Source organism: Notolepis coatsorum (assembly GCF_963971535.1).
Source record: "Notolepis coatsorum genome assembly, chromosome: 14".
Lineage (NCBI taxonomy): Eukaryota > Metazoa > Chordata > Actinopteri > Aulopiformes > Paralepididae > Notolepis > Notolepis coatsorum.
The window spans coordinates 83,895,016-84,031,436 of record NC_140178.1 but is presented as its reverse complement, the minus strand read 5'-3'; the positions used below and the strand labels follow the sequence as shown (position 1 = coordinate 84,031,436).

At 44.2% G+C, this 136,421-nt stretch overlaps 3 protein-coding genes across 3 annotated transcripts; 1 reads left to right on the top strand and 2 right to left on the bottom strand.

Annotated features, from left to right (window-relative positions):
* Positions 1–11,254: 11,254 nt before the first annotated feature.
* Positions 11,255–16,295, bottom strand: timm29 (translocase of inner mitochondrial membrane 29). Its single transcript, XM_084329584.1, has 2 exons — positions 16,189–16,295; positions 11,255–13,407 (listed from the first exon to the last, which is right to left on the bottom strand). Exons 1-2 carry the CDS (start codon positions 16,292–16,294, stop codon positions 12,704–12,706), a joined length of 810 nt encoding a protein of 269 aa, XP_084185710.1. The 5' UTR covers position 16,295; the 3' UTR covers positions 11,255–12,703.
* Positions 16,296–16,829: 534 nt separating this feature from the next.
* Positions 16,830–48,439, top strand: yipf2 (Yip1 domain family, member 2). The gene is made up of 9 exons (XM_084329583.1): positions 16,830–17,231; positions 17,816–17,881; positions 28,552–28,706; positions 30,806–30,886; positions 31,275–31,362; positions 36,036–36,152; positions 40,112–40,278; positions 45,276–45,458; positions 46,675–48,439. The coding sequence occupies exons 2-9, from the start codon at positions 17,851–17,853 to the stop codon at positions 46,768–46,770; spliced, it is 918 nt and encodes a 305-aa protein (XP_084185709.1). The 5' UTR covers positions 16,830–17,231; positions 17,816–17,850; the 3' UTR covers positions 46,771–48,439.
* A 5,613-nt stretch (positions 48,440–54,052) lies between these two features.
* On the bottom strand, positions 54,053–114,074 carry carm1 (coactivator-associated arginine methyltransferase 1). The gene is made up of 16 exons (XM_084329580.1): positions 113,892–114,074; positions 102,392–102,517; positions 90,555–90,661; positions 88,961–89,065; positions 86,492–86,602; positions 86,096–86,273; positions 82,879–82,969; positions 75,298–75,379; positions 71,992–72,077; positions 69,454–69,543; positions 68,896–69,033; positions 64,906–64,995; positions 64,670–64,782; positions 60,641–60,718; positions 57,632–57,700; positions 54,053–56,414 (listed from the first exon to the last, which is right to left on the bottom strand). The coding sequence occupies exons 1-16, from the start codon at positions 114,031–114,033 to the stop codon at positions 56,275–56,277; spliced, it is 1,746 nt and encodes a 581-aa protein (XP_084185706.1). The 5' UTR covers positions 114,034–114,074; the 3' UTR covers positions 54,053–56,274.
* Positions 114,075–136,421: the final 22,347 nt, after the last annotated feature.

Below are 136,421 nucleotides of genomic sequence, written 5' to 3'. Positions count from 1 at the left end.
GGGAAAAGACTACCAGATTTGGGTCTGGATTCATCTACTCATGATGACAAATGAGTCAGATGCTTAGCTTCATAATTTGTACTCAGTTGAAATTTGAGTCAAAGCGCACTGAGGACATTTCTCTTTCGTTCGCCGTTCAGGTGAAGAATCTCCATAAGATCTACAGCTCAGAAAAGGACTTTACATGATACACCTCACAGCACTGCTCTCTCTCTCTCTCTCTCTCTCTCTCTCTCTCTCTCTCTCTCTCTCTCTCTCGCTGTATTGATAACCCACTCTTCCTTTTCCTCTCCTCCCTCTCCTCCTTATTCCAGCATATCCCCCCACTCTCTCCATCATCCACCCTCCTTCCCCCTAGTTACATATTGATTAGGCTGGTGTGTGTGTGTGTGCATGTGCGCACACGCCTGGAGCTGCTGGTCAATGGGGTCAACATGGTGGCCAGACAGACATCCCCCACCCCCCTCTATTTTTCCTCCCTCCTTCCTTCCTTCCATCCATCCATCCATTTCATCCATCCATCCATCCGTCCGCTCGTCCCTTCCCCCCCTCCTTCTCCCACTCAAGGTTGCCATTATCAAGTGCAGGCTAGGTGAGGAAGGATTGGACAACAATGTCAACATGCTCCAGGAAGTCTGTGTTGGGACTGAGGGTCAGTTGGGAGGAAGGGAGGGAAGAGGGAGATGAAAGGAGACATGCTCATTTGAAAATGGAAAGTTTGGCCTGATGGTGGAGCTATAGAGGAAGGTCACAGGTTAGCCAAAAGCGATAGCTTTCTCCACCTGGGGTCATGCATGTGCCCACGGCAAATTCTACGGCAATTATGCTGTGACCTTTCAAGATGTCTTATTCTCAGTTTGGCCTGATGGTGGGCGCTAGAGGAGAGATCTACAGGGCATCTACCTCTAGGAGTACTGAATGTGCACAGCTAATTATATGGCATTCTGGCCATTGCTTTTCAATACATGCACCTCTAAGCCTTGGCAGAGGTAACAAGGGGGGGGGGGGGGGAGAAGAGGATTTAATCTATAGGACGTAGTGACATCACTGCGGACTAAACATGGAAAATAAACAGATCTGGGTCATTATAACTGGTCTCACATTTAAAATGTGAGTATAAAATGTGAGTCGTTCAGGGCAGAAAATAAATATTGTTTTTCCTTTATGCCTACTGGCACACTATACTGGCTGGTAGGTTCTACAATTCACCGGCCATGTGCACTACTTCCCTTTCCCAGCCAGCTGGAATAGAGAAGGATCTCAAATGGTTACCTGCCAAAGTGTAAAGGCCCTTTCAGACACAACCCTGCCGAGTTCAGCGCACATCACAGAGCGCAGCGACTGAAGTTCAACCTATAGCTTTGCTCGACACAGTGAAAAGCAAACAAGCCATTGGAGACAACAGGGTTCAGAGCACAGTGGTGCCATTGTCGCATTGTGTCTGAAAGGACCTTAACAAGTTTACCATCCACAGTCAGCCGAGGAATGTACCAACATTTGGCTGCTGGTGTCTGGTGTTCGTTCCCCTTATGAAGGTGTCTGTGGCTGAGACTCAGAAGGAGCTTCTATCCCCAGGCCATCAGGATGCTCAATGACTCCATGCATATAGATATCTATGACTCCATGTACCAACCCATCATCTACACTCATTGCACACATCCACACACTCACTTTTAAACAAACCTTAACACTCACTTTACACACGTTAACACTACATTATATTGATCTATTATTAAAGAGATTTGCACTACTGTACATTCATACCTCATTTGCAATTGCACCTTACCTCAAAGTTTTGTACCTAATTTTCTGCATTGTACCTCAGTTTACTCATTTTTACTCACTTACTTAGACTGTACCTAGGTTGTACTTTAGACTGTATATTGCATATATGTATATTCCTCTTTACTTACTTTCTTACTTACTTTCTTTTACTGTATGAAGCACTCTCAGGGGCTCATACAGAAGGGCGGCACGGTGGTGCAGTGGTTAACACTGTCGCCTCACAGCAAGAAGGTCCAGGGTTCGTTTCCCGCTTGGGGACCAGGTTTCCGCGATGCCAGGTACCCAGGTGGGGTATCTCCCGGGCCCTTCTGTGTGGAGTTTGCATGTTCTCCCGTGCTCGCAAGGGTCCCCCCCCCCCACCCGATAAGAGATACCCAATAGAAAAACATGCAGAACAACAGATCACTAACGCTGTCGTGTCCGTGACGAAGACGGGCAGGAGCACTTGGATGGTCCCCGGGGCGTGGCTCACGCCACAGCCCTCGTCTGCTCCCGGCTGCCCTTGGGGGGAAGGACGATGGGATGGGTTAAGCGCAGAGGAGTATCACATCGGCGATCCTAAAAGACAATGCATGCGTGTGTGTTCCGGTGTGTGTGTGTGTGCTAACTAACCGCTGTGTGCCGCTAACATGTCGTTGCATGCCAATTAAAGACCTCTGCGACAGGTCCTGCATTATTACATTATGCATTATTATTATAGAACCAAGCATTTCACCATAAAGTATGTGTATTTTATTGTGATAATTAATAAACAAACTTGAACTTGACTTTACTTTTATAACTTCAACAAATGTAAGGGGGGCGTACACACACCTCTGCAATGCTGGCTCAAGACACGTGCGCTAATTGGACAGACAAGGAGAAGACACAAGTTTGTTTGAGTAATTGTTGCTGCTGCTGTTGTTATTCTACCTGCATGTATGATGTCTGAGAAGTGCATTCAGTTCCCTAAAGGTCTGTTGCTGTTGCCGTGTTCTTTGCAGATGTCTTAACAGAAGAGGAACGAACTGAAAGTCCTTCGTCCTCAAGGCGAAGAACCAAACAAGTCGGTCTTAGAACATCTTTGAACAGCATGTGTAATGTTACTTGTAATCTCCTGTATTTAACAATGACATTCACAATCATCAGATACTAAGATTTTAAAATTGCGTTTTTTGTATTTCATCCAATTTACTTCATTTTAATAACATTTATTTTAACAGGGAGGGGAAAAACCATACAAACACCATAAAAGGTAATAATAAACTTTATTTGTATAGCACCTTTCATACAAGAATTGCAGCTCAAAGTGATTCACTGCCGTAAAAAATACATTAAATGAGCACAAAATTGGCAGATCAAGAGCAATGCATGAAGTGGAGACATAAAATTAGGCATAAAATAAGCATAAAATAGACAGCAGCAAAATAGACAAAGTCAAGAAATTGGCATACACATAAAATGGACATGTCAACACAGTATGATACACAATACGGTTGATAAGAAAAGGGGTAATTAAATTACTTTCGGGCCCTATTCAGCAAAAACGATGGTTTTCAGAGGGTTTCTGTCCTGCAGCAAAAGAAAAGGCAGACAGGGTTAAAGTAAAATAAATGTAAAGTGACAGATATTTAGAAGGAGATAGGAAATTAAGAGAAAGAGAGAGAGAAAGAAGGAGGAAAGACTTTGTGATATTTCCCCCCATTCATATCCCACCATGAATGCAGCCCCTGGGTGTCCAGTCCTTGTTTGTCTGCCTGTGTGTCGGCAGAGGTCATCCGTCTGTCTGACAGGCAGACGCGGCCACCTGACAATGACCACCCTCGCTGACCCCTCCGACCGACAGATAGGGTGGCTGTCTGCCGGGTGGACAACAAAGGGAGGGCGGGCGGGTGGGGGCGGGGGAGACAGAGTAAGGATTCAGGGTCGATAGAGGCCATAGGGGTAGGATGGAGGGAGAGACAGGATAGAGAGAGAGAGAGAAAGATTGAGAGGATGCAGTAGATGACAGGGTTAAACAAGTAGAGAAAAACGTGGAGACACGTAAAATAGTATAATTTCTTAATAAAAGCAGGGAGCAGGGAGAAGAAAATCTTATTTTGTCTGCACCTTACTCAAAACAATAAATTAACAGTAGAAATAGATGGTCTGTCAATTACACATATTTAACAATCAATACTTACAATAACACGAGAGGAAAAAAATAAAGAATATAGTCATAGGGAAACCTGTTACCCCTCAACTACATAAAGTCTAGTTGTTCTTTCTTTATACTTTTTTTTAATATTTTCTTGAACTGAACAATATTTTAACAAAGATTTAAGATGTTGTCTGTGTTCTCTTACAGGAAACCCACGTGAATATTATGCAACTCGTGTTTTTACACAAGTCACTTTGCGTTCACATATGATCACGTGTAATCACATGTATGCAGGTAGCTTGTCTGAAGGCATTGTGATCAGAGTAACCATGCCCTAATCATATTGTATTTTCCAAGTAAAATAAATAATAATAAACACATCAAAAACATGCGTTAACCCTGATTGTTGTATTATTTTTTATTTTATTTATTTGAATACCAAACACAATATTTGGTCTTCAATTTGAATGTAAAAAATGGGTTGAATGTGCATTTCTTTTAGTGATTATATTGTTGTGTGTGTGTGGCGGGGTGTGTGTGCGCATGTGCACTGGGCTCCCAGCAGCACTCAGACAGAGACCTCCCTACGGGCCCTCTGACTGACAAGCGGAGTGCATCAGGACATTATGGAGAGAGAAGCACAGTAAATACACGGCCTCAGGGCCTGACGGATTGTCACACACACACACACACACACTGTGCACTTACCAAATCATTTATACATAAGTAGACTCAGAAACAAACTCATAGGCATGAATGCATTGAACACATTTTAACCTAAACACACACAAATCAACCAACCTCACTGGGACGATGAACCCAATAAAAATAATTTGCTTAGAATTATTAAGGATATGTATTGCCTACTAATTGTGCTGCTGTCCCTGAGGACCATTGGCGGGGATGTTAGCCTTCACTTCATCGTTGAGGACAAGTGACAGTGATGTTAGTCCTTCACTTCATCGTTGAGGACCAGTGACAGTGATGTTAGCCTTCACTTTATTTTTAACAGTTTGTGATGTTTGCCTTGGTATCATTGCATTGCATGATGTAAATATGGGGGTAGGATTTTTCTATCCCATCATGTTCAGTTCAGCAGATATGTAGGAAAAAACCCATTCGCTGGGAATGGCAGAAAAAAAAATGGCCACCAGAGTAACAATTTTGGTGCATTTAGGTAAATCTGAATGATTTTTATTATTATTGGGCCTACCTCCCCTAGAGTAAAAGGGAGCATTCCCAAGCCCATCAACATATTTTCAAAGATCAAGCAAAAGAAAGAAAAATAAGTAACAGTACTTACATGCGAGATATTCAGTAAGGACATTACTCTTTCCCTCTGATCCTACCTAATGCCAATCTGTTTTTGGACAGTTATATTTGGTATCCAGACTACCGTTTGTTGTTATCAGATGTACTTTGGTCAGACCTGACCAGGCTGAAGGAGAAAAAAACAATCAATAATCGATAACAAAACAACCACCGATTCCATCCAAGATGGATCCTCCAGAGATCTCCGATAGCGGCGAGACATTTCACGAGACCTTTTCAGAGCGAGGCGTCGGCCCCTCCTGACCCATACCTTTTTACAGGTTGACATTCGATAGTCCCTGCCGGTGATCAGTTAAAGCATGTTAGTGACATCATGGATTCACCTTTAACCCCATTAAGGCCAGATTCAGGTTTGTCTCCGCTTCCGTTCAGAGGTTGGGTTACCGGTCAGACGTCTTAGCCCCCTGAGGGGGGGGGGGTCACTGTGCGTGTGTGTGTGTCTGTGTAAGGGGGTCTTTGTTTGACCAGAGGGCCCCTTTGGCCTACGGGGCAAATTGCATGGTCAATGCTATTGTTCTGTCCTGAGCGGGGGCAAACTGGAGTAAGTTACCTGCTGACACTTTCAGTGTTGAGTAATGGTCACCACCATGGCCATTGTTTGAGTGCTGAGCAGCCTGTGTTTCAGTGTCCTCTGTGGATTTCCAACACCACTTGCAAACTTCTCAATAACAAAACGAGCAGATACCTTGGATCAACTTCTCCTCTTGTTCTTGTTTTTGAGAGCGGGGAGAAGGCATTGAGTGAGTGAGCGATTGAAGACTGACTTCCTATTAAAATGTTGCATATGTTGTCATGTTATTGTTGTTGTTGCATCTGTACTTCTGCACTAAGAGACTTTACAGGTTGGATTCTATTAATGTGGTTCATTCTATGAGAGGGAAAGAAAAGTGCCTGACAGTAGGCTACCTTCAGTCAGTAAACACAGATCTAAAGCATAGGATGATTAGCATAAAATAAAAGCATTAATGATGCACCGATACAAGTTCCTCATTGCTAATACCAAGTACCATTATGATTAATTAGTTATGAACAGCAGACAGTCCATTAGTTTGATACCAAGTAATAGAAATAATAATAATTAGGGCTGACCCCGATTAGTCGACTAATCGATCGAAAGGAGCCGTAGTCGACTGCCAATCTCTTAGTCGAATATATATAAAAGAATATATTTCGCCCGATTACTGCAATTCAAGAAATATTTTATAAAGGATGGCGTAGGAAAGGCGGTGCGTCAAGATTCTATGATGTTATAAGAGAATACAATGCACCCAAGTTGGCAGGTCTGAGGCTGAGCTGGGAGAACGATGTACGTGAGGATATTACTGAGGAAATATGGGAGAAGCTGGTATCCAAATGGGGTAAATTCTCGCGGGAGGCACAATCACAACTTATTTTTTACAAAGTGTTGAACAGAAGCTATTGGACGCCTAGTAAACTGGCCAGACTGAAATTAAGGGACAGTGACATCTGCTGGAGATGTGAGAAGGAGACAGGCACTTTACTGCACATGCTGTACGAATGTGAGAAGGTCCGGAAAATGTGGGATCAAATTGTGAGGTTCCTAAGTAAGGTTCTGAATGTGAAGATAAATAACGCCCCAATGGCATGTGTTTTGGGTATAGTACCGAAAGGGATTAAACTGCCTAAATACCGGGGAATGTGGTATAGAATGGCCATGATATCAGGATGTAGAATTGCATTACGACATTGGAAATCACCTGTTGATATTACTTTTAAAGAATGGATGGAACTAATGTTCCGGACAGCATCATATGAAAGGGTGACATATAGAGTCGCAGGAAGAGAGGATATCTTCGCTGAGGTATGGGACAGTTTTCTACACCTGACTGAACGGTCTGGGGATGAATGATTAAGGTGGGGTTTCAGTATTATCAATGATGAAGGTGAAAAATGGGATCTGACCTGATGGTACCTATACTTTATATTGTATTATATATGTATATGCATTAACGTATATGCATCTTGGTTATATATGCACATATAGTAATGTTTTTTTTGGTAAGTATTTTTTATAATTTCCATGTCTGTTTTTGGTATGTCTGTATAAGTCTTTTGTATGTTTTATATGTCTATACGAAAAAGAAAAAAAAACAAATTTTGGAATTTGCATATTATGCTGTTGAAATATATCTTTGAATATTTGTAAGATCAATAAAAAAATAAAATAAATAAAAGAATATATTTCCAAAAGCAAAGAGGCCTAGAAGCGTGGCTAATACTAATGGCGTGCATACCAGAGAGGCTAACTGCCTAAGAAACGGGCACAGGGGCACTGAAAGAGGATTTCACCCATCTAATGAACACACTAGACTAGACAAATATCAAGATGTATCCATCAGTGGACCAATTGCATGCTTTCGCAGAGGACAAGAAGCCTTCAGTCGACTTCAGACATTCGTTCAGTCCATTAGTTTGAGACACTGGACAAAATGGTTGAGATTATATTCTTCTCCAGCCAACATCGTTTGTGTGGAAAAACAATGAAAATGAAATGGCTTTGTGAACATCTTTAACGTGGCTCTTGGCATTGAATTTTAGTGTTGGGGGACATTCTCCAGCTACCGATACCTTATTTTAGTCTTGATGTCGGCGCGATATTGGACAGCAGTATAGGAACAAGCATACATACACTACACTTTGAAGACGAAGGGTTGTAAGCAGGTTGTAGCACTCCTTCCTAACGAGGGCGAGTGATCCTGTCCACCACAGCTGAGGCAGGAGGACTAGTGATCCTGTCCACCACAGCTGAGGCAGGAAGTGAGGACTAGTGATCCTGTCCACCACAGCTGAGGCAGGAAGTGAGGACTAGTGATCCTGTCCACCACAGCTGAGGCAGGAAGCAGGAAGTGAGGACTAGTGATCCTGTCCACCACAGCTGAGGCAGGAAGTGAGGACGAGTGATCCTGTCCACCACAGCTGAGGCAGGAAGTGAGGACTAGTGATCCTGTCCACCACAGCTGAGGCAGGAAGTGAGGACGAGTGATCCTGTTCATCACAGCTGAGGCAGGAAGCAGGAAGTGAGGGCGAGTGAACCTGTCCACCACAGCTGAGGCAGGAAGTGAGGACGAGTGATCCTGTCCGCGTCTATACTTTCCACAACAAACTTGTTTCCGCGTTCGAGTTGTGCGCTCTGATTGGCAAGGTCATGTGACATGTGCGCCAATCGTGGGACGGCAAGTTCTGCGCCTATTTCCGGGTCGAACAGCCTGCAAACTACCTAACGCCTAGTTTATCACTGGTTAAGCTTAGGAGACTCTTTCGCAGTTGGTTAAGGTTAGAGTTTGGAATCAGGGCAGGCGTTCTATCGCCCTGCTCTAAGACAAACTCTAACCTTAACCAACTTCGAAAGAGCGCCTAAGCTTAACCATCCAAAAACTTGCGGTCCCACGATTGGGCGTACATGTCACATGACCTGGCCAATCACTGCAATCAGAGACTCGGAAACACAAACTTTGTTGTGGAAAATATTCAGGCATCCTGTCCACCAGTTGAGGCAGGAAGTGAGGGCGAGTGATCCTGTCCACCACAGCTGAGGCAGGAAGTGAGGACGAGTGATCCTGTCCACCACAGCTGAGGCAGGAAGTGAGGGTGAGTGTTCCTGTCCGCGTGATTACACAAACAAGCCGCATTTCTCGGAGACGCTCTCTGATTGGCCACTGACGAGTTTGGCCAATCCGTGACGAGCTGTGTCTTTGCCTATTTCCTCGTCAAACAGCCTGCAAACTACCTGGCGTTCTATCGCCATGCTCTAAGACAAACTCTACCCTTAACCAACTTCGAAAGAGTGCCTAAGCTTAACCGTCGAAAGAACTTGCCGTCACGCTCTAAGACAAACTCTAACCTTAACCTACTTCGAAGAGTGCCTAAGCTTAACCAGTGTAGAAACAGGCGTCGGCCAATCAGAGAGCGTCTCCGAGAAATGCGGCTCGTTTGTGTAATCACGCATCCTGTCCACCACAGCTGAGGCAGGAAGTGAGGGTGAGTGGCGTCTATACTTTCCGTAGCCGCATTTCTGGCAAGACGCTTTCTGATTGGCCGACGTCTGTTTCTACACTGGTTAAGCTTAGGCACTCTTTCGAAGTTGGTTAAGGTTAGAGTTTGTCTTAGAGCATGGCGATAGAACGCCAGGTAGTTTGCAGGCTGTTCGACGCGGAAATGGGCAAAGACACAGCTCGTCATGCGATTAGGCAACAGTGGCTAATCAGAGAGCGTCTGCCAGAAATGCGGCTACGGAAAGTATAGATGCGGGGGGTGAGTGATCCTGTTCATCACAGCTGAGGCAGGAAGCGAGGACGAGTGATCCTGTCCACCACAGCTGGGGCAGGAAGCAGGAAGTGAGGACTAGTGATCCTGTCCACCACAGCTGAGACAGGAAGTGAGGACGAGTGATCCTGTTCATCACAGCTGAGGCAGGAAGTGAGGACGAGTGATCCTGTTCATCACAGCTGAGGCAGGAAGTGAGGACGAGTGATCCTGTCCACCACAGCTGAGGCAGGAAGTGAGGACTAGTGATCCTGTTCATCACAGCTGAGGCAGGAAGTGAGGACGAGTGAACCTGTTCATCACAGCTGAGGCAGGAAGTGAGGACGAGTGATCCTGTCCACCACAGCTGAGGCAGGAAGCGCGGGCCAGCGCTGCTTCACAGTCCAAAAACAACTGCAGGATCAACGCAACAAAGAGACTGAAATAAATTGAGAGAAAGATAGAAGGATGCAAAGGTGGACAAAGAGGTGGCGCGATTTAAGGAACGTGAGGAAGCGGGAGGCGAGAGAATAATCTGGAGAGCGAGGATTCTCTCACTGCAAACCGAATTAAAGTTCCACAATGACACGGGGAGGGGGGCTCGGTCAAAGGCAATGCGATTAGCGGGAGCATAATTAACCAGACTCGTTAAAGAATAAGAGATGCCTATCCTCTGGGCCTGTGGGGCCCAACCTTGCAGCCGTATATAATCCCATGAAGAAGGGGGCTGAGGATAAGCGCAGAGTGACTCACCTCTCCGCAGACAAACGCACGCAGCTTAGTGTGGAGGACACACAAGAGGAAGCATTGATCCACACTCATCGCTAGGAGCTGGGAAGCCATGTGGTGGTTACACTGAAACTGAAGCCCTAGTTTCAGGAAGGAAGGTTGTCGTTTGATGCGATTTGTCGGGGAGAATGGTATCTCTGGACTAGGATGTTGATGATGTAATAACACAATGTTTTCCTCACAGTATTGTATCGTGATACTTAAGAAAAAGTGATAAATCACTATACATTAGGGCTGCAACTAATGACTATTTTGGTAGTCGACTAATCTGTCGATAATTTTTTCGATTAGTCGACTAATCGAAAAACAATTATATATAATTTTTTTTGCACTACCCATCTTTGTGAAAGTGGCTTCTCAGCTCTGGTCCAGCTGAAGACAGAGCAGAGGAACAGATTGGACATTGAGCATGACCTCAGAGTTGCTTTGAGACTCTTGTCAGGACCAAACAACATCCCCAGTTATCCCATTAGTTCCCCCAAACTTACTGTCGGTCTGTTATGTTAAGTTAAGAAGTCTTCAGCTGGCTGGACCAGAGCTGATAAGCCACTTTCACAAAGAGGTAGTGAAAAAAATAAAAAATAAATAAATGATAATACTTTTTTTTTTATGACTAATCGACGCAACAATTCCTCGTCGTCGATTATGTCGACTAATCGTTGCAGCCCTACTATACATCACACACTGTCAAATAGCAATACTTTAGTATCAGTATCGGTCCGATGAGCAAAACTGGGCGGATGTATATACATCGGCTAGTGCTTTTTTTTATTATTAAACTGGGCCGATGTGAATAACTGATGATTATTTCTGTCTAGCTGCTGTTGTGTGCGTTTTTCTTGTTTGTTTGGGTAACGTTACTTGCATGCGACAATGATGCAGCACAGGATTGTGGGCTGACATTGTTTCAGTACGTACAAAAGTAGTATCAGTTATCGGACAACATTTTCATATGTTTATTTGTGAGTGGTCTGCAGGTGTCACATGGACAACACATTAAATAATTAGCAAAAACAAAGTGTTTCAATAATAGATTTAATGTCCCAACAAGATTTCAGAGTAACCTTGACTCTGTGATTTCTGTCAATACAGATTCAGTCAGTCACTGCTTTAGTTTTGGGGTCACTGGACAAAAAAGATTAGCGATATACGATCTACTGTGATCCTATGTGGCAACATAAATACCAAAAACCAAGCTGATATCGGCTTTGGCGCTTCACCGTAATGCTATGCAGTTGGCAGAGTTTATCATGTCAATTCCATCATGTGCATTTGCTAAATCTTTACAGAAAGGCGTTTGTTAAAACCATCAACAATCTTTGTCAGATCATCATGTTGCAGCCTAATTCACAATATCAACAGGTTTGGGTGAGAGCCCCATATCCTCTCCAGTAGACAGAGGATATACACACACACACGTTTAAACTTCTCATCCATTAATAATAACGTCAATTTCCGTCATTCCATTAGGGATGGGTACCTTTCACATTTGAACCGATACCGGTACCGGTACCTGTGAATCGATACCGGTACCCAACGGTACCTTTTTTCCGGTACTTTAGTCTCAAGAAATTTTATTTACCTACCTCAGTCGTAAAAAAAAAATCCAAACTTCAAATAACTACAATTTCGACAGTTTTCGGCTTGTCATTGCTTTGACTGCTTTGTTGTTGAATCAAGTCAAATCCTAGGTAAGCATATATTGTGCGTGTGAACGTTGACATGAAAAGAAAAAAGTAGATACTCTGTAGTACCGACGTGTTTCGGTTCGGTACCTCAAAAGTACCGAATTCGGTACCCATCCCTAATCATCATTGACCTAAAACTGTGTCAACTAGGGGTGTCGTGATTCTATCATTTTCATTAATTTTGATTGATTTGATCGTGGCACCCCCAGTGTCCACTAATGGTGCTAATCCTTGCTGTGCCGTGGCAGAATCCATGCTCCCTCTTTGTTTCGCTTTCACCACTGCCAACTGATCTGAGCCCAGTTCACATTTTAGGTGAGGAGTAGGATATGCAATTGCTGGATCTAATTTCATGTTTGATCTGCGATGCCTAGTTTGACAAGTGTGATCTAAATTCCACGAGGCAGGCAAGTCGGAAATAAATGTCTGCTTGCTCGTAAAGTTTATCTTTTTTCACCTCAACGGTTCACTAAAATATGTTTCAGACAACATTTTCGGCGAGAAATAGGATATCCAATTGCTGGATTTAATCTGTGAAGTTTGACAGTTTGATTTGAATTTTGTGAGCCAGGCAAGCGAGCCGCTTGTGTAATGGAGAAGCGTAACGGGCGATACGGCACGGGTAGGATACAAATGCTTGCCGCCCTGTACCGTACCGGTAAATGGAGAAGCACCATGATCCAGGATCGGTCCACCGCGGTGAGAATGGATTGGTCTGTGGCGGCACTCAGGCCTGCTGCAACTGAGCCTCCTTCACTGGGTCCTGTTCTACACCACTCTCTACTAGCTCCTGTTCTACACCACTCTCTTCTTTTCCATTTCCCTCCTCTGCTGGAGGTTCCTGCTCATCCTCCTCCATCTTTAGGGGCAGCCAGGAAGCTTTATGCAGCCCCTCATTCCTTTCCACCTCCTGAACACTGGGTGATGTAGTGGCCTGCATGTCTGCGGACAAGTGCTTGAACTCCTCCTCGTTGATATCGTGGTCCTTCATCTTAAAGTCCAGGACCCACCAGCGACCGATGAAGCCCACATCCACTATGCGCTCAGGTAGCTCCCTCCAGGGGACCGATATGTTGGAGCACTGGGCCTCATACAGGTTGGCGTCCTCGTCATAATCTGTGCGGTATGTTAGCGCCACTACCGCCAAGCTAATGTGCCCCAACCGCCCCTCGTTGCAAAGTTTCACCAAGTTCTGCACGTGTCCGTCGGTGGTTCCATTGCGTATCCAGGGCGACAGCAGGCCCAGCTGATTGGAGCAATCCATGAGGGTGGTCTTAAAGGATGCGTCATCGGGTTTGGTGTACATACAGGCCCAGGAGCCGCCCAGCAGGCCCAGGTAGACTGAGGCCTTGACCGGCCGCTCCCACGCACCAACCACTGCATCCCGACCGGCCTCCTTGTAGTCCGACAGCAGGCCACGGATCCACATGACTAGCAGAGGAGGAAAGAGATTGCAGTTGTAGTTAAAGGTGAAAGCCACCCAATTGAACAATTCACATTATCCTTCCTGTGCCTCAGGACACTTCCGCCAGTATTTGTGAACAACACGCATAACTCTCTTCTAAAGCTAGAAATTGTAGAAAACCCTCCAATCAGTGATGTAACTGGGATGTACAATTTGGGGGCGGCACCATAGACAATGCATGGGCCTCTGAATCCACGAGAAATGTCTGTGTGAGCTCTTACACTCGAGAGATTTTAAGCCCGAGCAATCCGGTATGAGATCAATTGCATGTCATAAATAGACGAATACAGTCCATATTAATTAATGTTGCGTTTCTTTTTCAAATGTAGCCAAGAGTAAAGACCCTAACCCTATCAAAACAGCAGTCAAATTGTATATTTTCAGCACTACGTTTGTTTACCAATGATTTTAAGTGTTGATAGCAAAATATGAGTTTATAAATATCTTGGCACATCCTGGTGGAAACCGGATGAATTAGACAGAAATAAAGGAAGCAGTCATAAAAACGTTGTAGTCCTAAGAGAGAGGAGACCCAGGGCTTTCAATGGGCATCAACATTTCATAAAACTACACTACCCAGCTCTCACCAGCCTGTCAAAGCTGTTGAAAATATTATTAGCGAAAAATGGTGACGTTATCTTTGTCATTATGGGTCGAACAAACCTGAACGATATTGCCATAAAATATAACGTAATGTGTTTCTTTACCTTTATGTCTACTTACAGTAGATTTCATTCACGTTTTTTGCTGCCCTGTTATGGGCGCCTGGTGGTACTAAATCCAGATTGAACTCTGCCATTGGAAAGAGGAGATTTGGCCCGATCCATAGATGTATGACTTGGCCATAATAAGGTAATTTATAGGCCTTACATTCTATATTCATATTTCAAACGGCATGTGTCCGGATGGCAAAATTCAGTACTGCATCTACAAAACCCCCTGTAAATCATCTGTCCTTTATTAATTTGCTTAGATTTTTCATATGTGATGATCTCAAGAAGGTGCTGAATGAGCTCAGTGGTAACTTTTCACGTCTCAATTCTCCTTTGGTTCATTACAATTAGGGATGCACCGATATGAAAATTTGCCACCGATACCGATTGTTCAACTAACACAATTGGCCGATACCGATATTTGTGGCAAACATTTTTTTTTTTATATTTTTTTTTTTTTTTGGTATATATATATATATATTTTATGAAACTACTGTTTATTTGTGATACAAATTGTGCTCACCGATATGAACATAAGCCTCTTTACTTACTTAAAAAAAGGAAACATCAAGAAATAGCACTATCTCTCTCCCAGTATGGTCTGCCGGGCTGCAGCTAGATACTAGTTCTCCCAGTATGGTCTACCGGGCTGCAGCTGGATACTATTGTCTCAACCAGAGCTCTCAACCAATGAAATTTTGATTGACAGTCGATTCTGCCAATTACGTCACACACCGCTTGCACCCGCCTCTGCTGTTACCACCAATCGGCAAGCGCGTAATCGTATACATTTTTTACTTCCGCTTTTGTCCGCCATTGATTTTGACGAGAGCTGAGCTCGTCAACAACAACAACATTAGATCCCCGCGGCGGCGCGGCCGACGTTTAGCTTTTTTTTTTTTTTTTATGATTTTACTGCAACGAATGTTATAATAAAACAAAGCCTTTCTATACATGTGTCTGATTGAAAACTTTATTAACAGATTGCAGAATGGGTAAAACTCAGGGCTCTATGAGCAACGGAAGGAACTGAGCTAGTATGAACGAGTAATGCTTGCTACGTTCGGGTAAATAATATGCTGATGTTATTTAACGTGTAACACTATATAACGTTAATGCCACAAAACGAATGCATTTGTTAATCATAAGTAGTAACTTTGATGCAGTAGCTTGTGTGTGTGTGGGCCGGGGGCGGCGTTGTGCAGTTTTTTTTGCCTTTTGACGCGACACAAATTGATGGATATTTATCGGCTACTGCCATCGGCACATTCGAGCTTATCGGCCGATAGGCCGATAGGCCGATTGCAGTCAACAAGGCACTTATCGGCCGATACCCGACCGATACATCGGTGCACCCCTAATTACAATTTACTCAAGCCTAGTAACAGACAGTCTGACACTGGGAATCCATAGATGTGCCTAGATACTAAGAACATGCTAATGGACCTTGTAGAAGTGGAGCAATCTTCCATTTACTTAGGTATACTTTTAGACGAATTTTCTGAAAATATGGCTAGGGCTTAACAGGTTCATTCTGGTTTAGACCTTCCAGCAGTACTAGAATATTATAAACCTCATTTTAGGTGGCAACCATTTAAATGACTCTGCCTACCACTCAATAATATTCACAGGTGTATTGATCATTTCTGGCATGAGATGGTTCTACGCTTTTGCAAATAGAAGCCTCCCAGCACTTGTCTAACGTATCTAGTAAAGTAGTATCAACTTGGCTCTAACCATATATTTTGATGGCGTGAAAAATCGATTCACCTAATAATCGTTGTCGTATTGACAGGTCGTTTTGTATATCTAGACGGTTTCAATGTGACAACAATAACATTCCAAAAGGCTCCTGTTTTATTTCCTGTTGCAATGTATGATAATATTGCAATAGTTGACAGGAAATATATTTGGGTCCAACCTGTTCCCCGCTGTCGGCTACTTGGGAGGTCTAACGGCAACAGAGCTTTCACACATGACACGAATCGTGTAAAGTTAGCATGACAAGTAAGTGACTATAGCTACATTTCTCACCCGCTTTACTCTTTTTCAACCGTTCCATTCGGGTGGTTTTGGCCGGAGCTGCAGCCCCTGCCGCCGCGGTGCACAGTCTCCTCATCATCACCCACGAGGCGGCCATGTTGTTCACCGTAATAATAACTAACGTCCCCGGAAGGTCACGTGTTGACAGGGAAAAGACCGTGAGCGTGATTTCTTTCCGTAGCCTTTGTTTGCGAAGACGCTCTCTGATTGGCTAGCCGCGTACAGCGAAGACCCTCTCTGATAGGTTTAGCGCCGAAGGGTCTCTTCCGCCTAAAACCTTAACCTTAACGTCCCTAGGCTAACCCTAACCTTAACCCTAACTCAGTCTAAGACTTCGAAAGAGGGCCAAAGCATAACCACTTTGAAGCAGAGAATATATGTACAAGTCGGAAGAGACCCTTCGGCGCTAAACCAATCAGAGAGGGTCTTCGCTGTACGCGGCTGGCCAATCAGAGAGCGTCTTCGTAAACAAAGGCTACGGAAAAAATCACGCAGACCCGCGATGGTGGGCACATTGCCGTCACCACCCACAGGAAAGAACGCAACCGGAACTCGCACTGAGCCAAAATGGCGGCGGAAATGTGACTCAATATTATTCTTCCGGATGAGAATAGAAAACTTTAGAAGGAAAAACAAGCAAACATTTATCCATGCCCTAGCTAATGTAAATTATATTTAAAAATGTTTAATCCACATTTCTTATCGACCACAATCATATTTTGCTACCCTAAAACAGTCCAACTCACCCTGGTCACGTGACAGCCGAGCTCCTCTGTCAGTTATCTTGTGTACACAAGGTGACGTGGAATAAGGAAGGAATAATGTGCATGTGGGCTTTGTCTCACCGTAGCTGTACAAGTAAGATACTTTATTAGCTAGCTATTTCGGATCATCTTGCTAATATTGACACATACGTGGTGGTCGGTGGATATACATAGCTTGCTAGCGTGTATGCTAGCTAGCGTTAGCTGTCCTCCCTGGACCGGTGCCATCACATCATCATTGCGGATAAAGGGGAGTCCTGCGAAATACAGGTGGGGTCATCTAATCTAACGATAGTTGTTCTGCTCAAGGCGTTCAAAACCAGCGTGTGGTCAATAGATACATCGCTCATTTAACATAATGTTATTTATCCTGCTAGCTTGCATGACAACTAGTATTACTTAGCTACGTTACCAATTGTTAAGTGTTGGCTGTGTGGTGGTGACACATGTCCTACTTTTGCATTGCCACAGTGCTACTGCTGCTAACGTTGTTTCATTGAGCAGTTACTTAATAGATCTATTGCGTACTTTTTCTATGTAGCGTTATGATTGCTCTTCGTCTTTGTATCACAAACAGTACTGTATTTGCAAATATTGTATGTCATAAATGTAGATGTAGCAGTACTGTCTGTATGTCATATATGTTATGATGAATTGAAAATGGGGGACCCTGATGTAAACAAGACGCAAGTCTTTCTCTCGTCTGCATCCCCTTAACAATTGTATGTATTGAGCTGTACTGTACTGTACCCATTCTGCAATCTGTTAATACAGTTTTCAATCAATCAATCAATCAATCAATCAAACAGACTCTTGCCATATGTTTTCTTAACTCAACTGTCTTCGCCTCCCAGGACGTGTATGAGCTTGCCGTTACTCCAGTGCTACGATGGCAAGTCCAGATGATCTGAAATTCCAAGGTGAGAGTCCCAGAATTAACCTCTGGCCAAAGCATCCATCCACAATGTTCCACATGCTCCCTTATTTGATAATGTACCAGTGCCACCCGTTTACCCATGGTATGATCTTCACCGTATACACATCTCTCTCTCTGTTTAATCTCTAGACTTTCTTTTAGTTTAGCCTAAAAAGTGAGTTTTAATTTTATTTCAGATTGTATGATTTATGTGAAAGATTTAAGTGTATCTGACAGGGGTACAACAGTATTTACAAAGTTGCACTGGTCTTTGATAAATGCTAGATAGAAACACATTATTTTACATGATTCATTTGCAGGACGATCGTGTGGGGAAAGGTCTGTAAATCTAGTCGTTTCAATTAAAAGTCTTATCAATTAATCTTTAAAGTTAAAACAATAAGATTTTGAGAACTTGTCACAAGTGTTCCACCATAACAAAAAACAAAATGTTTTGAAAAAGAAAGGTGAGCCACCTTGTCTGGTTTTGCTAAATGTTTTGAAAGCTACTTTAGTGTTCTACAGAGCTGATATAGTAGTATTAGTACATAGTACTACATACATACACATTTATAGGTATACAGATGTAGTCAGTGTTCAGGCCCGGTGGTACCAGGGCTCCAAACTAACTTGTTTCACCACTGTCCCAAAAAAATCGAAATGATCAAACACAATAAATGTAATAACTTTGCTTGTGCAAGGCCATCTCCATCACTGGGTACGCTCTCGCTCTCGCTCTCGCTCTCGCTCTCGCTCTCGCTCTCGCTCTCGCTCTCGCTCTCGCTCTCGCTCGCTCGCTCGCTCGCTCGCTCGCTCGCTCGCTCGCTCGCTCGCTCTCTCTCTCTCTCTCTCTCTCTCTCTCTCTCTCTCTCTCTCTCTCTCTCTCTCTCTCTCTCTCTCTCTCTCTCTCTCTCTCTCTCTCTCTCTCTCTCTCTCTCTCTCTCTCTCTCTCTCTCTCTCTCTCTCTCTCTCTCTCTCTCTCTCTCTCTCTCTCTCTCTCTCTCTCTCTCTCTCTCTCTCTCTCTCTCTCTCTCTCTCTCTCTCTCTCTCTCTCTCTCTCTCTCTCTCTCTCTCTCTCTCTCTCTCTCTTCTCTCTTTCTCTCTTTCTCTCACTTTCTCACCCATACTAATTCACTCAAGAACTCCGCTACAAGGACTACTAGGGAGGTCAAATGTTTTTCTAAGTAAAAAAAAAAATGATATTCACCTCTGTGCGAAATAAAGAAATTATAATTGTGTTACAGAAACTTCCTGTAATCACTTGACCGGCTATAATCCATTATAATCGATCATGGAAAACGGTCTTTTGAGCTCCGAGATGATTGTAAATAACAGCACAAGAATGCTTGCACTGCTTTGGCCGCATTGAATTCCCTTTTTTTTTTTTTATCCACTTTTTCTCCCATTTTCTATATTTTTCTCCCATCCCAATTTCGTATCATCCAATTCAACCCTCCCCTGTCACGAACGCTGTTTCTTGCCTCCCACAAGCCGGCTGAAATGTGGACTAAGTCATACATAGCACAAGTCCCCTCCGCTCCGGTACTTGAGGTAACAGCAGTCGCATCTTTTCACCTGCGCAGCTCGATCTCTCAGTGGCGAGGAGTAACGCGTTGGAGGCTCACGCTGCCCTCGACACTTCCTGATTCTACTGCGCAGGCGCACCAACCGACCTGTAGGAGTCGCTGTCCACAACGCCCGATCCCCACCCATCAGTTTCCCACCCCCTAATACGGCCAATGTGTATTAGTATGAACGACCAGCTAAACTGAAAGCAATGTGGAGCGCTGGGCTCGAACAGGCGAGCCCAGCGTCTCCGCATTCATGGCGAGCGCCTTGCCCACTACGCCACGTAGCCGCCCGGCCGCATTGAATTCCTAATGGGTGACGGCACACCCATCGCCTTTTGGTTACAAACTCAAAAGTCCCAAAACTGAAAGAGTAATCCAATTCCACACGGTAGTAATCGAGACTTGGGGCAACATTTGTCAAAACTATTAGAATGTCTCCAGTCCACTCCATCATTACCTGCATCCAAATGCTCATGCTCTCTCTTTCCGCAGTTATTTAAAGTAATTATAAAGTAATTTAAACTAAAGCAATCTAATGAATGATTATTGATTTCCCAATGAATGGATATTTGGTGTTATTTTTGCATTAAAAACTATTCTATGGCCTGGTGGGGGGTTCTCGCTGTTAGTGGTATTCATTCACGTATATATAGAGGGCACAGATACGCTGTTAGTGGTATTCATACACGTATAGAGGGGCACTGTGTACTGTGCTGTACAAAGGCACACAGCAGTAGTAACTGAAGTTAGGGCTTTTTGCCTTTGTAGGGCAGCATAGACGTGGGGGTTCTAAAATAACACATTGTAGGGCAGCATAGATGTGAGGGGTTCTAAAAGAACACATTGTAGGGCAGCATAGATCTGAGGGGTTCTCAAAGAACACATTGTGGGGAGGGCAGGGCTTTCTATGTATGCCACAGGTAACCCTTCAGCGTCTATACTTTAAGCAAGTGGCTTGTCCTTCCCCGTTCCCGTTTTGCGCTCTGATTGGCCACGCACGTTTCTGGTCATGTGACATGTGCGCCAATCGTGGGACGGCAAGTTCTGCGCCTATTTCCGGGTCTAACAGCCTGCAAACTACCTAACGCCTAGTTTATCACTGGTTAAGCTTAGGCGACTCTTTCGCAGTTGGTTAAGGTTAGAGTTTGGAATCAGGGCAGGCGTTCTATCGCCAAGTTTCAAGTTTCAAGTTTCTTTAATAGTTGTCATACAGAAGTACAGAATACTTTCATACAAAATGCTTCTTACTGTTACGCTCCAGAGACTGTGCTAGACAAGATAGTATCAAATAACATAGTATAGCATGTAATTTAGAAGAAGAAAGTCACAGTGTTCGGTATAGACATATGTACAATGTTCTGAGTTACCATATAATATACAATACTATGCAGTGTACTAATGTACAGTACTATATAGTGCAAAGCAGAAATGGGATGAGGTACAATTTAGGTACAATTTACAGTAAGGTGTACGAGTTGTAGTGCAATCCTTCATCAATAAATATAAAGTGTGGGGAGTGGGTGCTACAGTGTGTTTGTTTAAAGTGGGTGTGTGCTATAAAGTGTGTGGAGTGGGTGCTACAGTGTGTTTGTTTAAAGTGAGTGTGTGCGTGTGGATGTGTGTGCTATGTGCGTTTGGTGGTTGTTGTTGTGTAGTGTTCATTGTTCGTTTAGCAGCCTGATGGCCTGGGGATAGAAGCTTCTTCTGAGTCTTTCTGTGCTCGCCTTGAGACTCCGGTATCGCTTGCCTGACCGCAGCAGTTCAAAGAGGCAGTTGTTCGGGTGACTGGAGTCTTTAATGATTCTCTTAGCCTTGCCCTTGCAACGCTTGTTGTAAATGTTCTGGAGGGTGGGGAGCCCCCCTCCAATTGTGCGTTCGGCTGAACGTGTCACTCTTTGTAGTCTGCTTCGGTCTTGTGCAGTGCTATTCCCAAACCAGGAGGTGATGTTGCCGGTCAAGATGCTCTCTATTGTACATGAGTAGAAGTTCTTAAGGATCTTCTGACTGACTTGGAACTTCCTTAGGCGCCTGAGGAAGTAGAGGCGTTGTCGTGCCTTCTTCACAACACTGTCAATGTGTGTGGTCCATGTCAAGTCCTCGGATATGTAGGCTCCGAGGTACTTAAAGCTGTTGACTCTCTCAACCGGTGCCCCGTCGATGCTGAGGGGGCTGTAGTCCTTGACCCCCGACCTCCTGAAGTCCACAATCATCTCCTTTGTTTTGCTGACGTTCAGGGAGAGGCTGTTTTCCTGGCACCATCCCGCCAGGACCTTGACCTCTTCCAGGTAGGCCCTCTCGTCGTTGGCAGAGATCAGGCCCACCACCTCGTCAGCAAATTTGATGATTGTATTGCTACTCCGCTGAGCCACACAGTCGTGTGTGTACAGGGAGTAGAGGAGGGGACTCAGAACACAGCCCTGGGGGGCCCCTATGTTGAGGGTGATGGATGAGGAGGTGCAGTTGCCTGCTCTCACCACCTGGGGTCTGCCAGTCAGGAAGTCCAAGACCCACTGGCAGAGGTCATAGTTCAAGCCCAGGTCCCTGAGCTTGGCTATGAGTATGGAGGGGACTATGGTATTGAATGCCGAGCTGTAGTCGATGAATAGCATTCTCACATAGTTCCCCTGCCTCTTGTCCAGGTGTGATGCTGCTGTGTGCAGCACATGGGCTATGGCGTCCTCCGTGGACCTGTTGGGGCGGTATGCAAATTGCAGGGGGTCCATGTTGATGGGGAGGGAGGAGCAGATGTAGCCCTTTACTAGCTTCTCAAAGCACTTCATGGCTATGGAGGTGAGAGCTACAGGGCGGTAGTCGTTGAGGCAAGCAGGCTTGGATTCTTTGGGTACAGGGATAATAGTGGACTTCTTCAGGCAGGTGGGGATGACAGCCTGTTCTAAGGACAGGTTAAATATGTCAGTGAATACTGGGGCCAGTTGGTCGGCACAGACTTTTAGGACGCGGCCGGGGATGCCGTCCGGACCTGCTGCCTTCCTGATATTCACTTTTTTAAAGGTCCGCCTCACCTCATGCTCTGTTACCCTGAACACTGCGCCTCCATCAGCAGCCGACCCCCCCCCCCCCATTGCCGTGGCTTGTGAGCTGGTGTTGTTATTACCAGCATCAAACCTCGCATAGAAGGTATTGAGGTCATTTGCTAAGGAGATGTCACTGTTCAGTTTGAGGGAGGCGCCTTTGTAGTCTGTCATCGTTTTGAGCCCCTGCCACATAGCTCTAGAGTCAGCTTGTTCAAACTGGAGTTCAATTTTATCCCTGTAGCGCCGTTTGGCCTCTGACACTGTCCTCCTTACGTTGTATCGCACCACCTTGTGGTCATTCATGTTGCCTGCCACTAGGCCGTCGTTGTATGCTTTGGTGCGCTCTCTCAGAGCTTCACGGACGGATTTGTCTACCCAGGGTTTTTGATTTGGGTAAACTCTCATTTTGGTAGTGGGGATTGTTTCTTCCACCAAAGTACAAACATAGTCCAGCACTGTCTCCGTGTAGACATTAATGTTATCTGTGTCGCGGAACACATTCCAGTCTGTGCAGTCAAACGCAGACTGGAGCGTCTCCTCTGACGTCAAATCCCATTTCTGCACCTCTCGCGAGACTACAGGAGTACTTTTGATTCTCTGTTTGTACATTGGTGAAAGAAAGATGGACGCGTGATCTGATTTACCAAAGCCACTATCAGAATGAGCCTTGTAGCTAGAGTTGTTCCGATACCGATACCAGTATCGGAAATGCCGCCGATACTGCCTAAAATGCTGGTATCGGTATCGGCGAGTACCCTCTAATGTTGCGCTCCGATACCATATGACGTAATTTATCAACAACACTGCGGACGTTGGGCTCTGTAGATATACCCTACTCGCTGAGTGAGCATTATAAAACAAACGTGTGCTTAATCGACCGTGAATTAAAGTGTCAATTGCCATTTGTCATTTTAACAGCAGAGCAGATACTTTCTTAAAATGCCATCGTCCCGACAGAGCGCTGTTGACAGGGAGCTCTGATGAGTTCGCTTGGTGGCTGGTGTTATTAGCATTGAACAGCTAACCGAAAGCTAGCTTTGACGTTACCTTGGCTAAAGTTGGGGCTATTCATAATCCACCAATAATGGCTGCAGACCTGCAAGCAAAGTACAGCAAGTTGGCAAAGGAGTATTCCAAGTTAAATCACAATGTCACCAGTAACGTTACAGTCTTCTGTAAAGGAATGTGAATCCCTGCCCACATTCAAAACCGCCCTTAAAGGGCACCTACGGGAGGCTGCAATTCGAAACTGGCCACCGTAAATGCCCAAAACCCCCACCACCTCCTAATAGACAGTCTCCTCCCCACCGCATGTATATATTCCCTCCCCGCCGTATGTATATTTCCCTCCCACCCACCCACCCCCTCCTAATGTACAGTCCCCTCCCCATCATATGTATATACTCTGTCAGGATCTAGGGGTAACAGTACTGTATATTTGAATACCGCCTATGTCACAAATGTATCAGTACTAAATACCTATATGTCCCTATGCCATAAATGTCATGTATGTTGTGTATGTCATAAATGTCTATATGAATTGAAAATGGGGGACCCTGATGGAAACAAGACAAACGTCTTTCTCAGGTCTGCATCCCCTTAACAATTGTATGTATTGAGCCGTACTGTATTGTACCCATTCTGCAATCTGTTAAATAAAGTTTTCATTCATTCATTCATTCATTCTATGGTCTTTCCATATACCGGTAGCTCCTGCTAGCTAACCTAGCTCACGGTAACGTCGTCATTGCACAATTGCACGTCGCGTACACAATTAATGACATGTTGCGGACAGCCATATTGGCGACAATGTTTAGCTTTTAGTGCCAAATGATAAGAGTCTGAGGCGGAGTCTCAAAAGAGAATGTTGAATATTTATTGTGCAAAAATCACAACAGTTCCTCTGCTACTCAGGGTTTCCGTTAGAAAAAATTGTTGTCGGTCTCCGTGACCTGCAAGATTTCAATCTACCGGACAAATGAGATTAATTCCGGTCATAGTTTAGAATAAAGAATGTCATCCTCAAGGCATGTAGATTTATAATATTATTACTTAAAACTAGGCTACTTTTGCGTATACAGTCATTAATTAATATATTCCAAATAAAATAAGTCCCTCGATACTCCGTGCTGCTGCTGACTTGAACTAAAATAGACCGCGTATGTGGGCAGTCGGTCCGACACTAGCAGTCTGTTATAATCACATTTTTATGAGCTAACGAATTCCGTTATATTGGACATTTGTATTAATTATATCAAGCGAAGAACTGAGAAAGCAGAGAGGCGGCAACATTATCGTGGTTTGCGTGACGACTCTCTCCACCTCGCAACAACTTATTTGCAAAGAGTATGGCGCTGCAGAGAAGCTCATTCAGCTGTTATTGGCTCTTTTCTGGGAACCGCACAACAGCGCCCCCCACCCAACATTGGCTGAAAATGGCCGAATTGGAGTACTGATGGAATACTGCATTGTGCCGTTGCCTCTCTGGCTCTGCAGCTTCACATGCACTCGCACACCCAGCACTAAGCTCTCGCTGACAACGTCGTTGTCATTATTAGAAGCAACGAGGAAACAAATGTAATGATCGTTTCGTTCATCGCATAGGCTATTTAATTTTAGCCTATTTTAATACAATTCAAATAATCAAATTGTGCTTAGACTCAGGGAATTATTTTCACCGGACATTAAGACCGGAGATATTAAATAAGTCGGACTTCAACAGATTTTGCCGGTCAAAAACCGGTAATTACCGGCTAACGGAAACGCTGACAGTCAACGGAGCCTTGTAGACTGAGTAGGGTATATCTGCAGAGCCACTGGGTAGCGAGTGCAAAGCGAGTGGATCATTGGAGTAGGGTATATCTGCAGTGCTGCAGCCCCATACTCATTGATTAATGATACTAATACAAATCTATACAATCACCTGTTGAATAAATACCATTACTTTCTAGTTATTACTAAAAAACAGTATATATAAAACAGTATCTGTAAAAAAAAAAATATATATATATATATATAATTTATATAAGTTTTTTTTTTTTTTTATGTGTATGCACTGGTATCGGATAAGTATCGGTATCGGCCGATACCCAAAGCTTAGGTATCGGAATCGTATCGGAAAGGAAAAAATGGTATCGGAACATCTCTACTTGTAGCCACCTTTAAATTGCGTGTAACAGTGATCTAGGATGTTACCGCCTCTGGTGTTGCAAGTCACATGCTGATAGAAGTCAGGTAATACCTTTCTCAGATTGGCGCTATTGAAATCACCCAGCACTAAAATGGCGGCGTTAACGTTCGCCGCTTGTATTCTATTTACCTCGTCGTGGAGTCTGGAGAGCGCGACGTTGTTACTGGCTTGCGGTGGAATATACACTCCTACAAGGATGATCGCCGTTAACTCCCTCGGGAGGAAGAAAGGACGACACTTGATGGTTATATATTCCAGGTCTGGGCAGCAGTGGTTGGATAATTCCTTCACGTTAGTTGGATCGCTCCAATTGTTGTTAAACATGAAGGCAATACCTCCTCCACGTTGTTTACCGCCATGCTCTAAGACAAACTCTAACCTTAACCAACTTCGAAAGAGCGCCTAAGCTTAACCGTCCAAAAACTTGCCGTCCCACGATTGGCGCACATGTCACATGACCAGAAACGTGCGTGGCCAATCAGAGCGCAAAACGGGAACGCGGAAGGACAAGCCATTTGCTTAAAGTATAGAAGCAACCCAAAGGTAAAGGGGGAGCGTGTAATGAGGGAATAGACTACATGTGCCATTGGTGACAGCCTTCCTCCTGAAAGCTTGTTATTCAACTCCAACAAATAACAGCAAATATGTTTTCAAATAGGTCTTTATCCCATCATCAACCACTGGGCGATTACTTAGATTCAGATCAAGCTGCCTGTTAAATAGCCTAAATCTCTTTGCAGGACAGGTCGTGTTGAGGTTAGATGCTGTGTCAGTGTGTGCACAAACCTTTTGCAGTTTATACAGTGAGCGACGTGGATCTTGTTGCAAAGCCACATATCCGTCTTCACCAGCCTGGGCACAGTGGATTTAAACCCAACGAGACAGTTAAGAGGTGAAGAGGTTTTGGAAAAATTTACAAAATGGCGGTTCGCTTAGAAATCTAAATCAAAAATCTTGTCTACTTAAAGTTGAACCTAAAATATGTTTGACAACATTTTGAATGGTACGTTTTATATATGCTATTGCTGGATCTTGAGTCACATTTGATCTGCAACGTCTAGTCTAGTCAACGTCTAGACAGTTTGATCTGAATTTCCCTCTACAGCAGGGCTGTACGCTAAGCTTTTTCACTAGGGGCACACTTGCCCCTAAATGAGAAATTTAGGGGCAAATAATATTTTTTAGGGGCAAATTTTTAAATAACTATTTTACCATTATAGTAGGGCTGGGCGATATGGCCTCTAAATGATATTGCGATATTTTTTGGCCATATCACGATACACAATATATATCGCAATATTTTGACATTTCCTCTAAAGCACTTAAAAATGCTTGATTTAACCCTTTGATGCATACAGTCACGCCAATATGATGATTATAATAAGTCCCTGCAACATATGTTTGCATTATTAAACCATGAAGATGCTTTAAAAAATTATTTAATGAAAATGTACTAAGAGTAGTCTACTGACACACTAATAAAAAAAATTATTTACATCTAAGACCATTTATATAAAAACTCTTGGGTGCCTTTTTTTTTTGCACAGTACTGTGTTTTCTATCCACTTTAGCCAAACACACACACACATATATATATATATATACATACACACACACTACTGTGAGAAAATAATAATTACACACAAAGGGATAATGGCTTATAGCAGACTTAATGATTTTAGAATATTTCAGATAATGAAATTAAATGTTTATATCATCAACTATCCAGTTAGTATCTGTAACGTTTGGCTACTTTAAATAATTGAATGTAGAGAGAGAGCGAGAGAGAGAGGGGGCGAGAACGCACGAGAGAGCCCCCCCCCCCCCCCCCCCGGGTTTTGTTCTAGGTTCGCGTTTTGATCGTCTAAGCTGCCGTAGGTGATGACGTCACACTCGAATGTAAACAGGAAGAGTCTAACACGGAGATGGAAAGTGGATGATATACAGAAACGAATAACCAATAAATATGAAGTTATGTTTAAACTTCTGTTGTCAAGCGTTGTCAATATAACCCACCCCCTTTCCTCACTTTTCCACCGTCTCTGCTACAGTCGGGACCACCAGCTAACGTTAGCCCATTGCTCTTGTCAATTAAATTGCATGTTATTAAAGGTCCGCGCTGGTCTGTCTAATGAAATTACAACCGCAACATTATGTCGCCTGTACAGCCCTGGTTGTAGGCTAATGTTAGTGTAGTGAAATGTGAATGAAGGGGTGAAATCACTACTCGCAAGCTTGCGAGTAGATATAATTTTTCACTCGCACCGGCCAAATTAGGGGGCAATTTGCGACGATCTTGTCGCAGTGTACAGCCCTGTTCTACAGTACAGGTTTGTGCACCACTGCTAGATGGTGCATGAGTGGCTCGCTTGTTACAGTTACACAGAAACAGCCTGTTGAGAACAGGCCTGAAACAGAGGGGTATAGAGGCTACTAGAATGCATAATCTGAGTGTTTTCAGCAGAGAAACTCTCTAATACATCTTTAGGGGACCTTAACAATCTATATTAACTTGTTGAGGATTCAATTATTAAAATATATCCCCTTTAAATGGTAAATTGTGAGACAGAAAACAATGTTTTCAAATGTAATCTAAAAATGAGTGTTGTGTCTATTCATACTTGCATACAGTACACAAGGTTAATGGGTGTTGTGTCTATTCATACTTACATACAGTACATGAGAGGTTAATGGGTGTTGTGTCTATTCATACTTACATACAGTACATGAGAGGTTAATAGGTGTTGTGTCTATTCATACTTAGACATTAGAGGTCAATGAATGTTACAGGTATTCTCACTGTAAATTCCTTTAAGTTGCTTCTTGTACCACCATGATCTCATCTCCCTCTCTCTCCTCTCCATTTCTGTACCTCTAGAGTTTGACGAGGCAGCAGACCTGTTGTCAGCAGACCCAGGGGCATCTACTCTCAGTGTGTCGGCCCCCAGTAGCTCCCCTCATGGAGGAGGAGGAGGTGGACATGTCAAACTAGATATGTCAGATGATGAGGAGGGCCAGGAGGAGAGCTCTGAGGTGACCAGAGAATATGTGTGCTGTTCTGTCTACGATACAGATATCTAAAAAAAACAGGCACAGAGGCACTGAAAGAGGATTTCACCCATCTAATGAACACACTAGACTAGACAAATATCAAGATGTATCCATCAGTGGACCAATTGCATGCTTTTGCAGAGGACAAGAAGCCTTCAGTCGACTCCTTCAGACATTAAGCACCCCCCACAGCCCAAATGGAATGATAAAAAAATAAAATAAATAAAGAATTAATAAAAAAGAAAATTAAATATAATTTTTTTAGTCGACCAATAGTCGAATAACGGCAAATTTTGGCCAATCATAGTCGACCATCCAAATCCTTAGTCGGGGACAGCCCTAATTCACTAAGCGGTGATTCAGGTCACTTTCTGTTCCCAGCTCTTAGCAGGGCAGCTAAATGTTAAGTCTGTTCCCAGCTCTTAGCAGGGCAGCTAAATGTTAACTCTGTTTCCAGCTCTTAGCAGGGCAGCTAAATGTTAACTCTGTTCCCAGCTCTTAGCAGGGCAGCTAAATGTTAACTCTGTTTCCAGCTCTTAGCAGGGCAGCTAAATGTTAACTCTGTTCCCAGCTCTTAGCAGGGCAGCTAAATGTTAACTCTGTTCCCAGCTCTTAGCAGGGCAGCTAAATGTTAAGTCTGTTCCCAGCTCTTAGCAGGGCAGCTAAATGTTAACTCTGTTCCCAGCTCTTAGCAGGGCAGCTAAATGTTAACTCTGTTCCCAGCTCTTAGCAGGGCAGCTAAATGTTAAGTCTGTTCCCAGCTCTTAGCAGGGCAGCTAAATGTTAACTCTGTTCCCAGCTCTTAGCAGGGCAGCTAAATGTTAACTCTGTTCCCAGCTCTTATCAGGGCAGCTAAATGTTAACTCTGTTCCCAGCTCTTAGCAGGGCAGCTAAATGTTAACTCTGTTCCCAGCTCTTTGCAGGGCAGCTAAATGTTAACTCTGTTCCCAGCTCTTAGCAGGGCAGCTAAATGTTAACTCTGTTCCCAGCTCTTAGCAGGGCAGCTAAATGTTAACTCTGTTCCCAGCTCTTAGCAGGGCAGCTAAATGTTAACTCTGTTTCCAGCTCTTAGCAGGGCAGCTAAATGTTAACTCTGTTCCCAGCTCTTAGCAGGGCAGCTAAATGTTAACTCTGTTTCCAGCTCTTAGCAGGGCAGCTAAATGTTAAGTCTGTTCCCAGCTCTTTGCAGGGCAGCTAAATGTTAACTCTGTTCCCAGCTCTTATCAGGGCAGCTAAATGTTAACTCTGTTCCCAGCTCTTAGCAGGGCAGCTAAATGTTAACTCTGTTCCCAGCTCTTAGCAGGGCAGCTAAATGTTAACTCTGTTCCCAGCTCTTAGCAGGGCAGCTAAATGTTAACTCTGTTCCCAGCTCTTAGCAGGGCAGCTAAATGTTAACTCTGTTCCCAGCTCTTAGCAGGGCAGCTAAATGTTAAGTCTGTTCCCAGCTCTTAGCAGGGCAGCTAAATGTTAACTCTGTTCCCAGCTCTTTGCAGGGCAGCTAAATGTTAACTCTGTTCCCAGCTCTTAGCAGGGCAGCTAAATGTTAACTCTGTTCCCAGCTCTTAGCAGGGCAGCTAAATGTTAAGTCTGTTCCCAGCTCTTTGCAGGGCAGCTAAATGTTAACTCTGTTCCCAGCTCTTATCAGGGCAGCTAAATGTTAACTCTGTTTCCAGCTCTTAGCAGGGCAGCTAAATGTTAAGTCTGTTCCCAGCTCTTTGCAGGGCAGCTAAATGTTAAATCTGTTAACTCTGAACACTGATCTCGCCACATACAAGCAAACACACACACACACACACACACACACACACACACACACACACACACACACACACACACACACACACACACACACACACACACACACACACACACACACACACACACACACACACACACACACACACACACATATATCTTTACTTGCACTCTCACTTTATTATAACTTTTTAGCATGTCTATTTTATTTTATTCTATTTTTGCACAATCGAGGCGGGCATGGCCACCTTCATTTCACTACATGTCCTGTGTATGTACGTGACAAATACATCTCTTGAATCTTGAACCTTGAATCTTGTTCCCAGCTCTTAGCAGGGCAGAAAACAACCAGCAGCTTCTGGACCTTCGAGTACTATCAGTCATTCTTCAACGTGGACACAGTGCAGGTATGATACACTATGCCTCAACCACACTGCATGATCCAAACACTATGGTATTTACACATTTCAACAAGCAGTGTAAAAGATGACAATTTAAGTGTACAGGTTTAATTGCATAGGCTGTATTCATTAATTAATGATTGAATCAGTCCTGTCACACTTGTGTGACTATTACACTTTTTAAAAGTATCAAAACCAATCAAATCAAATTGGAATTGAACCATGATCAAACTAGTATACAAGCTCCGGCCTCTCTTAGCTTGATCGAGAAAAGCAATGGCTGTGAGGGGTCAAGAAAAAAGGGCTGAGCACGTTGTCCCTTATGGTTGAACATTAGTGCTCACTGTGAAGAGTGTCATTAGTTCCTGTTGGTTGACAGCCTTGTGTGTTGCAGGTATTGGACAGGATCAAGGGCTCAGTGATGCCACTGCCTGGGAGAAACTTCATCAAACACTACCTTAGGACCAATCCAGATCTATATGGTAAGGGACGTGTAATGTTTCAGTTTATTTATTTGCACAATGAGAAATATCAAAGCAACAAATTAAACAAAATGTGCAGGTGAGATCCAATAAAACCTAGAGGTTTATGAAGGTATCTCACCTAATAAACCATACAAACAATAATGAAACGACTAATATATTTTAGGGGTGGGAATCGCCAGAGACCTCACGATACGATCGCGATACTTGCGTCACGATACGATAGTATCGCGATACTAAATATATCGTGATATTAATATTGCTTTTTTTTTTTTTTTTTTTTACCTTTTTCAACTGCAAAGTAAAACTGTCAACATGTTTTATCTAATAAAATAAAGTTCAGTCTGTTCATCTCACTTCAATAATTTTTATTGCAGAACATGGTATTTTCTCAAGCAGACAGATGTAAACACTAATCTGTGTTGCATGTACCTGACAAACTGAACTGTTTGTATTAGTCATATTCCAACTTAACCCTTTAATCGCCAAGGATGAGTTAACACGTCATTCTCCGCCATGCTTAATCTGCCAATGACTCCGTAACACGTCATTGAGATCAATATTTCAAAAATCTGTGATGGCAATCATATTTCACCCGCGGAGACTTGAGATCTGCTGTTGATCTCCTCTCAACTCTCCAACGGTTCAAGAGCGCCTTCTGGTGGCCGATCAGCGGATCGCCCAAACAGCAAACCGGAAACAGAAAGTGGTGCTCATCCAAATTCGGTCCGCCACTCGCTATAGCTCCCGGGGATCCATCTCGACACACTGGATAATCAATCGCTCGCCCTAACTCAATAAACAACGTTATTTGGACGTATATAGTATTATACAACCTGGAAATTGTTCATCTAGATCAACATCCCAATAGGAAACTGTCTACTCCAAGCTGATCGCCCAACGGCCCGAGGAGACTGGGGTAAGTTTCAGCGTTTATTATTACTGTGTTCGATACAAACTGCTCTGATGATCATATCACCCACACTACATGAATCATCTAACGTTGGCCACGGAATTATAAACGACCCCCCCCCCATCCGGTCAACATCAGATGATGAGTAGTAACTTCTAGAAGCACGTACATTTGAAAATTTTTATCAGGCGCAATCGCTATCAAACTGTATTTGATCATCAATATAATGCATTTAGGGCTATAAATCACGTTCTGCAGAATGCTGCAGAAAATGATAAAAACATATTTATACTTTAGACCGTATTTTAGTATGAATATGTGAATGAAAAAGTAGAACGTTGCTACATCCTAAACGATAGATAATTGACGTTGAATGGGCCATAGTAATGTCAATTTAGCAATACAATTTAAAAAGTTATAGCCCTGCAAAGAAGGGGAACTTCTCCATAGACAAATAGAGCTGGCAGAGGATGGTATAAGGATGTACATAAGCGTGGCAGAGAAAGGGTTAACTGAATGCACATGTGTGTGTGTGGACTACTGTATTATTACAGTTATTGAAATGAACAATGCAACTTCCTTATACAAAAGAAAATTTATTTGTATTTTTTATGAATAATTAAATATCGATACTTGGTGTCCCTGTATCGATACAGTATCGCCACGCAAAGTATTGCGATACTACTACGTATCGATTCCCCCCCCACTTCTAATATATATATATATATACAGTATGTATATGTGAAGAAAAATAGCATAATGTGGCAAAAAACATCACCATTTAAATGCAGTGTGTGTGTTTGTTAGTCCTTTACCTGCCAACAAGCAAAATCAAGAATAAAAACACAAGTATATATAAATAATAATAACTACAACACAAAAGAAACAAGATATGAATTAGTGCTAAGGTGAGGTAAACCCATGCTATACCTAGGGACGATATAAGCGTTGTATAGAAAGTATTTCATTCCATTATATGGACATGGTTATGGACATGGTTTGGTTTTAAAACGTCAGACAGAGCAGAAAACGGCAATCTGCAAATGAACAAAACACGTGTTGGAATGTGAAGAAAGCTAAAGAATCCATCCTCCGCAAACGTCAAGTGAATAGTCGGGTAGTGGTGGTAAGAAAACAGCTGTCTCTGCATCTCAGACTCAGATCAGTTACTCAGGTGTCCAAAGGCAGTCCTCGGTGGACCGACATAACAAACCGCTGTCACTGTTTACTTGTGTAAGTAGTAGTGTACTATGTGAAATATGTCCTAGTAATACAAGAGTACATTCATAGCTGCCATACCAGTGTTTAACCGTTTTATGAGCATTTATATATAGATTTTAAGATACATTTATATACCGTGGAACATACCGTTACGGTCTATGCTTCAATTTATACCGTGATATCAATTTTAAACCATACCGCCCAGCCCTAGAACCATATCAAGAACTTCTAGGTATGGGCACAAGTAATGTTTAGCCAGATCGAGTACTCACGTGAATTACTCGAGTAGTGCTCGAGCAATTGTTTAGGGCAGCGGTTCTCAAACGTGGGTAGCCAGGGTAGGTGACAGTGGGGCGCATTGGCAAGTAAAATGTTTTTTTTTACGTTCTGGCAAGATATCTTGGCTAAATATGCCTAATTTTTTATAAATGTGTATTGATAACATAGTGTTGTAATTACATTTTCAATAAATATCAAGTTCAACAACGTGTGCTTTTATTTTGATATTCCTTAATTCCACATAGAAATTACGTGATACATTAACACATTTGGCGCCAGCCATTAGCCGGGTCCAGTTGTAGCTATGCCACGCTTTAAAGATAGGAGTGCGTCACCTTGTTTGTAGAGCTATATCTATATTCTATATTATAGCTATGGGGAGTCCGGACAAAACGATGGTCATTTGACAGTGACTTTCTTCTGACCAAGATGCAAAAAAGAGATAATTTTCCCATGCATACGTTCAAGCGTTATCCCATGGTGAATATAAGTATAATTTCAGAGTGGTCTGGGGTAATTCCCGAAAGGCTGAGTTATAGCCTTATACGTGAATCCTACTATAAGCTTTGGCGTTTCTTGCCTGGACACGCTACTATTCCCAAATCAAATGTATATAATAGGTATTATGTTTCATCATGATTCTTTGATTGCCAGTAACGGCATTCGTATTGAACACTAAAAACGCTGATCAGCTGGATCGGTATAAAAACATTGCACGATCAAGCTAGAATTTACGTCAGATAGTCCTTACCTGTCATCCGGAGTATTCCAAAAATAATATTCCAATTGTTTGATCGCCATCTGGTCCATCTGATCTCCATCTGGTCCACGACATAACCCACCACAACATATGGATCGGGGGCATTTGACGCGCTTCAATGCAATCGGGAGAACCGCTCGACTTGCCCGACCCAGAAAACTGCGCCAGGAGACATTTGAGTGTAACACAGGGTCTGGAACAGGGTTTACTGCACTCTCTATACTGCCACCTGGTAGGATCTGGCCGGTACTGCACCCTCAGGGTCGCATTATGCCTTCAAACGGCAACATACGGGTCCCTGACATTGAATAGAATATTAAAATCTAAAAAAAGGAAAACCGATCAAATAACGAGTATACTCGTTGGCGTTCAAAGGATGGTGCCCAATAACGAGTATAATCGTTGTTGGCGGGGAATGAGTTAAGTGTGGGGTCGCCAAAAAAAAAGAATGGGGTTGTGGTATAAAGTTTGAGAACCCCTGGTTTATGGAAATCTATTTTTAGAATGCATCTTAAAGCGCATGTCAGCAGCAATAATCACAAGATATTGACCAGTCATATACACACTACATAACAATGCACAGCAATATAATATGAATGCGTATTGTTAGTCAAAACAGTCAGTTACCATTTGTAATAATTATATTACCTCCACTGTCTGCAGCAGGTCTCTCCGCTCTTGGAACACCATGCCCGTATCAATAGTCTATGAACGCTACACAAAGTGGGCGACATGTTGTTGGCACAATTTCTGAAAATGCAGTGTGCACACCACTGTTTTTATCTTTTAGATAACGCTAAGCTAAGAAACCTTTTGCGGTAACCTTTTGCGTACTGTCCATGCCCCACAGCTTCCAACTTCCAGCTTTCTGCAACAACTCACGCCTTGCAGGATTTCAGAGCGAGATCTCATAGTGAGTTTCATTGGCACAAACAGGCACTTCTGGTGGACATACAGTTTGGTGGTAACCAAAAAAAAAACAAGCACCCTCAAAAACCACTGGAGTTGTCCTGTGTCCTGTGACTGTCATATTTGTCTTATTTGACCACTGCACAAATTAAATTCCTCACAGAAAATAAATTAATTTGAATTTAATCGACTATGTAACAGCTAAACACAAGTTTACATTAAGCAATGTTTCTATACAATGGAGTAAAACACTTGCATTTTGACTTGCATTCGATCTACAAGTCAAACTCCTCGAGGAATATATAAATGCACCTGCATTTAGAATAAATCTAAATAATAAAGATAATGGAATTGAGTCAGACTAACCCCAGAGTGAGTCTTCACCTTGTGCTTGTTGCGTACCCATACAGGTCCGTTCTGGATATGTGTAACGCTGGTGTTCTCCATACAGGTCCGTTCTCCATACAGGTCCGTTCTGGATATGTGTAACGCTGGTGTTCTCCATACAGGTCCGTTCTGGATATGTGTAACGCTGGTGTTCTCCATACAGGTCCGTTCTGGATATGTGTAACACTGGTGTTCTCCATACAGGTCCGTTCTGGATATGTGTAACGCTGGTGTTCTCCATGGCCATCAGTGGGAACCTGTCCACCTTCCTCAGTGAGACGGGAAACCCCAAATATCACTACAGACCTCAGTTCCACAGAGGTCAGTTTTCCTCCAAACCCCAGAATATCACTACAGACCACAGTTCAGAGATCAGTCCTCCCCCAAACCTCCAAATCCAAACGGAATATGACTCTGATATTTTGAGCTCTGAGCTTTGACATTTAGCCGTTATCCTATTTTCATACTAGCGCTCGTTTCCCTATGCTTTTTCTTTTGTTGTTGTTCTTAGCTCTATTCTATTTCAATCTTTAAAAAATTTTCTTATGTACCCCAGTTGCTATTGCATGTCCATATATGTAAATACTAGTGCTGTCAGGCGATTAAAAAAATTAATCTAATTAATTACAGGATTTGTAATTAATTAATCTAATTAATCGCATTTTAATCGCATAACCATTTTATGCCTGATATTCTATATTCTATAATCATATTTCAAATTGCATGTGTCCGGATGGCAGAATTCAGTACTGTATCTACAAAACCTTCTGTTTAATCATCTTCCATCTATTAATTTGCTTAGATTTTTCAGGTCTGGTCAATTTGAGCATAGTGTTATTCACAGTCAAAGATAAAAAAAAAATGTTTATTGATATTCTCATTTGGGTCATTACAATTTACTCAAGCCTAGTAACAGACACAGTATTTCTGACACTGGGAATACATTCCCTGAGATCCATAGATGTCCCTAGAATCAGATACCAAGAACATGCAAATGGACCATATAAGAAAAAGTCTGTAATGTGTATTCTACGTTCTTATAGAATGAATGAGATAAAAAAAAAAAAGATTTATATAAAAAAAAAAAAAAAAAAAAAACTTTTTTTTTGTAATTAATTTTGAGTTAATTTTCATAACGCGATAATTTGCTGTGTAATTAATTAATCTAATTAACGCGATAAACTGACAGCCCTAGTAAATACATACCAACTATTCGACTGTTTTATTCTCCACCCATCGATCATCCATAGCAACACTATATTATCACCGATATCCAAGTTGGGGGATCCCCCTTTGAACGGCCCTTCTAAGGGTTCTCTCCTCCTCTCTCCTATCTGGACATAAACACAATTTTCACAATCTTGGCTCTGTACACCACCACAATGGACTTCAACAATCAAGATGTGCTTTAAGTGCAGACTTTCAGCTTTAATTTGAGGATATCCTAATCAGGTGAACAGTAGGAATTACAACGGTTTCTACATGTGCACCCCGCTTTTTAAGGGACCAAAAGTAATTGGACAAACTAACAAATCCATAAATAAAATTGTCACTTTTAATACTTGGTTGCAAATCCTTTGCAGTCGATGACAGCCTGAAGTTTGGAATCCATAGACCTCGGACGCTGGGTTTCATCCCTGGTGATGCTCTGCCAGGCCTCTACTGTAACTGTCAGTTCCTGCTTGTTCTTGGGGAATTCCCCCTTCAGTTTTGTTTTCAGCAAGTGAAATGCCTGCTCAATTGGATTCAGGTCAGGTGATTGACTTGGCCATTGCATAACATTCCATAAGATAACTTTGCCTTAAAAAAAACTCTTTGGTTGCTTTTGCAGCATGCTTTGGGTCATTGTCCATCTGCACTGAAGTGCCATCCAATGAGTTCTGAAGCATTTGGCTGAATATGAGCAGATAATATTGCCAGAAACACTTCAGAATTCATCCTGCTGCTTTTGTCATCAGTCGCATCATCAATAGTAAATACAAGGGAACCAGTTCCTTTGGCAGCCATAAATGCCCACGCCATAACACTACCACCACCATGCTTCACTGATGAGGTGGTATGCTTTGGATCAGGGGTAGGCAACCCTAGGCACGCCTTATAACAAAAACATTATTACGGTCACCATTGTGACCAGTGGGATTAATCAACAAATTTTATTATTTATTTTTCTATTTCATTGAACATTGCACATGTTAAAAGCAATTTTTCTTACTCAAAATGTGAGTATTACCAAGTCAACTTGTGTTCTTAAAACAATGACAATAAACAGTTTTATTTGGTTGAAATAATGTGGTTGTGTACTTATTTTTCTGTTAACTTATTATGGATTGAAAACTGAAAACCTTAATGCACAGTAACTGAACTCAATATTTATAAGTTTTGGTAACTTATTATTATTATTTTTTTTACAGTGTAGTCTTGCGATCAATCAAAACTTATTTACACGATATACCTCACATTCACCCTCCATTCACATCCTGGTGTTCTCCATTAGGCCTGTAGGTGGAGCTATGACAGCACACGTACAGTACACACACCGATGGTGTGTGATGTGTCAAAAAATGAATGGGCAAATGTGAGTGAAATGGTCGCACTGTATGCAGCTGTTTGTCTGCATTGCATTCCCCCCCCCCCCCCAACTCAGATTTAGGGTTGATACAACCATCATAATAATATTGTTAATAATAACAATAATGATGTAATAATGTAAAAATGATCATTAAAAAGACCTGATTATGAGAAGAAAAAAATTACGATGCATGGAATATTGTTGAGGCACACTAGTTACAACTATATTTCAAACAGGCACTCCATGTCAAAAAGGTTGCTGACTCCTGCTTTGGATCATGGGCCGTTATTTTCCTTCTCTTCCCATCCTTCTGGTACAAGTTGATCTTAGTCTCATCTGTCCATAGCTCACCAGTGCATTCTTTCTTTTTAAGAATGTACCAAACAGTTGATTTGGCCACACCTGATGTTTTTGCTATCTCTCTGATGGGTTTGTTTTAGTTGATCAGCCTAATGATTGCTTGCTTCACTGATAGTGACAGCTCTTTGGACCTCATATTGAGAGTTGACAGCAACAGATTCCAAATGCAAATACCACACTTGAAAATAAGATAAGATAAGATAAGATAAGATATTCCTTTATTGATCCCCTTGGGGAAATTCAGGCATCATAGCAGGAGGGGGGGAGGGGTACAGGTAGTAAAACAACACAGTATACAGGTAGTAAAAGACAACACAGGCAGTGTAAACAATTTGATCAATATGGTCAATATAATTTACTATCTGACTAGCTGAGGAATATTCACATTATTCACAGTGTCACATGAGGTGCAGTATGCAAGAGGTAGTGTTATAATAATTTACTATCTACTGAGTATACATTAATCAAAGTACCGGGGTAGTCTACTTTGTCCCCCTTGGGTTCCTATAAGTCCCAGGTCAATGTCTGGTAGCAGTCGCTGTCGCTGCCCCCTGTTGTGGGGCCTGGAGGCTGCTAGTCGCTGCCCACTGTTGTGGAGCCTGATGGCCGCTGGTATGAAGGACTGTCCGAGGCGGTTAGTTGAGTGTCGGGGGGGGATGAGTCTGTGGCTGAACGAGCTTCTCATCTTGACTAGCTCGTCGTAGAGGGGGTGGTAGGGGTTCTCCATGATGGCATCCAGCTTCCTTATCATCCCCCTCTCTACCATCACCTCAAGTCTAGGTAGCTCGACTCCCACCACGGAGCTAGCCTTCCTCACCAGCTTGTTGAGCTTGTTGGTGTCCCTTGAGTTGATGTAGCCTCCCCAGCATGCCACAGCATAGAAGAGGATGCTGGCCACAACAGACTGGTAAAAAGACTGCAGCAGTTTGTTGCACACAAATGAACTGTAGACCTTTTATCTGCTCCTTGTAAATTAAATAATGAGGGAATAACACACCTGACCATGGAAGAGCTGAGCAGCCAATTGTACAATTACCTTTGGTCCTTTAAAAAGGCACATATAAAGATTCCTACACCGCTTACCTGATTTGTATGTAAATACCCTCAAATTAAAGCTGAAAGTCTACACTTGTCTTAAAGCACATCTTTATTGTTCCTTCCATTGTACAGAGCCAAAATTATGAAAATTGCCAACATTTAATTATTTATGGACCTGACTGTATTTGGTGACGTGAGGCTTTTGAATGATGGCAACAATATGAACTCTTGGAACTGATATTCCTCTTATGAACTGTCTGAATTTGTAAATGTTTCATGTTAATCTTCTACTATTTGTCCTCTTCCCCTCCAGTGTCGATAGCTGCAGTAGTGATTTTCATGTATGCATGGCTGGTACCGCTAGGCGTATGGGGTTTCCTGACCTGGCGGCAAGGGACTGAGAGGCAGGTCGGAGGCTACTCCTTCCTGGAGACTGTGTGTGTCTATGGCTACTCCCTCTTCATCTACATCCCTACCTCAGTGAGTAGAGACACACACACACACTAATATTGCACTGTTTTTGTCCTGTGTCTGTTGTTATTGTGAAAAAAGGATAAATGCATACACTAATGCCACAACAATTACCTATGTGTTTACACAAAGGGCTAAATAAAGGAATCTGAATCTGAATCTGAATATGCTTAATCAGAAGATCATGTATGATTTCACTTGTGAATAAAGGCAACAGTATAATTGTTAAGGAAACTAATTTCGGCAGGTTCTTAGGAACAAAATAACCCTCTGTTTCGGTTTATAGTCCATTTCTTGGAGCATAAATGGGGTCTCGGTCTGGCAAACGGCCTATTTGTCCCATCCGGGTATGCGCTCCAAATGTGAGCGTCTGATGGATTGCATTTGTAGATGTTTGACTCAACTCACTGGATTCCCCATGTCAGCTACACCAAATTGTGTTTGGTGAAAGAGTTTTCCAGTTTTTGGAGGAAGAGTCTGTTTAGCGCTAAATGAGAGAGGAATGGTGATTGGGTGGTAAGCGGTGGTAAAGAGTCACCACCTCCAGAAGCTGCTGCAGAGCCTGGACAGTGGTGGTAAAGAGTCACCACCTCCAGAAGCTGCTGCAGAGCCTGGACAGTGGTGGTAAAGAGTCACCACCTCCAGAAGCTGCTGCAGAGCCTGGACAGTGGTGGTAAAGAGTCACCACCTCCAGAAGCTGCTGCAGAGCCTGGACAGTGGTGGTAAAGAGTCACCACCTCCAGAAGCTGCTGCAGAGCCTGGACAGTGGTGGTAAAGAGTCACCACCTCCAGAAGCTGCTGCAGAGCCTGGACAGTGGTGGTAAAGAGTCACCACCTCCAGAAGCTGCTGCAGAGCCTGGACAGTGGTGGGGCCCGGGAGCTGCAGTACCGCCTCTACCTCAGACGGCAGCGGGATCGCCGCAGTGATGCGGCGGCAGAGGAAATCAACGGTAGGCGCCCGAACTGGCACATGGCTGGATTGATGACTAAGCCGGAGGCAACTGAAGAGAAGGCGGAGGAGGTGCGACGGGTGTTCTGCCTTAGACGTGCTGGGCACCAGGATGTCCTTCAAGTAGACAAACGCGAATGGCAAATCGTACAGTGTGTCCCATCAACCACCGAAAGGTCTGAGCGGCATTCTTGAGGCCGAAGGGTATCTGCAGAAACTCGGAACGGAGTGATAACTGCCGTCTTTGGAATGTCCTGAGGGTGAATGGGAACCTAGTAACCCTGGACTTGATCCACTTTAGAAAAAAAATTATGCACCAGCCAGGTGGCCTGAAAAGTCCTGAATGTGAGGAACGTGGGGTGCTGGTTGGGTGGAGTGACGTGGTTAAGGCATCGCTGCATCGCCAGTCACCGCATGGACTCCCGACGCCGCTGGACTTTAACTAGTAGTTACCATTAACACATTGACCGCCAAAAACGGCTTACAACGTGTTTGTTGGCCATGCTAATTCTGCCAGACCACGCTGTACAACGTTATTGAGATCATATTTCATTTTTTAGCCATGGCATTCATAATTCCGCCACCCAGCCTCTGGTGATACAGTGGGAGCCTGCACAACAGTGCAACGCCTCAATACCGCCACCTGGTGGATGATCGGGCGAGTTACAACCGGAAGTGGATCTGGTGATCTCGGTGCATCTGGAAAATCCGTCCGGCAGTCGCATATCGTTGCGGGACTACAGACGCACACTGGCGTGCATATGGATCGCTGCCATAACTCAATAATCGATATGATTTGGGCGTTTATTGCGCCATACAAACCGGAAATGGATCTAGTCGATCGACGTCAAATAAGTGGGATCTTTTTCCTCCAGTCTCATCGGCGAACGGTAAGAGGACAGTAACGTTACTTTCAGCTTGATTGTTTATTCTTTTCACTGCAAACTGATCAGATCAATATATCACCCATACTACATAAAGCATTTACTGACGATCACGGAATTATAAACGACCCCTCCCCCCCCCCTTTCATCCGCGCATGATTAATCATAACGTATACAATCATGTACAGTTAAATTTTTTAATATAGCATGTATCGGCAATAAACGGCAGTTGATAATCTATATATGCGTTTATGCCTATAACTCACGTTCTATGAATTACTGCAGAAAACGATAAAAACATACTTATATTCTAGAAGGTATTTTTGGAAGAATCTATGAATGAAAAAGTATAACGTTCCTACATCCTGAACGATAGATAATCGATGTTGAATGGGCCATAGTAATGTCAATTTAGCAATACAATTTAAAAAAGTTATAGCCCTGCAAAGAAGGTGAACATCTCCATAGGCTTAGACTGGTGGCAGTGAGCCTACATTGATGGATAGAAGCGTGGCAGTTAATGTGTTAATAGTTACTTAATTTAAAAAGTAACTTGGTTACTTTACTGATTACTTTCACCAAAAAGTAATGTGTTACTGTGAAAAGTAACTTTTTAGTTACTTAACACATTAATTGCCAAAAATGAGAATTCTCGTTTTCTGTGCCCCAACCGTTCAGTGCCATAAACGAGGATTCTCGTTTCTGGGTCGTTTTCCCTTTTTTTCCAATTTGAATACCCTATTCAATCTCGGGAAGCTGTGTGTTGGCTGAAAAATGCATAGTGGGAATCCGAAGGTGCAGTACCGGCTGCATCCTACCAGGCGGCGGTATAGAACTACATTTCTAACATTGTATCCTGGGCTGTGGAATGACCCCAGGTCTCGGATTTAATTTTTTGTTCTCGGGGAGGCACACAGTTCAGCCGGTTACATCGAAGCCCGTCAACTGTGCTTGATCCGTATGCTATGGTCATTTATAACGTTGAGCAAATGGGGATTGGATCTACCAGATGGCGATCAAATTGGAATATTCTTTTATTACTTTCAGCCAAAGGTAAGGGCGATTTGACGTAAATTCTAGCTTGATCCTGAAATGCTTTCATAGCGATCGGGCTGATAACCGTTTTTAGTGTTCAATGCCGTTCAAATGCCGTTACTGACGCTCGAATAATCAGAAACGACCCCCCCCTTTCATGCATTCATGATGGAACATAATACCAATAATGTGGATTTGAATCCGGAACAATAGCAGGTTCAGGCGGGGAACGCTAGCGTCTACAATGTAATCAACGTGTAGGACTATAACTCAACATTTCATGGATTACGATGGACCGCTCTAAAACCATACTTATATTCACCACGGTATAACACGGGAACGTATGGATGGAAATTTCTTTTCTTTTTTGCATCTTGACCGGAAGAAACCCAGTGTCAAAAGACTATAGTACTGTATCCATAGCTATAATATAGAATATGGTTATAGCTCTACAAACAAGGTGATCGATTATGGGTCTAATGGTTGGCATGAGGCGATAACTTCCCGGAAGAGACGTGGCACCCAAAGTGTTAAAAAACAAAAACAACATTATTTCAATCGCTTGAATGTAGTCAATCTCACCACCAATGACATCTTATGTGTGCCTACCCTTTATCCTTTTACAGGCTAATGCAGCTTTCTGGCATTGTAAAGTAGTGGGGTTTATCCAGTGAGATGTTATCCCGAGGAAGCTTTTGTTGTGGACGGACCAAATGTCTGCGGTGGTCGAGATGTAGTCCAGCCCCTCAACCTTTTCTTTTCTTTAGCTAATTTTCCTTTTTTGTATGAGTCGGATGAGTCCGGGTCTTTAACGTTACTTTAACGTAACGTCAGCTACTAGCTTCGTTGAAGCATGTTGTTTCTCCAGGTGCTTCATCAGATTTGAATTGCTGTTTTGGGCAGTAGATAGGATCTTTGAGCCAATACACAATTTACATTTAACTAAAACGTTATTTTCTTTGTGCTCGACAAAAGAGAAATAGTGAAAATATCCATGTGTAAAAACTCGACTACTGGGTGCCGCCATGACAGTCTAGACTAGAGTAAACAAAACACGGCCACAACGTGTCTCCGCAGGTGAGTGACACAGGAGTCAGGACTGCGCTCAAGCTCGCTACCAATCTACATAAAAATAACGCAGTGACAAATCATTTAGTAACTGTGTTAATGAATTTAAAAAGTAATGCGTTAGAGCAGTGGTTCCCAAAGTCGGGGTCGCGACCCAAAGGTGGGCCGCGAGCAGCCATGGGTGGGCCGCGAGATGATTAAAAAAAATAAAAATAATCATTTTTTTATTTATTTTTGTCAGGCCACTGAACTTAGAAGCAGGCCAGGACAGTGTTTATAGTTGTATTCTAAAATTCTATTCTATTGTATTCTAAAATGTGACTATATGGTTTTATATTAACTTAATAAATAAACAAAAACGAAAAATCTACTTATTTCAATGAACATTTCAAACTAAATAACAGATTATGCACATAAAACGCTGAAAACAACCGAAGCAACAATTGTATTTTAATGAGACTATTATTATTATCATTATTATTTTGCAACAAGTTAGCCCTCTCATAAATAGCACATATAAATGAATAACTAACTTGAACTAACGTAATAGGATTGAAGTGATATTTGGCTTAAAAAATCGGTCGCCTGGCAAAAAGAAAAAAGCCTGACGATGTGCATTGGGCCGCGGCTCTCTGACGCCTTATTTTCTGGGTCCTGGCCTGAAAAGTTTGGGAACCCCTGCGTTAGAGTACTAGTTACTGCCAAAAGTAATGGCGTTACTGTAACGCGTTAGTCCCAACACTGTCCTTCACAATGGCAAATGTATGTGGGTCGAGGCGACGGGCTCTGGCACACACAGGTGCGCCCTCTGTGGAAATATGATGCATCACACCCTGCTTGGTGGAAGCGGATGTGAAGGTTTCATGGTCATCTTCACTATTTGTTTTGTTTGGTGAATTATATTAATATGTACTGTTGGACTGTGGTAATTCCATGTACGAATAAATAAATTATGACTTTGACAAATTTATACACAGAGCCCCGGATGAAGCAATCGTGTCAAACACTCGTACGCCTAAGAAATACTACGCTGTACCCTGCTAACCAACATCTACCCCTTTCCTATCCAGGTGTTATGGATTATACCGGTGGAGTGGCTTCGCTGGATCTTGATCCTGGTTGCCATGGTAATCTCCGGCTCAGTGCTGGTCCTCACCTTCTGGCCCGTTGTCCGCGACGACACCAAGGTGACTGCAATCGCCACCGTAGCGTCCATAGTGGTTTTACACACGCTGCTGGCTATCGGCTGCAAGGTAGGTAACCCTCCTGGGAAGCTCTTGTAGTATGTGTTTTAATCTTAAAGGTGCTATAGATAAAAATTGTATGTCATCTTTTTTTTTATTTTTTTTAATAGTACATTCACCAAGCTTTTAGAAAGGTGCAGAATAAAAGTATTGCATTTCTCTCTAAACATTTTTGATTAATTTGACATTAATTTATCATTAAAAAAAAATTGCTAAATGAATGTTGTTTACATGTTACATGCATGTATCCCCTCCCTACTTCCCATATCCCCACGTGGAATGCACCCGATTGGATAAATGACATGCTGGTGCTCTAGTGCGACATCTAGTGGCTGAATGTTATCTTTTTTTTTTATCCACTTTTTTCTCCCATTTTCTATTTTTCTCCCATCCCAATTTCGTATCGTCCAATTCTACCCCCCCCCCCCCCCCCCCCGATCTCGAACGCTGTTAGGCCATGCCGCCCACAAGCCGGCTGCAATGTGGACGAAGCCTTACATCACGTGTCCCCTCCGGTACTCGAGGAAGCAGCCGTCGCATCTTTTCACCTGCACAGCGCGATCTCTCAGCGGCGAGGGTCTGCGTGGGAGGGACACGCCGCCCCCGTCGCTTCCTGATTCTGCTGCGCAGGCGCACCAACCGACCTGTAGGAGTCGCTGTCCACAACGTCCGATCCACACCCATCAGCTTTCCCACCCCTAACACTGCCAATTGTGTTAGTTTGAACGACCAGCCAAGCTGATAGCAATGCGGAGAGCAGGGCTCGAACCCAGCGCCTTGCCCACTACACCACCTAGCCGCCCCCGTGGCTGAATGTTATCTATAGCACCTTTTAATCAGATGGTTAATCCAGAGTTGGATTTCCTTCGGTAAGGTAATACTCTGACGTCATGTTTTCACCTCTTCTCTGTGAGGTAATACTCTTAACGTCATGTTTTCACCTCTTCTCTGTGAGGTAATACTCTAACATCATATCACCTATTCTCTGTGAGGTAATACTCTAACGTCATGTTTTCACCTCTTCTCTGTGAGGTAATACTCTAACGTCATGTTTTCACCTCTTCTCTGTGAGGTAATACTCTAACGTCATATCACCTATTCTCTGTGAGGTAATACTCTAACGTCATGTTTTCACCTCTTCTCTGTGAGGTAATACTCTAACGTCATGTCACCTCTTCTCTGTGAGGTAATACTCTAACGTCATGTCACCTCTTCTCTGTCACAGATGTACTTCTTCCAAACGGCAGTCTACACGACACCCGGCCAGCCCACTATAACCCCCCTCAACCACACAACATTAATGACCACCAAGGCCCACTGACCAATAGGAACGAGTGGTGGTGGTGGTGGTGGTGGGAGGAGAGGGAGTGAACGGCTATTCCCAGTACTCTTGAATAAATTCAGATTTTGTTGGGATCACTCGCAGATTGATGGGTAACAATATCAGTAATGTGGATTATTGCCATGTTGTGTGGATTCCAAGTCTATAGATAATCAGTGACAAGAGTAATATAGATTTTAGCTGTATATATGAAAGTGAAAGCGTTGTGATGGATGGATGAATAGATGGGTGGTAGCTTCTTGCGTGATTTACTCAGAGATGATTTCTCTGAACTCGGCAGCGCGTGTACATTGTGCTCAAATCTAGATTTCTATCATGGGAGATATGACGCATCTCAGTAGTCTAGTATGGCTTAAGGACCACCTATACTAATGTGAATATGAAACGTTTAACAAAAGGGCGGACGGTTAAAGTAGACAGCGACTCACTTGGGATTGTATTCAGCTGGGGACAGTGTTTTGAAAACGGTGACCCTTGAAACAGACTGGGAGCGGAATGGATGTGGAACGCATGCTGAATGGCACCCGTGTTAATAGGCGCCGCCGTCCACGCCAGATGTGCAGAGGGGTAGAGATCGAATTTTTGTCAGCCATTACTAGCTACTGTGCTACTATACTACTATAGCTACTAGCTACTGCTATTCACTCGCAGTGACTCCAGAATGCATTAAAAAATAAATATATATATATATGCTTGGTGCGGTTGCTCTAGTGGCAACACATGCCTCTTCCCCCTTCCTGTCTGTTTCCAGGGTAAGAATCAATAATATGACTAACATCAGTCAGGCACTTGTTATTTCACTTACCGTTTAAAGGTAAGTAATCTGTCAAATGGCACCCTCTAGGCAAAGGTGCCCTTCTCGGTACTGCACTTGGTTTTCATCTGAGGTATGGGTGGGGGTTCAGTGGGTGTAGGGGAGGGGTTGTTATAGCTGGCTGGACCTCAGGTTCTGCCAGAGAGGTCTGGAGAAATCCAGTGTAATTCACTTTCCCCACACAGATGGAATTCTGTTGCTAGGGAACAGTTGCAATTGCAACAGGAAATAAACCTGGGTCCTTAGAGCGTTATTGTTCTCACAGTCTATATAGCTATAATATATTAAATTGTGAATAACCCCCCGACATCTCTGAGGTGTGGCCACCAATAGCAACCCCTCCTGTCCCCACTCCACTCCAACCCAGACCAAAAAAAACAAAGTGCAATACCAAGAGGGGCACTTTTTGCCTACAGGTCTCGTTTTAACAGTGTTACAGATTCTACCTTTTTAAATTATGTCATATTGTCTGGAAAGTAGTTTCCCTCAGTAGATGGATGGGTGCTGAAGCCAGTCCAGACTAGTGAGATGCCCCCATTCAAGCCCAATTGTCTAACCTATGTAATATTAATGACTTGAGACTGAAAAGGGTGGGGGTGGGGGGGTTGTTGTGGAACTCCTTCACCTTCAAGACCACTCCTCGTACCTGGAACAGAGCTGATCCCCTTCTAACCCATCGCCTACAAAAGGACTTCAGTTTCTCAACATGCATATCAGAAACATGTAAATGGATGAGAAAAAAAAAGAATGTATGTCTGCGATTATTTATTTATTCCTGTGTTGCTTTTTTGTTCCCCCTCCTATTTGTGTGAATAAACTGGCATTCCAGTTCAGTCTTTATCCCTCGTTTATGTGCAATCATTCAAATCTTAATTTTGAGGGGAAGAAATGTATGTACCTAGATCACATCACATTTGCCTTAGTCTAATTTTTCAAGATTTAATTGGTCTTCTAAATCTATGGTCAGATATCAAGTCAAGTCTTGATGGATAACAATACTGGTTTGTTAATTAATGTGCTGGAGTACACCTAAAAGTTCTATCAATATTTATTGAACAAATCTCTTTATTGAGAGAGAAGTAAGACTCAAACTCATGTCATGTATAAAGTCTGGTACTGACTTGATTTTGTCGACTCATCAAATGTTTAGTTCTTCTACCCAAACGAGCTTTGTTATAGTACTGTACTCTGTTCTAAAACAGAAAATTTGCCTGTATACACATAATGTCCCCCTGGGTGCTGCGTTACGTTTTTAAGCAGCTCCAGACTTTATACCTTTATACCTTTGAGCCTCAGCACTCTGGATTAGGTAAGAGTTCACTTCATACTATCTAGACTGAGTCTAGACCATTATGAAGAACATGTATGATTAGATGGCATTGTGTAAAGTTGTTAACTTTATGTCAATGTAAGATCATCAGTTCGGTCAAATGCTGTTCTTGATAATGAAAAACATCTCGACTGCTTGATGACTGAAAAGTTTTGCATTTCATGCAGTAATATAAATATAAATTTTTACATCTCCCCATTTTATTTTTACATCTCCCCAAAAGGATGTAATTTAATCATTTTATTTTTCTGTTGAATTAAAGACTTATAAATTGCAATATATCACAGTAAAGCACAATACTTAGGTTTCACGGCTCAAGAAGAATCACGTCAGCTCTCGGCAGATTCCTACTGAGAGTACATACTAGTGTAACCACCAAATTGTGTACATCGAGTCCGTCATCAACCGGGCAGGCTACCAGTGTCAGAAAGATCACCACTTATTCCACGTCTCTCCTTAAAGCTCCCCATTCAAGGGATTGTCCCGTGTTCTCCTGTGTGTGAACCTGCTGTAGGGCTGGACTGGCTGAGCTGATGTGGTTTGTCTTGCAGCCTCATCCCAACCTTAGGGGCCTTTCTCACTCAGCTATTGGGATCGAATCACCGCCCCGGGGCACGGGGGGGGGGGAGTGTTCTCACTGAGACGGGGACACCCCTTTTGGGATCGAACCGGCGCTGATTCGTTTTACCCCCCGCTGAACCTGGGCCAGTTGGATTAGGTGGTTTTGGATGCGGGCCAGTGGGAGCGGGGGCGTGACACACACAACGTCGTTACTGTCATGCTTGCTTGAATTTTGGGCAGATAAAACCACACAGCAACAACTGGAGAATACCCACAAAAACGATATTTATGGGCAATAGACCGGTTCCTGACAGGCAGCGAGCGAGCGAACTGGAGACGAAATCGCGCGCGACACTGTCCTGATATGACGCGGCGCTTGTCCGAGTGTGTCTGTGTGTGTGTGTTTACCTGGAAGCACAGGGGCAAAGCAGCCTGCGATTCTCAACCAATAAAAAGTGTTTAGGGGCGGGACTCGGCCGCGTAATCGCTCAACTAGAGACACAGCGAGCGAATATTTGAGGGGGGAACGACATCGCCACTCAGTTCGCTGTCGCTCGCGGCAGGTCAGGATAGTCTGATTGAAACGAATACATTTTTATCATTTTCGCAATCACGCTTGCGTCGCTGCCCGTCAGGAATGGGTGTTAGTCAGCAGTCATCCCTGAGATGTATGGCCAAGCAAGACTCTCCAGGGGTTACGTGTGTCTGTGTGGGCAGTTCTGGGTTACCCACTAGCTTGGAGTGTGGGGAGAGATAACAGAACACACCTACAGATTTAAGACTATAAGCTCATTCTCTTGACAGTCTCCCGCCTTAACCACATTAATGTCCTGTAAGGTCAAACATTGAGGCTAATCCCCTCCAAATTCCTCAGAGACTCAGCAGCCGCCATCACCCCAGTCATCACACACATAATAAACCTCTCCATAAAACAGGGACACGTCCCCAAGGACTTCAAAATTGCGAGGGTGACCCCTCTGCACAAAAAGGGCAGCAAATTAGACCCAGGCAACTACCGCCCTGTTTCTATTCTCACCTCCATCTCAAAAGTCATGGAAAAAATTGTCTACGAACAGGTCGAAAAGTACCTAGCGGAAGAAAATCTAATCTACGAATTCCAATCTGGCTTCAGAACATCCCACTCCACTGACACATGCCTTTTCTATTTGAATGACCACATCAAACAAGAGGTGGACGCGGGCAAATACTGCGGCATGGTCATGCTGGACCTACAAAAGGCCTTCGACACTGTCAATCACTCCATTCTGATAGACTATCAAAACCAATTGCTTTTAGCTTGTCAATCAGTGAGCTGGATGCAATCCTACCTTGAGGGGAGGGAACAGATGGTGGAGGTAAACGGTACCCTATCCCCCCCCCCCTCACAGTGAGCTGTGGTGTTCCACAAGGAAGCATACTAGGACCGCTACTGTTCCTAATTTATGCAAATGACATTTCGTCAGCTTGCGACTGCAACTTGTTCCTGTTTGCGGACGACTCAGCCCTGCTGGTCTCTGACAAGAACAAGTTACAGGTTGAAAAAACCCTCAGCTCGGAACTAGGCAAAATCTGCATATGGCTCGCTGATAACAAACTATCATTACACATGGGCAAAACAGAGTCCATTCTCTTCGGTTCAAATAACAAACTCAGCAAGACCGACGGCTTCTCAGTTACAGTGGGTGACAATATTGTCACAAGGAAAGATGAAATTACCTACCTGGGTTCCATCCTAGAGGCTAATCTCTCCTGTGACAAAATGGCATCCAATGTAATAAAAAAAAGTCAACCAACGAACTCGATTCTTGTACCGGATCTCCTCTCTGGTAAACAAGAATACCCTGAAGATTCTGGCAGGAGCACTCATTCAAGGGTACTACGACTATGCTTGCACCTCATGGTACCAAAGCACCTCAAAAGGCGCTAAAAACAAAATTACAAACATCTCAAAACAAACTGGTCAGACTACTGCTTGACCTTACTCCTAGAACCCACCTCACCCCTGCCCACTTTGACAACCTAGGATGGCTTAGAGTAGACGACAGAGTACAGCAACTTGCAATGGGCCTGGTCTACAAGATACACTACATGACCAAGGTACCCATGTACATGTCAAAATACTTCCCAAAGGTCAGTGAATACCACAATCACAACACCAGAGGGAGCTCCACAAATCATGTTAAACCCAGATTCGGCTCAAACAAGGGACTAAACACGTTTCGCAATTATGCCACATCAATGTGGAAAGCCCTACCCAAAGCTGTAAAGGAATGTGAATCACTACCCACTTTCAAAACCACTCTCAAGGGACACCTACGGGAGACTGCAATTCGAAACTGGCCCCTGTAAATGTCCTAACCCAACCCCCTCCAATGTACAGTAATTTACCTAGTATGGTTGTCAATATTCCAATGTACAATTTTGCTGGTTTGTAGCGTCTCCCCCCCCCCCCCCAATGTACAGTTTTGCTTGTTTATAGTGTTTCTCCTCCCCCCCCCCCCCCCCAATCTAAATTACCCAATATGGTTGTCAATATCCCAATGTACCCAACCCCCCCCCACACAACCTCCTCCAATGTACAGTTTCTACGTCAAATGTATATACTCCCTTTTCTTGACTCTTTTTGTATCACAAACAGTACTGTATTTGCAAATCTGGTATGTCATAAATGTATAGATGTAGCAGTACTGTCTATCTGTATGTCATATATGTCCTGATGAATTGAAAATGGGGGACCCTGATGTAAACAAGACGAAAGTCTTTCTCTGGTCTGCATCCCCTTAACAATTGTGTGTATTGAGCTGTACTGTATTGTACCCACTCTGCAATCTGTTAAAGTTTTCAATCAATCAATCAATCAATCATATGTACCAATCGGATTCCCCAGGCATGACAACAGCACTATAAATACCTTGACCTAGACTAGAGCCATCAAGGAGGATTTAAAGGGGACCTATGCACAATTGAAGGATTCATACATGTTACTCCTATGTTGTAAGGCGGTCCAAAAATATGAGTGAACACTAATAACCCAAATCCCAAAACAGGAGTGCTTAAAGTCAGATTTGTGATGTCATCAGGAACAGAATCTAAATCTGCTCCAGAGACGTTGAATTAGGAGAAATGTTGAAACGTTCTAGACGACACTGCGTGATGTTCTGAGTATACGGGTACATTTTACGTTTCAGGAATGAGAACACTACTAGAATAAAGCTCATTTGGGTACAAAAAATTCAGACAAACATTATGTGGGTCCAGTCTCCAATTCATGGTCAACGAATACCAGATGAGATTACAAGTTTGAGTCTTACTTCTCTGGTTTCTGGCTTTGGCAGAGTAGCTCACATTATTGATTGAACTTTCCTTGGCCATGGAAATAACAACACTGGCATCCTGAAATGTGGGTGGTATTGCCCTAAAGTAATGTTCAATGATGTGGGGCAACTCCAACACTGGGTGCAATAAGTACCAAGTTAGATGTTTCACTAACCGGGTCAAAGTGTTATCTAGAAGCAAAAAGGTCAATAATACAGATTCCACAGTAATCCTGCACCCGAGGCAACATACCCACCAATCATTGTGTCCATGCGCTTTAACCAACAAAGGTTGTTTTTGAGACAACGTATGGCGACTTAGGTTCACACTGCAGGAGAAAGTGGCCCAATCATATTTTAAATCACAATCAATTTGATCATTCTGATTCGGGCCACTTTCATATGTGGTCCTGAATCAGATACAGGTCTTTGTCTCTCCTTCACCTCCTCCCCGCCCCCATTATCATCTGCTCACTAATTAGTTGGCCTCCACTGTCTGCAGCTTATAAATTAAACCTTAAACTGTGACTGCAGTGTCTGCACTTTAATCATAGTTATTGTCCGCATGTGGGTCAGTTCAGGAGTGACCAGTTCACACTGGAATCTGATATTGGCCACATTTATAAATATAATGTGAACAGCCAAAATCAGTAAAATAAATAAATGAGAATTGAGCAGTAAGGGGAAGGTGTAATTGGACTGAGCGAGAGAACAGCCTATAATAACTTTCACAATACTTTTTTTGTTTTGTTGCAAGAATAGTAAGCCGAGAGTGAGACCATCTGATTGGGCTGTGTCCGTCCTCCTCCAGAGACATTGTAACGTTGGATATCGGAGGTTAATATGTACCACTAACCCAGGCACGACACCAGCACTATAAATACCTTGACCTAGACTAGAGCCATCAAGGAGGATTTAAAGGGGACCTATGCACAATTGAAGGATTCATACATGTTACTCCTATGTTGTAAGGCGGTCCAAAAATATGAGTGAACACTAATAACCCAAATCTGGTTTCTGCAGTCCCTCTGCCAGACGAACATCTGCCCACATGGAAATGACTTCTGGGCCGGTTCTAAGTGTAGGCATCTCAAAGTAAAGCCACTATGACCCAGAGGCATCGCTCTCTGGCTTCCCCCGCAGGGCGAGACTGGTGGCCGGACGGCGAGAGAGGTATTATTGCTGGTAGACGCAAGAAGACAGACAAGAAGAGAGACAGCACGAGACATGGTCTTCCTCATACACATTCCATAATAAAAGAGAATGCCACTTATTGATATAACACACAGCAACGACTCCATGACAGAAAGAGGGACATGATTGCCAGGCTAGCTACCACAGGTTAAGACATTCGGCGCCTGGAGCCTATTTTAACAAACAAAATTACTACAAGACGTGATTCCAGGAGGTTTTTGGGACTTTCTCCACCACATTTAATTGGCTCCTCTTTTTCCTTTTTTTTTATATTGTTTGTTGCTTTTTTGTGAAAGGGGGAAAAAAATATCAAAACAGAAAAAAAAAGTTTAACCTACAAACTAAAGACATTGTGTATTTCTTTTTTTTCTCTTTTTCTTTTCCCCACGGTTCTCTTAAAACCCGCTAAATCATAAATTCAAAAAAATTAACTCAGTCCAATAAAGGTGACTGGAAGCAATGCATACATGTCCGTTAAGTCTTTTCGAAGGGGGTGAAAGGGGGCAAACGTATCTGCCTGCCCGATAAAGAGTGGGGTGAGGTCGGGAGGGGTCAGAGGCGGATGAGGGGTACGATATGTTGGGAGATCACAGGCGGTGAGTGACTGAAGGGAGACCCCACCCCCCCCTCTCTCTCCTGCTTCACCCAGTAAGTCTCTGAGCGACGGGCTCACAGTCACATAGTGGAGGGACAGGGAGGAGGGTGGAAGAGGGGCAGCGAGGATGTAAACTACAGCTGATCAAACTCAAGTTGCCTTCACTCCAGCGGCCAGCCGTCATTGGTCCTTTAGTCTGTCCGTCTGCTTGGGGAGGCTCTGCCCATAACACTCTTCCTCCAATTGCGCCGACCCGCTCTGGCTGGAGAGGGGAGTAGGTGAGAGGCGATTGGCTAAAGAGGACAAGCCTCCCAAGTCAATACTCAATAGGTCCATAGCTTTTTCTTTTTCGTTGAAACTCTAGGTGAGTGCGGGACTGCGGGTAGGGAGTCAGTTCCATCCACGTTCTAGGGCAGGTTCTCTACGGGGGTTCTCCTACACACCAAGAGACCTAGCTCTGCTTTTAGCCAGCTTAGATATTTTTTTTTGCTAAATCAAAAGATAAAAAAAAAAGAACAAAACATAACTGGTGGCGAGTCAGGTGTTTTAACAGGACCTGTCCTCATCCGGCATTAGGAGTCTGTCCATATGGCCACACACGCGCACACAAAGGTCTCTTACAGAGAAGGTGGAGCAGTGCCTCGACATTGTGATATGACAAAAACCAAGATGGCGGCGGCGGAGGAGAGTGTGTTGTTGAAGACGACGTCCATAGAGTTCTACTGTACAAGTGAAGACACCCCTCCTCCCCGCCCCGTCTTCAGTGCAGGTCGGGACGTAGAGGAGGAGCCGTGTGGGCGGAGGAAGGGGGGGGGGGCAGGCTGATGCTGGTAGCAAGTTCATTCTGAGCAGGTGGGGGGGCAGAGCTTCAAAACAAATAGGTCTGTGTGCGTCATTACACTTCCAAAAACAGAGGTAGGAAGAAGAGTGGAGAGAGAGAGGAGAAGAGAGAGAGAGAGAGAGAGAGAGAGAGAGAGAGAGAGAGAGAGAGAGAGAGAGAGAGAGAGAGAAAGAGTGGAGAGAGAGGAAGAGTGGAGAGAGAGGAAGAGAGAAAGGAAGAGTGGAGAGAGAACAGAATAATGAGGGAGATGACACCTGTAGTTGTGCAACTTGTGTTAAACAAGAGTCTCCATTTGTGTGGATATGAGTGTATGTATGTATGTATGTATGTATGTATGTATGTATGTATGTATGTATGTATGTATGTATGTATGTATGTATGAAGCATAACAGAAGTCCAGTCCAAACAAACTCTCCATTCAGAAAGGAAGCTGGCCTCCCTTCTCCTCTTGTGCTCGTCAGCCAGGGGTGCCATGGGGATGAGGTGGGAGGAAGGTGAAGGTGCTGCCATCTTCTGGCCGGACTGGGGAATAACACGTAGCAGCCACGTCGAATGGAGGGAGGGGGGCGAGGATGAACAGGGGTGGGGGGAGGGGGTGTCAGCTCTCAGTCTGTGGCTGGGTAAGGACGGATACGAGAGCGTTGGGTCATTAAAACGGATGGACAGAATAGAGGAGGTGGTGGTGGTGGTGCCTCATCAGCACTTGGTTTTGGTTTACACTACAGGTTTTGGCTGCGGTTGGTCAGTCGGTGGGGGTGTCCAGGGAATTCCGGGGGTAGGGCTCGTCATGCAGGGGGGGGACTGGGGCTCGAGGAGGGCGAGAGAGAGTCGTCTTTAACTGCCGTAATGCATGGTGTTGCTGGGGATGGCCATGGGGGAGGCCATGGAGATGGCAGGGCCGCCCATGGTGAACTGGTTGGTGACGGGGTAGTGGCTGCTGGGGGTGCTGGGGCCTGACTGACCCGCGGCGGCTCCTGGGGGAAGAGGGAGACAAGGGTTAGTCAGGACCAGACCAGTCTCCCGTGTCCTGCTAACAAAGACCAGGGCGGTTTCTGAAGGTAAACAAGGAAGTGCTCACGCAGAGGAAGACATGTGATCTCAGGAGCAGCATCATGGCGCCACCAGTAGCTAATTTTCCTTTTCATCTATATAATTTATATATGTTTTATCTAGTTTTCATCTAATGAGAAACACACACATATATATATATATATGAAAATTTTACTTTATACTGTATTTTACCATGATGCACTTTGCTACTATCTAAGAGTAATGAATGTTAAGATTATTCTTGAAAATAAGGTAATGTTTGGAGAGGCTATGATCTCCACAGATCTGAAAAGGGGTCATAGGTCAAGGTAACTGCAGGAAGCCAACAGTTCTTTATGAGTTTATTCAGAAGGATTCGTCTACGTGGGACCAGAACTGTGGTTGGAATGAATGGGGAAAGAAAATCCAAGAAATCAGAAAGTGGTTCAAAAACATCTCCAGCCGGGGGCGGCTAGGTGGCGCAGTGGGCAAGGCGCTCGCCACCAACGCAGGAGATGCTGGGTTCGAGCCCAGCTCTCGGCGTTGCTACCAGCTTGGCTGGTCGTTCATACTAATACAATTGGCAGTATTAGGGGGTGGGAAGCTGGTGGGTGGGGATTGGACGTTGTGGACAGCGACTCCTACAGGTCGGTTGGTGCGCCTGTGCAGTAGAATCAGGAAGCGACGAGGGCGGCGTGTCCCTCCCACGCAGACCCTCGCCGCTGAGAGATCGCGCTGTGCAGGTGAAAAGATGCGACGGCTGACTCCTCGAGTACCGGAGGGGACACGTGATGCAAGGCTTAGTCCACATTGCAGCCGGCTTGTGGGAGGCATGGCCTAACAACGTTCGAGACAGGGGAGGGTAGAATTGGACAATACGAAATTCGGGACGGGAGAAAAATAGAAAAATGGGGAGAAAAAGTAGATAAAAAAAAAAAAAACATCTCCAGCCGTTACATCACTGCAGTCTTTCAGCTGTTGATCTCCTCTAACAGATATTTATTTACATTAAAAAAGTGTCCGTTGCCGCTTTTTGACTTCGTACTGGATTAAAAGCCACTGGTAATAATAATTCTAATTAGAATCAGAGGAGCTCCCTGGGTAAAACGAATCCAGGCGGAACAGGGCTTTTAGGGGGGGGGGGGGGGGGGGGTGGACGTACCCTGGACGATGCCTGTACTCATGATGGAACCCATCCTGGAGTGGGTGTGGTTCACGATGCCTGTGTTGACTGTGGGCAGGGGGGGTGATGGGAGAGAGAGAGAGGAGTCAGACCATACATTCACACAGACAGACCTAAAATGCAGACCATATTAAATATTAGGGGTGGGACGATACATTGATATATCGATCTATTATCAATGATCAAATAGGATCGATGCAACGTAAAAAGATCGATTCATATTGCGATACTCTTATTTTGAAAATCCCCTGGTGAGCATATCCGCCCGGCCGCAACAACAGTAGCTCTGCGCATGTAGACGTTACAGCATTGCTCCAGAGTCCGCCTATTTTGCGACCCGAAATAAGTGCCTGCTGTTTTTTTCCACAACGGGTCAAATGCATCTAACATGCTTTGTATCCTCGCCATTCCTTTATGCCCACGTTGCGTTAAAGACCGAATTTAACGTTACGTTAGCGTAAGCTAACAAGCTAATCCTGATCAGAGGCAGAGCCATAAAGAGAACAGCAGAGGGGACTGGGGAAAGGGAAATGGGGGGCACTCTCCCTTTCTCTGTGTGTGTTTGGAAAGACGATGAAGTCAGGAGTATATTATAGTAAACTGAGGATTACTGAGGATGGACAGATAATGTTGATATTCAAATATAAAAAAATATACATAATAAATGAATTCATGATCATCATGCAACATAAAACAATTGTAGGAACAGTTTTGGAGAGGAAGGGGTTTTAGGTTGCGTGTTGTGAGTTCCAAAAAAATTTACTTGAAGTTTAAAGCTCAACATATCAAAACGTGGCACTTTACAGTGAACAGGAGGTCTATTTGTATTAAAAACAATAGATTGCTTTTCATTTAAATGTCTGGAAGAGCTCAAAAAAAATATGTCAAATGATATTTCCGTTGCCTTTTTTGAGTTGATCTAAATGTTACCGATTGTGTTAAATGGGCATATAATATCGTATCATATCGATCGCAGGCACCTGAATCGAATCGTGGCAGACTTTGTGATATCGGCAAATATCGTATCGTGATGAAACTGGTGATTCCCCCACCCCTATTAAATATGCGCCCGATTCCTCAACATGAAGCCACACAGATGATGGCGTTCAGCTGCCGCGTCGAGCAACATGGGACACGAATGTGACCCATCTCAAGCACCACCCTCTTTTCTTGGTTCTGTTTGGAGGATCATGAAAAGAGGGCAGGGCTTGAGATAGGTAAATTAAATCGTAAATCTAAGAACGCGATCAGATATAGCTGTGGAGCGAAAGGCTTTTTAAAGGGCTATTCCACTGAATTATTTACTTCTAGGTTAATTAAATGTCTGATCAAGTAGACATTTTCCATAAAATCTTCCCTTTTTCAGTTTTATTTATTTGTAACGAGTTTTGAGTAATGAGCGCAAAAAGGTATGCACTAATATTGTAGAACTGCAACAAAAGTTGAATAACCGCTTTAGGTTACACATGCCCTTCTAGATACTCAGGTATCTCTAAAGACATGACCTTCTAGATAATCAGGTATCTCTAAACACATGACCTATAATCAGGTATCTAGAAATACATGACCTTCTAGATACTCGGGTATCTAGAAACACATGACCATCTAGATAATCAGGTATCTCTAAACACATGACCTTCTAGATACTCAGGTATCTTTAAACACATGACCATCTAGATACTGTGGGAGATAAAGCCTAGTGTCTTCTCATAAGGACATGTGTCTTTGTCTCCTCCCCTTTGTAAACTCCATGTCCTGGTGGGACCCCCCTCCCCTCCTGTATATAAGTGACCCCTGAACCGAGGGTCCGCTCTCTCATTATCCGGTATCCTGTGAAGGAAACGGGTGCTTTTGGGTGTTTTTCAATGTATGTGATGTATAGATTGGGGGGAGATGAGAGCATCTAAAGGGTCGAAATGTGCAGGCTGACGGTGGTGGAAGCAGGAGACGGTGGTTCAGAGCGAGCAGGGTGATTGTGAGCACCACACTGAGCAGGGCCGAATGTTGACATTCCTTGTAAGAACAAGCTGATAGCGAGTGTGGGCACAGAGGCAGAGCGCGATGGAGGTTTTGACAGTAATGAAACGTCTTGAAATGTGTGAAAGGTTATTAGCAGTTGTCATGACAGCGCGGCACATGACAACCAGAAGAGGGGCGGGCTATCATAGCTATGACGAAGATCCTATAAAGCTGACGGTGGTTCCGGGTAGGGCCAGACTAAGATCTGACTGAGACTAAGAGGGAAGAAACCAGAAGAGACTCTCTCATCACGGAGGGGGGGGGGGGGGGGGATGCCACATCATCATTAGCTTCGGCTAACACAAGGAGGGTTCAGGCTAACGACCAGGCCTGACCACTATTGGACTGAATAACAACAGAGACAATAGCAATGAAAATACAATCGGATAACATCTGGGCTGAGGCTTCTGTTTATATCAATAAACAACGCTTCTCCTTGTAAGGTATTACGTTGTCGAAGTGTCGAATTTTTACGAAGGTGGAGAATTATGGTTTGCGGATCACACTAACGGGGAGAGATAAGGATTATATCAGCCTGTATATGAGACGTCAGGACCATTAAAATTACACAACACAGAGGAATTGGATGGAGAGAGGATAACACAAGAAGACGTGATACTGGCCAGATTGATCAGAATCTAACACATGGCTAGTAGCCTGGAGGAGAGCCATCCAGACATTCTCTCCACCATTGTGTATTTGATATCTCAGAGTTAATAAATCGTATTAACCGGATCCATTTGACTGAGTAAGTTATTCATATAATCTCCACAATACTCAGGTATCCTCCTAAACACACATGACATTCTAGATAATCAGGTATTCTCCTAAAAACATGACATTCTAGATATGCAGGTATCCTCCTAAACACATGACCTTCTTTTGTAGAATTGTGCTCTAGCTCTACCATTGTTTCCAAGATCTGATGGAGGTGGTGCATAGTGTCGTTTGTTGCCGGAGCGGTCGTACCCAAGGGGATGAGGTTGTTGTGGGACACTGTAGAGCCGCCGCCGATGACTGTGCTGAGGTCATAGGCCGCCGGCATCCCTGAAACACAAGCAAAAATCAAACCAACTAATGACGGAAGCCCTGAAATAAAAAATAAAAACACAGTCTGTCAGTGGTGGATAAAGTTCCCCTGATACAGTAATAATGTGGTAAGAGTAGAACTACCCTAAACCCCTCTACTTAAGTGTTTAAAGTACTTCATATTAAATGTACTCAAGTATTAAAACAAGTAAAAGTACTTAATCAACATCATGTCCTCATATTTCTATATGAAGAAGCGTTCCATCATTGATGCCTGCCATGACAGCCTCTATGGGCTCAGCTAAAAGGATCCGTGGTTCAGTCATAGTTGACCTGATGGCTTCCTCTTTATGCTTGCTGAGGGCGCGTGAGATCAGAACTGAACACATTTTAACTGTGAATCCCTCGCAAACCAGAAGCAAAATTGCCTCACACTCATTTCGGCACCAGGGTGGCCAGGCCGTTAAAAGTGTGCGCATCCAGTGTTCATTTTGGTCTTAAGTCTTTGGACTAAAATGCATATACATTTTTGTAGTTTTGAATTGTTGTTACTTTTAGTCTCGTTTTAGTCAAACACAGTTTAGGCAATTTTCTTTAGGCAATTTGGAATTAAATTAAATCATTACAGTAACCTTTTATCAAGCATACAAGATCATTTTAGACGCGTTTTACTACTCAAGTTTTCTGAAGAACTTCCAAAAGTCTAAACTGCATGCATTTAATGATAACAGTGTGAACCGTTTGGCACTAGGACCCGGTAGTAATATCCAGAAAGGTTCAAATTAACTCATATCTCCCACCAGGATTGCTTGCTATAAAGAAAATAGCAACGCTGATTCTGTCAACATAGCGTTATCTCCAGAATATCTACATTAGTACAAGTTGCGAAGCCACATCTGAGTGCTCCCTGACCAGACGGGTCCCCCCTACAATTTGACACCGGTACCAGCTTCCTATGACACCCTGGGCCGCCAAAAAGGTCAACCCGGAACAAGGAGCGGCACTGCCTTAAATGTGATGTTTGGCCCAGAGACTCCAGTAGGTCATCAGGCTCGGTCTCCGGGAAAGGAGCACTTACAAGTGAAATATCAATACTTGTGACAAAAAATAAATAAATAAAGAAAATCACAGCTGCAGAAGTAGAATGGGACGTGGTGAACTATCTGTGCGACGCTGTGGTTTGTAAATGGAGACGTCCTCGTGGTTAATGACTCAAGTGTCGACCTGTCAGACAGCGAGGCCACACTGGACTGATGTGTTCTCATGAGGAGACACGTGCGCAGGCAGAGGAGACACGTGCGCAGACAGAGGAGACACGCGCAGACAGAGGAGACACGCGCAGACAGAGGAGACACGCGCAGACAGAGGAGACACGCGCAGACAGAGGAGACATGCGCAGGCAGAGGAGACATGCGCAGGCAGAGGAGACGTGCGGTCTCCTTAGGCAGAGGAGACATGCGCAGGCAGAGGAGACATGCGCAGGCAGAGGAGACATGCGCAGGCAGAGGAGCCACACGCAGGCAGAGGAGACACACGCGCAGACAGGAGACACGTGCGCAGACAGAGGAGACACACATGCGCAGACAGAGGAGACACGCGCAGACAGAGGAGACACGTGCGCAGACAGGAGACACGTGCGCAGACAGAGGAGACACACATGCGCAGACAGAGGAGACACGCGCAGACAGAGGAGACACACATGCGCAGACAGAGACACGCGCAGACAGAGGAGACACGCGCAGACAGAGGAGACACGCGCAGACAGAGGACACACGCGCAGACAGAGGACACACGCGCAGACAGAGGACACACGCGCAGACATAGGACACACGCACAGACAGAGAAGACACATGCGCAGGCAGAGAAGACACACATGCGCAGACAGAGGAGACACGCGCAGACAGAGGAGACACGCGCAGACAGAGGAGACACGCGCAGACAGAGGACACGCGCAGACAGAGGAGACATGCGCAGGCAGAGGAGACACGCGCAGGCAGAGGAGACACGCGCAGACAGAGGAGACACGCGCAGGCAGAGGAGACATGCGCAGGCAGAGGAGACATGCGCAGGCAGAGGAGACACGCGCAGACAGAGGAGACACGCGCAGACAGAGGAGACACGCGCAGACAGAGGAGACACGCGCAGGCAGAGGAGACATGCGCAGGCAGAGGAGACACATGCGCAGGCAGAGACACATGCGCAGACAGAGGAGACACGCGCAGACAGAGGAGACACGCGCAGACAGAGGACACACGTGCAGACAGAGGAGACATGCGCAGACAGATGACACATGCGCAGACAGATGAGACACACGCGCAGACAGAGGAGCGGAACTAAATAAGCGGCTTGCTCCATTCATGGCAGGAATGAAATGTAGGCCATTTTTCCATAGTAGGTGTACACTATCCTACCAGGGCGGAACAGACCGGTGAGTCTATTTGGATGTGAAGAGGCACAAGCCTCATTATGGCAACATGACTGAAAATTATATAAAATAGAGAACACAGAAAAGAAGAGCATAATGCAAACGGATGATTCATCCATCGACACCAGAGCCGCAATAATCCCAATAATCATTTCTTTTCATAATCATAATCAGTCAAGGGTGGATAATACAAATGTTGGGTACAGTAATACAGCCTCCCCTAAAACAGACATTTTTGTCAGAGATAGTGTCTGTCCTGCACAGACCCCCCCCCCCCTTCTGTTCACATGGGAGTTGGCAAACATAAAGCACACATTCACACAGCGTCTACAGTAAAAGCCATTCTCAACACAGCCCCAGTGGCCTGTCTCTCTCCCTAGTTGAAGATTCAAGATGACAACAGCAGCGGGTACATGGACAATATTTCCTCAATTCCATTGATATCGTTCAGATTGGATTTCAAATCAACCATTTACAAGGATGCTAAATAACTAATTTCATCCAGTTCAATTGATAACTAAATAGTTTATTGTATTGTAAGGGTTTGCAATTACATCTGCTTGTGATCTGGTAAAAGGTTTCCGTTTCCACCTGCATATGGCTTGGTAAACACAGCCTTTGAAAATAACCCCTATATTTAAATTTTATTCCCCCCCAAAATTCCCATGGAAAGGTTCCACCTTTGAATATTCCTGACATTTTGCAACCCTACTCTTCACTAAATTTGACTCAGGAATATGAGCAGTGGTGTGCGGTGTTGCTTCGTGCGTGTTAATCTATCGCCACCTTGTGGTGGTCAGAGGATGAGGCAGGCTTATTGCCTGACCAAAGCGGTTGACACGACTGAGCAACTGACTGACATTGTTGTCACAAGAGCCCCTTGCTAGCTCCAGGTATTAAGTAACCTACAATGGAAATAGTAGTACAAATATCTTTACATTTTACTCAAGTACGGTGCTTAGTAAATGTACTTTGTTGGTTTCCATCCCTGATCTGCTTGTGAGCAGTTTGTCCCCAGAGCACCGCTAGCAGACTCCATTGTGTCTGTTAACTCAGTTACAAGCCAACGTCAACATTAGCATGGTGTCCTAATTGACCACAAATGAGGATGTTATCTAATCACGGGTGACATCATAATCATTTCGCCATTTAGAGACAGACAGCAAGTGAGTCACCCCTCTCTGTGGGAATGCAGAGCACTCAATTTCCATATTAGTAGGGAAGTTAATTCTACACATAATAGCTGAGACACACAAACGGAGCAGAGTCCCCCTAGGACACCTTCAAACAGAGTGGATGCACTGGGTGTTTCAGGGTTTGAACCTGTGAACTTCCGCTTATAAGGCGGGTCTTCAGGTATGATTGCAGGTGTGCAACGGACACTGCCTCTCTCAATCCTGGTTTCAATTTAAATATGACCAGACTAGACAAATCAGATAGGGTGGAATATCCCTTTGAATTTTTTTCCCCTTTAATTTTTTCCCCCCCCCGGTAGCTCCAGCATGCCGTCCTTTCAGGTGTGTCCTGGAGTGTTGTGTGTTTACCTGACACAGCCATCCCCTGACTCATGCTGTAGGCCCCCCCAGTGTTCCACATGGTCTCCGAGGGGGAGGTGTAGTGTGAGCCGGGAGGGGGGGTGGGGGTGGTGCCTGTGTACCTGCAGAGACACACGCGCGCGAAGGTGAGCCGGAGAGCCCTCTCTTCCTCTGTAAACTCCAAATGGTACAATCCATGTGAACAGCCGGGCTAGCCGAGCGAAAGGGGGGCCCCGAAAACTCACCTGAAAAAGGGGTTCTTCAAGTCCAGGAGGTTGCTGGACTTGGAGCCCGTCTGGTCCACTTGGGCTACAATACTGATGTCGTAGCTTTGTCTGTAGAAAAAAAAGAGTGAATAAAATAAACAAGATAAAGGATGGGCAGATGAGAATGGAAGCTTTAATACACTGACTAAATATTAGTTGGTAGTAGGCCTGTCCCCGACTAAGGATTTGTATAGTCGACTTTGATTGGCCAAAATTATCCGATAGTAGAAATGAATATCGTTCATAGATTCATACGAACACGCCGAGCAGAGCGACCTGCTGCAGACAGAGTGGAGTTAATGTAATTACCGTACTTTTCGGACTATAAGCCGCGGCTTTTTCCCCCATTTTTCGACCCTGCGGCTTATATAACGGTGCGGCTTATATGTGACTCGATGTGACCAAACCCGAAAATGTAAAAATCAAAATATAGCTTTTTTGACTGCATTGAAATGTTATTATCTGTTCCCTTATTTGCTAAACTTAATACAACTTGTAAATGAGTTAATTCTTGTTATTTGTCCGACAGTATTGTGTCCCAATGCTAATTACATATGGTAATTAAACATTAAAACACCTGCGGCTTATAGTCCAGTGCGGCTTATATATGTACACATCATTCAATTTAGCTGCTGCGGCTTATAGTCAGGTGCGGCTTATAGTGCGAAAAGTACGGTATTACAGATGGTAAACGTCTGTTTTGACCAACATTACGCATTAACACTTTGAGTGCCAGCAGGGGGCGCACGATTTATCGCTTGAATGCCAGCCTTTTTAGACAGATTTTCCGATATTTCATGATTTTCGCGGAGCTATTTCTATATTCTATATTATGGCTATGTGTCTAATACGCCAGTCGCTTATCAATGACTTGCTTGCAGTTAACATGTACGAAACGGATTGTTTTTTCATCGGTACATTTCCGTTTTATACCGTTTAAAAAAAACGTTTTTGGAAATGTCCAGAAAAAAATTGATTGTGATAATCGCCCTTTAGTGGAATACACAAAACACGTTGTCATTTTTCTGCCTATTTATGAATCGTTTTCAAATAAATGCTAGATTATCGATAGTATATGTGTACTTATGCACGCTAGAGAAGTGAGCTGAAAAATCGATTATCTATTTCCTGGTCAGCGCACACACACAGGGGACACGTTGTGATCCGCTGTGAAAAAAACTCTGATTACCCCAAGACTGGTAACAGATTCCTTACCTCACATCAGATGTTTTGCAAAAAGATTATTCCAATTCCTGATCGCCATTGCAAATATCGATCGCGTTTATTGATCCAACGTTAGGTACTCGAAACACATATTCCACGCTGTTCTGAGGGTCCACAATGAATCCGATCGGCTCGGGTTACATGCCTGAGAAGTAAAATGTGGATTCCGGAGTTTTCTTTTCTCATCCATTTTCATTGAGTCCAATCCAATGGGTGCATTACCATCCGGGAGACGATAGGGGCGGTATTTTCCCTGTTCGAGCTCATAGACAGTCCCAATGGTAACGTGAGGCTAGATTGATGAAAAATGAATGGATATCGCTAATAAAAGCAATAACGATTAAATAACGAGATTTCTCGTCATTGGCACTCAACGCATGGCATGAAATAACGAGATTTCTCGTGGCTGGCACTCAAAGTGTTAAGCATCGGGTATATTACTGTGCATTGTAAATCAATTTAATTGGTCGCGTGTGTGTGCAATATGTTGTTATTGCTCTTTAACTCTTTCAGCGCCACAAGCTTTCCCCATCTGCACTGGCTAGCGCCAGCTTTTCTTGACCATTTTCACGATCTTTGCGGAGCTATTGTATATTCTATATTATAGCTATGGAGACAATAGTATGGCTCATTTGACAGACACTATTTCTAGTCCAACATGTAAAAAAGAGTTTGTATCTACACACTGTAGTTTGTAGTTTATTACACGCTAAACATCGCCCATTTTCGAAATAATCCAGTCTTTTTCCATAGGTCGCAAGATAAGACGCGTTATATGCAATAAGCCCAAATCATTCTGGTTGATCCCCTGAAACCCCAAATACTTCCAAATCAAAAGGTATATACCATGTACATATGTGCATTCACAAAATTACCCCGAAAATGCGATCGTTACAAAACGCTTGGTTTAGGTCCGGTAAAATAAGACACTGATCGTTACAGAAACATGTTTCAGGTTCGGTAAAATAGACATGGAATATACCTTACCTTGGCCAGAAGGTACTCCAAAAAGAATAATTCCAATGATCCCATCGGCGATCGCGATTACTCGTTTATATGTAATTACTTGTGTATACAGGAAACTATAGGTTTTGAGGCGAGCAGATCTCCTAGCGATTGGCAGATCTCTTAGCGATTGCTCTGCAAGAGCTCCTCCCCCTCAGAGCGAGTCTTGACATAAAGGGACCAGTAGAGACAATGTCTGAACTGGACTATCAGAGTTCAAAAGGTAGGCGATACTGCCACCTAGTGAGATTCGATCGGCATTGCAAATCCAACATAGGCAAATGAGCCAGGGACACCTAGAGTGATCCGGGTGCCCGTTTAGAACAGGGATCAAAGGAAAAATATCAAAGGATCTAAAAACGTAATCTTACATTTTTGGCGCTCAAGCGTTGACCCGCGCGGTCCACCCGTTTAGGGATTTATTATTGGGAGAATGGATTATCGGCTATTGTAATAATTATACCTCATGAACATTGGCAAGCTTTCCATTTTTGCACAAAATAAGTTCCATTCTATCACTAACATTATTGTTTAACTCATTCAGAGCCACGCCCCTTTGACCATATTAGGGCTAGCGTGCCAGTAAGGAAGTCAATGGGAGGTCGGGGAAATTTGCGAACGCCTAAACTATATCTTAAATTATGGCTATGGGTCTAAAACACCCCTCGCTTATCAATGACTTGGTTGCAGTCAGCATGTACAAAATGGATTGTTTTTTCATTGGTACGTTTCCGTTTTATACCGTCTTGAATACGAGTATAGTTTGAGATTTTGGAGAATTCCAGAGAAATTCCGCGATAATAGCCCTTTACTGGAATACACAAAACACATCGTAATTTTTCGGCTGATTTATGAATCGTTTTCAAATAAACGCTAGATTATCTATAGTATATGTGTACTTATGCATGCTAGAGAAGCGGGCTGAAAAATCTATTATCCATGCAGTGGATACGGCTAACGTTACGCACACACACACGCTGCGACGGCAAAGAAAAAAAACATCCGATTACCCCAAGACTGGTAAAAGAGTCCTTACCGCACATCAGATGTTCTACAAAAAGATTAATCCAATTCCTGATCGCCATTCCAAATATTGATCGCGTTTATTGATCCAACGTTATAGCACCAAAACACATAATCGACGCTGCTCCCAGTGGGGGGACTCAATGCAACAGTATCCAGCTGCATGCCCGAGAAGTAAAACCTGGACCGGACTTCTTTTTTTGATGCAGTCCCACCCAATCCAATCCAATGATGTGCAATACCATCCGAGAGACGATAGGCGGCGGTATTTGCCCTTTTCTAGCTCAGACCCACTCCCAATGATAACGTCAGGCTGGATGGATGAAAAATAAATGGATATTGCTAATAAAAGAAATTACGATTAAAACCAGAGTTTTCTCGGGTTTTCTCTGGTCTTGGCACTCAACGCATGGCGAGTTACCCCGACTAATATCGTGGCTTCGTGGCTGGCACTGAATAAGTTAAGCATTTTTGTTTGAAATAAAATTTGATGTAATTATTTTATGATTACTTGCAAATATGTTCATGTTGAGCTATAGATTGTGGATGAATATGCACAGAAAGGTACACCATGCAAATGTTCATGCTTTATTTGTTTAAAACGAGACGATTTAGAAATGGGCAAATACATTGCGATTTCAAGCGAGGTGGACCAGCCGGAAAACAACAATGACGTAACCACTACACCTCCCTATATAGAACCTCGAGTTGACCCACCTCTTATTGGCGACTAGCACTGCGGTGCCGGACAGCGTGTCTCCGGCCTTGGTGAAGAGAGGTGACTGCAGCAGACAACGCACCTGGTACCAGTGGGTGAGGGGCTCTGTGGGCGCGGTGGACAACCATACTGTGATGCTGGGGGGGGGGAGACGGACGGGAGAGATGGGCAAAAGAAGAAATCCCCTCGACAGATTGGGAGGGTAACAAGAGATGCACCTAGAATCACTTTGTATGCCGACGACAGCACCTCACTTGGTTGGATATACAGCACAAATCCACTACATTTAATCAACAATACAGACATAGACCGTTGGTCTGGGGTAAGTGGGCAAAGATTATTGAGATATGACCCCCCACACCTCCATTACAGAGGTGGACCATACTTCTAAAACAAAACAAAAATAAATAAAATGCAGAAAATCAAGCAAATCAGCATTGCCTTGATGTCTGACATGCTACACGCATGGCTCATTACATTTAGCCTAATGTGCTGCAGACCAGTATCAGTGCATTCCTAAGGTGGCGGTGAGGCAGGTATAGCAGTCAGTGACTTACCATGATCCTATGAATGCGACGTCGAACCAGAAGGCCAGGCCGTGAACCAGACCCGAGTGCATCATGTGGAACTTGAACGGAATCTCTATCCTGTGACCCAGAGAGAGAGAGAGAGAGAGAGAGGAGAGAGGAGAGAGGAGAGAGAGAGACCCACACAGAGAGCGAGAGAGACCCACAAAAACAGAGAACAGACACAAACAGAGGAGTGACCCACACAAGCAGAGTGACCCACACAAGCAGAGTGACCCACACAGAGAGTGACCCACACAATCAGTTTGTGACCGACACAATCAGTTTGTGACCGACACAATCAGAGGGTTACACACACAATCAGTTTGTGACCGACACAATCAGAGGGTTACACACACAATCAGTTTGTGACCGACACAATCAGAAAACAGTGACACACACACAGTGACAAACAGAACAGAAAGAGTGATACACACAAACAGAGAACAGAAAGAGTGATACACACAAACAGAACAGAAAGAGTGATACACACAAACAGAGAACAGAAAGAGTGACCCACACAAACGGCAAACAGAAAGAGAGAGAGTGACCCACACAAAGGGGGAACAGAGAGAGAGAGAGACAAAGTCATAAGGGTGGGAAAGGTTTGGAACATACATGAATTTTAATGCATAAATATCTAACAGACACAGCACACACAGACCAGGGCTGGAACGGTTTGTTAAGAAATCAGAACCGTTTGGTCCGTTTGTCCAGGTGAGGTGGTGGCTAAAGCTATAATAATAATTTAGGACCTGCTCAGAGGTCATCAATCGGCACACATGCGATGCATGCATGCAATTCGTATCTGCGATTAACCCCATCCCGTCATCCTTCCCCCCCCCAAGGGCAGCCGGGAGCAGACAGGCGTCAACGTGAGCCGCGCCAGGGGTCCAATCCAAGTGCTCCTGTCCGTCTTCGTCAAGGACGCCACAGCGTTAGCGATCTATTGTTGTGCATGTTTTTCCATTGGGTTTATCTTATCGGAGGGGGGAACCCTTGCGAGCACGGGGAGAACATGCAAACTCCACACAGAAAGGCCTGGGAGATACCCCACCTGGGTAACTGGCATCATGGAAACCTGGTCCCCAAGCGGGAATCGAACCCTGGACCTTCTTGCTGTGAGGCGACAGTGTTAACCACTACACCACCGTGCCGCCAGCTGTTTGTCTCAGAAATGGCTATAGACCACCGCAACACTTCCGGGAAATTAAGTGGTTGTTGCTACGGCTGTGGGGGTGCTGGAGACATGATCCAATAGATTTGTATACGCCCGAGTCTGCTGAACACGGCGCGACAAATCCCAAGTCGATCTGCACTTTCTCGGCCGAGCTATAGTCGCCTTTTCGCACCTACTCCGAACTACGCATGCGCAGATTGCCCACGGAGTCTAGGTCTATCAATCTGTGCATGCGTAGTTCGGGAGTAGGTGCGAAAAGGCTACTATAGCTCTGCAGCCCAGTGCAGTCGTGTTTTATTACAGTGCATAACATCGAGTCACGTTAATTTCCTGTCATAGTGGAAGTTATCCAACACATCCACTATAGGCTACAGAGAGGGATGGACTCCAGAGCAAAGTTACCAGACTGCCCACAACTCGGATTACACTGGTCGAGAACTCAGCCACCCGCCTCCTCACTAACACCCGGTCCCGTGAACACATCACTCCTGTCCTCCACTCCCTCCACTGGCTCCCGATCAAGGAACGCATCAACTTCAAAACACTACTCCTCACCTTCAAAGCCCTCCATAGCCTGCCCCCCCCCCCCCTACCTGACTGACCTCCTTCTCCCTTACCACCCCACCCGTTCCCTCCGGTCCTCTTCCACTGCTTCCCTCACTGTCCCGACATCCAAACGTAAGTTTTGGTGACCGGGCTTTTTCACGAGCTGCACCCAGACTTTGGAACACCCTCCCTCAGACTGTCCGAAACTCTCCCTCACTCTCCAACCTTAAAACCCGACTCAAAACCTACCTGTTCTCCCAAGCATACAACCTTCCCCACCCATAACCACCCTCCTCCAACCTACCACCTCCCTTCCGCTTCCCTACTTTCTCTACCTCTCCTGCCTTACTCTTACTTCCCTGACTGTTCCCCTACTGGACTCTGTATCTGTTACTTGTTACCCATGGTTTTATGTCCTGCGTATTCATACTGTTGCTTATTCCCTGTGGTTCTTTGTTTATCTGTTCATTTGTTTTGCTCATTGTCAGCGTCTTTGGGTTCCTGAAAAGCGATTTATAAATAAAACGTATTATTATTATTATTACTGGAATAAGGAAACAAGTTCTGAGAGGCAACTGCAATTAACAAATAACTAATGCCATGACATTTTAAGATAATAGAAAAGTATGTGTTCCTTTTGCTTTCAGCTAATGCATTGAAGACATTTTTTAACAAATACTATTTTAATTAGCAATGGAATTTTTTTCTCCTTGCAGAATGGACATGACCCCAAAACCGTGATGTGGACTGAACCGTGATTTTCTTTAACCGTTCACCTCTAACACACACACACAAACACAAACCTGTAGAGATCTTCTTCTTTGGCCTCCAGGAAATTTACTGTATATTTGACTGACTTAGCCATCAGAATGCGTATATCAAACGTGTCCTGTATGGAGAAGAGATGAAGAGGAGCTTAAAAGATTAAACAAATACAGCCCAGGGCTTGGCATCATCAGTAAGAGTTTAAACTAGTGCTGTCAATAGATAATTTTTTTTTTTACTAATTAATCTCACAAATTTCTGTAATTAATCTAGATTAATCTAAATTAAAATTGCATGTTTCTACTTAAAACCGAAGCTTGTAACAGATATTTACTTGAGAAAATCATGGAATTAATGTAAAATCAACACAAAGAAAGTATATTTAGATTCAAAGACTATTTTAATAGCTTTCTTTGAATACAGTTTCTCTCCTGTGAAATACAAATGTTCAAAAAAAGCATCAACATTGACTCAGCTAGACCGCTTTCTTATATTATATTGAAAAATGTTCACTCCATAGATTAATCTAGATAAAAAAAAATTACGCTTTAAATCATTTTAATTGACTCCCGGACAGGCCACGTGAGCGGATCGGCGCGGGCGAGAAATCCGCTCTTCGCTCTTTAAAGCTTGGTCCGCTCCGCTAATCGCTCATGTTGACCCTGCCCCCAAGTCGCTCTCCGCTCGCTCACCTTGAATCGAGCGCTCCCCGCGCCACATCGCTCGGCAGATTTTCTCTTTTTCTTTTTTGGAGCATGGTGTAAATTAGCTCAAACTACAACAGTCTACACCCCCTGGGCCCCTTAACAATTGTTTGTATTGAGTCGCATTGTAATTGTACCCATTCTGCAATGTTAAATAACGTTGTTTATCCATTCACTAGCTCTATTAAGCGATGATAGCTAGCCTAGCCACAATGCTATGGTCGCTGCCATTAACGTTAGCATGTAAGCTAACGACAACAACAATGGCGTCAAAACTTTTTCTAACAGGATGTGAGTGACAAAGCCTGAACAGGATATCACAGGTTCACCCTTCTCATTGGTTGAAAATGGCCTTCATGTTTGTACATCGCCATCCGTTGCTTTGGCATTGTACTACATGTATATTACATCAGTGTTAAACCACTGTGAGCGGCCTGGAGTGGATTGGAGCGGAGGAGAACTCTCGCTCCGGACGTCGCACCGACCCATTTTAAAACCCACTCCTCGCTCACGTCAAAACCGCCCGCTCCGCTCCCCGCGCCGCTCACGTGCACTGCTCCCGGAGAGTCAGCATTGCCTTGGCTCGGGCTGATCGCTATACTAACTCGTTTGGCTGAGTTAGGGGAAGGGGAGCCGTGGGTGGGTCCTGGGCGTTGTGGACAGCGACCCCTACAGTTCGGTCGGGGCGCCTGCTCAGCGAAGGTAGGATCTGGTGAGAGGTAGTGCGGCCTCCCACACGTTACACTCTCCCAGTGAGAATCTGCGCGGCCAGGCTGGCTGCCGGCTGGCTGCACATGCGTCGGAGGAAAGCATGCGACAGTCTCCGGCCTCTCAGACCAACAGTAGGGGAAAGTGCGCAACAACCAGGAAGGGGGTTGGGAATTGGCATAATGACTAACAGTGGGATGGGAGAAAAATCGGAAAAAGGAGGGGGGAAAGATTAAAAAAAATAATAATAATAATCAATCTCCAGAGTTAAAGCATTAATTTTGACAGCCCTAGTTTAAACAAAGTCACAATACAGCCCAGGGCTTGGCATCACCAGTAAGAGTTTAAACAAAGTCACAATACAGCCCAGGGCTTGGCATCATCATTAAGAGATTCTAATCACAATTCAGGTTAACCTCAGTTTAACCCATCTTATTTTGCCTCATAGTTTGCATATAATTTAAAAGGATAACACCAGTGTAATTGTACTTAAATGGAGTAGGTATTTATTAATTTCTTAAACAGAGTAGGTATTTATTTATCTTAAATAGAGTAGGAATGTATTAATTTCTTAAACGGAGTAGGTATTTATTTATTCATCTTAAATGGAGTAGGTATATATTTGTCTTAAATAGAGTAGGTATTTATTTATATTAAATGGAGTAGGTGTTTATTTATGTCGGGCGCTCTAAAATAGACCAAGAAGATGACGTCAGACTAGTCGGTTCGACTTAAAAATTCTATTAACTATCAGTCACACTAAAAATCACTGAAAATATCCATCCCTAAAATAAAAGTTGAATTATACCGGGGTTATCCTTTATTATGTTGGATGAAATTATGATCAACATGATTATGATCACTGATAATAGATCAACATGACAAACTCACTGATAATAGATCAACATGACAAACCCACCCGTAATAGATCAACATGACAAACTCTGATAATAGATCAACTACATGACAAACCCACCCGTAATAGATCAACATGACAAACTCACTGATAATAGATCAACATGACAAACCCACCCGTAATAGATCAACACATAGGTGGTGGAGAAAACACTCTTGTATTAATAGATACCAGCAGAAACACTGAGGCGATGGTGTGGTAGACTACTGTGTGTTTCCCGCCTGCCTCTGGGGGGGGGGGGGGGGGGGGGGGGGGGGGGGTGCGTGGGTGTGTGTGCGTGTGTGCCCCTCAGACATGGGGCTGCACCCAGATGGACAGCCCCACTATGGAGGGAAGGGTGCAGCCTACGCTCCAGAGGGGGGCTTGGCAGTGCCAGGGACTTGGCTTGGCATCAGAGGGCCCCCAGAACAGGGACACCTCCAGGACACCGGGCCCCTCTGGCTGAGCCTTGGCTCTCCCAGCAGTGTAATCACCAGAGCAGGCACCAAGCAGGCCGGCACAGGCAACTACTGCTGGAGGGGGGCTTCACACAAACACACTCGCACACAACAATCACACTCCTGGGGCGATGAGGATGACACAGAAGAAAAGCAGGAAAACACGACCACTATCAACTTGCTGTACACGGAGAGAGAGAGAGAGAGAGAGAGAGAGAGAGAGAGAGAGAGAGGGGGGGGGGGTGAGTTAGGGAAAAAGTGAGAGAAGGGGGTGAGTGAGAGAAAAAGTGTGAGAGAGAGAGGTCTTTGGACAGCTAGCGATGGTTAGGAGCTATTCTGGTCATGTTGACTCTGTGGTGGGTGTTAGTAGGGCGGCGAGGGAGAGTAAACACTGGCTTTCATTTAGGGAGGCCACTGTATATTCACTAATGTCCTACACACACACACACATCTTTGAGTGAACCCAGAGCATGGGAACTGATCGTTCACAAACAAGCAGTGTCCTCATGTGACCCGAGACCTCATGTATGCTCGTTAAACCACCACCCGTTCCTCTCGTGTGTGTGACTGTGTTCGTACCACGATGGGCTGGCGGAAATACTCGTCCACCGCTGCCCCCCGCAAGGCAGATAGGTCCACACCATGGAAGGAGGGCTGGTACCTGAGGGAGAAGACAGATAAAAGAGAAGATTGGTTTGCTGTAGTGCGCGTGTAGACATACTGAGAAACCCTTAGCCTCTTTTACATTTTGCAATTTACAAAATTGGGATTACCGTAGGAACTTTGTTTTTAACTCTTTGACAAGCTTTTTTGACCATTTTCACGATGTTTGCAGACCAATCGTATATTCTATATTATAGCTATGGAGACAATAGTATGGCTCATTTGACAGGCACCATTTATACTCCAACAGGGGGAAAAACGTTGCCCACATGCCTTCATTCGTGCGCTATCCCATGCAAGAAATCGTCCCCTTTCAAAATAATCCAGTCTCATTTTCTGGAACGCGAGATAATGATGAGTGTTGTGCAGCATGCGCATTTTCGTGCGGGTTGCTCGCCTGAAACCTATAATATTTCCAGGTCAAGGGTAAACACGACCATATATAGAATGTTTCTATTCACAAAGCCACCAAGGGTTTTGTGGTCGCCATTGCCGGTAACGTTTTCAAGCCTCTGGAGTGCTCTCCCGGCGCCGACTATACCACGGAGCGTTGAACAGAATACGTCACCTCCTCGGCCGGTTTGCCTATGATTTACCAGAAGTATCGAGTCCAATGTAGTCTGGTGAAAACGCACATTATCATCCATAAGTGTGATCGTTCCGTCTTCTTCATAATAATCTCCGATCGCCATTGGTACCGCTCTACTCACTGCTGCTCACTGCTCCCTCTCGAGTGCTCTCAACTCCGGCGTGAGAGTCCCCCACACTAAACTAGCCCAGTTCAAAAGATAGGCGATACTGCCACCTATCGGGATTCGATCGTCATTTCAATTCTAATTTACTCAGAGGTACCATGAACACACACCAATGTCCGCTTGACTGTTTAGAATAATAATAATAATCACAAAAAAAAGTTAGCGTTAATAACGCCTAATCTATGCGTCTAATCTGCCTGTCGCTTATCAATGACTCGTTTTCCAGTCAACATTGTCAAAGCGGATTGTTTTTTTATCGGTTCATTTCCGTTTTATAGCATTTTGAAAAGCCCTCGTTTTCAAGGAAAATATAAATATTCCATGATAATCGCCCTTTTCTGGAATATTCTAGAATACACAAAAACGTTGTAATTTTTCAGCCTATTTATGAATCGTTTTCAAATAAACGCTAGATTATCGATAGTATATGTGTACGACACGTATGCACGCTATATAGGCGATCTGAAAAATCGATTCTCTGATTTCCTCAAAGCGATCGCGCACACAGATCACACATAGGGCAAACGCTGAGATCTCAGCGAATACAACTCTGATTATCCCAAGACTTGTAAAATAGATTCCTTACCTCAGATCAGATGTTCTCCAAAAAGATCATTCCAATTCCTGATCGCCATTCCAAAAATGTATCCTTTTATTGATCCAACGCGTATACTGTAAAACACATATTCCACGCTGTTCTGAGGCTCCACAATGAATCCGATCGGCTCGGGGTTACATGCCTGAGAAGTAAAATGTGGATTCCGGATTTTTCTTTTCTCATCCATTTTCATTGAGTCCATTCCAAAAGGGTGCATTACCATCTGGGAGACGATAGGGGGCGGTTTTTTCACATCTGAGCTCCTACAGGGGCTGCATACCAACGGGAGACTCGGTTGATGAAATATGAATTCAGATCGCTAATAAAAAAATAAAACGCTAATTGTCGTGGTGGGCATTCAGGCATTGGGCTGATAAAACGTCTTATCACGTGGTGGGCACTGAAAGTGTTAACGGTTGGCTTTGAAAATCGAGAAATCCAATTTTTGGCAGCCAATGAGATTTGGCAGATCATATCGATATCAGTAAATATTGGTTATCGGACATGAGAGAATTCTTTTGTATTATGCTTTATAATTATTGGTTATTGTGTCGTATGTTTTATATAAAGGATCCCAACGTTGTCCTTTTCAATAGAAAAAACGCACCGCTGCACGTTCCCACGGAGAGCCTTGCATGTAGGGCTGGGCGATATGGCCTAAATATGATATCACGATATTTTCTGACCTTTCGGCGATACACGATACGCATCACGATGTTTTTCTTTTTTTCCCCAAAATTCATTATGAGGCTTACCAAGACAGTATTTGAGTTTGCAAGCTAACATTAAAGACAAAATAAAATACCCATGCATTTAGCATTTTTATATTATATATTAGATTTAGATTATTGGATTATTAGATTATATATTGCATATATTTAGCAATGAGATATTATATGATTTAGATATGAAATATGATGAATTGAAAATGGGGGACCCTGATGTAAACAAGACGAAAGTCTTTCTCTGGTCTGCATCCTCCAGTCCGCTGTTGACTGTTGTTGTATTGAGCTGTACTGTATTATTTGTACCCATGCTGCAATCTTTTAATAACGTTCTCATTCATTCAGTCGGCAAACAGAATCATTTTGATTGACAGTCGCGTCTGCCAATTACGTCACATCGCTTGCACCCGCCCTGCTGTTCTTAGCACCAATCGGAAAGCGCGTATTTATTTTTTACTTCCGCCATTGGAGAGCTCAATGACAATAACAATGGCAGCTCGCCGCGGCCGACGTTTAGCTTTTAGCTCCGCAGAAGGACTAAACGACTGGAGGCATAATGATTTTACTTCAACGGATGTTATAATAAAAGCCTTTCCATACATCTGTCTGATTGAAAACGTTATTAACAGACCGCAGAATGGGCACAACTGAGTCAGCACGGGCTGAGATATGAACGAGCTTGCTATATCTAGGTCGACCTCGGTCGGCACTATGTAAATACGCTGATGTTATTGAAAGTGTAACTATATAGAGACCTCTGAACAGGTCCTGCATTATTATTATTATAACGTTAATGCCACAAAACGAATGCCTTTGTTATCATAAGTAGTCACTTTTGATGCAGTAGTGTGTGTGTGGGGCGGCGCTGTTCAAAAGTGTCAACGTGTGGACCAGATTGACGCGACACAAGCCTCTTGGGCAAAACATCACGATATCCACGATACGTTTAAAAAGTGTATCGTTAATGAACTGTACCCGATATTTATATAATATCGTCATATCGCCCAGCCCTACTTGCATGTGTTCCTGATTTAATATGATTCAGATATTCAGTCAGTACCAACATTGCACTCACTTTGACATTTTGACTTTGGCTCCTGAGACAAGGTGGAATAAGTCCAGCGCCTACTGTGACCATTTTCCATATAGTTTCGCTAGGTGCTGTTATTTATGCCAGGGTTTCCGTTTGAAAAAATTGTTGCCGGCCTCAGTGTCCGGTAGATTTCAATCTACCGGTCAAATGAGAGAAATTCCGGTCAGAGTTTATTGAGCTTAAAAACAATTGATAGGCAAAAGAATGACAACAAAACAAAAGAATGACATCATCAAGGCATGTAGATTTATAATATTTTTACTTAAAACTAGGCTACCTTTGCGTATAAAGTCATTATATTCCAAATAAAATAAGTCCCGAGACTCGTGCTGCTGCCGACTTTAAATCAAATAGGTGTCTGTGGGCAGTCGCCCGACATTAATAAACAACAGTCTGTTATAATCACATTTTTATGAGCTAACGAATTCCGTTATATTGGACATTTGTATTAATTATATCAAGCGAAGAACTGAGAAATTTGGCAGAGAGAGACGGCAACATTATCGTGGATTTGCGTGACGACTCTCTCCACCTCGCAACGACTTATTTGCAAAGAGTATGGCGCTGCAGAGCAGCTGATTCAGCTGTTATTGGCTCTTTTCTGGGGACCGCACAGCAGCACCCCCCACCCAACATTGAATTGAAAATGGCTGAATTGGAGTACTGCTGGAATACTGCATTGTGCTGCTGCTGCTCCGGCTCTGCAGCTTCACAAAAGTTCGCACACCCAGCACTAAGCTCTCGCTGACAACGTCGTTGTCATTATTAGAAGCAACGAGGAAACAAATGTAATGATCGTTTCGTTCATCACATAGGCTATTTAATTTTAGCCTATTTTAATACAATTCAAATAATCAAATTGTGCTTAGACTCAGGGAATTATTTTCACCGGACATTAAGACCGGAGAGATTAAATATGTCGGACTTCAACAGATTTTGCCGGTCAAATACCGGTAATTACCGGCTAACGGAAACGCTGAATGTCCTCGTGGAATTCATTATATAATTGAAATGTAGGCCTGTTATGTGGGATCAGACCCTTGGTCTATATTGATATTTGTTCTAATATTATTTGCTTATTGTGTGTTTCATTCATATCCTTACTAATGTTAAGGATACACAAGCTGTTTACACCACAGCGTTTAAGATCTGCTGTCATTCCTTAGTTTGTACCGAGTCATCCTGGGTGGTCAGCTGGAGAGGTGAGCTTGACACCTGTGCGTAAATCTGTCTAACTGAGGTCATCTGTCCAAAAACTTCAAATCACTGTTTATTCGCATCGTCAGTGCAGAGATTATGTTCATTGTGGTTGGAAAGCTTCGCAACAAGAGACTCAATTCATATTTTTTTCAAAAAGAAAAATTTATATATACCGTAATTTTCGGACTATAAGCCGCGCCTTTTCTCCTCATTTTTCGACCCTGCAGCTTATATAACGGTGCGGCTAATCTATGGATTTTTACAGCTAACGGCCACTAGGGGACCTCCTAAATCTATGGAGTTTACAGGTTACAGTCCACCACCTTTAACTCACTCGCTCTTCTCTCACAGGCACACAGCTGCTGCAAGTTAATAAATGGGAGCTTTCTCAAACAGCCATCTCTTTCCCGACAATCCCCTCTGTGCACGAAACCTTACATATGGTAATTAAATATTAAAACACCTGCGGCTTATAGTCCAGTGCGGCTTATATATGTACACATCATTCAATTTAGCTGCTGCGGCCTATATTCAGGTGCGGCTTATAGTGCGAAAATTACGGTATATATATATATATATATATATATAGAAATAGAAAGTTTAGCCTGTTTGCATTTTGGCCCATAACCTCTTACGCCCTCTTGAGGACGATTTGCCCACCGGCACTTTGGCGACCTCTAGCGGCTCGGGTGTGCATATTTTAAAATACAATATTATATATATCTAATTAAAGCCCTATTTGTTGCCTAGTCGATAGTTTCAGGTGACAAAATCCGTTCAGGGGTTCTTGAGTTACCGGTACATGCCGATATGCGAGATGTGCGCCAAAGTACACGGCAGACTTTTAATTTTTTCAAATACCACTCCCGACTCTCGAGCCTCTACCGCAATCAATCATTTGGCAATCTCGAAAATTATTGGACAGGGTTGTAACCAATGAGTAGGGCTTTCCAATGATACCCCAAGTGGGAATGAGCAAATCAGGGATCTAGGTGAAAAGTCACAAGCCAACCTCCCACCTCTTGCAGAGACAAGTCGCATTTCTTTCCTCTCTCCCAAGGCCTTCAAGGCCGTTCCTACCGCCGCCTCTACTGCACCATGGAGCCTGACGCTGCTATGCCCTGCTTCGTGCCGGTGGCCGGACTATACTCAAATCAACTCTAAATGGATCTAATCAGTGGATTGCATATTTTCTTCAAGAAGCAGAATAAGGCTAACCCTCTCTGCCTATTGGGACATCATAATTGGGCTACAAACTTGAAGACGTGGTATTATTTGGATTATCAAAGCTTTTGGACTGCAATAAGAAGATTTTGGATCTGTTTACCGCGCACAGGATCTACCAAAATGAACTGATAAGACACTTGGACACTTGGACTAATAATGCATTCAGTCATTTGGACGGAGTTGTTAAAACTCACTCCACTCAAATCAATAGAGTTATATTCCACTCTATTAAAATCAAATTTAAAGGGACGTGGCTGGGATAAATTGTGCCAGTCAGTCAGCCAAAACAAATTCTTGGACCAAGGTCGAACCGAGAGCTCTGGAGTCGAAGGCTCTCTGGGAGATAAGAGTGGCGAGCGGCGTCCCACAACCCCAATCCCTAGTCGTCGTCCCCCCCCCTTCCTCTGCATTGGCGCTGCACTGTTGGCTGCCTCGTGTGAGGGAGACCTCCCCCACCCAGGACTTGGCTTGTGCACTCCCCCCCACCTTCCACCCCCCTCCCACTCCCCCCCCCCCCCCCCCCCCCTACAGCCCTGTAACAACCCCAACCCACTCCCCCCTCCTTCCGTAAATGGCGCTGCCTATGACGGCTGCCAGTCTGTTTGCGGTGGTGAATATGCATATGTTTGTCTCAAGGCTCTGTACCATTATTACTATCTAAAATGTAATAATTGTGGAATATTACTGTAATGAGCTGTATGTGTATGATCCAGGCGTCCTATGATCCTCATAGGAGCATAACAGAAAAAAGCATTCCATGTGAAGGTATTCTGTATCTTTGCATGTCAACTAATAAAGAAACTTGAAACTTGAGGAAGAGAATTCTCTGTTGAATGCATTGAAGTCTATGAGAAAATCATTTTCTGAGCACTCCCCCTTTTTGACCAAAACCGCTTCTAATCACTCATTTCTGAACGGATTTTTATGAATTTCGGACATGTACTACAAAAGACTTCAGGCTATGGACCCATGGTGTCTTTTCAGCCATACCAATTTCTTTGGAAATACTACTTCTGGACAACTAACTACTACAGAAAAACATGAGTAACTAATTTTTCTACAACTGAAGTTCAGACCTGTTACTTTATTTCATTAGCACTAAAAGTGAATTTTCTTTATTGTATTGAGACCAGACTCATACATGTGCTATAAGTATAAAGTATAGTATTTTGGTTTGCAAAAAAGGTATGCAGTCCTCAAAAACTAAAACCGCCACTTTTTGGGGCGCAGGTAAGAGGTTTTAAAGAATGATTACAAGCTGCTTATATCCGATTACTGGCCGAATGGTAGTGTTTAAAGGGGATGAGGGAGACATATCCATTGAAAACTATTGCCCAAAACTTCCCTAAGATACAAACGTGGGCTGGTGCTGGACAGACCACAATTTAAATATTTCTGGTGCGCCGCCCGAGTTCAGATCAAAGCATCTGCTTCGCTACGAAGGTCTGTAACCAACATCTTCTCCCACACATCTTTTATATTAAGTGTGCGCACCGCGATTAAAGGAACATTTTGGGGAATGCGTTTACCGTCTTCTCCAGAGTCAGACAAGAAGATGCATACCAATATCCTCTGTGTGTGTTCAGCAGTCCAACTGCAAGCTAGCCTAGCTTAGCACAAACAAAATAATGATGAATGGAAGCGGATACAAACCAGTAGCCTAGCCTAAAACTCTGGGAGAGGTGTTTTTGGGTAGCTGGTCCGTATCCGCTTCCATTAATTTCGCTTGTAGCAGGATAGCTTTCTACTGAACGGACAGAGAAGAAATCGCTATCCAACTTCTTGTCCGACTCTAGAGAAGGCGGCAAGTGCATTTCCCGTAATGTTGGCGTGTTCCTTTAAGTCCTGAACTCTGAATCTGGCCCTTAATGCATTGGAGAGACCCCTCCCCCCTCTCACCAGAAGTTGGCCTTAGTAAACTGCTCCATGTAGAGCTGCTCGTCTGTGAAGGGAGCCAAGTGGACGTCACCGATGGTGGGGAACATTTTACCTGCGACACACAAACACAGTGAGCTTCTTCACAGTCTTTACCGTCCTTCACAACCTGGCCAAAGACGGCTGGGACAGTCTAATCATGGTTCAGCTAGTGTACCACATGAGGAAACTATAAAACAAGGAAGGGTCATTATGTCACTGTGTAGTGCGTGAAGAACGCACATTGGTGCCAAGTGTGGAAAGGTTCAGTTCTGCCGACAATTGAGTTGAATGGGATCAGCCGTCTCCTCGTCATTTAAACAGGCTGTTACCTCGGATATCAGAATCATCTGCAATGTGTTGCATTGTTAACTAGCTGACATTTTATATATTGGTTAATGTATATTTCCTCAAATAGCTGCTACATTTAGCTTCTCCATGCATCTCCCATCGGCTTCAATAGAACTGGCACCAAGCAGAGCATAGAATTTATGTTGTACCATTATTACAGTAAAAATTAGTGCTGTCAATTTATCTAATTAATTACATGATTTGTAATTAATTAATCTAATTAATCGCATTTTAATTGCATAACCATTTTATGTCTGATATTCTATAATCATATTTCAAATTGCATGTGTCCGGATGGCAGAATTCAGTACTGTATCTACAAAACCTGAGCAGTGTTATTCAGTCAAAGATAAAAAAAAATGTATTGATATTCTCATTTGGTTCATTACAATTTACTCAAGCCTAGTAACAGACACAGTATTTCTGACACTGGGAATACATTCCCTGAGATCCATAGATGTCCCTAGAATCAGATACCAAGAACATGCAAATGGTCCATATTTAAAAAATATTCTGTAAATGTGTATTCTACGTTCTTATGGAATGAATAAGATAAAAAAAAAAAATTATAAAAGATTTTTTTTTTTTTTTTTGTAATTCATTTCGAGTTAATTTTCATAACGTGCTAATTTGCTGTGTAATTAATTAATCTAATTAACGCGATAAACTGACAGGCCTAGTAAAAATGTTATGATTGTTTAATGAGACTATGAGCTGTATGTGTATGTCACTGAATTTCCCCACGAGGGATTAATAAAAGTTATCCTTATCACGCTGGTGTTCTGACATAATGACTCTTCCTTCTTTTATAGTTTCCTTGGTACCACAGTTGGTGCTGTGAATTTGGAAAGGTTGCTTAGCAACCAGAGAGTTTACAAGGAATTCAATGGAGACACAAATCCAACCATACCATGCTAACCCCAGCCAGGCTGAACATAGTTAATAGAGACAAGACTACTACAACAAACTGCCCACAATTTGCTAAATTAAAGCTGCACTGTGTCTTTTGGGGATATACATTTAAACCTCTACACAGTAAAAAATAAATGGTGTGTGATATATCTCTAATACTTAACTAATTAAGTGTCCCAAGAGGAAACTGGATCCCCAGAACACGGTATGAATCTAGAAATGATCAGTTTGGCTGTGGTGTCCTGTACAAAGAAGCCTCTTCTAAGGTTAATGTTGGTCAACATTGATCCTAAAAGGTAATTTCTTGGATTTGTGTTGAGATGAGAAACATGTTCTAAACATTTGTAACCAATTATTATTGCAAACGTTTTTTATGAAACATTTATAAATGTATATCTTAACCCCTTAACTCATTGAGCGCCACGCTGTTTTCCCATCTTTACTCAATGGCGCCAGCGTTAGACCATTTTCACGATGTTTGCGGACACATCGTATATTCTATATTATAGCTATGGAGAGAATAGTATGGCTCATTTGACCGACACTATTTATAGTCCAACACTGACAAACCAGTTAATTTCTACATACTTTAGTTTGTGCGCTATTCCACGCTAAACATCGCCCCTTTTCAAAATAATCCAGTATTTTTTTCTAGATTACGAGATATGACGTGTTATATGCATATGCGGAAATCGTTCGGGTTGCTCGCCTAAAACCTATATTATTTCCAAATCAAAAGGTATATACCATATATAGATGTTTCTTCACAAAATCATCAAGGGGGGGGGGGGGGGGGGGGGGTCGTTTGACGAAGCTGCGATCATTACCAAAAGCATGTTTTAGGTTCGGTAAAATAGACCATACCGTAGTCAGAAGGTACTCCAAAATGAATAATCCCAGTAGTTTCATCGCGATCACAATTACTCGTGTGCATTGGGCATGGCTATAATACGGGAAACAATAGGTTTCAGGCGAGCAAATCTCAGACAGATGGCTGTGTTCTGATTCACTTTGAGGGGGAGGGGATTCCTGGCCAGGCACAGCGAGAGAGAGAGAGACACCTCAGAGACCCAGTTCAAAAGGTAGGCGATACTGCCACCTGTCGGGATTCGATCGCCATTGAAATTTTAACGAAGGCAGCGGTGCCAGGGAGACACAGGCAGGTCCGCTCGAAATTTTTAGAAATCTTGGGTTTTGGCACTCCACGGTTGGATTCGAAACCCGAGAAATCTCAGGTTTGGCGCAGAAAGGGTTAAGCCCGAGCAGTCCGGTACCGGGCCGACAAATAATTGTGTATATGTTCAGCACTACGTTTGTTTACCAATGATTTTAAGTGTTATATGAATACATATGAGTTTATAGAAATCTCAGCGCATTGAGTCGGAAACCGGCGGATATTGACGCGAGGAAATGGCGCAGACATACGTGAGTGTAGTCCTATGAAATTAGAGACCCAGGGCTTTCGAATTTCATAAAACTATACTCCCCAGCTCATGGAGCCGCTCTCCCTCCCTCACTGCGAGCCTTGTGGAGCTGCCTAACGCCCAATACATTCACACACCTTGGGAACAGAAAAAGGCCCGTTAAGACCACAATCTGCCACTGTTGGAAACCGGGGAGCTCCAGTCCAGTGCCTTGCTAAAGGGTGACTGATGGGAGAGTGACATAAATCAAATCAAATGTATTTGTAAGGCCCGACAACACACGTTAATGTCCCCATGGGCCGGACACGTCTTCTTTAAACAAGTCAAGAAGAAACACCACAATAAAATCAAGGACAAAAAAACACCATGAAATCCTAAATAAAATGTGACATCTGTTCAGCACCTCCCTCCCTCCTCCCATTCATGTGCGTCTGTCGGTCGGTCCTCTCTCTCTCTCTCTCTCTCTCTCCCCCCGCCTCCCTCTCTCTCGCTCTCTCTCCCTCCCTCTCCCTTACCGGTGGGTTTAAGGAACTTCTTGGCGTGAAGGTAGCTCTCCAGCATGCGCTCATTGAAGAGCATGTAGCCCATGGGCTCAGAGATGATGATGTCCACCTGCTCCGGCAGCGTCACCTCCTCCACCTTGCCGGGGATCACAATCACCCGGTCCCCGAGACGGTTGCTGTTCACCAACGCCTGGGGGGGGGGGGGCAATTTGAACAATACCCACGCTAACGAGATAGATAATCCAAATATGTATTTAGACTTGAGAGCTTTTATCATAACCAGTTAGACAGAGTTTGTGTCTAACTAGTAGGATGGACAGCATGGATTGTGCTGAGAAAAGACTCCTGACTTCAAGGTTAGGCAATGTAGTGGTGAGGGTTATGGAATAAATGTGTGTGTGTGTGTACCTCAGCATGCTGTGCCATGGTACTGGCCTCCACAGCGTATACTTTCCTAGCGCCGGCCTGGGCAGCAAAGAAGGACAAGATCCCTGAACCACAACCTACATCCAGCACCACCTAGAGAGAGATAGGGAGAAAGAGAGGGAGGGAGAGAGAGAAATTAAGAGTGACAAGAAGAAATGAGGGAGAGAAGATGGGTAGAGGATGTGTATTAGTATTATTATTGGTGCACAGAGGGCTGGGCTACATGGAGCTGCTCTGGTCAACCTGTATCTGCCACTCCAGAGGAAAAGGTGATGTGCAGTATACATTCGGGATGTGCAAGGATATCTGGTTAACCGGCCGTTATAAATTAACCAGATTTTCTAAATATAACATTTTGTATACATTTCATAGAGTGAATTTATAAAATGTTTTAGAACCAAGAGGAAAATGTCAATGTAAGAGAGGAAAATTAAAATGCCCTATGTGTTTTCTGACAGTCAATGTTAAGATAGATGAGTCACTTGACCTTTAAGGTCCCAGATATGAGTGTGTTAGGGGTGTTCCTAACCCTCAGGAGCCATCTTGGATTTGGGATCTATGCCTCATGGACAATTTGCTATTGTTTGAGTATTGGATTTATTTTGTTCTCCATTCTTTTTGGGTGTGGATTTCCTGTTGGATAATGGACAGTTTGATTTTGGTGTAAATACTACTGGCTCTAAAGAGCAGTACTGCAAGGACCGGTAGGCCTGTGGATTTATATCTGTTATTAATGAACTGCAATTCGGACAGTTAATATTATGGCTTGATATGGTTTCGTTGTGTGCCCCATTCGTTTGCTCCTTTTATTTAATACAGCATTTTGAAATTGACTCCAGTTCTTTCGTCTTTATCTCAGACAGGTTTATGCATTATTTCAAGCGTAAATAAGTAAGTGAATGAGCGAGGTCTAGACTATTTTCTGCCATAGACTATTGCTGCCAGTGTCAAGAAAGAACTGAGGCAAAATGAAAAGAACGAGAAGCTTGGTTCCTTCATTTGATCTCCGTGACATGGAGGGGGGGGAGAGAGAGAGAGAGAGAGAGAGAGAGAGAGAGAGAGCGAGAGAGCGAGAGAGAGCGCGAGAGAGAGCGAGAGCGAGAGAGAGACATCTGAACCGGATTCTCAAAATAACAGTTATGCACATCCCTAGTCCAAATCACAATGAATATAAATAATTAACAAGCCACGTCTTTGCTGTGAGACGCATCGCACGTTCCTGTTAAATACATAAGGAGTGATATGTAGGAAACATGTGTGTGTAAAATACTGTTCTAACGCCAGCGTTATTTGGGCTAAGGACAAACTGTAAAAAGACTCAATCTACTACTAGAAGGTGACAATTCCATTTATTATGACAGCAGACGGCCTGAAAGAGACTAATTTTGCTCTCAGTGTGCTTTATAGGATGGCCATTTGTCTTGCTTTTTTGGAGTCTAGAAAAGCTTAGAAATTGAGTTCTGAAAAACAAGGCCAGCAGCAGAAGCCACAGCAGCCCAGTGACCCAGTACACTTTAATGACAAGGCCACATGTGCATGTTGGAAAATACTGTCCAATAACATGTTTTCATGTTATTTTAAGACTTTCTGGGAAAATATCACCACTCAATTATCAGAATTTTTATCTCTGACCATACCGACATTGCCTTCTGTACTGTTGTTGAATGATGTTTCTCAGTTATCGACCTCTGTACATGTAAAGAGACTCATTTTGGCGGGTCTTACGGCTGCCAAAAGGTTGATAGCGTCACGCTGGATTCAACCGGATAAAATGTGCCGGAAGGTATGGATTCACACCTATCTCGATGTGATTTAGGTGTTAATGAAGCCAGCATAGCAGTCTGGGTAGCTGTGGTGAATAAGATAAAGGAACGCATATAAATTTGGAATTCTCTGATGTAGAATGAAATAGTGGATGTATATGTAGGGGTCCTGTGGGGGGGGGGGGGGGGGGCGGGGGGTAGAAGAGCGAGCAAGAGCCCATGTATTGTATTTATTATTTTTATGTCATTTAGTCTACTTTTATTCTCATTTAATTACTGGACTGTCATTATTGTTATTATGATTTGTTATTGTCCTGTGATTTATCATTGATTATTACCGTTACTGTATTGTTTGTCTTGTTTCATGTATAAAAAAAATAATAAAAAATTTGTTAAAAAAACATGTTTTCATGTTGGCAGGTTTGTAATTCCATTCATCGTGACAATATCAACCTAAATGAATCATGATTATTATTGTTGTCATAATTGATGTGCAGAGATGCAACTCATGAATTAGAGAAAATAGATTTCTTTTAAATACCAAAAATAAAAAAGGAATAATAAAATAAGAATTTGGTCAATTTCCCCGCATATCATAATAAATAGATGGGAACTAGGTGCAGACAAAAGGGAAAATGGGGAGGGAAACTTTTTTAATTTCATGGGTAGCTTTTTTTCTCTTTCACACCTTGTCCTTGAAGTCTACGTGATTCTGGAGGATGGCCCGCTGGTAGGTGCCGGTCCGAACATAGTCCTGCATCATGTTCTGTTGCTGGGAGAGGTAGCCGTAGAACTGCACCGGGAGAGGAAGAGGAGTGAGGCGAGTATTTTTACATTTGCGATTTATGATATGAAGTCAATATCAATAGAACAGAACTCTCCCCTTAAGCCAGACGGGCCCGGTACAGGGCAGAGATTCATATCACACCATAAATCAATCAATATAGAACGAATTAATGTTGCATTTTTTTTTATGTAGCCAAGAGTAAAGACCCTAACCCTGTCAAAACAGCAGTCAAAGTGTATATTTTCAGCACTACGTTTGTTTACCAATGATTTTAAATGTCATTAGTGAAATATGAGTTTATAGAAATCTGAGCGCATTGAGTTGGAAAAAGGCGCATATTGGCATGAGGACGCGGTGCAACCTAACTTGAGTGTCTTTTGAGAAAAGGGACCCAGGGCTTTCCAATTTCATAAAACTACACTTCCCAGCTCACGCCAGCCCCTGTCAATCATCTGACTTCTAGTGTGAAGCTTTTCTCTCTCTCGTTATTTACGGGATCATATCTCACGGGTGGAACAAACCTGAACGCCATTGACATAAAATAGAACAGTTAGTTTCTCTACCTTTCTGTGAACGTCTAGCAAAAAAACACATTGCAATCTGATGAAAAATGGCAGAGCAATTTACAAATTTGACATAAAAAACTGTACTTATAGTAGATTTCATTCACGGTTTTTGCTGCCCTGTCAGGGGCGCCTGGTGGTACTAAATCCAGATTGAACTCTGCCATTGGAAAGGGGAGATTTGGCCCCGATCCATAGATGTCCAGATATCGGTCAATATGTGCTATATTTTTTCAATATATTAATATATATTCATAAAATATCAATATAATATATACCGTAATTTTCGGACTATAAGCCGCGCCTTTTCCTCCCATTTTTCGACCCTGCGGCTTATATAACGGTGCGGCTAATCTATGGATTTTTACAGCTAACGGCCACTAGGGGACCTCCTAAATCTATGGATTTTACAGGTTACAGTCCACCACCTTTAACTCTCACTCGCTATTCTCTCACAGGCACACAGCTGCTGCAAGTTAATAAATGGGAGCTTCCTCAAACAGCCATCTCTTTCCCGACAATCACCTCTGTGCACGAACCCTTACATATGGTAATTAAACATTAAAACACCTGAGGCTTATAGTCCAGTGCGGCTTATATATGTACACATCATTCAATTTAGCTGCTGCGGCTTATATTCAGGTGCGGCTTATAGTGCGAAAATTTCGATATATATATACAAATATAGCTGTTTTAGGCCTACGTGTTCCTGTTTGAGTGTGTGTGATGACGACGACAACATAATCCCTCCCTCAGGATTAATAAAGTTCTTGTTATCTGAATGAGAGCACAGCAACATGAAAATCAGGAAATGAAAGGCAAAGAACAGCAACATCTGTTACAAACGCATTGGGAACTGTGTGGCGTCTGTGTTGCGTAGCGTCTGTGTTGTGGACGTAAGCCGGCTCTCAGGAAGCAGACGGTCATGGTACCTGGAAGTACTGTACTGCCGAGGACTCCTCCGTCCTCTCGCTGAAGACGGACCGCTCTGCACTGTGACCGCGGCAGTTCTTAAGGAGGTTATAGAAGGATGAGAAGTCTGGAGGGAGGAGAGAAGCAAACATGACGGCTCATAATACAGCCCATGCAATCAACACGAGTGGAACATTACATAGTTGTAAGTGAAAAAGAACTTGGAAATCACCAGTGAAAAGGAAAAGGACATTGCCCTTCCAATGTGATACAAGAGAGGTTGTAAGAAAGACAGATCAGATAGATCTCGTGTTTGTGAAGTGTTTTTATTTCTTGTTGCACAAAACTATTCAAGTGAATGTCTGACAGGTCGATGACTGATAAATCTGCCTGGTAACTAAAAAGTAGTAACATTTTCCCGGAACAGGAATTTCCCCGCTATACAAAAACTACACCAAAAATACTTTTGGAACAGATGTCAAGCAAAGAAACGTGATTTAAAATGTTTTGTTGCACATAGAGGCATGTTGGGTTTTACTTAGTTAGAAAATAGATTATATCTATTTTTGCCCAGCGACCCTAAACTAAGGGTCAACGTGTACCATTTAGTAAAAGTTATGGATATGATCAGTACTCTGTTGGACTTAAAAAAGGTGTCTGCAGTTCAATTTAAGACTTTTTAATACCACCTAGAGACAAATTGTATACCAATTTTAACGACCATACTAGCAAAAAAAACAACGCTGCAGCTGCACTTGCGTGCCAATTTAAATGATCATGCATTCCATACAAGCTCTCGCCAGACCTACCAAGCTCCCGGTATCCCCGCAAAAAACGACGGCATTTCGACAACAAAAACATTTCATATATTTTATATTATTTAATCTCCCGACAGCCAGGCTGCCTCCCCAAAAATGTAATACCTGTGCACATGAAATATAAGACTTTTAATACCTTTTAACCCTTTCACTGACAAACTACAGAAGGTTAACCCTTTACTATCACACTACCGACGGTTACTGAAAAAAGGGTTAACCGTTTGGTAGTGCGGCAGTGAAGGGGTTAAGGCCTTAAATTGAGAATTATGAATTTAATAGTTTAAGACTTTTCAAAACCCTGCAGATATCCTGTTAAAAGTTTAGGGGACAGAATCAGTATTGGCTGTGAAAATGTGGCATTGATACAAATGATAAAATACTGGGCTGAAAATCTCATGTTGTACTTTTACTTCCTGTTTGACTTGTATTTACTAGGGTCACTTACCCTTCATGCTTCATGCAAGCCATTCTGAAGAAGGTGTGTTCACACCGAAACGTCATGATTACAGGCTGCCAATAAATTTGGAAAAACCTGGAGTGCGTGCCTGGACATTGTTTCCCTATTTTTTATGTATGATATCAGAGGTTACAGCACCCAGTGTCAAGTCTAGTGAGGTGAGCGCGTTCTACTACTTTTTTCACTTTGTACTTTTACTTAGTACCAGCTAATACCAGGCTAAAACAAGGTACTGTATCAGTGATACTGGATATCAGGGCTAATACCAGATTAAAACACAGTAGTGTATCAGTGATACTGGATATCAGGGGTAATACCAGATTAAAACACAGTAGTGTATCAGTGATACTGGATATCAGGGCCAATACCAGATTAAAACAGTAGTGTATCAGTGATACTAGATATCAGGGCTAATACCAGATTAAAACAAGGTACCGTGTCAGTGATACTGGATATCAGGGCTAATACCAAACTAAAACACAGTAGTGTATCAGTGATACTAGATATCAGGGCTAATACTGGGCTAAAACAAGGTACTGTATAAGTGATATAATGGATATCAGGGTTAATACCAGAGTACTGTATAGGGGTGCACTGATGTATCAGTCGGGTATCGGTATCGGCCGATAAGTGCCTTGTTGACTGCAATCGGCCTATAAGCTCGAATGTGCCGATGGCAGTAGCCGATAAATATCCATCAATTTGTGTAGCGTCAAGACAAAAAAAGTTCACTCGCGACCAGCACAACGCCGTCCCCAGTCCCCCCCACACACACAAGCTACTGCATCAAAGTTACTACTTATGATTAACAAGGCATTCGTTTTGTGGCATTAACGTTATATAGTTAGTGTTACACGTGCAATAACATCAGCATATTATTTACCTGAACGTAGCAAGCGTTCATACTAGCTCAGTTCCTTCCGTTGCTCACAGAGCCCTGAGTTTTACCCATTCTGCAATCTGTTAATAACGCTTTCAATCAGACACATGTATAGAAAGGCTTTGTTTTATTATAACATTAGTTGCAGTAAAATCATTATGCCTCATTTAAGTCATCCTGCGGAGCTAAAAGCTAAACGTCAGCCGCGTCGCCATTGTTGTTGTTGTTGTAGAAAAGCTCTCGTCAACTCAAAATCAATGGCGGACAAAAGCCGAAGTAAAAAATTTATACGCGCTTGCCGATTGGTGGTAACAGCAGAGGCGGGTGCAAGCGGTGTGTGACGTAATTGGCAGAATCGACTGTCAATCAAAATTTCATTGGTTGAGACAATAGTATCTAGCTGCAGCCCAGCAGGTAGACCATGCTGGGAGAACTAGTTTCTAGCTGCAGCCCTGCAGAACATACTGGGAGAGAGATAGTGCTATTTCTTGATGTTTCCTTATTTTAAGTAAGTAAAGAGGCCCATGTTCATATCGGTGAGCACAATTTGTAACACAAAGATACAGTAGTTTCATTAAAAAAAAATTACAAAAAAAAAGATTACAAAAAATGTGTTGCCACAAATATCGGTATCGGTATCGGCCGATTGCGTTAGTTGAACAATCGGTATCATGGCAAATTTTCATATCGGTGCATCCCTAGTACTGCATCAATGATACTGGATATCAGGGCTAATACCAGGCTAAAACAAGGTACTGTATCTGTGATATCGGGGCTAATACCAGAGTACTGTATCAGTGGGAATAAGTGAGGTGTTACTATTGCTGGCTACACCTCAGGCTCTGTGCCAAGAATGGTCTGAAGAGATGCACAGTATAATAGGTTACTATACGGCTATAATGTAACATAATACAGATAATACCCTTAGCTGCCAGAGTTGTACCCATACAAGCTCTCCCCAGACGCACCAAGCGGTATCCCCGCAAAAAACAACGTCATTTCAACAACAAAAACATATACAGATATATACCCTTAGCTGCCAGAGTTGTACCCTTCCTGCTGACTTGTACAGAACTTGTAAGTCTCTTTGGATAAAAGGGTTAGCTAAATGACTAAATGTAAATATGTGACCAGGCACAGTCCAACCCGTCTTGTTAACACCACATAATGTGCACCGGGACGTATAATACACAGTCCGAAAGATCTATTTGTTGCCGTTCGAACACCACCTCACTCGACCAAAATCGGTGCCTTGATTCTCGAGTTACATGGCGATATGTCAGGCGAGCGTCTTTTTACGCGTTGCGCGTCAGATGACCATCCCGGACTCCAGGCCCTCCTGAACTGCCAATCATCCACTGATGGCAACAATTATTGGTCAGACTCAGCGTTGTAGCCAATGAGTGTATGTTTCCAACAAGGGTGTGAATAAGTGAACTAGGTGAAGGTTGACGAGCAAAAAGGGAAGTGAATCAGACTTCAGAATGAGGAAATGGATTTGAGAGTTTTTCTTTTTGTCATCGGTTTTACTCCGACGTCTCTCAAAGACCCATTACTGAACGGATTTTTATAAAAATGTGGACCTGTACTACATAAGACTTCAGGCTATGGAACCGCAGTGTTAAATGCCTCCATGCTAGAATATTGGAATATGGAATCTTGCAACCACTACAGAAAAATGAGTACACAAGTTCAACTCACGTTCAAACCAATGTTACTTATTTCATTAGCACTAAAAGTGATTTTCATTTTTTTGTAGGGATGCACCGAATGGGAAATTCTTGGCCGAAACCGATACCGAAAATAGGAAACAGTTGGCCGAAAACCGAATGCCGAAAGGCCGAAAATGATTAATATAAATATATATATATATATATATATGTTTTTTTTTTTTTAGCTACCCGATTATGGCAAAAGACATGATTATGGCTAAACTTAACTTAAATAATATTAATAATCACTATTATGGGCCCATAAAACATTTATTCAGCACTTTTGAATGCATACATTAAAGTGGAGATGAAGCAGTGAGCAATGTGATCCTAGTTTGTTTGTTGTGTACCTTGTGTAAGACAGGGTTCTATAATCAAATGTGAAATCTATCTTATTTGTCTGAAAAATATAATATAATATCCCTGTTTTCAACATGGGCGCCGCCATTTTGTTGCCGACGTCATACCGTGGCTTGGGTGTATACACTCTGGTTAGCTGCCTATATTGAATGGGTCGGTCAGCAAATAAAATGTTGCCTACAAAACAACGGGACCGCGGTGGTTCTGTTTGTATTGCTCCTGGCTGTTCAAACTAATTTTACCATGTGAGAGAGAGGAAAGTTGGTTAATTTCCACAAACTACCAGTGAAAAAAACAGTGTTGTTGACATGTTGGCTCGGGCTGCCTGCACCCAGACGGCGCGACCAGCCTGTTGGACAGGGAAGGAGGATCTGCAGCGAACACTTCATTGCCTCGGATTATGTTGTTGGGGTGGGATGTTTGTCCAGAAGACCACTAATCAGCTGAAGCCGGACGCGGTTCCCTCGGTCTTCGACAGACAGACCGGCGTTAGCTCTCGGGAGCTAGTTGGCACCAGCCGGGGCCAGGCGTTAGCTCTCGCTAGCTAGCGTTAGCAACCGGAGCGTCGCGGAGCATTCAGCCTGCTGGCTACCTAGACCCACTTCAACCAGCGTCGCGGAGCATTCAGCCTGCTGGCTACCTAGACCCACTTCAACCAGCGTCGCAGCTTGTGTAGCCAGCAGGCTGAATGCTCCGCGACGCTCCGGTTGCTAACGCTAGCTAGCGAGAGCTAACGCCGGGCCCCGAGAGCTAACGCCGGTCTGTCTGTCGAAGACCGAGGGAACCGCGTCCGGCTTCAGCTGATTAGTGGTCTTCTGGACAAACATCCCACCCCAACAACATAATCCGAGGCAATGAAGTGTTCGCTGCAGATCCTCCTTCCCTGTACAACAGGCTGGTCGCGCCGTCTGGGTGCAGGCAGCCCGAGCCAACATGTCAACAACACTGTTTTTTTCACTGGTAGTTTGTGGAAATTAACCAACTTTCCTCTCTCTCACATGGTAAAATTAGTTTGAACAGCCAGGAGCAATACAAACAGAACCACCGCGGTCCCGTTGTTTTGTAGGCAACATTTTATTTGCTGACCGACCCATTCAATATAGGCAGCTAACCAGAGTGTATACACCCAAGCCACGGTATGACGTCAGCAACAAAATGGCCGCGCCCATAATGCTAAATGCTTCAGAAATGTACACAACAAATCGTTTTTTCTTAGAAACTGCTTATTTTTATAACGTGACTTCTTCTGTGGCTTATCTAAATACTAATGTGATGCTATGAATATGTATTTATGCTCACTGCTTCATTTCCACTTTAATTCCAGACTGTTAAGACAAAGACTACAACGATTGATGACGACTTCCTGTCCTCGCATTTCCATTTCCGGTTTAACGATACATTTTCAACAACAGATTGCTGCTAATTAAACACTTCATTTAAACGGAGTAACGTTAACGTTATGTCGAGTTCATACGTGTAGTGTAGTATGAACTCGTCATAACGTTAACATTACTCAGTGTCCACTGTTGCTGCCACCGTTGCGTCGCAGATGGATGGTACACTGTTAGCTCCGTAGCTAATCCGCTCCTAGACTACTGATAGCAGTACCATTAACGTCGGAGCTGATCAATACTCCGTTTTTTCTAATTTAGTTTAGAACCGGGTTTCGGGGGGCATCCCTACTCCCAAGAGGAGTTAGTTATCACAGGCTGTAGAATGCAGGAAGAGCTGCCAAGCTGCTCACGTTACATGTTGCGCATGCTACCGGTATGTCTGTAGTCGCGTTTTGATGACGTCATCACAACTAGGGATGCCCCCCGGACCCCGGTTTTAAACGGGAACCGGTACTATATTAGAAAATACCGGAGTATTTATAAGCTCCGACGTCCTCGGTACTGCTATCGATACTCTAGAGAAATTATTATTATTATTATTATTATTTAAAAGTTGCGAACGATCTCTCCTCTCTGTCTCTGCACGAGAAGCAGCGAGTCATTATTACACACACTCCTCGCGAGTCGCGCTACACATACATACGGGTACTCCTTAATGAAAGCGCTGTCAATAGTATGCAGCTGCAGCACGTCAGACAGCAGCGCTTACAAGCCCCGCACATACAAGCCCCGCACACCTGATGTGCTGCAGCTGGAAGCATCTCAGCGCTGTCTCCGTGCCGACGCGCGCTGCACACAGACACAGACAGCTCTGCATGGACTGAGTCGTGATGGCGGATAGAGCGAAGCGTTCACAAGTGCAACAAAACATTTGCCAGTAAGGGTGGCAATACGAGCAATCTATCAAAACATTTGTTTGCAAAACACTATATTAGTGTGCAGAAATGCGCCGTATTCGACTGCCTTGCGCGCAGTGGTTCATCTGCATCCACGTCCACTGCAGCCGGTAAGCCAAGATACGGAGTTTCCTAGGCTAATAACGAATTATTACAAATAGGCTAATAAACAAAATAATTGTTTAGCTACAAATACTACAATCTAAAAACTTTTTATAGATCGTCAAGCTGAGGTCAGCCACCAATGTGTCCCAGGCCAGTGAGCCCACCACACATCCTCCCTCTACCTCCACCACCCAAAGTCCTTTCTCCCTAGCAGCTAGAGGAAAGATGACAGAGGATAGGGTGAACGAGTGTCACAGGGCTGTGACAAAGTTTGTTGTCAAAGGCCTGCACCCGTTCTCTACAGTGGAGTCCAAGGACTTTAGGTAACAACTAATCATTCAGTGTATATCGTTTTTTTTGTATACATAGTTGTCTAACTTGTCTGTTGTTGTTATAAGTTATTATTGAAGCAGCTATTCCCACCACTCCACACACATTTACAATAATTCAATCATTTCTAATCTTTACTGTAGGGAGATGACCAATGCTCTCAACTGCAAATATAAAAATCATAAAAAAATTATCAAAAAGAACCGATAAGAGTATCGATAAAGTACCGAACCGTTAAGCAGTATCGATAGGAGTAGTAGTATCGATAAAATCCTAACGATACCCATCCCTAATCACAACAACACGTTATTTGACTTTCGGTCATATATTTTCGGTGCTAAAACCCTTTCGGCCGAAAGCCGAAAGAGCCTTTTTAACCATTTTCGGCCAAAGAGACCAGGCTCATGCATGTGCTATAAGTATAAAGCTAAGCTTTGCAAAACAAGTATGCAGTCCTCAAGTTCAAGTAAAAAACAAAAAAGGCACGTTTCTGGGTGCCTGTTAACTCATTGACTGCCACGCTGTTTTCCCATCTTTACTCAATGGCGCCAGCATCATTGACCATTTTCGCGATGTTTGCGGACCCATCGTGTGTTCTGTATTAGCTATGGAGACAATAGTATGGCTCCTTTGACAGGCATTGTTTATAGTGCAACACTGACAAACGAGTTCATTTCTACATACATTAGTTTGTGCCCTATTCCACGCTAAACATCACCCCTTTCCAAAATAATCCAGTATTTTTTTCTAGATTGTGAGATATGACGTGTTATATGCATATGCCCAAATCGTTTGGGTTGCCCGCCTGAAACCTATATTATTTCCAAATCAAAAAGGTATATACCATATATAGATGTTTCTTCACAAAATCATCGTTTTACGAAGCTACATCGTTACCAAAAGCATGTTTTAGGTTTGGTAAAAGATGACGCTGTGATCGATACAAAAGCATGTTTTAGGTTCGGTAAAATAGACCTAGGATAGACCTTACCTTAGTTAGAAGGTACTCCAAAATTAATAATCCCAGCAATCCCATCGCTATCGCAATTATTCGTGTGCTTCGGGGCATGGCTATAATACGGGAAACAATAGCTTTCAGGCAATCGGATCTCCGACAGATTGCTGTGTGCTAGGCTTGGGCGGTATGACGGTATACCAGGATATTTCGAAATCCCGCCGGTATGATTCTCAATACCATGACGTCACAGACTGCTATTACACTGACACGGAGTTGATTGTAGTGCACAGCACGCGCCAGCAGAGGGTTACGTGGCTATCGTTCTGTGAGCTAGCGTTAGTACTAGGCTGGTGCTGGCTAAGGGGGCTTTCTCACTCACCCATTCGGGTCCGTTCCGATCCGTTCTGGTCCGTTCCGTTTGAGTACGAACCCCCCCCCCCCCCCCCCCCCCTCTAGTCTGTGTACACACTTCAGTCTTGGTGCGCTCCGGGTTCTGTTTATGGTTTGCATTTTGAGCGTGTACGCTTGCCGTAGGCGTTGATGTCACGCTCGAAAATGTAAACACAGGAAGTGTTAACATGGCGCTGGAGACTGAATGCCGATATAAAATAAACAAATAACCAATAAATATGAAGTTATATTTGAACCTCTGTTGTCAAGCCTCGTCAATATAACCCACCCCCTTTTCTCACGAATGGATGGTGTTGTAGAGTCCGCTTGAGCATTTCCCAGGGCTAATGCTAAGCTAACGGCTAACGCTAGTTAGCTTAGCCTATTACTAGTCTAGTATAGCCACTGTAGCACTTATTTTTCAGCAAAGAACGTGCAATAAACAAAACGGATACATTCACTGTGTTCTGCCTCTCATTTGTTGACGAAACAAAACTAACATCAACACAATTGAACACCAAAAGCGGAGTTTAGTCTCATCGGCGCCGATTGTTAGCTTACATGCTAACGTGAATGGAATATGCCAGTATAACAGTATAGCATTGTGGCTAGCAGCTAACGTTAGCTCACGTTAGCCAGCCAGCACCAAACTGATGATATCGGGAGCTATCAGTAGCTAGATAACATTAAGAGACACCGCTGGTCTAATAGAAATAAATGCATTCGAACAAGAAACCAATGTATAGGCTAACTAACGTGGCTATCATTCTGTGATTTGTTTACTTGGTAACACGGGTTGCTAAGGAATTTAGGTTAGAGGTTGAAGAAAGTGCACTTTTAGGTTGAAAGAACGGCCCTAATGTCAACGTGTTTCAATATAAGCGTTATGTCTGGTGATAACGAGTATATTGTTAGCTGTGTGAAAAAACGACACTGAGGGGAGTGGCCACTGGCTAAGTACTTTCTGTCTCGGGTATCGGAGGGGAGACGCACGGAAATGAGAGGAGACGCAGCTAAATCCATTCCGATACAGCCCAGTACTTTGTTGGCGGTGTGAAAATATGCAGAGAAACATTAATATCTTTGGAACCGTTTGTGTTCAAATGTATCAGAATCGGGAGATGATCTTCTCTTCGTCACAATTTAAATTGTATTTCTCCGCACAAAAGCTGGCTGGCAGTCGCATTGAATACTCTACTGCAGTACGTGCTCTGAAAGTCTGTAAACTTGCGCATAACCGAGTATAGAGAGATGGCTCTATAGCAGAGGTCCCCAACCATCGGGTCGCGGACCGATACCTGGCCGTGGATCATTTGGTGCCGGGCCACAAAGAAAGAATAAAGTAAAGTTTCATTAGTCTTCCGGGTATTTTACTTACTAAAATGGCCACTTCCGCCCTCGGAGCTAACCAACAACCGGACACTCAAGCAGATAACGAGGGTAATAACTTCCGGTCGGGGGGTTCCAAAATAAAAGAGTGACGTCTATAGAAATACGTTTATTTTGTACATTATCTAACGTTAACACGAACCTAAACTAACTTTAGGTTAGTTGTAACGTTAGTTTAGGTTTGTGTTAACATTAGATAATGTACAAAATAAACATATTTCCGCTGCTATAGACGTCGCTCTTTTATTTTGGAACCGCCCGACCGGAAGTTATTACCCTCGTTATCTGCTTGAGTGTCGGTTGTTGGTTAGCTCCGTTAGCGTACAGCATATCAACACCAGCCATGGGAATTAGAGCTGCCGCGGTATTGATATTTTCCTTACCGCACGAATTTGCGAAATATTTCCTACCGCCGCGGTTATTACCGCACAGTGCGCACAAAAAAAAAAAAATTGAATGCATTTTTTTTTTTTAGTAGTCTACTCTTATAGCCTGCCTCTAGTCTAATGGCGCTTTTCCACTGCATAGTACCTACTCGACTCGACCCGCTTTAGGCACCTGGTACTTCGTTCCTTTTCCACTGCAGCCAGGTACTACTCCGTTTGTCTCCGTGTGGGGATGCAGGCGGGGCCGCTCGCTTGTGTACACTGAAAGCTCCGTGGGCATAGATGTCCGAGGGCTTGCAGCAAGCCAGAGTTTAACACAGTTTCAATCAATCAATAACAACATTAACCAACCAGACTCTCGTTGCGTCTATTCTGCCAAAGCTAACGTTACCTCTCATTGTGTATTCTACCAAGCAAACCCGGGTTTAACGTTACCTCTCGTCTATATCGGCTGACGGTAGTATAACTGTTAGGCTAATAACAACAACAAACTTAACACATCAGCGATCTTGTTGTGACACTAAACTCTTCGCTCGGTGGTAAATTGGGTTGATGTCGGTTTTGTTTCATCAATAAATAAGGCAGAATACACAGTGAATCCATTCTTTTTTGTTTATTGCACTTGGTTCTGTCGCAAAGACGCAAACAAATCCTGAATGAAATGCATCCTTAGCGAGGCAGTAAAGATGGCGGCGCCGGCGTTCTGTTTTTGTTCAGAGGCTACAAAGTGTGACGCGTCTCTCTTCTGACCAGTCAGTGGTCTGCAATGTTTCACATGACTTTTCTGGTACCACTTCTACCCAATAGGGTCGCTTGGAAGTTGGAACCGAGTAGGGTACATCTGCAGAGCCGCAAGCCAACTTTATTATTATGATAAAAAACAGCGGTGACGCGGTATTCAGCCTAACTCTGCGGTGAGCGTGATGCAACAGCGATACCGCGGTGATGCGGTTATCGCGGCAGCTCTAATGGGAATACTGTTTTCTAAATTGGGGAGGCTTTTAATCGTCAAGGTAAGAGGATTTTAAGTCATGGTATCCATAAACTCCAATCGGTTCGGATCATTTGAATGAAATGAGAATGTAAACAAACACGGCGTAACGTTAGTAAGTATCACTGCGTTGCATGAAATCACTGACTGTGCCCCGAGAGGAGTGGTTTGGCAAAAAATAGTTCAGAGTATATTTGCTAAGCATCCCTTAGAAAACGTAATTGTCGAATTCAATTATTTTCTCCACGTGGTAAATACACAGGTCACAACATGTTTACAGGAACGTTTTGGAGTTGTATTTGGAGTGTATTTCGTGACTGTAGGGCACTGTAGGGAACGTCAGGGTACAAGTCTGACCTACTTCCAGTGATGAAGCTAAGCTACGCTAACGGAGCGGCTGTTCCCTAAGCCTAATGCACACAGAGAAGAAAAGGTTATGTATCTTCTCGTCTAACTCCAGGGAAGATGGCAAATAAGCTAATTTCCCAAAATGTTGGAGTTTTCCTTTAACAAGACCCTATTATCTGTGCCTGGTCACATATAGTAACTTATTATACTGTGATTCTCTCCCAACCTCTCTTGGCAGAGGTGTGACCAGCAATAGCAACCCCTCGCCTATCCCCACTAAACCCCAAGTGGGGTGTGGGGGTCCTTTTTTTTTAGCGAGAGAGAGACAGGTAAGTCTGGGGATGAGAGAGACAGGCGGGGGGGTCTAGTGTCTAGTTGGGGGGTTATGAGGGACAAGTAAGTCTGGGGATGAGAGCGACAGGTGGGCTCCAGCTGGTCCTTACCTGCGGGTGAGGAGAACTGAAGCAGAACACTGTTGCAGCCCAGTGTGATGATGAACGACTGCTTTCCCACACGGCTGCACTCTGTATCCCTGGAGACGGAGCACTTGAACACGCACGTTTCCTCCCCTGGGGGGGGGGGGGGGGGGGGGGGGGAGGAGAGGGTTAGGATGGATGAGACATACCTGCAAATGCGCATACACACACACACACATCTAATATCAAAGCACAGGAATATTTGTGAATGACACCATATCCCGACAAAGACCAATAACCAGGATCTTAATCTAGCAGTATATTTTCTTAATGTCTGGCCTAGAGAAGGTTCAGTGCTGCATGTGTTCAAGTGTGATTTTCTGTGGAGATCGTTTCATTTACTAACATTTGAATTTTCCAGCGTCGTAGATGACAGTATATTGTGAGACTTGCGGATTTCAGAATTTGCATTTTCTATTTGCATGTACTGTTCCCTCTGTCCAACACATACACACACATGAGGCTATCTGATAAAGGCAGTGGTAAAGTAGGGCAGTAAAACTGTAGGGCAGCACCATGGCCAGTCTTAAGGTTCACCTCCCATTTACATTTACAGGAGGATGTAAAGCGGGCATAAACTGAAACGTGCCTCTGACGCACAAATTCACTCTTGACTTAAATGTGTAACTGCTCTGAGGAAATTCTCTCCCTCTCGTGATTCTCAAACTGTGGGGTGCAAGCAAATGTGGAGAGCCTGCGCGCACACAAGAGACATTTTCTGTTTACTTTAAACGCTAACATCTTACAGCATAATGCTACAGTCCTATGTCATATACCAAATGAAACAGCACATTCTGAGGTTTCTGAAGATATGGTGCATAATATTCTACCTCACCCAGAATCCCAATAGGAAGGCAATGTTTTAGGCAAATGTGCACATAAGGCCGGAAGCTACTGTTGCCACTGTGCCAAACTCACCATGACGCAGCTCAACTAGACCCTGGAGATTTACATGACTTGGTTTATGTCAAGAGCAAGGTTTCTTCTACAAGGTAAAAGACTTTGTCAGTAAACATATTTTGGTGTTGGTGATAGGGCTGACGTTCAAATATTTTTTTGGCATTCGAAGCTTCGGGGGCGAGATTCAATTTTAATTCGAAGCTTCGAGATAAAAAAAAATTGTATTACTATATATATATATTTTTTATTTTGTGGGACTTGTACAGCACTTTGGTCAACGTTGTTGTTTTTAAATGTGCTCTATAAATAAAGTGGATTGGATTGGATTAGTTAAATTAATAATGAGTCGGGAGCTGCGCTGCCTGGGCGGCTGCTCTCCGTTACACAGCCAACAACATTACATTACATAATTATGTTGCAACCTTCATCTATAAAGCAAACAATTATATAAAAATATGTATATGTAGTTAATAGAGACAAAGGCAGAATTCGACATAACACTATAGAAAAATACTAGAGAATTGTCAGTGCTGTAAAGTTTAAACCTTTTTAAATCTTAGACAAACGAAACACTTTGCTTTCATGAAATATTGTAAGCCCTCATTTGAGGCTTTATAAAAGCAGCACAATGAACACAAATCTTGTCAGTGCCAAGTCCGACCTAATCTTAAATAACAAACGGCATTGCTTGTTGTAGTTAACAGAGAGGCAGAGTTGATTTTGCAGGTAAAAAAGAAAATAATAAATTAAAAAAATTTATATATTTTTTTTTTTATATATTCAAATTTTATTTTCCCATTCGAATCCCATGCCGATCGAACAAAGCTTTGAAGCTTTTAAGACAGCCCTAGTTGGTGATGCGTCTTTAAACGTTTCCACCGCTCAGTTATCCACATTGGCAGAGTATGTAGCATTTGCTTTATCAATCCAGGGTGTGTTTGCTTTGTCAATCCAGGGCACTGCTAGCGAGTGGGCCCGGGTGAAACATAGCTAAGGCCCCCGGAGGCTCATTATTAGCGAATAGTAAAGATGCAGAGAATCCAAATTGATCTCTTTTTCTGGAGGGGACAATAAAAACAGCTTTCTTATCTCCATGGAGGAACTGGGCTCTCGACAGCAGCACACAACAGCATGGTTAGAGGTCATTAAGAATGTGAAAGAACTTCTAAAATAAAACACACATATCTGCTCATATACAGTGGTGCTATAAAGTATGTGAACCCCCTGGGCGGCTAAGTGGTGCAGTGGGCAAGGCGCTCGCCACTAATGCAGGAGATGCTGGGTTCGAGCCCAGCTCTCGGCATTGCTACCAGCTTGGCTGGTCGTTCATACTAACGCAATTGGCAGTGTTAGGGGTGGGAAGCTGGTGGGTGGGGATCGGACGTTGTGGACAGCGACTCCTACAGGTCGGTTGGTCAGGGCTGTACGCTAAGCTTTTTCACTAGGGGCACACTTGCCCCTAAATGAGAAATTTAGGGGCAAAAAATATTTTTTAGGGGCACTTTTAAATAACAAATTTACCATTATTTATATCGATTGTTTTTGATTTAAAAAAAAAAAATATTTTATATACATTTTTTTTAATAAAATATATATATTATATAATCATACTTGTAGTTGTATTATCTGCGAGACATCGCCACCACGCAACAAGTCAAAATGCTCGCTATATGCAACCAGCTCCACTGTCTGTGTGTACTCGAGTAGCCTCCAGCTACGGCCAGGATTCTCCGGAGCTGCAGCTGGACCCTATTGACTATATTCAGCGTGCCCTCAGCTCGAATACGCATCGACTCAGTGTTATAAGACATTGATATCAGGAGCTATCTGAACTATTTAGTTTAATGGGACGTTTCGTTTTGAACAGTAAGCTAACGCGAGCTATCATGCACTGGAGCATTTGTTGATATCAGTAGCTAGCCGGCTGGCAGGCTCACCGAGGTCCCAGTGTCCCACTAGAGACTAGTGTTTACAACAGCCACGGGTGCGGGAGGAGCAGCAGACGCCGCAGCTCTCTCCGTGTGTCTGAGTTCAGTTCAGCTCACTATAGGAGGTCGAACGTGTCGAAAATATGAAGCAATACTAACTTTACTTTTCTTCATAGCTAAATCAGACAGTCAGCCAGTCTATCAGAGTGAGTGCTCAGTCGATTGTTCCCGCTGATCATACCTGCTGAGTGCTCACTGCTCAGCTCGCGTGAGTGGCGTCATCACACGCCTTGGATAATTTAGGAGTGAAATGCGAATGCAAGGCTTGAAAGCACTAATCGCAAGCCCGCCCCCAGATAATATTTACCAATCGCAACGGCCAATTAAAGGGGCAATTCGCGACCATCTCGTCGCAGTGTACAGCCCTGTTGGTGCGCCTGCGCAGCAAAATCAGGAAGCAACGGGCGGCGTTGTATCACTTCCGCAACGGATTTGATTTCCGGGGTTGGCCTGATTGGCCACGACGGCCACGTGACACGCCGCGGCAACGCCAGAGGCTGCTGTGTTTCACTGCCGCTTTCCCACTTCAACACCGCAGCAGCGCTGTCGCACCACATCTTCTGAGTGCAGAGCTGTTTAATCACTTTTCCCACTGCGTTACCAGTGGCGCGACGCTGGAGTTCACTTCGCCTTGCTGAATTAAAGAATGAATAAGTTAAACATGTCAATTCAGCAGTCAAAGTGTACTGTATAAATCTAACTTCATTAGACGGCCGACGTACGGCTCTCTTGTCCATTAATGGATATATAATGGATATTTTATTTATCTGCCACCGTGGTGTAATGGTTAGTCCTCATACGACCCGCGTTCGAATCCCCCCTTTTTCTAATATTTTTTTTTGCGATGTAAATGCTTCAATCTGGTGCACTTTGAGAGCTATATAAAGAATGACGCCCTCAAGCGTGTATCAGGCGGTCATTCTTTATATAGCTCTCAAAGTGCACCAGATTGAAGCATTTACATCGCAAAAAAAAAAAATTCGAAAAAGGGGGGATTCGAACGCGGGTCGTCCGCGTGAGAGGTATGAGGACTAACCATTACACCACGGTGGCAGATAAATAAAATATCCATTATATATCAATTAATGGACAAGAGAGCCATACGTCGGCCGTCTAATGAAGTTAGATTTATACAGTACACTTTGACTGCTGAATTGACACGTTTAACTTATTCATTCTTTAATTCAGCAAGGCGAAGTGAACTCCAGCGTCGCGCCACTGGTAACGCAGTGGGAAAAGTGATTAAACAGCTCTGCACTCAGAAGATGTGGCGCTGCTGCGGCGTTGAAGTGGGAAAGCGGCAGTGAAACACAGCAGCCTCTGGCGTTGCCGCCTCGGCCGCTGCCACAGGCCGCGGCGTGTCACGTGGGCGTCGCGGCAAATCAGGCCAACCCCGGAAATCAAATCCGTTGCGGAAGTGATACACACGACCCTCCCACGCAGACCCTCGCCGCTGAGAGATTGCGCTGTACAGGTGAAAAGATGCGACAGCTGCCTCCTCGTGTACCGGAGGGGACACGTGATGCAAGGCTTCGTCCACATTGCAGCCGGCCTGTGGGAGGCATGGCCTAACAGCGTTCGAGACAGGGGAGGGTAGAATTGGACGATACGAAATTGGGATGGGAGAAAAATAGAAAATGGGAGAAAAAAGTAGATAAAAAAAAATATGTGAACCCCTTTGGAATACCGTAGTCTGTTTTTCAAATATTTCACACATTAATCTTCATTATATCTTCATCTAAGACAGTGTTTCTCAACTGGTGGGTCGCGGGGCCATTTTGAGTGGGTCGCGGATGTGTGTGAAAAAAAGAAAAAAAGTTATTCTTTTTTTTGCACTACCTATCTTTGTGAAAGTGGCTTCTCAGCTCTGGTCCAGCTGAAGACAAAGCAGAGGAACAGATTGGACATTGAGCATGACCTCAGAGTTGCTTTGTCTACCATCACCCCAGACTTTGAGACTTGTCAGGAGCAAACAACATCCCCAGTTATCCCATTAGTTCCCTGGGATGTTAAGCTAAGAAGTCTGCTAAGAAGGATATATTATTTATTATTATTTTATTTCATTGTGTTTTTAGCCCTATAGTTGCACTTTTGTTGCAACCCCAGTTATCCCATTAGTTCCCCCAAACTTAGGTATGTTATGTTAAGCTAAGAAATCTGCTAAGAAGCATATATTATTTATTATTATTTTATTTCATTGGGTTTTTAGCCCTAGTTGCACTTGTGTTTATTTCATGTTTTTAACAGTGCATGAAAGATTGTGTATAACGGCAAAAAAATAATAGTGGTTAAAAAATTTGGGTCGCGACTTAATGACTAAGGAAAATGTTGGGTCCCGAGGCTAGACCAGTTGAGAACCACTGATCTGAGATACATTTTCTTATAAAGCACGACATCATTGAAGGAAAACTTTTTTCTACAAGTATTTAAAACAAAAAACACATTTCCATGTAAATATTCCTTGGTAAAGATTGAACTTGAAGCGCATACATTTCTTTTTTGCAGCCTTTATTTTGAAAGTCCCACTGAGATTCTAAAGCTCTTGTCCAAGCGACACCTGGGTTTTTATTGCTTAACATTATTGTTTTGACCTTAAATGAATAAGAAAATTATTTTTGTCTCGCATAAATAAACCGTATAAGCTGTATGCTTACAATAAGAATATGCCATGGCATGTTGTTAGAACAAAAACATGAATCACCAAGATATCAGTGGTCTCGTAATTTTGCCCATAAAAGACATATTGGTAAAAGTCTATAATAGACTATAGTCACTATATACAATATAAATATAGACATTGCTAGTTATGTAGGCGTACTCCTTTTTCATTCTGTTCCCCTCAGTGTTTATGTAATCCTAGGCCAGTGTGGGTAGATGTGGTTCCAGGGACACATGACTCCTAACAACTACACCCTCTCTGGCCACAGAATCCAAATTAATCTTTAGGTTGTGGTTGGCAGGTACCACCAACACTATTATCAGATATTGCACAAATACCGGGCAAAAAAATAAGGGAGTCAGTGTCTGGGAATTCCCATGTTCAAATGTAATACTAGACCCATGTAGCCTAGACATGTCAGGTTTCAAGAGACTTGATTTTCAGGCATCCGAGGACACAGAAGGATCATTAAGAGCTACTGTGTCGGCTAACCAAATGTTACAGCTGATGCTGGCTAGTGTTAATCAAAGATGGTCTTTAACAGTAGCTAGCATTAAGACGCTCACAGAAGTACGGGGCACACACGTTATGCGCATGGACCAGTCCACAACCTCCTTTGATCAGATTATGTGCGAAATAAATCAGCATTGTTTTTTTTGGTGAAGTGCCCTTTAATAATACAGTTCCATGCTGGGTTCAAGGGTGCTGCTTTCACCCCAATAACAGAAATTCATTTCGGACCATTTTTTCAACATAACAAACTTCTCCACAATATGTGATGATTTGAGAGTGTCATGCTGTAGTAAAGTAAATGGGCCTCTTTATGTCCGTAGCTCCAAAAATGGGACTTTTGCATTTCGGCGGACACCATAAAAAGCTCCAAAGGCTGCTATGGCTCTCCTGTTCGTTGCCCATTGGTAGTGACATCCATCTGTACAGCCGTTTGGCGGTCGCTCTAACTCACTGTCTGCCTCCTACTACTTTGTCTACCGTTACGGTTTTAGTTTGACATTTTTGTGATGAACGGTTTTGTTTTCACTGTGAAGGAAGGGCGCGCTGCATTTACAACACAAGACAAAATGAGAGCAACATGGCATGCGGCACAATAATAGTTTTATCTCGATCATCTTGTTTTCATGATTGTGGGAAGCTAAAATCCTAATTGAAACTTGATTAATCGTCCAGCCCTATAATGGTGTGTGACCAAAAACCAGGACATTATAGTAAAATGGTGATATAATATCAGTGTAATTTTGCTTCCTGGTGAATGCCACATGCAAGCCCTAGAGGGTTTTTAGGCAATTCTCCTACACATCCCTTGTGGATTGTATTGTATTATATATGTAATTGTTTTAAATGTGTAAACAAACAAACACATGTTTGGACTGAGAGACGAGTCCCATTGCCACGTGGCCCAGGCACTGAGATACCAGTGCTGCTGGCCCAGGCCTTTCGCTGTAATCTGAGCTAATCCACCAGCTGTTATGGGATTAACGACGGCACCCTTAGATTAGCCAGATGCATCTTCTCATTAGGAAGCCAACAGAGGCACACACTGCGACTCACACCGGCGCTCCCGTCAAGACAGTTGACCCACACAGAACATATCAAGTGGGACATTTGTGTGCCAGTCGTGTGTTTATGCGTGTGAGAGAAAGTGTGTGTGAGAGAGAGATATTAAGGAGTGGGCAAAAGTGTCTCTCCTCATGTGCGACGGCATTTGATGCCAAGATGGGAGTGTGTGGCAGGCGCACATTTATGTCTCCGAGGCCCTTCACTCAACAACACGCTGCACCTGAAAGATGTGCAGCTGTTTCAGACCCACAGATTGTGTTACAGTCGCAGCTACAGGCCACTATGCACAACTTGAGGGCTTGCTTAGTTGAGAAGAGTAACTAGTGTCACGTGGAAATGGATCCGTCCTCTCTCAACCAAAGACATTCGTGGTCGAGGACTTTGTTGGAGCGTTGATTTCACTCGCAAATCTGTGGCGTTTGAGTTTGCCCGCATGCAATTATGTTTAAGGATTTCTCTACATCTACCAGAGATGTGCTCATAATTTCAGAAAACACCATAGTCTGTATGGGGGGGAAGAAACATGAAAAGCCACTAACAAAGTCTAGATCGGATTAATCAACGTAGACAGCTCTGCATGAAAAGAAAACTCCACTCATTTAATTAAAAGAGCTTAGCTCAAACTAAACATGTGAGATGTTTCTTTTACGTCCATATGAGGAAAGATTTTTACATGTCCAGATGGTAACAAGGGCAGAACTAACTTTCTTTCTCGTCGACAGTGCTGCTGGTGGATTAATCAATTCTACAGTCCTTTCATTGCTCTGAGCCTAAATTAAATGTTTTATTAGAAAGATTCTTCTTGTTAATCTGCTGTGTGCACATCGGTTATTTGCTATGTCAAGGAGGGCCACCACCAATAATTCCCAAACAGATGCAATAACACATTAATAATGTCACTTGGATTTACAGTCCTTACCACTGCTAAGAGTTTATATTGGCTGTCTCAGCTTGCCATCAATAACGTAAGAAGAACATGTGGCCAACTTCATCATAGTAGCATTTTTCTAGGAATAATTGATAAGTGTGTGGGGGGGGGGGGGGGGGGGTTGACCGAATTAACACTTTGGCTGCCATGGGTTAAATTCATTATCAACCGTAGGTTGCCGGCTCTATTTGTCTATAGAGAAAGTCCCCTTCTTTGCAGGGCTATAACTTTTTAAATTCTATTGCTACATTGCCATTATTAGGGCCCATTCAAAGTCCTATATGTATTGTTCATTGTGTAGCAACGTTAAACTTTTTCATTCACATATTCATAGTAAAGTATGGTCTAATGTATAAGTATGTTTTCATCTCTTTCTGCAGCTTTCTCCAGAACGTGATCTATAGCCCCAAATGCATTATATTGATGATGCAATACAGTTTTATGGCAATCAGCGCGATATAAAAAATTCCAACTAGACGTACTTCTAGAAGTTACTACACATCATCTGATGTTGACCGGATGGGCTAGGGGGCGTTTATAATTCCGTGGGCAGCGTTATACCAATCATCTAATGTGGGTCAAATGTTGATCATAGCAGTTAGTAGGGGTGGACGGTATGGTCTAAAATTTATATCACGGTATAATTTGAAGCATAGACGGTAACGGTATATATCACGGTATCATCGTTTTTGATAAAAAAAATTATTTTATATAATTTTTTTTTTTATTTTTTATAAAATATATATATTATATAATTAGACTTGTACTTGTATTATCTGCGAGACATCGCCACCACGCAACAAGCTCCACTGTCTGTGTGTACTCTAGTAGCCTCCAGCTACGGCCAGGATTCTCCGGAGCTGCACCTGGACCTATACTCGAGTAGCCTCGAGCAGAGCTACGGCCAGGATTCTCCGGCGCTGCACCTGGACCCTATTGGCATAACGTTACTTAACTGTGCTCAGCAAGCCCTCAGCTCGAATACGCATCGAATCAGTGTTATAAGACATTGATATCAGGAGCTATCTGTAGCTACTGCTAGCCGGATATATAACGTTAATACAACGCCTCAGTGAATTATTTAGTTCAATGGGACATTTCGTTTTGAACGGTGAACTAACTTGCGCTAACGTGAGCTAACAGGTAGCATACACGTCTCTACTAGACTTTGTGGAGCGTTTGTTGATGTCAGGAGCTATCGGTAGCTGGCCGACTAGATACCGTTCGGTTAGACAATTCCTCATCATGTATTAAACTAAAAGTGAATAGTTGACTGGGTCATTTTGTAACGGTAGCTAAGCTAACGTTAGCTCAGAGAGACGCCGCCTTCCTCCCGTGTCCCATCCCACTAGACTACTAGACCCGTGTTTACATGCGTGCGGTAGGGGCTGGCACGCCCACTGCGCGAAGCCTCCTAAATAACTTTTTCCAGTTCGCACATATCTATTATCTATGACTAATTCTATCTATTTTTAGGGGCAAATGCGAGTGAAATAGTCCCGCTGTGGTTACATGACGTCATTGCTATTTTAGAGCTGCCCTACCGGTTACACGGTATAGTCAAAATCCATACCGTAGAGCAAATTCATACCGTTTATACCGTATACCGTTTATACCGTCCACCCCTAGCAGTTAGACGGTCGAAGACGGTAATTTTACACGCTAAAACGCACCCCAGTCTCCGCGCGCCGTTGGGCGATCATCGTAGAGTAGAAATTTTATCATTATGGGATGTAGATTTACCCGGTCCATTTCCAGCTTGTATAATGGTATATACGTCCAAATCATGTTGTTTATAGAGTTATTGGCAATCGATCGCTATGTAGTGTGTCGAGATCGAGCCTCGGGACCTATAGCGAGTGCCCGGAAGTAATACGGGCGACCAGCACAACCTCTACGGCACTTCCTGTTAAGCGATTGCGCCGATCGGCCACCAGATGGCGCTCCTGAACCGCCAGAGAGCTCAGTGGGTCCTCCTGGTGGATCTCAGGCCAGCGGAGGGGAAATATGAATCCGGTCCCAGATTTTTGAAATAATTATATCAAAGACGCTGTAAAGCGTCTTCGGCAACTTGAGCATGGCCGGGAATGACGTGTTTAGGCGTTTCCCGGCACCCAAAGTGTTAAGATAAGATATTCCTTTTATTGAATCCTTTGAGGAAATTCGGGATTGTATTTTCTCGTAGAATAGCCAAAACCCTACACCAATATAGGGATACTAGTGAATTGCTGAAAAGTCTATGTGGAATTCCTTTGATGGGGCGTGCATGGTATGGAAACGTTTATCCATCATTGTAGAGCTTAGCTTGGAAATTACGCGTGTGGGCCACTGGGCCTGTGTGGATCACGCAATCATATAGATATAAAAAATAAAATAAAAAGACCACCCAGTGAAAACCCCTAGTAGTAGCAACATAAATGTGCACAGTCCTTCAACCTCTGCATCTCGGTGGGTCAAACCACTCGGCGTCAGCTGCTCCTTCTCAACGGGACAACAGCACAACAAAAGCTGCGAAGGAGCAGAGCGGGAGACGATGATGATGATGATGGCTATACACAGGAGGAGGAGGAGGCGGGGGACCCGGCTATTGTTCCGATGAGAACAAAGATGAATGCATAACTAATGTTTGGGCCCGTTGTCGCTAAAAAAAACGATTCACGAGAACGACTAAGTTACTATTGTAAAGAAATAGCCCCAGATATCCACTTCACTGCAGGTGGATCCTCTGGTCCACATGAAGCAGTAGCTGGAGCCCTCTAGACCGCAGCTCCCCACTTCAAAACAAACGAGCTGGCCACAGCTAGACGGCTAACCACCGTTGTTATCTGGATCACTCCGGCACAATATCGCTCACATTAATAAAAAAAAAAAAAAAAAAAAAACATGAGACGAATCCATCTGACGCACTACATGCCAGCTGGTCTGTTGCGTCATGACGGGCAAAGACATGAGTTATATAGCGAAAAGCGGGGTTTGTTGTGTTACACGAAGTGCGAAGTGAACCCAGCTATATCGGGGGCATGTCGGTCCACAGCTATCATTAACATCGCATTAGCTATAGCTCGCTGGCTACATTGTTAGACGACAGTGTTGCTAGCTATAGCTAGTTAGCGTTAGTTAATAAATGCTATGTTTAATTACCTTCCCCTGCGAGCTGCCAAAAGCTAGCGAACCTTTGTGTGCGTGACGTTATCAAGACAAAGGTCAATTAAATACAAACCACTAACTGGCCAACGACTAAATTAAGACTTTTATGAAGCTCTCATGAGAAGAGCAGGGGAGGCAACGTGGTCTCTGGAGCTAACGTTAGCTCCCCGGCTAGCGGGCACCGTAGACCGTTAGCATTGTGTAGCATTGGCCGGCGGTGCCAGGCCGAGCATCCCGTGTTCCCGGGGCCGCAGAGAGGGTCCAGCTCACCGTTCGAGAGGTTGATCAGAGCCGCGTCCTGTGTGGTTTTCACCTCCAGTCTGAGGGGCTGCTGCTCGGAATGACGCTGGATGTCTCCGTTCGCGTCTCCGATGGAGAGGAGCCGCACGCCGGGGAACACCGACACCGCCATCTTCGATCTGGGGGGGAAGAGACGACACAGCTCGCCTTGCTTTCGCCTTGCTCGTAGTGTGGCGCCGCTCACTCACATCCAATCCTCTCCAATGAATCCTCCAATCGCGAGGTTCTCCCCCACTGGATGCAGTGGCCGCTTCCATAGCGCCACCGTGTGGCGACTAGTGTTTGCTACGACGTCACGGTTTTTTTGGTCATTGAATGAATGAATGAATTAATGAATGAAAACTTTATTTAACAGATTGCAGAATGGGTACAATACAGTACGGCTCAATGCACACAATTGCTAAGGGGATGCAGACCAGAGAAAGACGTTTGTCTTGTTTACACCAGGGTCCCCCATTTTCAATTCATATCGACATTTATGACATTCACAACATACATGCCATTTATGGCATAGGGACATACAGGTATTTAGTACTGATACATTTGTGACATAAACGGTATTCAAATATACAGTACTAGTCTGTTAACCCATAGATCCTGACAGAGTATATAGATATGATGGGGAGGGGACTGTACATTAGGAGGGGGTGGGTGGGTGGGAGAGAAATATACATACAGTGGGGTGGAGACTGTACATTTGGAGGGGGTCGGTGGGTAGGTGGGAGAGAAATATACATACGGCGGGGAGAGAATATATACATGTGGTGGGGAGGAGACTGTCTATTAGGAGGTGGTGGGGGTTTTGGGCATTTACGGTGCCCAGTTTAGAATTGCAGCCTCCCGTAGGTGCTCTTTAAGAGCGGTTTTGAATGTGGGTAGGGATTCACATTCCTTTACAGCTTTGGGTAGGGCGTTCCACATTGATGTGGCATAATTGCAAAACGTGTTTAGTCCCTTGTTTGAGCCGAATCTGGGTTTAACATGATTTGTTGAGCTTCCTCTTGTGTAGTGGTTGTGGTATTCACTGACCTTTGGGAAGTATTTTGACATGTACATGGGTACCTTAGTCGTATAGTGTATCTTGTAGACCAGGCCCATTACAAGTTGCTGTACTCTGTCATCTACTCTAAGCCATCCTAGGTTGTCAAAGTGGGCAGGGGTGAGGTGGGTTCTGGGGGTAAGGTCAAGTAGTAGTCTGACCAGTTTGTTTTGTGATGTTTGTAATAGTAGCCTAGTTGATTATTGAGTAATTTCCTTTTTTTTGATCCACTTTTTTCTCCCATTTTCTATATTTTCTCCCATCCCAATTTCGTATCATCCAATTCAACCCTCCCCTGTCACGAACGCTGTTTCTTGCCTCCCACAAGCCGGCTGCAATGTGGACTATGTCATACATAGCACAAGTCCCCTCCGGTACTTGAGGTAACAGCAGTCGCATCTTTTCACCTGCGCAGCTCGATCTCTCAGTGGCGAGGAGTAACTCGTGGGAGGCTCACGCTGCCCCCGACACTTCCTGATTCTACTGCGCAGGCGCACCAACCGACCTGTAGGAGTCGCTGTCCACAACGCCCGATCCCCACCCATCAGTTTCCCACCCCCTAATACGGCCAATGTGTATTAGTACGGACGGCTAGCTAAACTGAAAGCAATGTGGAGCGCTGGGCTCGAACAGGCAAGCCCAGCGTCTCCGTCATTCGTGGCGAGCGCCTTGCCCACTACGCCACGTAGCCGCCTGATTATTGAGTAATTTCCAAAGTTCACGTGGTTTGTTTTTGTTTTCCTCAGTTTTGTCATTGATGACATTTCTTTTTGCGGTTTTGATCATGGTGTTTACGTCATTTCTTAGTCTGTTTCTTTGAATTTTTTGTTCAACCACGTGGGCTTGGAGTTCACTGTTTGAGCTTTTGGAAAGCTTTGTCTGACTTTTATGAAGCTCAGAGCATTTTTTGTCTCTGTGTAGCATCCTGAATATTCTACTAAGTATTCAGAAGTGCTGACTAACTGTTACTTTCCCTGTGTGTGTATAAAGTGTGATAGACAGTGTTCCTTTTGATATCTCGCCCGGTCTAATAACGAGGTGAGGTGCTACTCTTCTCCGGCTTCATTATGGATCACTAACACTAAGGTCGCTTTCACACAGGGGCTGTTTGGTCCGGACTTTCGGACCAGAATTCGATAGTCCGGTTTTTCGGGTCTGTGTGAATGCGCATCGAACTCGGTTTGCGGACCAAACAGTCGAACTCTGGTCCGCCTGAAAACGTCGGTCTCGGTTCGGCTTCATCGAACCAAACGCGAACCAAATATAGGAAGTGATTATTATTACCACTGCTCGCAGCACTCACTGCAAAACAAGCACACTGCATCTAATCTCTATCTATCTATCAATATATCTGTGCATCTTGGGAAGAAGGAAGAAAAAACGCGGCTTATTATTATTACCGAGCGCGGCTTATTATATTATTAATAAAACAGCTACTTGTGGGCACTCATAAAAACACCGTGGTCTACAAGTTGTTTAGCGAGAGGATGGTGGTAATGTGCTTCAATAGAACAATGGATCAATGCCATGTCAAAACTCGGCTCCGCTGATCTGGAGGGCTCCGCAGTCTACACACAGACACACACACACACGCGCGCGCGCGCACACAGGATCGCAGCCACACACACATTTCCACTGTCCAATAGACAAGCGCCCTTTTCGACCGCGTGACATTGTTCAGAAGGTCTCGGTCCGCCTGACAGATATCTGTGTGAATGCAGGCGAACCAAATGAAGAATGCAACAATGTTGCAACCAGTGGTGCAGTCGTGGTCACACGCGGTTACACGCCGTGTTACTAGATGATCAGTACGCGCGCACAAAGATGCGCTCTATCGATTCGTTGTGCGCTAAGTACGCGCGTGCGCGTGCGTGGCATGTTACCAGTTCCCATATTACGACTGCACCACTGGTTGCAACTTCACCCCCAGAACCGCACCGAGTCCACCAAAACTATATGTGAAAGCGACCTAACATTGAAGCAGCTTTCTCCCGTGCTGAAGTGGTCCTAGAGTGGGATCAGTGGCGGTTGCCAGCAGGGGGCAGTGTGGCGGTGGTGGCAGGTGGAGCGGAGGAGAGAGGGAAGCAACGAGGAAGAGAGGATTACCTGGGAGCCAGAGCACCAGGAAGCTCTCTTCGGCAGTGTACTCGGACATGAACAGTCGCAGCGGGTGTGTGCTCAGGAAGAGCCCAGTTGAAGGAGTGATGTTGAAGAGCCCCGTTGGAGAGTGACGGGTGATAAGAAGTACTTGCTAGTTGACGTGTTATCCTAGAAGTACCAGCGATAGTGTGTGAGTAAGCGATACAGAACAAAGGACTAACATCCATAGTTAACGGGTTATAGTAGTAAGTGTGCAGTGTATTAGCATGCTGCTAACGGCTCCATCTGACTCCAGTAGACTACCGGGCGCGCGGTGCTGAAGACCGGTGGTACAGTCAGCCACGTTGCGTTAGTAGTACAACCGATATAGCAGGAGGGTGCATTCAGACCCGCAGTTTAGCTGTGTTTAGGGTAGCCAACAGTATTAGCTCGCGCGACAGCAGCAACCAACAGCCAGCAGTGAACGTCTCCCCGACGCCGCAGAGGACGCCTCTCCCCACCAGCAGAGGTCGCCATCACAGCACGCTCCTCCAGTTCACCACTGCCCATGCTGTTCACCCCAGCCCGCTGGCTGTGCTCGCGGGATCGCCCGACGCCATCTTGTCACCTGGACGAGAGGTGATAAGAGTGGGTCCGCCATCTTGGCTAAGTACGAACGGTACCTCATGTATCCACATCAATGTCCATTCAAGCGAACGCTAACGACCAGTGTCTAAGGGGTACCCCAAACAATATAAGCCGGCTTTAGTGTAGGTTTTATTTTGGTAACGTGGGCCCACATTTACTTGGTTTCTTTTGTATTTTTGTATTATTATTGTTGTTTGAATTCCCAATGATTTCTCTACTTTATGCCTGGGTCTCCCCTAATCCAAGCAGGGTATTATTAATGTATTGAGCACACGGTGCCTATGATGGGAATAGTGTTCCCCTACATTACCAGTGAGAGCACCCGGTGCCATTTATGAATACGTGCTATCTGAATAAATCTGAAGTACAACCTGTAACTGATAAACTGCCCAGGCTTCAATATAAAGTAGATAGAATTGGGAGCACTGTGTGTGTGTCTGTTTCTTCCATTTTCTAACCTAACCCCTGGGTAAATACTGTGACTGCATAATTATTTAACCCTTCCACCCCATTCACAGTATATTAATTAAAGGGTCTATACCGGTGGTCAAGGAAGGGTACTGCTTAAAAGGAAGCCCAATAACACTATTGAACTGACAGTCACCGGGTGTGGGAGGGCTGTCGGAGGTACTGGGGGAAGTGAGAGTGTGTGGGGAGCTACTGCTGACCGCCTTGGAAGGCGAGGGAGACCAGAGTACCATTCCCCAGGTTAGTAAATCCTGGGCCCCATCCACTCTTGCTGCAAGCCCTCCAGAACGACGTTCCGGGCCAAAGACGGGGGTACCTATAGATCCAATTCTATAGTATCCTGCTACCAGGTGGCTGTGTACTACTACTCCCATAAGCAGGGATAATCCACCCTTCTACATCTGGTTTTCATAGCAGCCATTTCAATGTGCATCCATGGCTCAGCGCGATTTTTAACCCTGGTGGTTCTTAGGGCTGCCATGTTGTTGAGTATTGTTGTGAATTTGGTTTTGAATCCAAGCCATGTTTCTTCAACCTTCAACCTCAGTAACCCGGATGAACGGATTTTAAAGGAAAACTCCAACATTTTGGGAAATTAGCTTATTTGCCATCTACCCTGGAGTTAGACAAGAAGATAGAGATACATACCTGAGGAAAACAAAAACAAACCATGTGAACTTTGGAAATTACTCAATAATCAACTAGGCTGCAGTAAAAAACTTAAAACCAGATTTTCAAATATAAACATAAAGACAGATATCACGCTCATCACAGACAAGCTGGAAGTGGCCAATTACTTAAACATTTTCTTCACAAACATAGCCACAACACTGGTAAATAAACTACCCACCCACTCAGGGCATTTTGGGGTAGAACACATCATAGCCTACTACAATAACCTAGGGGTCCGCAAAGACGATTTCAAACTAGAAATGGTAACAACAGTTGAGGTACTCAAAAAACTGAGCGCCCTCCAACCTAACAAGGCCACTGGCCATGACAATATCCCCTCCAAATTCCTCAGAGACTCAGCAGCCGCCATCACCCCAGTCATCACACACATAATAAACCTCTCCATAAAACAGGGACACGTACCCAAAGACTTCAAAATTGCGAGAGTAACCCCCCTGCACAAAAAGGGCAGCAAATTAGACCCAGGCAACTACCGCCCTGTTTCTATTTTTATTTTTTTTAATGATATTTTTCCCCCTTCTTTTTCCGTTTTTCTCCCCTCCCAATGTTAGTCGTTATGCCAATTCCCAATCCCCTTCCTGGTCGTTGCGCACTCTACCCCCTACCGTCTGCTTCCTCCGACACGTGTACCCAGCCCACCACTTCTTTTCACCTGGCAGCGCGGACTCTCACTGGGAGAGTGTAACGTGTGGAAGGTCACACTACCTCCCTCCAGATCCTTCCCTCGCTGTGCAGGCTCCCAGACCGAACTGTAGGAGTCGCTGTTTGGAGTCGCTCTGACCCACCCACCGGTTTCCCTCCCGCTGACTCTGACAATCGAGCCAGTATGACGGCCGGCCAAGCCGGAGGCAACACTGACAGCCGGATTCGATACCAGTGTCTCTTGCGTTGGTGACGAGCGCTTAGTCCGCTGCGCCACCCAGCCGCCCCCTGTTTCTATTTTTACCTCCATCTCGAAAGTCATGGAAAAAATAGTATACGAACAGGTCGAAAAGTACCTTGCGGAAAAAAATCTGGCTTCAGAACATCCCACTCAGGGGCGGACCTAGCCCATTTGGCGCCCTAGGCGAGATTCACCACTGCGCCCCCCCCCCCCCCAAAATGTTTTTTCTTTTCTTTTTTTTTTAATATTTTTTTTTTTTTTTTTGGCTTTTTTCTTCATAGTTCTCTAACGTTAGTCTTTCTTTCCTCAACGTTCAATTCTATAAACACTTGACCGATACCCATCAATGCACAGCGCTCTAGCATGTTCTGACTGTGAACACCTAAAGCTGAGGCTCAGACCGACCGACCGTTTTAGATTTTTGGCTCATTTTCCCTTATGTTAGAATTTTTTTAATGTAAAAATAATGGTTGCAGATATAGAGGGGGGCGCCAAAACTGCACAATAAAAAAAATAAAAAAAATACAAATAAAAAAATAATATATATATATTTTTTTTTTGTCGCCCCCCTCTGGGTGGCGCTCTAGGCGACCGCCTATATCGCCTGTAGGAAGGTCCGCCCCATTCCCACTCCACTGACACATGCCTTCTCTATTTTTTTTTATCCACTTTTTCTCCCATTTTCTATTTTTCTCCCATCCCAATTTTCGTGTCATCCAATTCTTTGAACGCTGTTTCATGCCTCCCACAAGCCGGCTGCAATGTGGACTAAGTCATACATAGCACGAGTCCCCTCCGATACTCGAGGTAACAGCAGTCGCATCTTTCCACCTGCGCGGCTCGATCTTTCAGAGTCAGGGGTCTGGGCTTTGGAGGGGCCCCGCCCCCGTCGCTTCCTGATTCTACTGCGCAGGCACACCAACCGACCTGTAGGAGTCGCTGTCCACAACGCCTGATCCCCACCCATCAGTTTCCCTCCCCCTAATACTGCCAATGTGTATTAGTGCGGACGACCAGCTAAACTGAAAGCAATGTGGAGCGCTGGGCTCGAACAGGGAGGCGAACCTGTTCGAGCCCAGTCTCCAGTATTCGTGGTTGAGAGCGCCTTGCCCACTGCACCACGTAGCCGCCCTTATGCCTTCTCTATTTGAACGACCACATCAAACAAGAGGTGGAGGTGGGCAAATACTGCGGCATGATCATGCTGGACCTACAAAAGGCCTTCGACACTGTCAATCACTCCATTCTGATTGACAAACTAAAAGCAATTGGTTTTGATAGTCTATCAGTGAGCTGGATGCAATCCTACCTGGAGGGGAGAGAACAGATGGTGGAGGTAAACGGTACCCTATCCCCCCCCCCCCCTCCCAGTGAGCTGTGGACCTGTGGTGTTCCACAAGGAAGCATACTAGGACCGCTACTGTCCCTAATTATGCAAATGACATGTCGTCAGCTTGTGACTGCAACTTGTTCCTGTTCGCAGACGACTCAGCCCTGCTGGTCTCTGACAAGAACAAGTTACAGGTTGAAAAAACCCTCAGCTCGGAACTAGGCAAAATCTGCACCTGGCTCGCTGATAACAAACTATCATTACACCTGGGTAAAACAGAGTCCATTCTCTTCGGTTCAAATAACAAACTCAGCAAGGCCGACGGCTTCTCAGTTACAGTGGGTGACAATATTGTCACAAGGAAAGATGAAATTACATACCTAGGTTCCATCCTAGAGGCTAATCTTTCCTGTGACAAAATGGCATCCAATGTAATAAAAAAAGTCAACCAACGAACTAGATTCTTGTACCGGATCTCCTCTCTGGTAAACAAAAATACCCTGAAGACTCTGGCAGGAGCACTTATTCAAGGGTACTACGACTATGGCTTGCACCTCATGGTACCAAAGCACCTCAATGGTGCTAAAAACAAAATTACAAACATCACAAAACAAACTGGTCAGACTACTGCTTGACCTTACTCCTAGAACCCACCTCACCCCTGCCCACTTTGACAACCTAGGATGGCTTAGAGTAGACAACAGAGTACAGCAACTTGCAATGGGCCTGGTCTACAAGATACACTACACGACTAAGGTACCCATGTACATGTCGAAATACTTCCCAAAGGTCAGTGAATACCACGACCACAACACCAGAGGGAGCTCCACAAATCATGTTAAACCCAGATTCGGCTCAAACAAGGGACTAAACACGTTTCGCAATTATGCCACATCAATGTGGAACGCCCTACCCACAGCTGTAAAGGAATGTAAAGGAATTTTAAAACCACTCTCAAGGAGCACCTACGGGAGACTGCTATTCGAAACTGGCCCCTGTAAATGTCCTAACCCAACCCCCTCCAATGTACAGTAAATGTCCTGATTGATTGAAAACTTTATTAACAGATTGCAGAATGGGTACAATACAGTACGGCTCAATACACACAATTGTTAAGGGGATGCAGACCAGAGAGACTTTCGTCTTGTTTACATCAGGGTCCCCCATTTTCAATTAATCAGGACATATATGACATACATATAGACAGTACTGCTTCATCTATAACCCCCATGTGTTTGTATGTTGACCTACTGTATCCTGCACATCTTTTTTCTTTAACCTGTACTTAATTTGAGCTACAAACTATGGTCATTTTGTCATGGCAGTGTCATATATGGCCCGTATCATTCATATGAACTACCCCCCTTTACCAGCACCATAAAAGATAGGATACAATTGGAAACCTTGGAATCTTCCATTAAAAAGTGAGTGATGAAATTGTGGTTAAAAGCTATGGTGTCTTTGCAGTCTGTGAAGGCCCTTGACCTGGCAGACTGTGCAGTGAGGGGAACGGCTCCCTCCTACCTCCAGTCAATGGTCTCTTGAGGCAGCCAGAAGATAGAGTGCAGGGATGTATAGTTAATTCAGACACACTCCTATCCGAGCTCATGGGGGGGGGTCATCAAAACGAAGCAGGCAATCTTCCGTCAGACTAAAAACACACATCTTCAAACAATATATGAAATAATATCTTGGGGGGGGGGGGAATTGTACATACTATCTTTTTAATATTATGTACCCTACTACTATTCTTATACTATCTATCTTGCTAATAATCTATACTACTATGCACAACTTGATACCATTTGACGAACAATGCCACTGACCCTTAGCTACCAGAGATGTACCCCTCCTGGTGACCCCTCCTGGTGACTGTATTAAAGCGTCAGCTAAATGACTAAATTGTAAATTGTAGGGTCAACTTTTTGTGGGTGTCTGAGAGCATCTTTGTTTACATATCAACACAACACAGCATTTTGTGGTGAAACGTTATTTGATTCATAGTACCATCATGTAAATACAATTACAACAGCTTTTTTCCCTACAAAGGCCAATAGTGTTGACAAGTCTTTACAGCAAAAGTTCCTTCAATCGAATGTATCAATACTATAGGCTAAGGCTAATGGTCATCTTTTTCTTTATTACACCTAATGCTTTCCTCTTTTCAGCGTAATAACAGACAGACAATATATTTGTGCATACTATAGTGTCAGTGTGTTACTGTTGTTCCAACTCCTCGCATTCCTTGGTAGTGTTTTTTTAAGGCTATATCAGGTTACGTAGTGAGGCTAAAAAAAACTCTTGCTTCTTAGATGTGCTGGAAAGGCTAACCTAAAGTTAACGTTACTTAAAAAAATTGGTCTATTACAATTAACTGATGACCCGTGTAAAACTAATCAGCAATGTGATCCACTGGAATACTCAAACTCAGTACTATACCTATATTGTTTAGGATTACACTGGGTCGCTTGGACAACTTTGCCTCCAAAATTCCATAGAGTATACAGTGAACATGATAATCGATTAAAATTTACAGACATTTTTAAACAGTTATTGTCATACTCTACAATCATTATTGACCATTACTTCAAGAAGTATACATACAATTATGTTAATGTGTTTAATCTCACAATCTAAATGCCCCCCACAAACACATTTCCAAGTAACCCACAAAGTGATCACACTTTTTCAAAAGTATCCTGTGACAAGTGCTCAGACCTTTTTTGTAGTTACTAGTAATTTTGTAGTAATGTAATTATGAAGGATTATAGTAACCTTTTTTTGCAGTCAGATTACTATAATCCCATTACAAGTAATCTAAACCTCTCCATTCCTGTTTCTTGAGTATTAGGAGTTTGGCACAGTTATTTTTCTTGACTTCTTTCTTTCTTTCTTTCTTTTTCTTTTATAACAGCAAACACACCAATTGAGTAACAGTCTCGTAACAGTGACGGACCCTTAACGACAGAAAATACACAGTGATGGTACTTTTTCATAGTGAATAACTCTTAACTACAGATAGCAGAAGTGTGAGTCAGACCAGTGTGAAAGACCTGAGAGACTGAAGCCTTCTGCCCACCCCTCCTCCAACAGTAACACAAAGCGCTGGTGTCATGTGAATGAATCCCGTAACTCCACCTTTGGTTGGTTATCCTGTTTTTACCCAAATTGAAGTGTTTCATGATGGCAGGGCATGTGAAGCCCAATAATTTTTTTTAATCCATGGTAGAATAAAATAAATAAAACATCAAATAAAATAAATGGTCAACGATGTGAATGTTTTTCTTAATTCTTGAAACATTGTCTTTTAGGTCATACAACATGTTTTTTTAATCTCTCTCCCCATGCCAGCAACAATAAACAGATTAGAATTCAAGCTAATTTGGCAACATTATAGCCTAGTTCAGTTGCCAGTCACAGGTCTGTGCGTGTCTGGTGTATGCAAGTATGAGTGAGTGTGTGTGTGTATGTGTATGTGCGGGTGCGCGTGTGATGAAAAAAAATATATAATAATAATAATAATAATCTAACCCTAACTAACCTTACTGCACTGTCATGTCCTAATATACTAACCTACACTGTAGCACTCAACACTTTGATGAACATTGTTACTCAGAGTTGTGCCCTTCCTGATGACTTGTCGTACATAACTTGTAAGCCGCTTTGGATAAAAGCGTCAGCTAAATGACTAAATGTAAATGATCCTTCTTTGTCTTCAGTGTGGCCGCGGTACACGAGGAGGCAGATGAGAGACGTCCTCGTAGGAATGTTGAGAAGTGTGTCTCGTCCCTTCCTGCTTTGTCCTGCAAAGAGGCAAATCATGAATTGGCTTGGAGAGACAGCAAGCTCACAGTTTGGCTATGAACTGAGTAAAATGGAGAGAGGGAGAGAGCAAAAGCACCTATTTATATCTAATACTTTATTCAAGTAAAGACTATATTGTCAGTATTACTACGATAACTAGTCATATTTTCTGTATCATATTCCAGAACAGCCCTAACGTTACACAGCTGTTTGTAGGCTGGTGCGACGTGACGTGACAGACAGAGGTCAAGAGGGTGCCGCTCTGCCTTGCGACCAGGCACACTTGACCAGACCCAAACAAACCACAGGAGATCATACGACGACTTCATTTGTAAAAGCCGGGAAAACGGAGACATAACAACGACAAAGGACAAAAAATAGCTGTCCTGCAGTTACATGTCCCGAAGAATGGGACATGTAAAGATGAGACATGAGACACGTAACGATGAGACACGTAAAGATGAGACACGTAACGATGAGACACGTAACGATGAGACACGTAAAGATGAGACACGTAAAGACGAGACACGTAACGATGAGACGCGTAAAGATGAGACACGTAACGATGAGACACGTAAAGATGAGACACGTAAAGACGAGACACGTAACGATGAGACACGTAAAGATGAGACACGTAAAGACGAGACACGTAACGATGAGACGCGTAAAGATGAGACGCGTAAAGATGAGACACGTAAAGATGAGACGCGTAAAGATGAGACACTTAAAGATGAGACACGTAACGATGAGACACGTAAAGATGAGACACGTAAAGATGAGACACGTAAAGATGAGACACGTAACGATGAGACACGTAACGATGAGACACGTAAAGATGAGACACGTAAAGATGAGACACGTAACTATGAGACACATAAAGATGAGACATGTAACGATGAGACACGTAAAAATGAGACACATAAAGATGAGACATGTAAAGATGAGACACGTAACTATGAGACACGTAAAGATGAGACACGTAACGATGAGACACATAACTATGAGACATGTAAAGATGAGACATGTAAAGATGAGACACGTAAAGACGAGACACGTAAAGATGAGACACATAACTATGAGACACATAAAGATGAGACACGTAACTATGAGACACATAAAGATGGGACACGTAACTATGAGACATGTAAAGATGAGACACGTAAAGATGAGACACGTAAAGATGAGACATGTAACTATGAGACACGTAAAGATGAGACACGTAAAGATGAGACACATAACTATGAGACACATAAAGATGAGACACGTAAAGATGAGACATGTAACTATGAGACACGTAAAGATGAGACACGTAAAGATGAGACACGTAACGATGAGACACGTAACTATGAGACACGTAAAGATGAGACACGTAAAGATGAGACACGTAAAGATGAGACACGTAAAGATGAGACACGTAACTATGAGACACGTAAAGATGAGACACGTAAAGATGAGACACGTAAAGATGAGACACGTAAAGATGAGACACGTAAAGATGAGACACGTAAAGATGAGACACGTAAAGATGAGACATGTAAAGATGAGACACGTAAAGATGAGACATGTAACGATGAGACACGTAAAGATGAGACACGTAAAGATGAGACACGTAAAGATGAGACACGTAAAGATGAGATACGTAAAGATGAGACACGTAACTATGAGACACGTAACTATGAGACACGTAAAGATGAGACACGTAAAGATGAGACACGTAAAGATGAGACACGTAAAGATGAGACACGTAAAGATGAGACACGTAACGATGAGACACGTAACGATGAGACACGTAAAGATGAGACACGTAAAGATGAGACATGTAAAGATGAGACACGTAACTATGAGACACGTAAAGATGAGATACGTAACGATGAGACACGTAACGATGAGACACGTAAAGATGAGACACGTAAAGATGAGACACGTAACGATGAGACACGTAAAGATGAGACACGTAACTATGAGACACGTAAAGATGAGACGCGTAAAGATGAGACATGTAAAGATGAGACACGTAAAGATGAGACACGTAACTATGAGACACGTAACTATGAGACACGTAAAGATGAGACACGTAACTATGAGACACGTAAAGATGAGACGCGTAAAGATGAGACATGTAAAGATGAGACATGTAAAGATGAGACACGTAAAGATGAGACACGTAACTATGAGACACGTAACTATGAGACACGTAAAGATGAGACATGTAACTATGAGACACGTAACTATGAGACATGTAAAGATGAGACACGTAAAGATGAGACATGTAAAGATGAGACACGTAAAGATGAGACACGTAAAGATGAGACACGTAAAGATGAGACACGTAAAGATGAGACACGTAACGATGAGACACGTAAAGATGAGACACGTGGGGGGAGCTCCAGTAGCTCACCGCGTACCTCGAGCGCTATTTCGGCGCCGGGGACAACCGTGCTCGTCACGGATCTGGGGTAGCAAGTTCGATTCCCGGACAAAGCCGTAACTTTCTCAGAGTGTCTTCCCCCCATCTGTACCCCCATTCAACCTGTTTCTGTCGGTCATTCTTGACCAGAGAAAATGCGATAAACGCAAAAAGAGCCAGCGGAATGGCCAAAGAAAAAAAAAAAAAAGATGAGACACGTAAAGATGAGACACATAAAGATGAGACATGTAAAGACGAGACACGTAACGATGAGACACGTAACGATGAGACACGTAAAGATGAGACACGTAACTGTATGAGACACGTAAAGATGAGACACGTAACTATGAGACACGTAAAGATGAGACACGTAAAGATGATACATGTAAAGATGAGACATGTAAAGATGAGACACGTAAAGATGAGACACGTAACTATGAGACACGTAACTATGAGACACGTAAAGATGAGACACGTAACTATGAGACACGTAACTATGAGACATGTAAAGATGAGACACGTAAAGATGAGACACGTAACTATGAGACACGTAACTATGAGACATGTAAAGATGAGACACATAAAGATGAGACATGTAAAGATGAGACACGTAAAGATTAGACACGTAAAGATGAGACACGTAACGATGAGACACGTAAAGATGAGACACGTAAAGATGAGACACATAAAGATGAGACATGTAAAGACGAGACACGTAACGATGAGACACGTAACGAGACACGTAACGATGAGACACGTAACGATGAGACATCATTTTTTATGGAGAGAAAAAAGTAGATAAAAATGCTCCTCTAGAAGTAACTTCAATAACATCACTGAATCAGCTAACCTTGTCACACTCTATACCTGCCTGTCTACTCTCTGTCTGAGTATCAGATTCTCTGTATTACCCTCACCTGTTTGACTACCCTGCCCCACGTAAGCCCCTGGACTGTATGAATACCCCCTCCGTGTTTGACCTACACCTGCCTGGATACGCGACTACTCTTCATAATAAATACACCTGCTTTTTGGGTTTTACCCAGACATGCCTGTTTGTCTGTGTTCTGCATTTGGGTTCTCTGTACAAGCCGTGACAAACCTAACCTCTTTACTTGGGGAGAGTGTTCCATAATGTGGGGGCCCTGATGGCAAATGAGAGAGTGAGTGAATGAGAGAGAGAGAGGACAGGTCTGGTGTAAAGAGGACATTGAAAAGTCACTGAGCGAGACATACGACCAGATTACAAAGAGCGGGGGACACCATTATCCTACCTCAGAAGAGGGCACAGGACTTGGGAGGTCTGAAAGGGTTGTCACTGGACGGGACCCCCATTAGGAGAGGGTCTTTGTGGGCGTTCTGCAGACAAAATGTCTTCAGGTCTGCCGCTGCCTGGGAAACCTGGTTTCAGAAGAGGGACAAGCCACAGAAATGTAGGTAGAATGCAATCAAATAGAACAAAATAGATTGTGTGGCTCTGTTGAGTGCTACTAGGGACACAATCACATTGGTTTTCTTCCAAGTGAGTTTTTTGTTTGTTTTTTCTCCCAGAAATGTATTAAGAAAACGTTACTGGTTGTTTAGGGTTAGTTGTCATGATCAGAAATACTGTAAACAGCCCAATTGGATTGGTTGGCTATACTTTAAGGGAAAATGCACCATAAATTGACATGCTGTTTCTGTAATATTGTAGGCCTACATCTGACCAGAGAGACAAGACTTGAGTTACGATGTTGTCATCAAGAGACAAATCACAGAGCTGATCCATAGACTTACTGGGACTTGGGTAGACATTGTGATTTGGAGTCAGACCTTTGAATAAAACAAATTAGGTTGTAATAGCTCGAACAAAAATCCTATCAGCTCACAGAGTCTGTCACTAAGTCATTGACCGTTAATAGACCAACTCCAAAAAGTGTTACTTGATGACATCATAAACTCAAGTCTTGATGCTCTGATTTCCAGTCTAGGGGGGACAATATGTGTATAAATAATAATGTCCAAGATCAACGGAATAGCACAATATGTATTTTGTGTCAGGGTGGACATTTCCTTTAATTGGTGCATCCTGCCTGCTATGATGAAGCTATCATTTGATTTACTCACAGAGGTATGCCTTATTCCATTTCCACAGCACAGCTTGCTCGAGTGTTCCTGGGTGGTTTAAGGCCGGCCCTTGAGACTAATCTGACTTTCCCTTCTAAAATAAGAAGCTGTCCAACAATCACACTAGTGTCACACCCGCACAATCAACAAAGGCCACCACTGTGCTGCGCCAGCCCGAAAACAACCAGCTGTTGCTTACGTTTCGCTCCAGCTCCACTGTAGCCACAGCATAGCATGGGAATTATAGCTTCTTTCTCCATTCTTTTAGAGGGAAATAAGTCTTGTTGGAAGACCACGCACAGATATTTAAGTAATTTAATACAGAAATGTGTCCATCCGTGGGCATTAGGCGAAGGGCTATTTTGAGTAGCTTGAAATGTTGCAATGGAGTGCTACTTTATGTCGTTACATTGTAATAACAGTGTATCTCTTTGCGCACATGAGTGACGCACAAGAAGACTCTCATAGTCTAGTATAATAGCAAACAGACACAGTTATGTCTCTCTCTCTCTCTCTCTCTCGAAATAATTGACTACAACAGGCTACTGATTATAGGCCATGTTGTCACTTCAACATGGAAGTCACACCCAAAGGAAAAGTTTCATAAGTTTCATCACTCCTGTGTTGAAACTGTTTAGTCGGGCCTACATACCTTGATCCTGCGAACACTCGCCTCTAACCGGAGTTGTTTAACTGCTTTCTGAGCGATTACTAAACTGCTGCTGTTTACACTGTTGTTTGACATGTCTGCGACGTGCACCGACCAAGCGAAAGTAGTGATAGTGCGTGTATCTTGTATCTGTCACTGGTGGTGGGAGGGAACCCACCGGCTGATCGTCAGCAAGAAAAATCTAGGTAACTTCCTGACCTTGACTGTCAAAATAAAAGCACACACAAGTCCACGAGAGTTGTGCTGCTCATCCTTTGTAGCCACAGCAGTGCAATATTAAAAAGGGGTATTCCACTGTAGTTGATCATTTTGATTGTAACTCTAAAGATTTGTTTCTTGTTTTGAGTACTCAAAGTGAGGAAAATACAATCCTATGACATTTATATTTAAATGGTGCATTTATATAGCGTTTTTATCCAAACCGCTTCACAATTTGTGTTCCTCATATTCACCCATTCACTCACACATGCACACACCAAAGGCGAAGGCAGCCATGCAAGGTGCCTGCCAACTTCCTCATCAAGAGAAATTAGGGGTTACGTGTTGAGTGCTACACTTTGAGTGCATAGTAGTATAGACATATATTCGCATAGTGTTAGGATAGGGGTTGGCGGAGCCCAATTGCAGAACACAGGAGGCGAGAGAATGGAGCGGTTTAGGTTGGTTTTAATTATGACCTGTCAATTATGACGTGTCAATTAGTATACTGGCAGCGTGGGAATCCGGGGATCGGATGCTGCCCATATAAGGGTGTGAGAGGATGAGGGGTGAGGAAGGCTTCCGCCGTGATGGTGATGGTGAGGAAGGAGGAGGGGTGAGGAAGGCTCTCGCCGTGATTACAACAGGACCCCCCCCTTCTACGGGCGCCTCCTGGCGAACCTCCAGGCCTGCCAGGGTTGGCCTGATGGAAATCCCGGATGAGGGCAGGATCCAGAATCATCTGGCAGGAGACCCAGCTGCGCTCCTCTGGGCCGTAGCCCTCCCAGTCAACCAGGTATTGGAAGCCGCGGCCGCGGCGACGCACGTCCAGCAGCTGCCGGACGATGTAGGCCAGATGGTCGTCGATGACCAGCGGAGGGGGAGGCTCCGGAACTGCTGGGGGAGACAGGGGACTGGAGACCACCGGCTTCAGCTGGGAAACATGAAATGAGGGGTGAATGCGCATGTTGGAGGGAAGCTGGAGTCTGACTACTGAGGGGTTAATGACGGATAGAATTTTATAAGGACCAACAAAACGGGGGGTGAGTTTGCGGGAAACCGACTTGAGAGGAAGGTCCCGAGACAAGAGCCAAACCATCTGACCTGGTTGATAGTCGGGGGCCGGGGTCCGGTGGCGGTCGGCAAAGTGGCAGTTCTGGTCAGCGGAGCGGAGCAGCGCGGCCCTGGTGTCCTTCCATATCCTCCTGCAGCGGTGAAGGTGCGCCTGCACCGAGGGGACTGAGATCTCCTCCTCCTGGGTAGGGAACAGTGGAGGCTGGTAGCCCAGAGACGACTCGAAGGGAGACTGACCTGTGGCAGCGGAGGACAAGGAGTAGTGGGCGTACTCGATCAATGGCAGGAAGGCGCTCCAGCCAGAGGGGTCCCGGGTCGTGACGCAGCGGAGGGCGGACCCCAGGTCTTGGTTAGCCCGCTCCGAGCTCCGACTGGCCGTTGGTCTGTTCAGTTCAGTTATTTTTTTTATTCTGTCAGAGACGATGTCCACCGGGATCCCGTGGAGGCGGAAGACGTGGAGCACTATCCGGTCCGCGGTCTCTGAAGCAGAGGGAAGTTTGGGGAGAGCAACAAAGTGCACGGCCTTTGAAAATCGGTCAACAATGGTGAGAATGACTGTGTTACCGTGTGAGGGGGGCAGACCGGTGACGAAGTCGAGGGTGACGTGTGACCAGGGCCGGCCAGGAACAGGCAGCGGACGGAGGAGCCCAGCAGGTGGTCGGTGGGAAGCCTTCCCATGAGCACAGACGGTGCAGGCAAGGACGAAGGCGCGGGTGTCTTCCCTCATGGAGACCCACCAGAAGTGCCGCTTCAGTAGGGACAGGGTACGGTCGATCCCAGGATGACAGGCGAACCAGGAGGTGAAGCACCTACGCAGCTCGGAGAAGGCAGAGTCCACCTTATCGGACCAGACGAAGGGCACGGAGGGCGAAGTGAGTTGGGTAAGGGGTGCAGCGACCCGGCTGTAGTCCCTGATGAAACGCAGATAGAAGTTAGCAAATCCCAGGAAGCGTTGGAGCTGCTTGACGTTGGTGGGCCGGGGCCAGTCTGACACTGCCTTGATCTTCTCGGGGTCCGCCCGGAACCGGCCGCCCTCTATTATGTAGCCGAGGAATCCGATGGAGGAGATGTGGAACTCACACTTCTCCGCCTTGACGAACAACTTGTTCTCCAGCAGGCGTTGGAGGACCCGGCGGACATGCTGGACGTGCTCTTCCATAGAGCGGGAAAAAATCCAAATAAACAAAAACAGAGCGGTTAAGGACATCACGGAGAACGTCATTGACAAGGGCCTGGAAGACAGCAGGGGCGTTGGTCAGCCCAAAGGGCATTACCTTGTACTCGAAGTGACCGAGCGGGGTCTTAAAGGCTCTCTTCCATTCGTCCCCCTCCCGGACACGGATGAGGTGATAGGCATTCCTGAGGTCCACTTCGTGAAAATGGTGGCACCTTGCAGGGGCTCAAAAGCAGAGTTAATTAATGGCAGGGGGTACTTGTTCTTGATTGTGATGTTGTTGAGACCCCGGTAGTCAATACAGGGGCGAAGGGAGCCATCTTTTTTGGAAACAAAAAAGAAACACGCGCCGACAGGAGAGGAGGAGGGGGTAATAATGCCTGAGGCCAGGGACTTGTATTTCTCCATGGACTCCCTCTCCGGGCGCGAGAGATTGAACAAGTCAAGTCAAGTCAAGTCAATTTTATTTGTATAGCACATTTCCAGGCAGGGGCAGCTGGCACCAAAGTGCTTCACAGGCAGGTTGATAAAAACAAAATAATACGATGCAAGATATAAAATTAAAAACACAGTAAAGCAATGAAAGTAATAAAAACAGGTAGGACACAGTAAAACAAAGAGGATAGAAGGGCCAGGGGTCTAGTGGTGATTAAGTGGGGGGGAAGGCCAAGGAGAACAGGTAGGTTTTTTAAAGTGATTTAAAAGCCTGCACTGTCTGGGCGGCCCGTACGCTGAGGGGGAGGCTGTTCCACAATCTAGGCGCTGCGGTGGAGAAGGCTCTGTCTCCCCTAGTCTTGAGCCTAGTTCTAGGCACCACCAATAGCAGCTGGTCAGCTGATCTGAGGGATCGTGGGGGGTGTGGCGGTGCAAGAGCTCGGATAGATAGGGAGGAGCTGTGCCATTTAGTGATTTAAAAACATTTAGGGCTAATTTAAAATCTATTCTAAAACAAACAGGTAGCCAGTGGAGCGAGGCCAAAACTGGGCTGATGTGCTCATGTTTTTTTCTTTTGGTGAGGAGGCGCGCGGCTGCGTTCTGCACCAGTTGTAGGCAGCGAAGCAGGGATTTGTCGATGCCTGTGTAGAGGGCATTGCAGTAGTCGAGGCGAGTGGTGACAAAGGCATGTATCTGTGAGGTTCGCCTCTTCCCTGGACCTTTAATTCCTGTTCCCTGGACCTTTGATTCCCTGTCTCCTCACCTCTCCAGCCCCCACCCTCGCGTTCATTTACTCTCGTCTGCTCTTCAGCAGCCCACACCCTTGGACTACCTTATTTATGTGTTTGATTGGTCCGTGCCAAACACACACTTCTAGTCAAGTATCAATTACCATCACGCACCTGATGTGTGTTCTAATTAGCGCCCCAGTGGGCTTTAAATAGCTCGATCTCCCCCCCAGTCCTCGTCGGGTCGTTCTGCAAACTCCTACGGGAGATTCTCTATCTGTAAGCTCCTACGGGAGATTCCCTATCTGTCTCTATGCTGTTTCATCTCCGGCGTGAGACCAGGTGCAAGCCTTCGCCACCTGTCGCCGTTTGCCTGGAGTGGGACACAGTACTGCGCTCTCTAATTCTCTACGGGAGGTATTCCAGTGTTCCACTCCAGACCCCGCGCCAGATGCGCTCTCCGAACTGGCGCGTTCTCCAAGCAGACGCGCACCACTCCAGACCCCGCGCCAGATGCGCTCTCCGAACCGGCGCGTTCTCCAAGCAGACGCGCACCACTCCAGACCCCGCGCCAGATGCGCTCTCCGAACCGGCGCGTTCTCCAAGCAGACGCGCACCACTCCAGACCCCGCGCCAGATGTGCTCTCCGAACCGGCGCGTTCTCCAAGCAGACGCGCACCACTCCAGACCCCGCGCCAGATGCGCTTTCCGAACCGGCGCGTTCTCCAAGCAGACGCGCACCACTCCAGACCCCGCGCCAGATGCGCTCTCCGAACCGGCGCGTTCTCCAAGCAGACGCGCACCACTCCAGACCCCGCGCCAGATGCGCTCTCCGAACCGGCGCGTTCTCCAAGCAGACGCGCACCACTCCAGACCCCGCACCAGATGCGCTCTCCGAACCGGCGCGTTCTCCAAGCAGACGCGCACCACTCCAGACCCCGCGCCAGATGCGCTTTCCGAACCGGCGCGTTCTCCAAGCAGACGCGCACCACTCCAGACCCCGCGCCAGATGCGCTCTCCGAACCGGCGTGTTCTCCAAGCAGACGCGCACCACTCCAGACCCCGCGCCAGATGCGCTCTCCGAACCGGCGCGTTCTCCAAGCCGACGCGCCCCACTCCAGACGTCTAGCCTGCGCCCTCCTACTCCATCCCTGTAAGCAGCTCTGGCCCTAGTCTCCCCTGTTGGCTTCTTTGTTAGCTCCCCTGTTAGCTTCCCTGTTAGCTCCCCTGTTAGCCTGTTAGTCTCCCCTGTTAGCTCCCCTGTTAGCCTTGTTAGTTCCCCTGTTGACTCCCCTGTTTAGCTTCCCTGTTAGCTCCCCTGTTAGCCTGTTGACTCCCCTGTAGCTTCCTTGTTAGCCTCGTTAGCTCCCCTGCAGCTTGCTAGGCCTCTACTACCAGCATGGCCCCAGTCTGCTAGCTTAGCCCCGGCTGCTAGCACAGCCTCTATGTTAATGCAGCCCTTGCAGCTAGCATAGGCCCTGTAGCTAGCCATGCCCAGGCAGCTAACCCGGTCCCTCTGCATGGCCTCCACTTTTTGTGTAGTTTTCCCCACTGCTAGGACTGCCCCTTCAGCTAGCAAGGTCAGTTTTCTCCCACTGCTAGGACTGCCCCTTCAGCTAGCAAGGTCAGTTTCCCCACTGCTAGGACTGCCCCTTCAGCTAGCAAGGTCAGTTTTCTCCCACTGCTAGGACTGCCCCTTCAGCTAGCAAGGTCAGTTTTCCCCACTGCTAGGACTGCCCCTTCAGCTAGCAAGGTCAGTTTTCTCCCACTGCTAGGACTGCCCCTTCAGCTAGCAAGGTCAGTTTTTCTCCCACTGCTAGGACTGCCCCTTCAGCTAGCAAGGTCAGTTTTCCCCACTGCTAGGACTGCCCCTTCAGCTAGCAAGGTCAGTTTCCCCACTGCTAGGACTGCCCCTTCAGCTAGCAAGGTCAGTTTTCTCCCACTGCTAGGACTGCCCCTTCAGCTAGCAAGGTCAGTTTTCCCCACTGCTAGGACTGCCCCTTCAGCTAGCAAGGTCAGTTCCCCAGAGCTAGGACTGTCCTTCCAGCTAGCTTGTTCTCTCATGCTGGTCCTGCCCTGTCTGCCAGCCTAGCTCCGGCAGCTAGCGCAGCCTCTATGTTGATGTAGCAGTACAGCTAGCATAGGCCCTGTAGCTATCAGTGCCCTGGCAGCTACCCTTTCCCTCTGCTAGCCCCTTCCCTGTTCCCCTCTCCAGTGCCCCTGTTCCAGCCCTGTCTGCCAGCCTAGCTCCGGCAGCTAGCGCAGCCTCTATGTTAATGTAGCAGTACAGCTAGCATAGGCCCTGTAGCTATCAGTGCCCTGGCAGCTACCCTTTCCCTCTGCTAGCCCCTTCCCTGTTCCCCTCTCCAGTGCCCCTGTTCCAGCCCTGTCTGCTAGCCTAGCTCCGGCAGCTAGCGCAGCCTCTATGTTAATGTAGCAGTACAGCTAGCATAGGCCCTGTAGCTATCAGTGCCCTGGCAGCTACCCTTTCCCTCTGCTAGCCCCTTCCCGGTTCCCCTCTCCAGTGCCCCTGTCCCTCGCCCTGTCCAAGGCCTTAACCCTGTTTTCTCTGTCCCTGTCTCCAGCCCGCCCCTGCGGGCCTCTGTTCCTGTTCCCTTCTCCAGTGCCCCTGTTCCTGCCCTGTCCTTTGCCCTGGCCCTGTCCGTTAGCCTTCGTCCCTTAGCCTGCTCGCCTCTTAAAGGCACAGTGCCTATTTTCCCTAGTTCTTGTTTTCCAGTATTTTGTGTTCTCCCTTAAAGGGACA

Excerpts from the sequence above, each read along its gene's own strand:
- timm29 (XM_084329584.1), bottom strand. The coding sequence starts at position 16,294 with ATGGCCGCCTCGTGGGTGATGATGAGGAGACTGTGCACCGCGGCGGCA. Across the intron at positions 13,408-16,188 it reads GTTGAAAAAGAGTAAAGCGG|TCATGTGGATCCGTGGCCTG; the intron begins GTGAGAAATGTA and ends CTCCTCTGCTAG.
- yipf2 (XM_084329583.1), top strand. The coding sequence starts at position 17,851 with ATGGCAAGTCCAGATGATCTGAAATTCCAAG. Across the intron at positions 17,882-28,551 it reads AGATGATCTGAAATTCCAAG|AGTTTGACGAGGCAGCAGAC; the intron begins GTGAGAGTCCCA and ends CTGTACCTCTAG. Across the intron at positions 45,459-46,674 it reads TGCTGGCTATCGGCTGCAAG|ATGTACTTCTTCCAAACGGC; the intron begins GTAGGTAACCCT and ends TCTCTGTCACAG.
- carm1 (XM_084329580.1), bottom strand. The coding sequence starts at position 114,033 with ATGGCGGTGTCGGTGTTCCCCGGCGTGCGGCTCCTCTCCATCGGAGAC. Across the intron at positions 90,662-102,391 it reads TCAGTTCTCCTCACCCGCAG|ACTTCTCATCCTTCTATAAC; the intron begins GTAAGGACCAGC and ends TCCTCCCTCCAG. Across the intron at positions 89,066-90,554 it reads CGGCAGTACAGTACTTCCAG|TTCTACGGCTACCTCTCCCA; the intron begins GTACCATGACCG and ends CTCCCGGTGCAG.